The sequence below is a fragment of the Hibiscus syriacus genome, unplaced genomic scaffold (assembly GCF_006381635.1).
Source record: "Hibiscus syriacus cultivar Baekdansim isolate YM2019G1 unplaced genomic scaffold, ASM638163v2 tig00110450_pilon, whole genome shotgun sequence".
NCBI classification, from domain to species: domain Eukaryota; kingdom Viridiplantae; phylum Streptophyta; class Magnoliopsida; order Malvales; family Malvaceae; genus Hibiscus; species Hibiscus syriacus.
The window spans coordinates 4,228,243-4,372,421 of record NW_024062743.1 but is presented as its reverse complement, the minus strand read 5'-3'; the positions used below and the strand labels follow the sequence as shown (position 1 = coordinate 4,372,421).

The window sequence follows — 144,179 nt, the reverse complement described above, 5'->3', positions numbered from 1 at the left end:
CCAAGGGAGAATGTCAGCGCTATCACTCTTCGAAGTGGTACAGTAGTGGTGCCACCTATTCCGTCAGGCGAAGTAATCCAAAAAGAGAAGAAGACTAATGATTTAGAATCCCAGAAAGAGACTGACGAAGAAAAAATGGACGAGCCAATGCCACCTCCCTATGATGTGCCACTACCTTTTCCATCAAGGTTAGTTAAAAATGATAAAAACGCTGAGGAAAAGGTAATATTAGACGTACTTTGGAAGGTGGAAGTTAACATACCTCTCCTTGAGGTTATCCGAAAGGTTCCAAGGTATGTCCGGTTTTTAAAGAATCTTTGTACAACAAAAAGAAAGCTTACCGGGGTCGCGAAAGTGAACTTGGGAGAACACGCCTCAGTCGTTTTCCAATGAAAGTTACCACCTAAACTAAATGACCAAGGTATGTTCGCAATACTCTGTAAAATTGGTAAGGTTGAGATAAAATGAGTCATGTGCGATCTTGGCGCATCTATTAATGTAATGTCTCTATCTATTTACAAAATGATTACTAACGAGCCTTTGAAGGACACCAATATCTCAATACAACTTTCCGACAGATCGGTGATCTATCCTGAAGGACTCTTAAAGAATGTACTGGTAGAGGTAAATAACTTGATGTTTCCCGCCGATGTTTACATGATCGATATGGAAAATGATCTCACAAGCACATCCTCTGATATCTTGCTGGGGCGCCCTTTCCTAAGTACTGCACACAGGAAAATTGACGTAAAAAGTGGAATTTTGAATATGGAATTTGATGGTGAGATCTTTAAATTTGACGTGCATAAGGCAATGAGATATCCTGATAAAGTGGAAAGTCTAAATTCTGTCGATATAATTGATCCTTTGGCCGATGAATATTTAAGGACTAATTTTTCCTTTGATCTATGCAGAGAGCTATAAGATCATGATGAGGACATGTGTTTTGATTATGCCTAATTGAATTTGATTTCTTCTAAGCCTAAAGTCTTACCCTCTATTTTGCAGGCACCCGAAGTTGAACTAAAATTGTTGTCAGATCACTTGAAATACGCCTTCCTTGGAGCAAATAATATTATGCCAGTAATCATATCAAAAGAATTATCCGAGGAGGAGGAAAAGAACTTAATCACAGTTTTGCGCCAACACAAGGAGGCTATAGGATGGACCATCGCCGACATAAAAGGATTGAGTCTGTTAACTTGTATGAATAAAATTAAAATTGAAGAAGGTGGAAAAATGACACGTGAAGGACAATGCCGGCTAAATCCTCCAATGATGGAAGTGGTAAAAAATGAGATACAAAAACTCCTTGATACATATATCATATACCCAATTTCGGATAATAAATAGGTAAGTCTGGTACATGTAGCTCCTAAAAAAATATGGGTTACTGTGATAAAAAATTATGAGGGAGAATTTGTACCAACACGAGTTTAGAATGGATGGAGAGTCTCTCTTTCATTCATAGATCAAATGATAGAATGATTAGCCGGTAAATCTCACTATTGTTATCTTGATGGTTTTCAGGTTTCTTCCAAATTCCAGTGGCACTTGAAGATTAAGAAAAGACAATATTCACATGCCCCTTCGGCACCTTCGCTTATCGACGTATGTCTTTTGAACTTTGCAATGCATCTGCCACATTCCAAAGGTGTATGATTAGTATTTTTTTTCTAATTTTATTGAGAAAGGTTTTAAAGTCTTCATGGATGACTTCATTGTTTATGATAATTCATTTAATGAGTGTCTACTAAACTTGAAAAATGTGATTTGTCGGTTCCTAGAATTTAACCTTGTTTTAATTATAAAAAGTGTCATTTTATGGTTGATAAAGGTTTAATTCTAGGCCAAATTTTTTCTTCTAAAAGAATTACGGTAGACAAGGCAAAAACCGATATAATACGTTCACTTCCTTACCCCACTACGGTGAGGGAAATTTGTTCTTTCCTTTGTCATTCAGGTTTTTACTGTAGATTCATTAAGGATTTCTTTAAGGTGGCACAGCCATTATGCGATCTATTACAGAAGGATAAAGCCTTCAATTTCGACCAAAAATGTTGAGAATCATTTAACGTTTTAAAGCATAAGTTGGTTTCGGCACCCATAGTCCAACCGCCAAATTAGGACTTTCCCTTCGAGGTAATGTGTGATGCTTTGGATGGAAGTGTTGGAGTCGTGCTTGGACAAAAGATCGGGAAAGAGCCTCACGTTATCTCCTATGCGTCATGTACCTTAGATTCGTACAACGGAGTTATTCAATATCTGAAAAAGAATTATTCGCTATTATTTTTGCATTAGATAAATTTATATCATATTTTCTTGGCACTAAAGTTACTATTTTTTCTGATCATACAGCCTTGAAGTATTTGCTCAGCAAAAAAGAGGCGAAACCGCGACTAATCCGTTGGATCTTACTCCTCCAAGAATTGGACTTGGAAATCAAGGATAAGAGAGGATGTGAGAACTTGGTGGCCGATCACTTAAGCCGGCTTCTAATCTCTACAGTTGATCCTCCCGTTCGTGAGGAATTCTCAGAGGAAAGCTTGATGATTGAGCAGAAGTCAATGCCATGGTTCGCAGATATAGTTAATTACTTAGCTGCATGTAAATTACCATATGATTTGACAAGAGCCAAAGTAAACCGCATTTAAAGAGAATCTCGTTTCTTCATTTGGGATGATTCGTATCTTTGGAAGCATTGTTCAGACCAGGTAATTCGACGATGTGTTCCTAAGCGAGGTAAGCTCAATTTTAATTTTTTGTCATTCTTATTCATGTGGTGAACATATGGGACTGAAGTGGGCTGCTCATGAAATTTTGGAATGGGATTCTTTTGGCCTCATATTTTTCGTGATGCTTACTTATTTTGCAAGTCTTGAGATAATTGTCAACGTACAGGTAGTTTGACTCGAAGAAACGAAATGCCTCTTAATCCTATTCATATATGCGAAATATTTGATATTTGGGGACTTGAATATATGGGTACTTTTGTTTCTTCTTTTGGAATTTTATATAATTCTTGCGTTTGACTATGTTTCAAAGTAGGTAGGCTAAAGCCACTCGAAACAACGATGACAAAACTACTATTTAATTTCTAAAGAATTGTATTTTTTCCAGGTTTGGTACACCAAGAGCGATAATAAGTGACCGCGACACACACTTTATTAATCAGGTAATTGATGCACTTATGAAAAAACATGGCGTAAATCACAGAATTGCCACGACTTATCATCCGCAAATTAATGGACAAGCAAAATTTCAAACCGTGAAATAAAGACGGTTCTTGAGAAAATGGTCAAGCCAAATCGCAAGGATTGGAGCTTGAAATTGATTGACGCTTTGTGGGCTTATCGAACCGCATATAAACGACTTATCGGCATGTCGCCATATCGCTTTGTATTCGGTAAGCCATGTCATTTACTTGTCGAGCTGGAACACAAGGCATATTGGGTTGTAAAGTAATGCAATATGGAGTTAGAAGCTGTTGGCGAAATACGAAAATTACATATACAAGAGCTTGAGGAAATCCGAAGAGATGCTTACGACAACGCCATAATATATAAGGACAAAACAAAAGAATTCCATGACCGAAAAATTGCTTTTAAATCTTTTATATTGGACAAAAAGTTCTTCTATTGGACAAAAAGTTCTTCTATTTAATTCAAAATTAAAACTTTTTACAGGTAAACTTCGATCGAAATGGAGCGGACCTTACACGGTGACTGGAATTATTTCTCATGGCGTAGTCAAACTTGAAGATGGTTCGGGTACCTAATTTAAAGTCAATGGACATAGGATTAAACCGTGTTATATGAATAGTCAAGCTTGCCTAGTTGAAGATCTCGACTTAGAAGACATGTAGTATGAATCAGGTCGTCGAGCTAACGACGTTAAATAAAAGCGCTTCATGGGAGGCAACCCATTGTTTTTAATTTAGTTACATTTTCATTTTCAACTTTAATTTTTATTTTTATTTTTATTAAGCATATTTCATTTAATTTTTATTATTATTTTATAGGAACCGAATGTTTTTCAAACTTAAACAATGAAGAATTGAGAGATCATCATCCGAACAGTGCCAAATTCTGAAATCGAGAGCAGTGTAATGGCGTGCGAGCAGTGAGATATCGATACCCCTGACGGTATCAGTACAATGTGAAATAGAATCGAAATAGGGTATTGATACCCTCATATGGTATCGATACCCCTCTATATAGTGGTATCGATACCCCTCTTATGGTAGCGATACCGTTGACTCCTACGACGCACGTTAGCACACTTTTAAGGGGACCGACGTATGTTAGCAAAACCTAAAAAAAATTCCTCTTTTTGTTATCTTTCTGCCGCCCCCACTCCCCAATTTATTATTCACTTCCTTTTTTACTTTGATCGTGGACCCCACCCCTATCACTACACTTTTTTAATTTTCAACACCCATTATCATAAAAAACAAAACCCCATTTTGACTCAAATTCAAACACCCCCATGCACGTCAATACCAAACTTAACCCAAACTCCCCCTTCATCTTCTCAAACCCGATATTCCCTTCCTCAAAAACACGAAATCGTCGTCCCTTCTTCTCCTCACCACCGACGACATCACAGAAAACTCTGCTCGATCTAACGTGTTCACACTATCCCTTCCTCTCTAATCCATGATGGTGCGCACATGAAACCGACCCGACAATACCAACGCTCCTCTGCCCACCGTCATTGGAGGACGTCATCACTCTAATACGCTGGTGTTTGTTGAGTTGCCCAGTGACTCCGATTCAATTCCACCCCCACCTTCTATTCAACCGAAGCAAGGCTGTGGCCAAGCTTCAACGTCATTGTATCATTTGGCTTTTGTGCCGACCGTCTCGTTTCACCTCGGACCGAGCACCTCTCGCCGTCTGTCACCACCACACTCTCCATCTCTGTCGTTTCACTCAATACCGATAGCAGTAACATCATCATCCCGTTCACGACCGATGGTATTCCCGTCGTATTTGATGTATTCATCGACATCGAACAACGCTCCCAAGGTAAACTCTAGTCCTATTTTGTTTCAACCTTTGCTAATGTACCATCCTATTTATGGTTTTACAAAGAACTTTACTATCGGTTTTCTACCCTCGGATCAATCACTTACGAAATCAAGCTCTCGACAGCAACCCGGGCGTAATGCTTCGCTGAACCATTCCCCTAGCCCGGGTGATGCCCCTGACAGCCCACCACCTATCCATGAAAATCCAGAGTGCAACCGAAGGGGTCGGTCATACGTTGTCCATCCTGAAGAGACGATGCATAGGTATTTATAATTTTTTGATTACAAATTGGTACATTTTGATTCGGTAAGACATCATCCTTTCTAAGTACATTCCGACTCGCACTTTAAAAACATTGCATATACATGAGTCTGTTGGTTGACATTGTATCCAATGATTAACTATGGAACGTTTTATGAACTTGTGTTTGAATTCTATGCCACTTTTAATTTTTTGCCGCAACGTATTCTCAATGTTAATTCGCCTGATGTCGTTACATTCCAGCTATGTGGAAGTTATTTTTCTATGTCTATATCAGAATTTAATCTTGCATGGGGGTTTATGATAGATGACACGAATCATGTGTATTTAACTGCTTTACTTGAGATTCCATAGGATTTCGGCGCCGATATGGCCTATGAGACTCTTATTGGTTTGGTTGGCCACACGTTTAACACTCGCTTGACTCGAGCTCATCTTATCCACAACCCGGCTTTGCGCTACATCCACCGCTTTCTCGCCTACAATTTCTCCGGTCAGAATGAATCGTCCTCCTCCTTGAGCCGAGTTGAACTATTCTTTTTAAGGTGCATGACAGCCAGCTAGCAAGTGAACTTGGGATTTTGGTTTGCTCGGGCCTTTGAGATCGTTATTCGATCCAATCACCCACTTATCCTTGGCTCTTACATTACTCATTTAGCTTCTCGCATCGTTAATTTTGACGTTACACGCTTTACTTATGCTTTTTCTACAGATGCTTTGGATGAGCGATGCTTGGATTCGATGTACCTTCTTGCTGGAACCCGAGCGCACCATACTTTATTCCACCAGGTGTCATCACTCCTTACCGCGAGTAAGTCTTCGTTCGCTGTATTACGCCACAACCGTCAGCTACAGCACCTCGCCCGAATATGTAGTCTCAAATGGATGAAGTCTACAACCGCCTTCATTCCAATGAGATGAAAAATACCGAGATCCTTTCCTATCTACGTCCTAGAGCCTCCCACCGCGGCCGAGGCCATGGTCGTGGTCTACATTAAGTTCGGGGAGTACTCTATTCCTTCTCTTGTACTTTAATTTTACGTTTTAAGGCAAAACACTTTAAGTGAGGGGGAGTAGAGTTTAGGTTGAATTTCCCTTTTACTTATCTTTATGTTTTGATATTAGTATGTGTTGATTGAATTTACGGAAATTTTATTAAATTTCTTTATCTTGTTGAATATTTGTGGAATGCTATATGATAACTCCGTAAAAAGACTCAATTTCTAGTCTTTTTACTTAAGTTATTGTTCGTCTAAACAAAATATACACATCATTTTAGTTGCATTTAGTTGCATATAGGTTATGTTAGCTTGTGGTGGATAAGTTTTACTTAGGCAAGATTTATTTGGTTTGACTGATGCTGCTGAGGAGAAAGGGTTGTGTGGATTATGTTTGTGCATGAAATTTATAGAGGAAGAACATTTCAGTCATGTCAACATAAATTGCAAGAGCTAGTGGAACAAAAAAGAACATGAGGAGAAGATTTATCTTGCCTAGGCAAGGTTTATCTGAGAAGTCTAAAGCGGGTATGACGAAATTGCCTATGTCATACGCCAGCTGGATGACCTACTTCACATGCAAGCAAGTCTTAAACATTCTGCCAGCCGCCTTTCCTTTTTAATCCTGGGAATATAACAACGATTATTTAAGGAATTTCCAAATTACGCAAAGCCGCAGGAGATCCTTCCTTATAAATAATCAACCGTAGATGCCAAAAAAAGAGGCAATGAAGAAGAGATAAGAGCTTTACCTAATGTTCCTTGGTGTCCTCTATAGCCAGCTGTAGCAAAGCGGTGATCAGGTCTCGAGAGAGGCTGATCACTAAGGCAGGCGCGGTGCTGATCATAATTGTCGCGACAAAGCCTCCAATTTTTTGGAGTCATTCCTCCTTTGTTCTTAATCTCTTTATATGTTTGGGGTTGTATTAAATGTTGAACTTGGATATTTTTGATAGCACCATGACTGTCTTACTGGTGTTAAACTTTGTTTTGCCTAAACAATTACTTTATGTTTTATGAAAGATGAATTATGTTTTTGCTAATGACTATTTTGTTCATTGTTTGAATATTTTACCTTGACACTATAAGAGCATCAAGAGATCGCCTGGGGTTTGGTAAAACATGTCTTGGCAATGTAAGAGCATCGAGAGATCACTTTTTTTCTAGATAGTGATTCTTAGATTCGAGAGAATTAAGATAGACCCACGTGAGCAATAGAATGAATCTGGGATGGTGAAGTTCTAACTTGTTTACCTTAGAGATAAGGAGCGAGTTTCAATAGACTAAAAGGGATAGATGCTAGAGTAGGATAGATAACGCCTATAGTTCACGCTGAGAGGTATTGCTACAATAACAGTCTGACAAACCAAGAGTTGTAGTTAACGCTGAGGAGTATTTCCATAGCAACCGTCTAAGAATACCTAGTAATCCTGTCGGGCAGCTTAAGCAAGTCATAATAATTCTTTCTAGACTTAGAATAATTGTTGTCAATACAAAAGTTTAGCATAAGTGCTATGTGATAAGTCTGAATATGTGAGGTTGTTTGTACTATATTTAAATCAACACTTGTTTTATTTTATTCCAGCATTCTGCATATTTATTTTTCCTCGACCAAACTTTTCTGCAATCATTATATCACTTCTTTATTTTATTACTAGTAAATTTTGAGTTGACAACCTAGTAGGAATTACTTTGTGACTCTAGTTCTAGTTGTGGTGAAATTAAATTTCTAAACCAATCCTTGAGGAGATGATACTCACTTACCCTATATTAATTGAATCGATTGCGTATACTTGCACAGAATTGCTTGCCTTAGTATATACATTTACAAGCGATCAAGTTTTTGGCGCTGTTGTCTGGGATTGGCAACTAAAGAAATTTTTATTCGCCATAACAAGTTTTTCTTGTCACCTTATATCTAGTCTAACGTAGTTTATTTTTTTCTTTTGTAGATTTTTATTATTGCATGGCCTTGAGATCTACTGGTAAGCCTGAAGTTGAGCAATCATTCAGATAAAGGTTATATGCCCAAAGAACAAGAGAACATTTAAACCAACTTCAAAATCAAGACAACATGGGAGATCTAGGACCTGATGCAGCTATTAATCTTCAAGTTGCAAGGCCAAGAACGATACGAGATCATTTGAACCCAATTCTCGATGACCTCAATCCAGGCATAGTGGCACCTAAATTACAAGCAACTCACTTCGAACTTAAACCAGTGATGTTTAATATGCTAAACTCTATTGGCCAATTTGGTGGTTCACCTAATGAGGATGCTCAACAGTTTGAAAATTTATTAGTATGCTGAATTTTGAATTAAACATTGAGTTAAGGTTGAATTACAAATTTATTAAGTTTGGAAGTTGAAAATCGAAAGTTAGGAAAGTTTGAGTTGAAATTATAAATGTTTGAAATGTTGAGGTATTGATTTGAGCATTTTATTAAAGTGTTGTAATTTTTATATTTAATGTGCAATAATTTTAATTGTGAAGGACCATTATGAACTAAATGGAAAGGTTGGGGTGAATTCTAAAAAGAATTCACAACTTATATCTTATATTAGTATGATACTAATATGTAGTTCAAACACTTTGTGTTATTTTTGGTATTGCCAGACCACGAAAAATCTAGCAATCGAGACGATTCAAAAGGAAAAGAAAAAGCACGTGATTAGAAATATCACTTAAAGGAATCTATAGTGAGGTAAAGGTGAGTGCAGTTATTTATTTAATTATTTTGATCGAGGATGACTTGCAATAAGTCAACCTCATTTCAATTTACAGTATGATTTTTAAAGTTTATAAAGAATATTTTTATAATATTCTATATCAGTTTTATGAATGGTTTAGGGTATGAAATACCCAAGTATGATATTTTATGATGGATTTATTATGATATATCAGCCCATTGTGTGTTATAATGAGAATTGTTGGTACACTTGGCATGCCATTAGTTGAGTATTTATCCATTATCAGCTTTGATACATTCGTGTATCAATGTTATCATATCAGCTTTGATGCATTCGTGTATCAATGTTATCATATAGCTTTGGTACATTCATGTACCAATGTTCAGCACCGTTGGTGCTCATTCAGGTTATGATGCCACTAAAGTGCATCATATCTCAGTATCAGTTAAGATTTACAATATGTTGTGCATAGAGTGCACCTTACTCACGTATCTTATGTTATCATAAATTTGAATTGGGCTATGAAAATGAATATGCAAGTTGCGAATGAGTTCCAATTGACAGAAAGCATGATATTCTTATTTTATCATATATGATTTATCAGAATTTTTATGAGTTAATGATTTAAAAAGAAATTTTAGGTCTTAGTGAAGAAATCAACTTGGAAAAGTTGGTTTATCAGTTTAATTTTTTAATTCGAATTATTTTATTTATGTTTATGATATTTTCATATTTTTTATCGCCTTAGATTATTACTACCTCACTAAGTTATACTTAGCGCATGATGATTTTATTGCGTAGGTTCTAATAAGGATATGTACGATCAGTAAGGAGCTATCGAAGCATCTTTTGGAAAGACAAACATATCATCAGTATCAGTAAGACATCTATGATGTTTCTTTTGACTTATAGTGGCATGTATAATTATGTCAGTAGTTTCTATTTATAGTATTTATTTTAAATAGTTTGTAATAGTAAACTATAAATATTTTAGTTATTTTACTTAGTTTAGTTTTATCAGTATCTATGCCTGAAAAGAATATATTACGTTATTATGTTTTTAAAAGATTTCACGAAAATAAATGGTTTAGTAAAATTATTGATTAACAAATAAATTTATTTTCTTGTGATAAAGAAATAAATTATAGTTGAGATATACTTTAAAATAGATTTTTAAAGTTTGAATAAATTTTTTCAAATGAAACAAATTTTTAGGCAATTTCATTTCAGTAAATATTTTTAAGTCGATGTAACATCTTTGACTCGTATATCGAGACATATACGGGTTAAAGGTGTTATATTTATTGGTATCAGAGCTACAGGTTTAGCCGATTCTCAGCCTAAAACGAGCCTATAATATGTAGGAAATATGTACATTCCACTAGGATGTCAAAAATTACCAATCTGGTATGGTCTGATGATTTTATTTATGATGATGCTCTTTACTAACGTAAATTTGTGATTGTATTTATTTGTCGGGTTCGGAAGACATAATACAATCCACCGAACAAGAGGGACTAGTAACGAGGTAGAGTATATACCTCAACAATAGGGAGCACAGACACATCAGAAAGTGTCAGCTCCAAATTTGGGAACGTTTTACAAGCTCTAGGGGCTATCATGTCTCGATATTAGCTAGCTGCAACACCTTCCTTTTCTCTTCATTCACATCCTACTTCAGTTCCAAGAATATCAGTTTTGAAAGAATCAAAAAGTTTAGGAGCTGTAGAATTTAAAGAAAAAGCAAACGAAGGCCCAGTAGTGGCATATATGAGGTTGAATGATGTAGAAATATTGTTGGACAGTCTTCACTGTTTTGATGATGAAAGATTTGATGTAATAATTTCATTGTTGCAAGGTTAGGCTCGTATATGGTGGACGAACATGATGACACATGTTCTTACAGATCAGATCACTTGGTGATTTTTCCTAGAAGTATGTTAGAAGAAATATATCAGTGAGTTGTTTATTACCCAGATGAAGCATGATTTCTTTAATTTGATTCAGGGTGGTAATACGAGTATAAATGTGAGTTTAATAAACTTGCTTTATATGCCTCAGAGATGGTTCTCACTGAAATAGACATATGTCAGAAATTTATTTGAGGCCTCCACCCTAGACTCAGGAAATTGCTATTGACTGTAAATTTGACCACTTTTTAGGAAATGGTGAATAAAGCAAAAGATTTGAAAATGACACAAAATGAGAGGTATATTATAGAGTAGAGATGACAAGCTAAAATATCAGGAGTGTTATCCTCATTTCAGTCTAAAAGAGGTTGAGGTATTCGGTTATCGGTGCCAAAATAGATCTGAAAGTGGTATTTTCTATCTTTATGATGAGGCTATATTTGTTTTTATTGATACATGTTCTACGTATTCCTATGTTAGTTCGGAATTAGTTAAAAATAAGAATATTCCTTTCGAACCCATCAATAGTGATATGATAGTTGTAAATCCACTGGGTCATAGTTCTAGAGTTACACGGAGTAGTAGAAATTTTTCGATAAAGATTCAAGAGGTTATATTCTGGTGAATCTTTCGGAGTTACCGTTTGACGAGTTTGAGATTATATTGGGCATTGATTGGTTATCTTGCATTATAGTTGGGTAGATTGTCGTATGAAGCGATTATTTATAAAGGATGTAGAGGGTACCGAGATAATAGTAATTGGAGAAAAAGAGAGATCTTTTCCAAATGAATATCAGCATTGATGGCAATGAAAATGATGGAAAAGGTTGTAAAGCTTTCTTAACAAATGTGATCGATACTCGGACATTTGAAATTCAATTGGAGGATATTCCAATAGTTCAAGAATTTTCAGATGTATTTCCTGATGAATACCCGGATTACCTCCTGATCGAGAAGTAGAGTTTAAAATTGATATTTTCCCGGGCAATGCACCTATTTCAATGGCTCCATACAAGATGGCTCCAACAAAACTCGAAGAATTAAAGGCGCAATCATAGGAGCTACTTGATCGAGGTTTTATTAGACCGAGTGTATCTCCATGGGGTGCACCAGTACTTTTTGTTAAAAAGAAAGATGGATCGTTGTGATTATGTATTGATTATCGTAAACTGAATAAAGTGACAGTAAAGAACAAATACCCTCTCCCAAGGATCGATGACCTGTTTGATCATCTTAAAGGTGTTTTAGTATTTTTGAAAATTGATATTCGATCAGTGTACCATCATCTTAAGATAAAGGAGGAATATATTCCAAAGACGGATTTCAGAACCTGATATGTCATTATGAGTTTATTGTGATTCCGTTTGCATTGACAAATGCTCCAGCAACATTTATGGATTTGATGAATCGGGTATTTTAGTCGTATTTGGATCAATTTGTGGTAGTGTACATTGATGATATTTTGGTATATTCTAAGACTAAGGAGAAGCATAACACACATCTTCGTATCATACTACAGACGTTGCGAGATAAAAAGTTATATGCTAAATTGTCAAAATGTGAATTTTGGTTGTCAGAAGTCGCCTTTCTTGGCCACGTGATTTTAGCAGAAGGAATTAGAGTAGATCCCAATAAGGTGCAAGCGTTAGTGGAGTGGAAACCTCCACAAAATGTTTCAGAAGTTTGAAGTTTCTTGGGATTACCTAGATATTACCAGAGATTTGTGAAGAATTTTTCAATAATTGCATCTCCACTTACCAAGTTACTCCGAAAGGATGTACCAATTGTCTGGTACGAAAAGTGTCAAGAAAACTTTGATATGCTTAAAAAGATTCTGACAGAGGCCCCAGTATTAGTACAACCAGAGTCAGGAAAGGATTATGTAATCTACAGTGATGCGTCCTAAAATGGTTTGGGATGTGTTTTAATACAAGAAGGTAAAGTGGTAGCATATACTTCAAGGAAGTTAAAGGCACACAAACATAATTATCTGACACATTATTTGAAGCTAGCATTTGTAGTGTTTACTTTGAAGATTTGGTGCCACTATCTATAAGGTGAGCAATGCTACATTTATACAGATCATAAGAGTTTAAAATATTTGCTCACTAAAAAAGAGTTAAATCTAAGGCAAAGGAGATGGATTGAGCTTCTCAAAGACTATGATGTGATTATTGATTATCATCTTGGAAAGGCTAATGTGGTAGCCAACGCACTTAGCTAAAAAACCTTTGCTGCTATGAGAGCGTTAGATGCACGACTATCAATGGAAGAAGATGGTGCATTAATCGTAGAATTAAGATTAAGACCTTCCCTTTTAGATTTAATCAAGGATCTTCAAAATAAAGATAAGAGGTGTCTAGATATAATGGATCAAGAAAAGAAAGGAAATATGCCAGATTTTAAAATTAAGTCTAATGGATGTTTGTATTATCATAATCGGATTTGCGTACCAGATCACGAAGAACTGAAGAAAGATCTTTTTACATATTATAGTCCTTTGACTATGCATCCAGGAGGAAATAAAATGTATCAAGATTTAAAAAGTCGGTATTAGTGGGCAGTTATGAAAAGAGATATCTTTGAGTTTGTTTATAAATGTGTAACATACCAACAGGTTAAAAAAAACATCAAATACCTTCGAGGTTGTTGCAACCTATCTCCATTCCTTAGTGGAAATGAGAACGAGTTACAATGGATTTTGTAACAGGTTTATCTTTGACATTTAGTAATAAATATTCAATTTGGGTGATTTTGGATAGATTGACGAAAATAGCACACTTTATCCCAGTTCGAGAAGATTATTCTATGAACAAATATATTGAATTATATGTCAGAGAAATTGTACGACTTCATGGAGTACCTATTTTGATAGTTTCAAATAGAGACCAAGATTTAATTAGAGAATTTGGAAGTCTTTACATTAATCCATGCCCAATATAATCTCAAACTCGTCAAACGGTAACTCCAAAAGATTCGCCAGGAATACAACCTCTTGAATCTTTGCCTAATGAAGCGATTATTTATAAAGGATGTAGAGGGTACCGAGATAATAGTAATTAGAGAAAAAGTAAGATATTTACCTAATGTAATATCAGTATTGATGGCAATGAAAATGATGGAAAAATGTTGTAAAGCTTTCTTAGCAAATGTGATCGATACCCGGACATTTGAAATTCGATTGGAGGATATTCCAAAAGTTTGAGAATTTCCTGATGAATTACTCGGATTACCTCCTGATTGAGAAGTAGAGTTTAAAATTGATATTTTCCCGGGCACTACACCTATTTCAATGGCTCCATACAGGATGACTCCAACGGAACTCAAGAATTAAAGGTGCAATTACAAGAGCTACTTGATCGAGATTTTATTAGACCGAGTGTATCTCCGTGGGGTGCACCGGTACTTTTTATTAAAAAGAAAGATAGATCGATGTGATTATGTATTGATTATCGTAAACTGAATAAATTGACAGTAAAGAACAAATACCCTTTCCCGAGGATTGATGGCATGTTTGATCATCTTAAAGGTGTTTTAGTATTTTCAAAAATTTATATTCGAACAGGGTATCATCATCTTAAGATAAAGGAGGAATATATTTCAAAGACGGCTTTCAGAACCTGATATGTCATTATAAGTTTGTTATAATGTCATTTGGATTGACCAATGCTCCAGTAGAATTTATGGATTTGATGAATCGGGTATTTCAGCCGTATTTGGATTAATTTGTGGTTGTGTTCATTGATGATATTTTGGTATATTCTAAGACTAAAGATAAGCATAACACACATCTTTGTATCATACTACGGACGTTGCGAGATAAAAAGTAATATGCTAAATTGTCAAAATGTGAATTTTGTCTTTTAGAAGTCGGCTTTCTTGGTAACATGATTTGTGAAATTTTTTTCAATAATTACATCTCCACTTACCAAGTTACTCCAAAATGATATATAATTTATCTAGAATGAAAAGTCTCAAGAAAGCTTTGATATGCTTAAAAAGATTTTGATAGAGGCACCAGAGTCAAGAAAGGATTACGTAATCTATAATGATGCGTCCCATAATGGTTTGGGATGTGTTTTAATACAAGAAGATAAAGAGGTAGCCTATGCTTCATGGAAGTTAAAGGAACACGAACGGAATTATCCAACACATTATTTGAAGCTAGAATTTGTAGTGTTTGCTTTGAAGATATGGTGCCACTATTTATATGGTGAGCAATGCTACATTTATATAGATCATAAGAGTTTAAAATGTTTGTTCACTCAAAAAGAGTTAAATCTAAGGCAAAGGAGATGGATTGAGCTTCTCAAAGACTATGATGTGATTATTGATTATCATACTGGAAAGGCTAATGTGGTAGCCGACGCACTTAGCCGAAAAACCTTTACTGCTATGAGAGCGTTAGATGCACGACTATCAACGGAAGAAGAAGGTGCATTAATTGCGGAATTAAGATTAAGACCTTCCCTATTAGATTTAATCAAGGATCTTCAGAATAAAGATAAGATGTGTCTAGATATAATGGATCAAGAAAAAAAAGGAAATATGACAGATTTTAAAATTATGTCTAATGGATGTTTGTATTATCAGAATCAGATTTGCGTACCAGATCACAAAGAACTAAAGAAAGATCTTTTTACCGAAGCTCATTATAGTCCTTTGACTATGCATCCAGGAGGAAATAAAATGTATCATGATTTAAAAAGTCGATATTGGTGAGCAGTTATGAAAAGATATATCTTTGAGTTTGTTTCTAAATGTTTAACATCAACAGGTAAAAATAAAACATCAAGTACCTTCGAGGTTGTTGCAACTTATCTCCATTCCTTAGTGGAAATGGGAACGAGTTACCATGGATTTCGTAACAGGTTTATCTTTGAAATTTAGTAATAAAGATTCAATTTGGTGATTATGGATAGATTGACGAAAATAGCACACTTTATCCCAGTTCGAGAAGATTACTCTATGAACAAATATGTTAAATTATATGTTAAAGAAATTATATTACTTCATGGAGTACCTATTTCGATAGTTTCAGATAGGGACCAAGATTTACTTAGAGAATTTCAAAGTCTTTACATCAATTCATGCCCAATATAATCTCGAACTCGTCAAACGGTAACTCCAAAAGATTTGCCAGGAATATAACCTCTTGAATCTTTTCTTAATGGAGCGTTTATTTAAAAAAATGTAAAGGTACCGAGATAATTATAATTAGAGTAAAAACGAAATCTTTACCTAATGTAATATCAGCATTGATGGCAATGAAAATGATGGAAAAGGTTATAAAGCTTTCTTAGCAAATGTGATCGATACCCGGACATCTGTTATTTGATTGGAGGATTTTCCAACAGTTCGAGAATTTCCAGATGTATTTCCTGATGAATTACCCGGATTACCTCCTGATTGGGAAAAAGTTTAAAATTGATATTTTCCCAGGCAATGCACCTATTTCAATGGCTCCATACTGGATGGCTCCAACGAAATTCAAAGAATTAAAGGCGCAATTACAGGAGCTACTTGATTGAGGTTTTCTTAGACCGAGTGTATCTCCATGGGGTACACTGGTACTTTTTGTTAAAAAAGAAAGATGGATCGTTGTGATTATGTATTGATTATCGTAAACTGAATAAAGTGGCAGTAAAGAACAAATACCCTCTCATGAGGATCGATGACCTCTTTGATCATCTTAAAGGTGTTTTAGTATTTTTAAAAATTGATATTCGATCAGTGTATCATCATCTTAAGATAAAGGAGGAATATATTCCAAAGTCGGATTTCAGAACATGATATGTCATTATGAGTTTATTTTGATGTCGTTTGGATTGACCAATGCTCCTGTAGTATTTATGGATTTGATGAATCGGGTATTTCAGTCGTATTTGGATCAATTTATGGTTGTGTTCATTGATGATATTTTGGTATATTCTAAGACTAAGGAGAAGCATAACACACATCTTCGTATCATACTACAGATGTTACGAGATAAAAAGTTATATGCTAAATTGTCAAAATGTGAATTTTGACTGTTAGAAGTCACCTTTCTTGGCCATGTGATTTAAGCAGAAGGAATTAGAGTAGATCCCAAGAAGGTACAAATGATAGTGGAGTGGAAACCTCCGCAAAATGCTTCGGAAGTTCGAAGTTTCTTGGGATTAGCTGGAGATTTGTGAAGAATGTTTCAATAATTGCATCTCCACTTACCAAGTTACTCCGAAAAGATGTACCATTTATCTGGAACAAAAAATGAGAAGAAAGCTTTGATATGCTTAAAAAGATCCTGACAGAGGCACCAATATTAGTACAACCAGAGTCAGGAAATGATTATGTAATCTACAGTGATGCGTCCCATAATGGTTTGGGATGTGTTTTAATGTAAGAAGGTAAAGTGGTAGGCTATGCTTCAAGGCAGTTAAAGGCACACGAACGAAATTATCTGACACATTATTTGAAGCTAGCATTTGTAGTGTTTTCTTTGAAGATATTGTGACACTATTTATATGGTGAGCAATGCTACATTTATACAGATCATAAGAGTTTAAAATGTTTGCTCACTCAAAAAGAGTTAAATATAAGGTAAAGGAGATGGATTGAGCTTCTCAAAGACTATGATGTGATTATTGATTATCATCCTGAAAAGCTAATGTGGTAGCCGACGCACTTAGCCAAAAATCCTTTGTTGCTATGAGAGCGTTAGATGCACGACTATCAATGGAAGAAGATTGTGTGTTAATCACAGAATTAAGATTAAGACCTTCCCTGTTAGATTTAATCAAAGATCTTCATAATAAAGATAAGAGTTGTCTAGATATAATGGATCAAGAAAAGATAGGAAATATGACAGATTTTAAAATTAAGTCTAATAGATGTTTGTATTATCATAATTGGATTTGCGTACCAGATCACGAAGAACTGAAGAAAGATCTTTTTACCGAAGCTCATTATAGTTTTTTAACTATGCATCCAAGAGGGAATAAAATGTTTCAAGATTTAAAAAGTCTGTATTGGTGAGCAGTTATGAAAAGAGATATCTCTGAGTTTGTTTCTAAATACCTAACATGTCAACAGGTAAAAGCAGAACATCAAGTACCTTCGAGGTTGTTGCAACCTATCTCCATTCCTTAGTGCAATGGGAACGAGTTACCATGGATTTTGTAACAGGTTTATCTTTGACATTTAGTAATAAAGATTTAATTTGGGTGATTATGGATAGATTGACGAAAATAGCACACTTTATCCAGTTTGAGAAGATTATTCTATAACCAAATTTGTTAATTATATATCAGAGAAATTGTACGACTTCATGGAGTACCTATTTCGATGGTTTCAGATAGAGACCGAGATTCACTTCAAGAATTTGGAAGTCTTTACATCAATACATGCCCAATATAATCTCAAACTCATCAAACGGTAACTCCAAAAGATTCGCCAGGAATACAACCTCTTGAATCTTTGCCTAATGAAGCGATTATTTGTAAAGGATGTAAAGGGTACCGAGATAATAGTAACTGGAGAAAAATCGAGATCTTTACCTAATGTAATATCAGCATTGACGGCAATGAAAATGATAGAAAAAGTTTGTTAACCTTTCTTAGCAAATGTGATTGATACCCGTACATCTGAAATTCGATTGGAGGATATTCCAACAGTTCAAGAATTTCCAGATGTATTTATTAATGAATTACCCGGATTACCTCCGGATCGAGATGTATTTCAATAGTTTCTTGGGATTAGCTAGATATTGCCGGAGATTTGTGATGAATTTTTCAATAATTGCATCTCCACTTACCAAGTTACTCCGAAAGGATGTACCATTTGTCTAGAACAAAAAGTGTCAAGAAAGCTTTGACATGCTTAAAAAGATTCAGAGAGAGGCACCAGTATTAGCACAACCAGAGTCAGGAAAGGATTATGTAATCTACAGTGATGCGTCCTATAATGGTTTGGGATGTGTTTTAATGCGAGAAGGTAAAGTAGTAGCCTATGCTTCAAGGCAGTTAAAGGCACATGAACGAAATTATCCGACACATTATTTGAAACTAGCATTTGTAGTATTTGCTTTGAAGATATGGTGCCACTATTTATAAGGTGAGCAATGCTACATTTATACAGATCATAAGAGTTTAAAATATTTGCTCACTCAAAAAGAGTTAAATCTAAGGCAAAGAAGATGGATTGAGCTTCTCAAAGACTATGATGTGATTATTGATTATCATCCTGGAAAGGCTAATGTGGTAGCCGATGCATTTAGCCGAAAAACCTTTGTTGCTATGAGAGCGTTAGATGCACGATTATCAATGAAAAAAGATGGTGCATTAATCACATAATTAAGCTTAATACCTTCCCTATTAGATTTAATTAAGGATATTCAGAATAAAGATAAGAGTGTTAGAGTATGCGCAAAGACCAATCATATGATGGTTGTAATAATACATTTATTTACCTATTTTATTGAATAAAGGTATTACCAATATTATTTTTAATTATATGTATGTATTTAACATAAACTGAAAGATAATAAAGTCCATATAATAACATTATTAAAAGATCCATAGTCAAGTATTAAAAGATAATAAAGTATTATATGACAGTAATAAAGGCATTGCCAATATTATTTTTAGTTATATGTTTGTGTTTTCTCAAAACAGATTTTTGGAAAAAGAAAACTTTGCTCTCAATTGGGTGAACTAAGTAGAGGTCGAGACATGTTTTCGTGGAGGCTTTCGATTCGAACAGTTCGTGATCAGCACTTCTCGTTATTATCCTCTCTGTGTTTTTCAAGGAACCCATTGCAAGTATTCATATCCCTTCCTCCCGATTTCGGTTTTACGTACTTGGATCGCTGGTGAGACTGTCAATTTTTGTTTCCGTTGTGTCGTGGGGTGCACTGACAGTCCCAATAGTGGTATCAGAGCCACTTGTATGATCCGAATTTGAGTTAAATTCTTGGTTGATGCGATATGTATGAGATGCATGTTCTAGTTTTATCGTTTTCGGTAAATATGAATGATATCATTGTTCGAATCGATAACCACAACGATTAATATGTTAATTTGTTATCTATTTTTCAATCGATTTGTTGCTGCAAGGATTTTATGAAATCCATATGTCAATCGTTGACATGATGATCCGTAGGAGTGCGATAGTAGATCACGTTTGGCAGTGGAACAATGGTTGTTCCGATGCAGAAAATCTTCGGGATTGAAAATCCCAAAAGCACGATTATGTTGATATGTGTTATCAAATCGTGGAGTTTCCCATAGAAACAGAAGTACGTTTTTTCAAAAAATCCCACCAACTGTCGCAAGGGGCTTCGCCCCTTGACCCCTCATCAGCAGTACAAATTGAAGGCCCATATTAATATTTTTTAACAAAGGCATAAGAACGTATATATATATATGATATGTTTGTTTTTCATGGTGTTTGACATGCATGGTTATAGCCCTTGTTCAATTTACAATGGTTTAATTTCAAATATGGTCTGCGAGCCATACCTTTTTATATCTCTGTTGTATTTCTCTTCTCATCATACTCCCTTGTATGTAAAACAAGTTTCTTTTAAAATTTTAAACCTGTAAAGATTCACAAGGAGCAGAAGAATGGCGAGAAGATACCTAGAGAGAAGTCTTAGGCTTTAGGGTTTTTGGTTCTCCCATTGGCTTGGGATTGGCCACTTCAGTCATTGTTTTGGGCTATAACCACTGCATCTTATTTATTGTTATATTTGTTATGTATGCAATGCATCAAATGATAAAATAAGAATAAATATTTATGAGATCAATAAGGGCCTAATATTAAAGCGAACAATGATGAGATAATTATGCAAATCCCTCTTTATAATCTAAGTTAACTTAACCATACAATATATACCCTCGTTAAGGCTTCGATCGATATTGTGTGGGCTTTGCCAAAGTATTGGAACATAAATCTATCTTGGTTAAACGCAAAGAATAAGCAAGTTATATTCACCGGTTGAGATATTGGTAATAACTCAGCTAGGTTATTCTAATAGGATTAGAAACCTAGAGGTTAAATATTTGGATAAGTCATGAGATTACTTAAACAAAAGTTGTTCACCAAAATGAGGAGTTACATGAGATGTAACTAGTAAAGTGTTACTTACATAAATATTCATTATCCTAAAAGAAAAGCCAAAGCTGATATAGGAAATTGATGTATTATGGATCCTCACCTACTAGAAAAATTTTCGTTGAATTTTTTTGAAATTAAAACAGAGAGGGTTTTTAATTTTGAATAAAATAGTGGGAGTAATTTGTAAATAAAGTCCTATTTATAAATTTTAATTTGCTAAATTTACTTAATTTAATATTTCCATTATTGTAGATTTAATGGAAAACAACACTTTATCACTGCGATCACTCCTTGAGAAGTATAAACTTAATGGCATAAACTTCCTTGACTGGTTTCGTAATTTGAGAATTGTTCTCAAACAGGAAATGAAGGAATATGTCATTTTGGAACATGTTCCTGATAAACCGACAACTAATGTTTCAAGAGCTGACAAAGACAAATTCAAGAAACATATGGATGATATGTTAGATGTTGGATGTCTAATGCTTGCCACCATGACTCCTGAGCTTCAGAAGCAATATAAGGACATGGTTGAATATGAGATGATTCAAAATCTCAAATAAATATATGAAGGGAAAGCACGTCAAGAGAGATATGAGACCTCTAAAGCTCTATTTCAATGCAAAATGGCAGAGGGAACTCCTGTAAGAGTTCATGTCATCAAGATGATGGGCTACATCTAAACATTTGAAAACCTGGGATTTCCTCTCAAAAATGAATTGGCTACCGATGTTATCCTACAATCGTTGCCATATAGCTTTAGCCAATTTGTCCTCATTTTCAACATGAATGAAATTAACAAGATTTTTTCACAGTTACTTGGCATGTTACAAACTATTGAAAGTAACATGTAAAAGGTTGGACCTAAGCCCATTCTGATGGTCCACAATGACAAAGGAATGGGAAAGAAAAAGGCAGTGGAAAAGTCTAAGGGCAATGGTAAGGCCAAACCAAAAGGTAAAATGCATTGAAACCCAAAGGGGGAGTTAGCAAGGAAGGAAAATGTTTCATTGCGATAAGACCAGACACTGAAAGATAAATTGCCCTGTTTAACTTGAAGAGGTCAAGAAGGCAAAAGAAAATAGAACGTTTGTTTCAGGTGTTTATGTTATTGATGTTAATTTGTCAACATCTACTTCTTAGGTATTAGATACCGGTTGTGGTTCTCATATTTATACTTTTGTACAGGTACTGCAAAAGAGAAGGAATCTGGCTAAAGGAGGCGTAGACCTACGAGTGGGAAATGAAGCAAGACTTGTTGCATTAGCTATAGGGACATATGTTTTATATTTGCCTAGTGGACTTGATTTAAATTTAGAGGATTGTTATTTTGTTCCTAGTTTGACTAAGAACATTATTTTTATTACTTGTTTGGACAATATTGGTTTTGAGATTATTATTAAGAATAATTGTTTTTTCTTTTTATCTCTATAATGTTTTTTATGGTTCGGCACAATTGGTTAATGGTATCTATATTTTGGATCAAGAAAACACCATTTATTATATAAATACTAAGAGATCAAAAACAAATGACTCGAATCAAACTTATCTTTGGCATTGTCGTTTAGGCCATATAAGTGAAAACGCATATTAAAACTCCATAAAGATTGATTATTAGATTCATTTGTTTTCGAACAATATGATGTATGCGAATCATACTTGTTGGGAAAAATGACTAAAACTTCTTTTAATAGTAAAGGTGAGCGAGCAAGTTATTTTTTGGGGTTAATACATAGTGATATATGTAGACCGATGAATACACAAGCCAGAGGTGGATTCCATACTTCATTACTTTCATCGATGACTTCAGTCGGTATTGGTATATTTATCTTATGCGCCATAAATCTGAAGCCCTTGAAAAGTTTAAGGAATTTAAAAATGAAGTACAAAATCAACTAGGCAAGAGTATTAAGGCATTTCAATCAGATCGAGGTAGAGAATACTTAAGCATAGATTTTGATGAACTCCTGAAAAAATGTGGGATTATCTCATAACTTACACCACCTGGTACACTACAGTGGAATGGAGTTTCTGAAAGAAGGAATCGAACACTGTTAGACATGGTTTGATCGATGATGAGTCATAGTGATCTTCTGACTTCTTTTTGGGGGCATGCACTTGAAATAGTCACTTTCACACTAAATCATGTTCCATCTAAATTGGTTCAAACGACACCATACGAGATATTGACTGGGTAGCGTCCTAATATATCTTTTATGAAGATTTGGGGTTGTGAAGCTTATATAAAACATCAGATGTCTACAAAGCTCGAACCTAAATCTCATAAGTGTATATTTGTTGGATATCCTAAAGAAACTAAGGGATACTATTTCTTAAACCCTAATGAGAACAAAGTTTTTGTTACTCGAACATCAGTTTTTCTCGAAAGAGAATTTCTCTCAAAGAAATGGAAGGGTAAAAATATTAAACTTGGAGAAGTTCAAGAACAACATATCAATAAACCTAAAGTTGAACATGTTTCACAAGTTGTTGAGGAACAATTAACAGATTTAGAAACACAACCACTCGCAGATCCACAAGAGAACGTCGTGCACCTAAGAGATTTGGATTTCTCGTTACTGCACATTGAGATGTTCTTCTTATGGATCAAGATGAGCTAGGACTTATCAAGAGGTAGTGTCTACCCCAAACTATGAGAAATGGCTTGAAGCCATGAGATCTGAGATGGAATCTATATCAGTAAACCAAGTGTGGACTTTGGTTGAACCACCAGAAGGGGTCAAACCTATAGGGTGTAAATTGGTTTTCAAGAAGAAAACTGACATGGATGGTAATGTACAAACATACAAGGGGCAATTAGTCACTAAAGGTTTTCGAAAAGTTCATGGTGTAGACTATGATGAAACATTCTAACATGTAGCTATGTTTAAGTCCATCCGGATCTTGCTTGCAATAGCTATATTCCATGATTATGAAATCTGGAAAATGGATGTCAAAACCACTTTTCTTAATGAAAAACTTGAAGAGGATATGTATATGACACAACCAGAAGGTTTTGTCATTCTAGGAAATGTTGGAAAGGTTTGTAAGTTATAGAGGTCTATTTATGGACTAAAGCAAGCTTCTCGAAGCTGGAATCTTCGTTTCAATGATGCAATCAAAGAGTTTGGTTTTATCAAAAATGAAGATGAGCCTTGTGTTTATAAGAAGGGTAGTGGGAGCATTGTTTCTTTCCTAATCTTGTATGTAGACAACATACTAATCATAGGAAATGATATACCTACTTTACAGTCTGTTAAGACTTGGTTAGGTAGTTGTTTTTCTATAAAAGATTTGGGTAAGGAAACGTATATCTTAGGAGTTAAGATCTATAGAGATAGATCAAAACGACTTCTAGGTCTGAGTCAAAGTATGTATATAGACAAAGTGCTGAAAAGGTTCAGTATGGAAGAATTCAATAAAGGATTTTTGCCTATAAGACATGGCATTTTTCTTTCGAAGAAAATGTGTCCTTTAACTCCACAAGAAAGAGAACGGATGAATAAGATTCCATATGCTTCAGTAATTGGTTCTATCATGTATGCCATGATATGTACTCGACCAGATGTATCGTATGCTTTAAGCATGACGAGTTGGTATCAAGCAAACCCTGGTGAAAATCATTGGGTTACGGTTAAAAATATCCTTAAGTACTTAAGAAGAACTAAGGATAAGTTTCTTGTCTATGGAGAGGAGGAAGAGCTTAGTGTAAAAGATTATATTGATGCCAGCTTCCAAACTGACAAGGATGACTCACGATCGTAATCGGGTTTTTTGATTTGTCTTAATGGGGTGATGTGAGATGAAAAAGTTCGAAGCAAGACAAAGTAGCTGATTCTACAACAGATGTTGAATACATTGCAGCCAGTGAAGAAACAAAAGAGGTTATTTGGATCAAGAAGTTCATATTGGAATTAGGGGTTGTTCCCAACATATCAGATGTTGTAGAACTTCGTTGTGACAATAATAGAGCCATTGCATAAGCAAAGAAACCCAGATTTCATCAACGATCCAAACATATTCTTAGGCTCTTTCATCTCATTCGAGAGATCATAGATCGAGATGTGGAAATATGCAGAGTACACACTGATGACAACATTGTTGATCCCTTGATGAAGCCTCTTACACAGCAGAGCCATGATCGTCACACTGAGTCACTCAATATTAGATATGTGAGTGATTGGTCTTAGTGCTAGTGGGAGATTGTTAGAGTATGCCCAAAGACCAATCATATGATGATTGTAATAATATATTTATTTACCGATTTTATTGAATAAAGGTAATGCCAATATTATTTTTAGTTATATGTTTGTGTTTAACATAAACTGAAAGATAATAAAGTTCATATAATAACATTATTAAAAGATCCATAGTCAAGTATTATTATGGGCATGGATAATAATAATACGATTAAGACTAACATGTTATTGATTGATGACAAGGAGTTGTCATGGACATAGAGATGTCAGAACTGATACATAATTATATTGTTAGAGAATAATGTATTGAATTGACCAATTATGAGCATATGTCTTGGATTATTATATAACAGTCATAACATTGCTCATGGTGATGACTATATGTATGATCCTCAGACTTGAGATCAATATCATTCCAACATTTATTGTTGTATGTTTTGATACAATTAAACATGGTCCGTAACTCGTTGCACTATAAAGATTGTTATTGAATATATCACAGGCCACTTGATTGAGTGAGACTAGAAATGCATGGCCATGCTCGAATAAGTTGATATGTGATATCACAAATTATTTGTTAATTATAGTCTACTCTAGATATCAAGAAACAATAGATGGGCTATACAAGTGTGATTATTCTAAGACTTGTGCCTATTCTAGATAAAAAGGACAAAAGGATGTAATACATAAAAGAGTTAATTACGAAGATGATATGTCAAATCATAATTTCTTGTAACTTAGGTAACAATGATATATTGCTAGATGTCACTCATTATATGTAATATTAGAATTATTCTAATAATTACTACTAACGTTACAAGAACCTACAGGATCACACCCTAGGATTGAAATGAGCAAAGATGTACAATTTGTTGTATGTTACTAAAATATATCTATAGTTAAGATATGTATATTTGATATACATATGATTTTAATTATCCTGAGTATAGTAAGTAAGCATTAAAAGAATGTAATTTAGATTACAACTCTTTTAATTGATAAATATAATTTGGAATAATTAAATAAGTTTTTAAATAAACATTAAATATTGTAATTTAGATTATAAGTCTTTAATGTATATTTAATTTCAATTAATTAAATAATATTTTATTTATTAATTTGAAATAACTTTAAAAACCCTAAGATGCTAGGGTAATTGATATATTTAGAAGGAGGCAAGGTATATCAGCTATTTTTTCACTTCAACCATTTTCTCAAAACAGATTTTGGGAAAAAGAAAACTTTTCTCTCAATCGGGTGAACTAAGTAGAGGTCGAGACGTATATTCGTGGAGTCTTTCGATTCAAACAGTTCGTGATCACCACTTCTCGTTGATGTCCTTGTTGTTTTTTCAAGGAACCCGCTGTAAGTATTCATATCCCTTCCTCTCGATTTTGATTTTACGTACTTGGATCGCTGGTGAGACCGTCGAGTTTTGTTTTCGCTACATCGTGGGGTGCGCCGACGGTCCCAACAAAGAGGTGTCTAGATATAATGGATCAAGAAAATAAAGGAAATATGACAGATTTTAAAATTAAGTCTAATGGATGTTTGTATTATCATAATCAGTTTTGTGTACCAGATGACGAAGAACTAAAGAAAGATCTTTTTACCGAAGCTCATTATAGCCCATTGACTATACATCCAGGAGGAAATAAAATGTATCAAGATTTAAAAAGTCAGTATTGGTGGGCAGTTATGAAAAGAGATATCTCTGAGTTTGTTTCTAAATGTCTAACCTGTCAACAGGTAAAAGCATAACATCAAGTACATTTGAGGTTATTGTAACCTATCTCCATTCCTTAGTGGAAATGGGAACAAGTTACCATGGATTTCATAACAGGTTTATCTTTGACATTTAGTAATAAAGATTCAATTTGAGTGATTGTGGATAGATTAATGAAAATAGCACACTTTATCCTAGTTTGTGAATATTATTCTATGAACAAATATGTCGAATTATATGTCAAAGAAATTGTACGACTTCATGGAGTATCTATTTCGATAGTTTCATATAGAAACTGGGATTTACTTCGAGAATTTGGAAGTCTTTACACAAAGTATTAGGAACAAGATTAAATTTCAGCACGACTTATCATCCTCAAACATATGGTCAATCTGAACAAACTATTCAGATACTTGAAAACATGCTAAGGGCGTGTGTTATTGATTTCAAAAGGATCATGGGAAAAATATTTGCCTTTATCAGAGTCTGATTATAACAACAGCTATCAATCAAGTATTAAAATAACTCCTTTTAAAGAAATATATGGAAGAAAATGTCGAACGCCACTGAATTAGTATAAACTAAAAGATTGGGATGTAATTGGTCCAAATCTTATTAAAGAGGTTGAAGAACGTAAAAGTAGTTCAAGATAATTTTAAGATAGCTACTAATAGGCATAAATCTTATGTTGATTTAAAGAGAAAAGAGAATATCAAGAGGTGATAAAGTATTTCTTAAAATGTCACATTGGAAAAAGATTCTAAGATTTGGACAAAAAGGGAATTGAGATTCAACAGACTTATCATACAAAGAGGACCAGTAATGATTCTAGTACATGGAGTCAAAGAACTAAGAAATAAGATGATATCACTGGTAAAAGTTCTATGGTGGAACCATAAAGTTGAGGAAACAACTTGGGAAAGAGAATAAGACATGAAGAAAAAGCTTCCTCAGCTATATAATTCAGGTATGTAGATACGTAGAGAAAATTCGAGGACGAATTTTCTTTAAGGGGCAGGAATTGTAATACCCAAAATTTTGACCAGTGACTAAAATGTAAGTTTTGAAAGTTTAGTGGCTAAAGTATAAACTTTGAAAAGTTTAGGGATCAAAATTGTAATTTTTAAAAGTTATATATTTTAGCTTGTAAATGAACAGTTTGGATTAAAACAGAGATTTTAGTGGGAATCAGATTTTTGGTACGGGAATTGATTGTGTTAAAATCTATAAAGCAGTAAAGTTCGGTATTGAAGTCGAATATTCGGATCGAATTGGAATTTTACGAAAATATGAAAGATAATATAAAATGGTTGGAAATACTATTTATATATTTTAGAAAAGTGAAATTTAACATGGATCAATGGAATTAAGGTCGATTTTCCATGTCAAGCCAAAATTTTTGGAATTAGGTGACTAAATTGCAACTTTTAGAAATTTCAAGGATAGAAGTATAAAATAAAAATTAAGATATTTTCTTTATCGATATGATGAGGCAAGGGATGATGTCATAGAGTGGAAAAGTTGTATTTATGAAGTTTTATTAATGGCAAAAATGGAATTTCCTATTAAATTGAATAAAAAATCAATTTTATTATATTTATGTCATGTGTGATTAGATTTTATTATTTGGTATTATGAAGAGTTTAGTGATTTTTAAAGAATTGGTTGTAAGAATTGATGAAGAACCTAAGGATGCAAATTAATGAAAATAGTTTAGATTTTTGAATATGGCAGTCAGTTTGAAAATTCACCAAAAATTATATAAAAATTATTTGGAGGTGATTTTTATATTTTTGTGTTCTTAAATCAATCCATTTTTTAAAAAAATAAACGGAGATCAATTTCAAGGTATATACAAAAAGATATGAATTTTTAACCGCGGAAAGGTCAGAAAAACGAGGTAGCAGATTCTGCACAAAACATATTATGTCGGTCAAATTTGAAAATTTACCATAAATTGTACAAAATGAAATAGAAGGATTTCTTTATATGGATAGATTCTTATTCAAGTCTAGCTTTTAACGGAAGAAACAAAATTAAATTCTAGTGTGTAAATCAATACAAAATATTGATTCTTTAAAGGTAGTGCGAGTTGTCTGAATATGGAAATTTTAGAATTTGAGTGGAAATGGATTAGAAGTTGAAGAGTAATGTTTAAATGTTTGAGTATATTTTTGGATGCTTGGAATTGAAGTTAAATGGAAAGAGACCATTTTGAGTAAATTGGAAATGTTGAGAAGAAATCTAAAAGAATTCATTTTAATGGTTAGATGGTGGAATTCGAAAGGTCCCAAAACTTTGGGGACTTGTTTGTAAGTTCTTGAATGAAGAAGTATTATTTGAGTAAATTATTGAATGCTAGAAAATTTATTAGTATGCTGAATTTTGAATTAAATATTGAGTTGAGGTTGAATTACAAATTTATTAAGTTTGGCGGTTGAAAATCAAAAGTTATGAAAGTTTGAGTTGAAATTATAAATGTTTGAAATGTTGAGGTATTGATTTGAGAATTTTTTAAAAGTGCTGGAATTTTTATATTTAATGTGCAATGATTTTAATGGTGAAGGACCATTATGAACTAAATGGAAAGGTTGAGGTGAATTTTAAAAATAATTCACAACTTATAGCTTATATTAGTATGATACTAATATGTAGTTCGAACACTTTGTGTTATTCTTTGGTATTGCTAGACCACGACAAATCTAGCAATCATGACGATTTCAAAGGAAAAGAAAAAGCACGTGATTAGAAATATCGCTTAAAGGAATCTATAGTGAGGCAAAGGTGAGTGCAGTTATTTATTTAACTATCTTGATCGAGGACGAATTGAAATAAGTCAACCACATTTCAATTTACAATATGATTTTTAAAGTTTATAAAGAATATTTTTATAATATTCTATATCAGTTTTATGAATGATTTAGGGTATGAACTACCCAAGTATGATATTTTTATGATGGATTTATTATGATACATCAGTCGATTGTGTGTTACAGTGAGAATTGTTGGTACACTTGGCAAGTCATTAGTTGAGTATTTATCCATTATTAGCTTTGATACATTTGTGTGTCAATGTTATCATATCAGCTTTGATACATTAGTGTATAAATGTTATCATATCAGCTTTGGTACATTCGTGTACCAATGTTCAGCACCATTGGTTCTCATTCAGGTTATGATGGCACTGAAGTGCATCATATCTCAGTATCAGTTACGATTTGCACCGTGTTGTGCATAGTGCGCACCTTACTCACGTATCTTATTTTCTCATAAATATGCATTGGGCTATGAAAATGAATATGCAAGTTGTGAATGATTTCCAGTTGATAGAAAGCATGATATTCTTATTTTATCAGATATGATTTATCAGAATTTTTATAAGTTCCTTATTTATAAAGAAATTTCAGGTCTCAATGAAGAAATTGACTTGTAAAAGTTAGTTTGTCAGTTTAATTTTTTATTTAGAATTATTTTATTTATGTTTATGATATTTTTAGATTTTTTTCGCACCTTAGATTATTATTGCCTCACTAAGTTGTACTTAGCGCGTGATGATTTTCATGCGTAGGTTCTAATAAGGATAAGTACGATCAGTAAGGAACTATTGGAGCATCTTTTGAAAAGACATACATATCATCAGTATCAATAAGACATCTATGATGTTTCTTTTGACTTATAGTGACATGTATAATTATGTCAGTAGTTTCTGTTTATAATATTTATTTTAAATAATTTGTAATAGTAAACTAGAACTATTTTAGTTTATTTTATTTAGTTAAGTTTTATCAGTATCTATCCATGAAAAGAATATATTACGTTATTATGTTTTTAAAAGATTTCATGAAAAGACATGGTTTAGAAAAATTATTGATTAACAAATAATTTATTTTCCTGTGACAAAGAAATAAATTATAGTTGAGATATACTTTAAAATAGATTTTTAAAGTTTGAATAAAAGTGTTTTCAAATGAAACAAATTTTTAGGCAATTTCAGCTCAGTAAATATTTTTAAGTTTATGTGATATCTTTGACTCGTATATCGAGACATATACGGGTTAAGGGTGTTAAAGGGAATGTCATAACAAGAGGGAAGCTAACACTAAAAGAAGCAAAGATCAAGTAAGAGTCCAAGAGCATGTGGAGATTAAATTTCTTGGAGCAATTACAACACATGGGATCAAAGCTTACCTCAAATTCCAATTCTACTATCAAACTTCACTTGCTCTTCGAAAAAGTTTAAAGCTTGCAGCAAAGTTCTATAGTACCTACATTGTTTTACATTGCATGGGGTTAGTAGCATATAACTTGTTATATGAGTCCTCGAAAGTGGAAATAGTGAATTATGATAGTTTGTTTAAAAAGGAATCTGGAGATCAATGTATTACCTCATTGGAGCCTTTCAAATTTGGACATAAATGACAGTTGAAGGTCCAATATGCTATGAAGTTTGACAAATATAGGGAGAAGAAGTGCAATCAACTATAGTGGATTAACTTAAGGTTGAAAAATGTCATTAGGGTAAATTATATTGTGCTTAAGGCACAATTATTAGATTTTGATCCTTGGGGACAAGGATCCTTTCATGAAGGGGGTATTGTCATGATCATGAGAGATACATAAATAGAAGAAGATGAGGGGAAATTGGAAATAGATTTAGGGATTTCAATTGAGGAGATTAGTACTGTCAGTAGTGAAGGGAGTCACGTCAGCATCACCCAATAGCACCTACAAGGGAATCAAAATGTTAGATACAACTGTATTGCCAACTAGTAAATGGGTTAAGGTTAGTATAATGTAAAGATATAAAACAATGTACTAGGTAGGGCTTACCTCATGATTTGAATGAAAGCATTTATGGATTTCTCTTGAACCTCTCTTCTTTTCTTTATCTCTGTTCTTCTATTCTCCTTTGCTAATCTCTCTTTTCCGACAGAAACATAACAATAGATTTTCAAATACATTAGAACTCCAAAAGTCTAATTGAAGCTAAAATCTAATTTTTAACAAAGTCATAAAAAACAAAAAATAGTAAAACTTATCAGCTGTTTTAGGTTGAAAATTGAAACCAGTCTTGAATATCTAAAGGTTTTTCAATTGGTTAGAGTGATTGAATTGGATCGTAACAATAATCCAATTTTTTCTCTATTTGTTTAGGGTAAACTATATTTTTAGTACGTACTCTAGTACTTTTGTTCCATTTTGCTATCTAACATTTATTTTTTTTCTTAAAATCATAACTTTTAGATTAAGTTTCAATTTACTATATATCGTTAAAAAATTAAAAGAACTGCTGACATGAATATTTTTAAATTTTTTCAATGATAACATGGTAATACCTTATGGTGACACGTCAGCATCACCATTAAGTTTTTAACGACGGGTTATAATAAAATAAAACATAAACTAAACGTAATAGTTTGGGTACCGAAACCGAATAAAAGTAATAGTTTATAAACTAAATGTTTAGTTTACCCTTTTGTTTATTATTTATTAACACAGATCCAACCCTAAAAGGGAGCTAGACAGTTAAAAAACCCTAGAGTCTGGAACGAAATCATTTTGTTGGTAGGGTGGTGTAATCACCATTTTTGTTTTTACCTTAGAATTCCAGCAGCTTCCACTCCACGCCGACAGCAACCCATGGTTACCCTTTTTCCACGTTTCAACAGCTTCCGGTAAGAACAGTTGCCCCCTCCACGTTTTAACAAACACCAGCAGCTCCTAAACCAGTTGTTCCCCCTCCATCCAGTAACTTCCAGCAAGCAACCCAGATGTCCCTTCACATTCCAGTAATTTATGGCAGCTCCACCCGTGGACTCTTGAGCACCGTCCACGTCCTAGCATCCTCATCAACAAATCAGAAAACAACAACAACTAATTTAGATTTTTATTTTCATAATTGTAAAGGGTTAAAAAACCCCAATCACAATGTAAGAAAGGGCTCTGCTTCTCTCGGCCACCATTTTTCGAAGAGAACAAATATGTAACAGAGGGATCCTCCTTTTTTTTCCTTTTTGAAGCAATACACCAAATATAACAGTGAGCATTTTTTTACTTTCTATATACTTATTTTTAGCAATTTTTGAATAAAACAATATAAGAAAAGAGAATAATATGCTTACCTTAGCTCGAGTCATATCTTCGCTGGAGTTGGTGTCGTAGAGATCTATATGGATTCGGGTTAGTGGTTACGAGGTTTTTTATGTGGATTAGAGGTCTTGTTTTTGAGTTTAGAGTTGAAAGAGAGAAAGTTCGAGGGTCATAAGGGGTTTATCTAAATAGTCCGACCATCGGTGAAGGTGGTCGGAGAGCGTTTGCTGCCGATGTTAGTGGGCTGTGTTGGGAGCGGCTGCTACGTGAGGAAGATCCAGGAATTTTTTAGGTGGGTTTGAAAGTAAAACAGAATGGAAATGGGGGGTTTAATATAAATTTTGGGGAAACTCGCAAGTTAGTCTTCCTTATTTAATCTCCTTTTGTGTTCTAATAACTACTTTTGGTCTAACTATCACTTAGGTCCCCGTACTTTAGCCATGAACTTCCATTTTGGTCACTCTTGCACTTTATTTTATTTTAATTTTGGACATGCAGATTTATTTGTTTACATTCTAGTCATATTTGCATTTTGTTATATTTTAATTTTACATGTTTTTTTTGTTGATTATAATTTGGTCATTCATGTTTTTGTTATTTATTTCCAATACAATTTGGTGCTATTTTTATTTATTTCTTTCAATTTAGTCCTTAACTGAATGCTTTAATTTTAACTTTGTATTTTTTATTTATTTTAATTTAGCCTTTTTATATTCAATAATTATTTTTAATTTTTGTCTTTATTTTTAATTTCTTTAAAGTTAGTCCTTTGATTATTGCACTTTATTTTTTATTCATTTCATCTTAGTCACATAAATATATATTTGTTTAAATAATAATATTTATCTATTTTTAATATCAAAAGAAAAGGGCAGTCTTACAGCAACTAGATGTCTTATTCCGGTATACTATAAATAAATAAATAAATGTCCTACTTATAAAAATCAGAAAACACATATTGTTTTATTTAAATTATTTTCTTAGGAAAAAATTATTAATTTTAATTTTTTTAATATTAAGAAATGGGTTGTCTTAAAGCACCTAGAAGTCATTTCTGTTATTTCTAAGTAAATAAATATCATATAAAAATTATAAAAAATAATATATTTTTTCTTAAAATTATAGTAATGAACTTGAAATAACAAGATTATGAATTAAATATATCTTTGAATTCATAAATTTCTAAATAATAGAGACAATTTATAATTAATAAGTACCAATTTTGGGCGTTATAGGGGTGCTAATCCTTCCCTAAACGTAATTGACCACGAATCCTTTTTTACTAAAACTTTTTGTTATACGCATATCAGTTTTATCTTTTAAATTATGTTTTATTCAAAACTATTTTAAAAGATTGTTTTTAGGTATTTGACATACCTAACCAAAAAAGGTCAATGGAGACTCCCAAAATATATTTTTAATAAAAATCATTTATTTATTCATTTTAAAATTTCCCTCCAAGTAAAAATTCATGCCCGGGTAAAAACCGGTTATGACAGCTTGACGACTCCACTGGGGACTTTCCTGGTCAATCTTTTAAAATAAATTATAAATTGTCTCTATTTATTAGAAATTAATAATTCATATATTTAATTTATAATTCTTTCTTTTCAAAATTTTTATATATGCTTATTATTTTCATAATATTTATATGTATATTATTTTTTAATATTTTATTTCATTTTCAAGTATTAAATTTTTTAATATTTATATGTATATTATTTTTTAATAATTCATATATTATTTTATTTTCATAAAGTTTTCCCTTACATGTAAAAGTTTTATTTGATGCACGAAAACTTTTGTGTTCAATGAAATCTGTTCTAAGGCGATCACTCTTGAGTAACACCTTTTCATACATGCATTTGCATTTTGCATCTTTGCATTTTCATTTTGCATTTGTTGTTTGCTTTTGTATTGTACAATTTGTATTTTTTCTATATTCACATCTTTGTATTTACATTTGCATTTGCATCTTTACATTTTTATTTACATTTACATTTTTTGCATTTGTGTATTTGCATAATTACATCTATAGTTTCAAACTTACATCATGCATTAAAACATTCATACATTAAAATAAGGATTTCAACCAAAGTGATCTTGGTTCTTCCTTGTAGAACGCTTAGCACGACACAAAACAATGTCTAAAGAAACTGAGGATAGGCTAGCCAAATTTGAAAAAAAACAAAAAGAGATGCAGGAAGAATTGAGGAGCAAGTTGGCACAAATTGAAGCTATATCGTAAATTCTCGTATCGATCTACTGAACAATATGAAACAAATGATTGGAAGCACCTGACTACTGGAAAAAGTCTTGTTGAAAACCCACAAATCCTTTGGGTGTTATACCTGTTCACATTCCTGAGTACACCTCTATACACCAGGAAATTCAATTACCAGTTTACTTCACTGTTAAAAACCCACAATATCAGGCTGGAGCAACATTCCCCACTGATTGTCCTACTACTTCTAGATTGAAGCTAGATGAATTTTGTACTTATAATAAGGTCCCTGACTCCAAAAAACTCATCCAACAACTGAAAAATGTAGAAAAAGGTTATAAAATCTTGAGAGACGATTGAGTCATTTTATGGGTTTGACGCAAAAGAGCTAAGTTTGGTCCCCGACTTAGTTCTCCCACCAAAGTTCAAAGTTCCAGATTTTGAGAAGTATAATGGGACCACATGCCCTTCATATCATATCACCATGTACTGTCCTCATATGACTGGCTATGTGGAGAATGAAAAGTTGTTGATCCACTGTTTCTAAGACAGTTTATCTTGGTCTGTATCCAAATGGTATAATCTGCTAAAACGTACTCAAATATGTTCTTGGAAAGACTTAGCTCAAGCTTTTTTGGGCCAATACAAGCACGTGGCTGATATGGCCCCTAATCGAACAATGTTGTAAAACATGAATATGAAATACAATGAAAGCTTTCGACAATATTCACAACGATGGAGGGACGTTGCTTCTCAAGTGTATCCACCATTAACTGAAAGTGAGTTCACTACTTCTTTCATCAGTACATTAAAATTTCCCTATATTAATCACATGATAGGGGTTGCCCCTAATAATTTATCTGATAGAATCATGAGTGGAGAAATGATCGAAATAGCTATCAAGAATGGAAAGATAAGAGGCCCTTACAATACTAACGTCGAGAAAGAAACTGAGGTTAATACAGTGAGGTCTTATTCAGTTAAACATGGTGCCAAACCTTATCAGAAGAAGAATGTGTAGGGTTTTCAATTTCATCCCTTTCACTGTTTGAGTGAAAAATTGCATCAAAAAATGCTCTCAGCCAGATTAACTACTCCACGACTTGTTCAACCACAGTGGCCTCCAAATGAGAATTGGACCTATAAGGAGGTTCCTTGGATAAACCAGATCGGAATTCCAAATTGTTCAGCTAAGGTTCTTGGTAACCTTGAGGGAAATTTCCAAGATCCTTTAGACATAGCAATTCAAAAATGCAAGGTAAAAGAAGGGGTTAAGGTTCAATGCTCAGAAATCATTGCTTCAACAGAGACTAATGTGACCAAATCCTACGAAAAATATCGGGCGCAAGAAAATGGCAAAAGAAATAAAAAGGCCCCATGGATGTAATTCCAGATTGGCCCATAGGTCTAAGAAAGAATGGAGCAGATATAACCCAGAAGACACCTCAGATACCTATATCAGATTTTTTCGAAAACCAATAAGGCAATGGACAACTTAAAGAGTTGGTTAATACTACCCCAGTTGTAGATGAGATGAGCATCCAGAACCCCCTCGATCACAGGAAAGCATTTAGTCATTAAGAACGATCAAGGAAAGTGAAAATTTCTCGAACGAGAAAAACTCTGAAAGTGTTTCAAGAATCTATCTCAAATTTGTACCCTCATTTGGTTAAAGGCCAATACATTACACCAAGATTGGTGAAAGTGTCACCAAAGCCTGTTGTCCATTGCTATGATCAAAATATTTTATGTAATTTTCACTTGGGAGTATCTGGGCATTCAACAGGGAATTGTTGGTCAGTATTAAAAGAAATAGAGATGCTCATTGACAAGGGAATCTGGACACAAGAAATGATCAAGAAATGGGGGGCAAATAAAGATGAAAATTATGGGCCAAGTACACACTCAACATTCGAGGAATGATAGAGCAAGATAAAATAAACAAGTGGAAGTTGTTATCTACCACTGTAGTACTTTCTATTTTCAACATCTTGTTTGAACTTGTCTTTTGTTCCTTTCTCTGTCTTGTTAAAATAAATAAACTTGTGTTGCTTCTATGGTTATGAGCAAGAAATCAAATTGTAATCTTGAATTTTTTAGTATCAAGTAGATTAAATATTCTTTTTCAAGAATTATAGATCTTTGACAAGTGATAAAATTATACCTTTCATATCCCATCCAATGCCAATTACTTATTTTCACCAAATCAAATCTTGACCATACATTTATCTGAGACTTAGAATAATGCCTCTACCTGTTTTTGAGACACCAAATCCAGATATTTACCTTCTCGGGTAGAGTTAATTGGTTCATTACCTCCCTACATACATGACTTCAAAAGTCACACATTTTCCTTCCAAGTACAAAACCATCATGAACCAAAGACCTCAAAATAACCAAACTTTCAAATTATCCGTGAATCTTCCTGGAAGAAGAGACGAGATGAGGCATCATAGATCAATTTATCGAAGATAATTTCGAGTGATTAGGGCATACTCAAAGAAGTAGAAAGAGATTGAATATATATCATGCATTAATTACATTGTTTTCATGTAAATAAAGATTAGTCTTGAATATTCATCCCCCTAGGGATACCTCTTTTTACAAAGGCTTCTGTGTATGAGATGACAAACGGCATTGTTTCATTTATCCCTTCGCAAAATGAGGAAATATATCCCTTGTTGTCCCCATTTGAGCCTATAATATTTTATCTGATTCAACCTTAACCAAGGATCACCCTCCACATTGGATGACAAGAAGAAGAATATCTGCTCACAGGAATAAAGATTGTCAATTACGAAAGCAATCTTCATGAAATGAAGAGTTTTGATACCACAAGGTACATCAAATACAAAGTGATTGAAGATAAATCCATTCAAATAACGAAAGAATTTTTGAAATACAAGAAGGAAAGAAGGTTCTCAAGTAATAGGAGTCATACTCATTCATCAGGAAAAAACAAAAAAAAAAAGAAAAAAAAGAAAAAGAACAAGAAAAAAAGAAAAAGGGGGGAAATTGAATCAAGATGGGTGACTCATTGAGCCCCAAGTTACAAGGTTGATCAAGTGCAATAAGTTCAAAGATTCACATTCAACAAGAAGCACAAGAAAGCTGGAGATGAATGAATATTGGGAAAATCCCCAGCAAAGCAGATCCAAGTCAGCAAGGTAAGATTAAATGCATCAGAATGAATTGATCATTGGTTCAATTACACTTAAACACTTGTTTGGGCCTTTTTATCCCTTTTTTTTCATAGCCCTGAGCCTTGGCCTATGTTACTACCTGAAAAGTCCATTCTAATCATACATGGATTTCTATGTGAAAGAGACTATCTTCATATTTCATTCTACCTCTCAGGATTGATTTTATTTGCAAAAATTGGTTTTTTTAAAAAAAAAATATTTAATGCATGATATGAAAAATGATAAAAGGGGGTTTAAGATGTAAATTTTTAAATAGCGTCTTGAAACCAAACGAGGATTCGAGTTGAAAACCTGAAAAGGTGGCTCGAATATTGAATGGTGCAACAATGACATAAGAGACGGTCTTAAGCTCTTGATGAAGCACCGCACATCCCAAAGACGTTCCTGAGATTCTGGAACCAAGAAGTATCTCTATGAGATGAGCATAACAACCATCCCTTCAAGACAGTGAAAGCTCAAAGAGACATATATGCTGGACCAACCTGAAGAGACCTTACTTACCAGAATCAACCTACACCTTAAATCAGTCAATAATTTTGACACTTTCCATAGGACTATGATTTTTTGATTTAAAAGGGTAGTTGATTTATTTGATATTCATTAAACTCATGTTTATGATTTGATTCTATTGTGAACCTGTAATAGGCAATATTTTACAAAACAAAAATCATTCTTCGATAAAGAAAGGAGGAAAAACATTTTCAAATAGGACAGTCTCAAATGAGGAAGGTCCTTGAAGCTAGTTGTTGCCTATTCTACCTCTATTGAAAAAAGAATGAACGAGGCCAGAATGATGAAATATTTCACTTTCTTGAAAGTAAGTGGTCCAAGAAGCCAAAATGTCTGGAGAATTGAACTTGTAACGCTCTCCTATGACATCATTAGCAATCCATCAGAAAGATTTTACTTATCTCATGCTAAGGGCGATAAGCATCACCAGAATTATTTTCCCCAACCATCAATCCATGTCTCTAGCAGATTCTCTAATCACAAGTAAAAGTCCCATTAAGGTGTATTATGGGAATAACAAGTCCATCACTTGCACTCAGAAGATTACTGAACTTGAATTTAAAACTTATGGCACAGAATAGGACATTAGAAGAGATTCTACACTTATATTCTTTCATATGGGGTAATATTGGTTACAAGATTCCAAAGTAGAGATAACCAGTTTTATCATCAACCAAACCTTTCATGGTTCAAGAATAGTGGGATATGGCAGTACGTTCTTGAAGCAACATAAGAGGCAGTCACTGTAAGAATTGTTGCAAGAAAATGCACCAACAAAAATCTTCTAGTTCATTCCGATGATGTTTATTTTCTTCCAGTAAGGTTGTTACACTGGATGCCACCAACAACAAGGTCAAATTCGCCAAATCTACTCATTAATTGCTCCAACCGATCACCATTCAGTTCTTGCACATCTGTTTTGAAAGGTATGCCAAGACAGTATAAGGCAACCTATGCATCACTTATCTCAGAGAAAAGAGACAAACATTAATACCACCGAGGAACACGTCTCTAGCAGATCCTCCTCCTCGTGTATGGTTTTTAGGGAAACCTAGAAGTATTTCCACCTCATCAGGTTCAAGTGGAACAACTTTGCTCTTTCCAACCCATACCAGATACCATTTTCGGCACTCATCAAGAACATACTTCTAGACACTCGAAGGTGGCTCATCGTCATAAGCTTCAAGAGCCTTACGGATCCTTTCTATCAATTTGGCACTTCCTGTACATGTTTGTAAACAGTTCAACTTTGTTCTTGGATCCCAAGAAGGCCATCATTTTCTTATCAATGGAAAGTATCATGTATGGTGCGTGGAGGAAACGGAATAAGAGGAATATGTTCTCAATTGGCAGATTATGAATATCGCCCCTTTTCCGTGTAACAGCATAAAAATACTTTGAATCTACAAATTCTAGCTCTACATCGTATAAGTACTATGACATTTCGGTGTAAACACCAACTGGAGCAAGTGACATGTTCTCGTAGTAGAAATAAGGAGGCCTAATAGCAACTTTTGGAAGTGTTCTTTGAGTTATCTGATCTGGTTCGGTAAGAACCCCAAAATAAATCATTAGATTTGAAAGATAAACTGCATGATCGTCTTCATTAAGAAGCTTCTTTTCAAGCTTCCTCTGCTTCTTCCTTTTCCAAAATTCATAACTCGTGTTTCACCTTTTTTTTATAATTGGGGTTATTATATAATGGCTTCCCATCTTCTACCGGAAGAATGCGTTAGCAGCCTTAGCCATTGAGCAGCACATAAAATCTGTCAACTCTGCAATTGATGAATCTGACCACATCTCTCCATAGATAGTAAAGCCTCAGCCTCTGAGTACCCCATTTTTGTCAAGTATAACAGTTTATTCTCCTCATCAGAATCAGAATTCAGGATTTCCTCAGTATCAGAAGAACTATCAATATATGTGAAATCATCCTGAAAGATCGCTTCATAATCAGAGAAAAGTATATTCCAGAAATAACCTTCACTGAAAACAAGGTTCACTATGTCAGACTGGAATGGATTACCAAGTGATTTATACCACTCTATCCGACTAGATCCTCCAGATTCAAAAAAATGGGCACCTCATTCAGAAGAGACATATCTTAGACATTTCCGTCAAAATGATTGATAACTTCTTAAGTTTGTGACAACTTGAAGAGAATTCCTCAAGTTACTTAACCACTGTTCGGTGACACCAGAATGAGAGTATTCAAGATAAACAGATTTGGGCAAATAAAGCCACAAGTACCCACAACAGTACATTTTCAAATTGGACCTCGTGGGGATATGATTCAAATCAAACAAACATTGAGAGAAGCCTTACAATTTACTGTTAGGGCATTTTGAAGGCCCAATTTAGACAGATCCATGTGGGACATCTTGAAGGCCCATTTCAAATAGAAAAAGAATGTTGGGGCATCCGTGTGAGGAATTTTTGAAGGCCCACGTTAGTATGAATATTTGGGCATTTTGAAAGCTCACATTAAAAAAAAAAAGTAAATGATGGGTATGCTGAAACTCAATTCATTCATAATCAGGAATATTGACGCATTTTGAATGTTTGTATCAGCAAATGTTGGGACATGCTGAAAGCCAATTTCAAACAGAATCAGGAATATTGATGTATTTTGAACGTTCATATCAGTAATGCTTGGGCATACTGAAGGCCCACATCATCACATGTTAAAGATCATTGATTTGAGCAAATATTTCCAATAAGACAAAAATGAATGAAGAATGAAAATGGTGAAACAGTGACAGTAGAGCTGACTATACATAATTGCTTCGTTCATCAGGAAGTTACATTAGGATCATGTTATTGAACAAATGTCTACTCAGCAAGTATGGTTCAATACCCAATCTTTAATCATGTGTCACATGATAGTTTGTTCTATGTTAAGCTACATCACGATTGCATGGATAAAGATGGTCCTCATAAAGACCATTCGATTTAGGGTTCAATTCCTCAAGATCTCACTTTGAATTTTGTCTTTTGTGTGTCAATGATGATTAAACATATTTCTTTGAGGTTCCTGGCAGTTAGTTTTAATCATACTGTTGGGCTACGAAGTTTTTCACAACAATTTTTCTTACTTGATGACATTGAATAAAGGCTCAACTTACGTATATGCTCTTTCCCATTGATACTGGGGTTATCATTGCCAGTCAGGGTGAACTGAGTTTCATTTATTTGTTTTATCATGTGCATTTCATCTACAGCAGCAAGAATTCCATGAACCTCTTTCTGTACTAATTCCTATAGCGAATGTGTTTCTACTTCCTATAATGCTCATTATAGAAGAAAAACGTGGTTGATATCACATTGGCCCTTGCCGAGATGATATCAAGATCAGTTGTATCTATTATTCATCATCACTAGCATATCTCGTAAATTTGACCAACTTTTTTGTTATACCAGTATCTTATTTGTATTCCCACTGAGTTTTGTTCTCAAATGGTCTTGTGACATCATACAAAAGCTTTGAACACTATGAAAAAGCTTCCCTACCAAACATTTGTGCAGAAATCGCAAGAAATGATGAATATGTTGTCAAATGTTTTACGAACTAGTTATTCTGGTGCTGAACTAATGTTGCTATCATATGGTGTTTTCATTTATTGATCTGAGATAAAGTTTAACTTCTTCAACCCCAAGGTCAGAAGTTAGATATGATAAAGATTTCTTTCCATAGAAGGGAAGCAGAAATTTTAACAACAACAAAACTAGTGGATCTAACTAAGGTTGAACGACAGGTTGTTGTTAAGCATCTCGACATGATATGGTCCAAATTACATTGTTCGAGATTCAATTAGATGTGCAGACATGAAAGGAATTGGGATAAATCCTCCTTGTGGTGTGTTTTCAAGAGTCAATCAGAACAGACATTGCTCTCCTAATTAATCTCTACTGAGTTTAGCATATCATATCTACATATTTCAAAGATGATATATTCTATCTTCAAAGATGATAGATCTCTCTTCAAAAATGATATATTCTCTTTTCAAAGATAAAAACTTTATTGGATTTCTACACAAATTCAGATGAAGAAAACCGGTGTTATCAAGACAAAAGTGGGGCATCAAGGTCATAATTCTGATTACGGCAAGAGTTCCATAAATGAAACATTTCTTCTGAGACTTTAATAAAACAAACAAAACACAAAGATGCAAGTGGATCATATGGTTCATCAGAGATGCCAGCTTGACTGACATTTTGACTAGTGAAGGAAGACGATTCGCCACTTTGAAATCAAATGAAGATTGCATCAACATTCATGCATTCAGAAGAACATCATTTGCATAAATAGAAAATGCATTACATTGATACATTTGATTGCATTCAAACAAAATAACAATTTTCATATGAAAAGAAGATTCATGATGAAAAAATGCCTTATAAGAAGAAGGTATAATTCAAACCTCGACTGCAGGAATCACGCAAACATCTGAAGAATAGATGGACGTAATCCACAGAAGAAGTATTATTTTGAAATATTGGGCATGTTACCCAATCAACAAGTTATTTTGAAAAATGAGAAAACGATTTCCAAAGTTCTCATTCAATATTTTCTGAAAACGAAATTGTTGAATAGTAAGAAAAAATTCCCAAAGTTTCTTACTTAGTAAACTATTTCCCAAATTATAAGTCCTACGGGCCATCCTAAGACCTCAGTGCAAGATATTTTCAAATAGCAATTTATCTCACTTGAGATTGTTTTTCTTAAAGCAAATTGTTTCTCGCTTAAGAAGTTTCAATTGAATCTTAAAACAAACTATTCTCTCTAGAGAAAGTTTCACTTGAAATATCCATTTATCTCACTTGAGATTGTTTTTCTTAAAACAACTATTCTCTCTAGAGAAAGTTTCACTTGAAATATCCATTTATCTCATTTGAGATTATTTTCTTAAAGCATTGCCAGAAAGAGTTCATAATGAGAAGAACTCTCTGAAGAATGAAGAATAAGTTCATAATGAGAAGAACTTGTTCAACCTTTTGCGCGAATCCATCACCCGATGGATCAGCATTGCCAGTAGAGTTCATAATGAAGAACTCATCTGAGAAGGAGAAGAAGTTCATAATGAGAAGAACTCGTCTGCAGAATGAGAAGAGTTCATAATAGAAGAACTTGTTCAACCTTTTGCTCGACGCTATCACTAAGGAGATAGATCAGCATCAACATTTTCAGAAGTGTTCATAATGAGAAGAACTCTCTGAATAGAAGAACTTGTTCAACTTTTTGCTAGACGCTATCACACAAGAAGATAGATCAGCATTAACATTTCCAGAAGAGTTCATAATGAGAAGAACTTATCTGAAGAGAAGCACTTGTTCAACCTTTTGCGTGATTCTATCACAAGGAGATAGATCAGCATCAACATTTCCAGAAGTGTTCATAATGAGAATAACTCATCTGAAGAGAAGAACTTGTTCAACCTTTTGCGTGATTCTATCACAGAAAGAGATAGATCATCATCAACATTTCCAGAAAGAGTTAATGAGAAAACTCATCTGAGAGGAGAGGAGGTTCATAATGAGAAGAACTTGTTCAACCTTGCCTTAATTCATCACATATGAAGTTGAATCAACGATACCTCTTTTGAGGATCAATTTCCAGAAGGAGTTCGTAATAAGAGAACAGAACTTGTAGCTCAGAAGTTTGAATAGTTCAAACAAAAAATGGTACTTTATGTCTTTGCTCCATTCCTGTTCCACAACAACGAGAAAAGAGGGGCAGTTGTAATCACCATTTTTGTTTTTACCTTAGAATTCCAGCAGCTTCCACTCCACGCCGACAACGACCCATGGTTACCCTTTTTCCAAGTTTCAGCAGCTTCCGGTAAGAACAATTTCCCCCTCCACATTTTAACAAACACCAGCAGCTCCTAAACCAGTTGTTCCCCCTCCATCCAGTAACTTCCAGCAAGCAACCCAGCTGTCCCTTCACATTCCAGTAATTTTCGGCAGCTCCACCCGTGGACTCTTGAGCACCGTCCACGTCCTAGCATCCTCATCAAAAAATCAGAAAACAACAACAACTAATTTAGATTTTTATTTTCATAATTGTAAAGGGTTATAAAATCCCCAATCACAATGTAAGAAAGGGCTCTGCTTCTCTCGGCCACCATTTTTCGAAGAGAACAAATATGTAACAGAGGGATCCTCCTCCTTTTTTTCCTTTTCGAAGCAATAAACCAAATATAACAGTGAGCATTATTTTACTTTCTATATACTTATTTCAGCAATTTTTGAATAAAAAATATAAGAAAAGAGAATAATACGTTTACCTTAGCTCGAGACATATCTTCGCCGGAGTTGGTGTTATATAGATCTATATAGATTCGGGTTAGCGGTTATGAGGTTTTGCATGTGGATTAGAGGCCTTGTTTTTGAGTTTAGAGTTGAAAGAGAGAAAGTTCGAGGATCAAAGGGGGTTTGTCTAAGTAGTCCGACCACCGGTGATGGTGGTCGGAGAGCGTTTTCTACCGACGTTGGTGGGCTGTGTTGGGAGCGGTGCGTGAGGAAGATCCAGGAATTTTTTAGGTGGGTTTGAAAGTGAAACAGAATGGATATGGGGGGTTTAATATAAATTTTGGGGAAATTCACAAGTTAGTCCTCCTTGTTTAATCTTCTTTTGCGTTTTGATAACTACTTTTGGTCTAACTATCACTTATGACCCCGTACTTTAGCCATGAACTTCCATTTTGGTCACTCTTGCACTTTATTTTATTTTAATTTTGGACATGCAGATTTATTTGTTTACATTCTAGTCATATTTGCATTTTGTTATATTTTAATTTTACATGTTGTTTTTTGTTGATTATATTTTGGTCATTCATATTTTTGTTATTTATTTCCAATACAATTTGGTGCTATTTTTATTTATTTCTTTCAATTTAGTCCTTTACTGAATGCTTTAATTTTAACTTTGTATTTTTTATTTATTTTAATTTAGCCTTTTATATTCAATAATTATTTTTAATTTTTGTCTTTAATTTTTAATTTCTTTAAAGTTAGTCCTTTGATTATGCACTTTATTTTTATTCATTTCATCTAGTCACATAAATATATATTTGTTTAAATATAATATTTATTTTTTAATATCAAAAGAAAAGGGCAGTCTTAAAGCAACTAGATGTCCTATTCTGGTATATTAAAAATAAATAAATTCCTACTTAAAAAATCAGAAAACACATATTGTTTTATTTAAATTATTTTCTTAGGAAAAATTATTATTTTTAATTTTTTTTAATATTAAGAAATGAGCTGTCTTAAAGCACCTAGAAGTCCTTTTCTGATATTTCTAAGTAAATAAATATCTTATAAAATTATAAAAAATAATATATTTTTTCTTAAAATTATACTAATGAACTTGAAATAATAGGATTATGAATTAAATATATCTTTTAATTCTTAAATTTCTAAATAATAGAGACAATTTATAATTAATAAGTACCAATTTTGGGCGTTATAGGGGTTCTAATCCTTCCCTAAACGTAATCGACCACGAATCTTTTTTTACTAAAATTTTTTGTTATACACAGATCAGTTTTATCTTTTAAATTATCTTTTATTCAAAACTATTTTAAAATATTGTTTTTAGGTATTTGTCCTACCTAATCTAAAAAGGTCAATGGCGACTCCCAAAATATTTTTTAATAAAAATCATTTATTTATTCATTTTAAAATTTCCCGCCAAGTAAAAATTCGTGCCGGGCAAAAACCGGTTACGACAGGTGACAGCGGAGTGGCTGGGCCTAACTTGTCAAGCAGCAGAGAGATGGTTTCGGGTCAGGGATTTGCACAAAACGGATAGTTGTGGATGCGAGGCACATGCTAGGCAGGCTGGCATCGATAAGGACATTTTAGTCCAAAATGCCTGTAATCTAACAATACTAAGGGAAGGGGGATAATCACATTCCCGATAATATACCCCAAAAAATCTACTATTGGTAATAAAAGATTACCGGAGGCTGGGAATGCTGGCCAACCAAACGGGAGAATGAGGATTCCATTTCCCCGGTAATCCCATATGCCTGTGAACCAAATAGCCCCTAAAGGTTCTTGAGGAAGCGTATGAACATTAAGCCTTCTCATGGTCCATCCACTTTCGTGCTCCTTTTAAGATCCTTTGGCGTACCGTTTGTGGGTATGGTTTTTATTTCATTTTTTGGGTTTTATGATGCTTGGTAATCGTTATGTTGTGGGCTTTCGGATTGGGTTGGGTTTATTTATTTGACATTTTAATATTTGTTGTTGGAAAACTTTGTAAATAATGGAAGTAAAGTTGTGTGTTTATGTTTGATAATAGAATTGTTGGGTATAGTCCAAAGGTTTTAGATGTATTTTCTGATTCCTCATTCTTGGCTAGGGTAAAAAATGTGAAAAAAAATGAAAACAATATAAGAATCTTATTTTTTTTTTTCTAAGTTTAGAGAATTTTGTTGAGAACATCTATGAATCTTATGGGTAAAGGAATGGTGTTTTGATCCTCTATATTAAGTTTACACTTGCTTCATTTTGAATTGTCATGTAGTTTTTGCTTATGATCAGTGTTGTCAATGGTGCGATATGCATTTATTTTTACGTTTTACCGTTTTAGAAACTTTATATTGCGCCAGACTAAAAAAAAAGCGCTTACCCGAATGAAGTAAACACATCAACTGTTTTGGTATTGATGTATGATAACAATTATGGTAATGAACTTCAAAGAATAAGAGTTGTCTGGTTTTCCTATAATGCTTTCAAAGTACTGTTTTCCTTTGCTGTCAATATCCATGAATTCCTTATGGTTCACATCTGTTGTTGATACTCAAATATTGATGTGTAGATAGTTCTCTCCTTTCATACTAGTATAAGTATTGTTAATGAAAAATTAAATATAAAGAAATTAGAGTGGACTTCAATCAGGTGAGTTTTTGTGTCTTTTTTCTGCTTTTCATATTATGACAAAGCATGTTTAGGTACACCAGGTAGATGACTGATCACATTCACCTGAGTTAAAAGTGCTTGAGTTGCTTTTATAGTCTATAGCACTAAGGCACACACGCTGACAACATTATTTATGATTATTGGTATTTGTACTGATTGCAGGATGATTCCTCACAAGACTAAACGTGGGGCAGCTGCTCTTGCTCGATTGAAGGTTTATGAGGAGTTCTGGCTCCTTATGATAAGATTAAGTGGATGGTTATTCCTGACGCTCTCAAGTGAGTTTTGTTGGTGGTCAATTTCTTATCCAAAATTTAGAATTTGGTTAACTTGCATTTATGACTAGCACGTTTGATGATTTGAAATTGTTTTTGTTTATAAATTAGGGTTTTGAGGCTTCAGAAAGGACACAAGTATTGCTTGTTAGGCAAGCTCTCATCTGATGTTGGATGGAATCACTATGACACTGTCAAGGTGAACATTGAATTCGGCTTTTCCTCTTTTAAAATTTATCAAGTAAAAGTCTGTTCTGTCCGATAATGTAGTTTATTTCATTGTAATAAGCTTAAAGCTCATTTGCTGAACAGTTTAATCTGTAGTTTAACTTCATATCTTTTCCTGCAGTGAAAATATAGAATAATTATTTTTAGTGCCTTGTAAAACTCCAGAAGGTTTTTAATTTTTATGGAAAAATGATCTTCGACTCAAGTAAGAACATCATGTTATGTTTTATACTCGTTCTATACTGGTCAGGCTCTGATCATATTATGTCTGACTCTGACTTGATTGCGTGATAGATAAGCATTGTTCAATTTTTCCAATGATTTTTCCTCATATATTGCATTCCTGCCATTCTTTAATTGAATTTTAGTTGCTTGGATGAAATAGTCTTAGTTTCTATTCAGTTTTGAACAGTCTCTTTTTTTTGGTTCTATAAATGCAATCCTCAGAGTTGATAACATTTTCTTGTTTGTTCCCTCCAGGAGCTTGAGAGGAAGAGGAAGGAGAGCTCAAGTGGCATACGAGAGATGGAAGAAACTCGATAAGCTTAGGGTTAAAGCTGAGAAGGTTGCTGAGGAGATGCTTGGTGCCCAGTTGGAAGTTACTGCTCCCATCAAATATTGATTCATCAACCAATCGCTGAAACATTCAGGCTAAGTTTAATGCATATGATAGTGTCTATTTTGAGTGGCTCATGATTTTTTGTCTTTTGAGGTAGATGTTATGCTCTATACATTTTGTATGGTACTTTTTTTGTGCTTGAAAAATATTATCCTATACTCTTTATTAGATTGCTTATTTTATATATGTGATGGTGTCTATTTGATTTGTATTGAAAGTGTCTTGTTAGTGTGTTTAAATATGTGATTATGTTCTATGAATAACAGAGAATGGAAACTATGAGCCTTAACAGCTAACACAAAGTTTACTGAAGTGGTTAATTTGGTGATTATGTTTTTCCGCGTTTAATGCTAAGCTCCTCATTTACATGTAAATGACAAGTGAAAATTTGAAGTGTAGAAAAGTTACATTTGAGTTTTACTCAACATGTTTTTTTAGTTTTATAATATAATTTATTTTATATATATTAAAAGTTAGATGTATGATAGAATAATACAGATGGTAAAAGAATGTAGAATGTGTACTTATCAATATGCAATATTCATTTTAGAAAAATATTTAAAGTTTAATGCTCATATTATTAACTTTTATTTTCACATAGTTTACTGTTTTACCCCCACAAAATTAGTGGTGGATATCGATGTGGCATTTATTCTAGAAATTTTCTTTTTTTAAACTATCTAGGCCTCAAACTCTAAACGGAGGAATAACACCCAAGGCTTTTTAGATGCTACAATGAAAAACAATATCAATCGACATAAAATTTAATTTTACATGATTTAAGTTGTATAATATTAAAACATAATAATAAATGCTATGGACAGAAATCATATTTAGCTACCGAGACCGGAGCCTTGAAGGTTGTTTAAATTTGACTAATATTTTATTCTAAACCCTCTTAAATTTTAGATAAACCTTGAAACTTATTATTGGTTCATTCTGAAGAAAATAAAAACATGGACATAATAGAAGTTCAACGAAGTTTCCTGGAAAAGGTGTCATTATGGATGATGTTGACTGCATTTACTTATTTTTTTTGTAAAGACCAAATGTTGTTATGGTTTTTTCCTCAAATTTTTAAATTATAATTCTGTTATTACATGTATTTAGAATCTTTACTGTGTTCGTCATGTATTCTTTTATTTTTATCAGATTTTAATTGTTTTTTCTACTGAAGAGAAGTCTTTTTGAGGGGAATTGAAAATAAAAAACATATTGTAAGCTTTGATTTGGTCAAGCTAAACGTTGTCGTGACCTATGACAAAATGTTAGGTAAACCCGTTCAACATATCCTGTAATTTTCCTTTCCTTTTCTTTGACAATAACATATATTTAGAATCTTTACTGTGTTCGTCATGCATTCTTTATTTTTATCAGATTTTAATTCTGAGGAGAAGTCTTTTTTGGGGGAAGTGAAAATAAAAAACATATTGTAAGCTTTGATTTGGTCAAGGTAAACGTTTTCGTGACCTATGACAAAATGTTATGGTAAATCCGTTCACATATGTCCCACTCCTGTAATTTTCCCTTTCCTTTCCTTTGACAATAACATACACGCTTTCTATGGCAAACGAATCTAGTACGTAATTATCTACCCATTATTGTAAACAAAGTAGAAATAAAATAGTTTTAATTCTTGAATTTAATAATTTCCTTTAATTCGAACAATTAAGTTCATACACGTAATTTTCTTTCCAATCGATTTTGATCACTAAAGTTTAAATTTTTTTAAAGCATTCATTAGACTTTTGATTTGTTCTTATCTTAGTCACTCGAGTGTTAGCTCATAAATTGAAGGGTGACATGGCATCCACTTGTGCTGATGTGGACCATTTTTATTGAAATGGGATCCATGTATCATCCACGACGTTTTCAATTTTTTTTTCTTGTTTTATTTTTTCTTCTTTCTTCAAAGATAAAAATTTTATAATTTCATCTATGTGTCATGTAGAATTATCATTCTCTTATGTATTCTATGACCACTCAAGATATCAACGAACTCGTCTCATTATCTCCTACCACTCTATGAGTTTATATTTTACCTAAATCTCTTTAAAACCCATAAAACTTAATCCTAAATCTGAATTTCAATAATAATAATAATAATCAAACCACTCTTATATACAGCATCTATAATTCGATCAGAGTATAATCAAGATATACAACTTGTTTCCTTCTTCTCCACCTCGCTGTTGTTAGGATCCAGAAGAAAATGCTTTATCATTGAGAAATCATGGGAAATTCAATCATTTAAAAGAAGAAGAATAATAATAAGAAGAAGAAGAAGAGAGTTTTGGGGTCATTTGATAATTTTCAAAATAAAATATCTAGTTATAAAGCTGTTAAATATTTAACAACAGAGTGATCAAAATAAGAATAAATGGAAAGTTCAATGAGTAAATTGAAATTTTTAAATTTTTAGTGACTAAAGTAGGAGTAAGAAGAAAGTTGAATGATTAAATTTATCCTAAAATAAAGACTTGATTATAAAACGTGCAAGTTCAAGGACTATAAAATAGTTTATCCCAACAAAATATGACAAGTTTGTTTACGGAGACTCTAGTTCATTTAAGTCAATTTGAATAGATTGTTGTATTTCATATTCATATTTCCTATTTTTAAATTTAGTCGGGTCTTACGTTTCTGTCTATAGGCAGAGATTTTTACGCAGGGATTTATTTGCAGGGATTACTTCCCATTACAGACGAGCATATGAATACTGCATATGAATATTGTTCAACTATGTATCTATTTATTTATTTATACATGCATTGCATTTTATCTTTATTTTTAATTTTTTGACTGCCGGAGGACTTCTACATAAGCTGCTCTCAACCTGACGTTGGGGGCAACCTACTACCCTACCTCCTCTTATCCCATTGCATATGGGAATATAATTTTATTGTTGTTGTTGTATTTCGTATCTTATTTTTAATTAATTATTTATTTTTTTAATAAACTCTTAAGAGATATTTTTTTATCTATATATAACAATTTGTTCCCTACGCAATACTCGTATTCAATTTTATCAGAAAAAACAGTGGTGGAAAGAGCTCCAATATGAGGGGGAACCCTACCATGCGCATTAAATTCAATTTATTAATCACTCTATCTCTTCATCAATGGTTGGTCGCCGGAAGAAGTGGTGGATCAGTCTCGAGACACCACCGGGCGGCCGACACCGTCCCCGTTAATGTAGGCGTGGTTCTTGACATGGATTCCTTGGTGGGGAAGATAGGGATGAGCTGCATCAACATGGCCCTCTCTGACTTTTACGCCGCTCATCCTCACTACAAAACCAGGCTCCTCCTCAACATCAAGAACTCCATGGACGACGTTGTTGTCGCCGCCGCAGCCGGTTCGTCCTCTCATCTCCGTTCTTCGTTTCTTCATTTATTTATATTTTATATTACCTGTGCAAACGTAGTAAGTTTATTAAAAGTTTTAAGTATAAGATTTAAAAAATATGAAATGAAATTATTAATAAAAAATATAAAGAAAATAACAATTAAAATATAAAAAAATGAAAATTTATAACAGATACAAATATGGCTAAACCCCCCCCCTCGATAGAGATAACTTCTTGTTTAATAAAGAAGTTCGTGTGTTTCCATCATGGAAATATATACAAATATTACAAATTATTTAACATAACACTGATATTTTATAGCATAGCTAGCTAGTAAGTGAACAAATGACAGCTGTATTTACGTACTCGTACTATATCCATGCACTTATCATTTTTTACCACAAACATATTAGGAATACAATAATATAAATAAATATAGGACTTTACAAGGGCAAGTTTTTTTAAGTAATTTTTGATATTACAATAAATTAATCTCTTTATCAACCCAACTTGAATTTTATATATTTGACTTGGTTCGAAAAAAAAATTAATTATTAATTGAATGATAATCACATTTGTCAATTCAATTAACTAAATTTAACTCGACTAACTAGAATATTCATCCTTAATATCTCAGTCATTTTTTTATCAATTTTCAATCACGCACTCTTCTATCACTATAAAATATCCATATATCTTCAATTCTTATTTCTAACAATAATTTTTTTTTTATAATTTAGTCCCTCAACTTTGTATTTTATCTATTAAATTTTTTCTACAATTTTTTTTTACAATTTTTTTCTTTTAATCAATTCCTTGATTCCTTTGTACTCTCATCAATATTTTTTCACAAAATATCTTCTTTTAAAAGGAAAATTATAAATATATTTTAAAATTTTAGATGACATTTAATTTATTAAATAAAATTACAATGTGAAAAATATGAAGAATATACATGTATGCCTTACATGATTAGATAAAATAGTTAAATTAGTTCACACCATAATATAAATATTTACAGTTATATTTAAACAAAAATTAAAACTCGACTGGAATAAAATTTGTATCATAAAATATAACTCAAAAATTTGATTGACTTATTTTTTTTAATTCGAATCGATCAAATATTGATTCCTACTAACAAAATAGATTTCATCACATTGTATTAACGAGAAGAAACATTTGAAAAGTAATAATTTTTATATTTTATTTTACAATTTTGACTGAATCAGAGTGAAACTTAATTGACTTTTACTACGTAGATGATAACATGCATCAATCACTGATCCGGTATTGACTTTTCTACGTGGATGATAATACGCCAATCACCGTGCCTTCCAACTTGTAGCAGCACACAATGTTTGATTATTAGAATTTAGAAAACGCATCTCTCTCTACAATATTTGACTTGAAAGATCATCAAACTCTGTTAATTTCTTCTTCAACTTTAATTGTTTGTGGACAAACAGCTCTGGACTTGATAAGAAATGCAGAAGTACAAGCGATCTTAGGGCCAAGGAGTTCAATGCAGGCCAACTTTGTAATCAGTCTGGGCAATAAATCTCAGGTTCCCATCATCTCGTTTTCTGCAACAAGTCCTTCCCTCACTTCCCTTCAAACTCCATACTTTTTCCGTGCTGCTACAAGTGGCTCATTTCAAGTGAAAGCCATAAGTGCCATTGTCAACTCTTTTGGGTGGCGAGAAGCAGTGCCCATCTATGTCGACAACCAGTTCGGGGAGACCCTTATACCTTACTTGACAGCTGCTTTACAAGAGAACAACACCCGGGTCCCTTATATGACCGTACTTCCGGCGTCGGCTACCGATGACCGAATCGCCAAAGAACTTTACAAGTTAAAGAACATGCAAACGAGGGTGTTCATTGTGCATGCGGCGGTGCGTCTTGGCCTTCGGATTTTTGCCAAAGCAGAAGAGATTGGAATGAGTGAAGGTATGTTTGGATCATGACCGAATCGATAACTACTTTGTGGAGTTTAATTGATCCCTCGGATATTAATTCAGTCCAAGGGGTTTTGGGTGTGAGGAGTTTTGTTCCAAAATCGGAAGAACTCGATCAGTTTAATGTTCGATGGAAAAGGAAATTCCAGAGAGACAATCCCGATATTACCAATGCTGAAAACAGTTTTGGACTATGGGCTTATGATGCAACTTTTGCACTTGCCATGGCAATCGAGAAAGCTGGCACTGCAAACCTAAGCTTCAACAAGCCAAACATTCCCGGGACAGACCTTGAAACATTGGGTGTATCCCAAAATGGTCCTCGGCTTATCCAAGATTATCAAACATTCAATTCAGAGGCTTTTCAGGAGATTTTCACTTTGTTAACGGCAATTAGAATCGTCTGTGTTCGAGATAGTTAACATAAATGGAAATGGCGAAAGAAGGGTCGGGTTTTGGACGCCCCAAAGTGGACTCTTACGAGATTTGTATCTGAAAAACACAAGCGCCAATTCTAACTCTAAGCCAAAACTTGGTCCCGTTATATGGCCAGGGGACACTAACTTGGTCCCCAAAGGTTGGGAGATCCCAACAGATGGGAAGAATTGAAATCGGGGGTCCAGTGAAAGATGGTTTTACAGAATTCTGGAGATAATCTGGGATTCTAACTCTAATACAGCAAAATCAGTTCAAGGGTACTGCATTGATGTTTTCAATGCAGTAATGGCTAAAATGCCTTATCCTGTTGCTTACGAGTATATTCCGTTTGCAACGCCTGAAGGAAAAGCTGCCGGTTCTTACAATGACTTGGTTGATCAAGTGTACTATGGGGTAAGTCTCCTCTTTTAATTACACCATTATATATCTATTCGCATGGTCTTTAATCAGCTGCTATGAACACAGAAATATGATGCTGTGGTCGGAGATGTAACTATTGTGGCCACAGGTCATTGTATGTGGACTTCACATCGCCCTACACAGAATCTGGTGTCGATGCTGGTACCAATGAAAGATAACAAGAAGAAGGACGCATGGGTTTTCTTACAGCCCTTGACATCGGATCTCTGGATAACCAGCGGTTGCTTCTTCGTATTCATCGGGTTTGTGGTTTGGGTTCTCGAGCACAGAATCAACGAAGATTTCCGTGGACCACCTGCACATCAAGTCGGCACCAGCTTCTGGTTCTCCTTCTCAACCATGGTGTTTGCTCATCGTAAGAATTAAACTCCTTCACCTTTTCAATTTACATATAATTCATACTCTGCTAAAAGCATTTGATCATTGCAGGAGAAAGTGGTGAGCAATTTGGCTAGGTTTGTGGTGATCATATGGTGCTTCGTGGTTCTCATTCTCATCCAAAGTTACACTGCCAGCTTAACGTCGCTTTTGACAGTGGAGAAACTCCAGCCCCTGTAACCGATCTAAATGTGCTGTTGAAGAGAAGGGAGAGTGTTGGCTTTCTATACGGATCGTTTGTAGAGGGATGTTGTTGGGGTTGAAATTCGATAAATCCCAGCTCAAGACATATAGAACCCCTGAAGAACTCCATAATCTGTTCGTCAGGGGCAGTTCCAGTGGCGGTATTTCGGCTGCTATCGATGAAATCCCTTACATCAAACTATTCATCGCCAAATACTGCGGCAAATATACTACCGTCGAACCGACATTTAAAACCGGCGGCTTCGGCTTCGTGAGTTCTCTTTCTCGGCCTTCCTCGATTCATATGATACGCTCTATGATTCTTTACTGTTCTTCTGCAGGTCTTCCCGAAAGGATCACCACTTGTAGAAGATACTTCAAGGGAAATCTTGAATGTTACACAAGGTGACCAAATGGAAAAATTTCAGAAGAAATGGTTAGAGAACGATGAAGTTATTTGTCCTGGTTTCGACCCCGGTGTTTCATCGAACAGTCTGGGTCTCGAAAGCTTCTGGGGCCTTTTCCTGATAGCAGGGCTCGCATCGATCTCGGCCCTCATCATTTTTGCAGCAATGTTTCTTATACGAGCAAAGGCATGTGTTGTTTCAGCTGCCTTCTGAAACTTCAATATGGAGAAGAGTTCGGTTCATGTCGAGAATCTTTGACGAGAAGACATGAGCTCTCATACTTTCAGAAAAACTGAACCCAGAGATGCAAGCTCGTCGAACACTAACTGCCCGCCGAGTCCATCGAGCTTGTCGAACCAGACAGATGCTTCAGATTTTGTTTTCATTGTAGAATTAGGATCAAATGCAAGTTCCCCCGATATCTCCGTCTCCGGGAAGATCTTCTACTTAACTTGCTGATTACTACTATGGCAGATGAGTAGATTTGGTGACTTCACTTGGTTATTCTCAATTTTGTTGAAAGCTAATGAATGTATATATGGTATATGTATAAGTAGGATCATAATCTAGCAAAAAAATACTTATGGTTTGAAAGACATGACGATTCCAATTTAAATATCATCTTTAAATGTTAAACTAAATGTTGCATTGATAAATATATTTACTAAAGTTTAATCTAAATTTGATCTATTGGAGAAATCAAGAAATGTAATTGAATTGAAAGTAGAAAGTTTATTTTCTTTTATGTTGATTAATGGCACTTTGATTAGGTTATTATTATTTTGATTTGTATTAAACGTTCACGGAGCTCCATTTTCCTTTGTAAAACATAAAATAAATAAAGGTGAAATTCCATATAACACGTTTCAGACCCCAGCAGTTCGCACGTATAAATTCCAAAATTTGTCTTTCATTTGAAATAGATTTATTTCAAGTAATTAGCTAAAGAATGATTCTAATATTAAGAAGATTCAACTTCTTACGGGGAATGAACGATCCAATTCCACACTGATGACCCGTTTGAGTGAATGTCTAAGAAGTTGCGGCTGAGGTTATACCAACCAATTCTATTCTATTCGACTAAATATCAAAATTTCAACAAGCCAACCGGTTCCATTAAAAATCAACTCTAATTCCCATTTCTCTGTTCAATTTTTAATTTAATATATGAATCAATTAAACTGAGTTATATTATAAATATTTATTATAATGGTGACATATTTTCTATGTCATAAGTTCTAGCAGGGTCGGTCCTGACATTTTAAGGGCCCTAGGCAAAATAAGAGATAAGGGCCCTTAAAAAAAAACTTAAAATTCAAGAATAAATTTCGGCTAATAATAAGTAAACAATGCCTTAAGTTTTAGAAAACAATGCAATCAAACAAATTTTATTTAATCCTAATTATTCTAAAATAAATTAAGGCTTTTTCTAGCTTACGGTGTCAAATTATGAAAATTAAAGAACCTAGGAGCTCAAACCTAAAAATGTAGGCTCTAATATTAATCTTTTTTTATTTTAATTAATTATTGAATCGAATAACCGAAGTGGTTCCTCAAGCGTTTACGCGAGGGCCAACTCGAATTATCCCCTAAATTTAAAGACTAGTTTGAAATCTAAGCTAAAATGGAAGCTCTATTTAACCTATTTAATTATATCAATATCAAAAATCGAATCGAAGTTCGGGGACCTAATTGCATAAATTTTAAATTACTAAGCTAAAATTAAACATGAAAATGGTTAAATTAAAATAAATAAAAAATTAAAGCTTAATTCGAAATAAATTGAAGCGAATAGACTATTGACTAAAATACAAACACGCACAACCTAAGGGCCTAAACGAAATTCCCAAAAAAATAAAATCAAGCATAAAAAATGGAAAAATTACAAAACGGTCTACAGGACTAACATGTAAAAATATAGAATCCTAATGTCTAAACAACGAAAATTAAAGAAATTAACACTAGGACTAAAATTAAATGCACTTAAAATAAATAGACATAATTATAAACATGTGTTACTTGCATTTCAATTTCATACACACACAAAACATTTAAAAGTAAAGAATATGCGTAATACCGAAAATTGCTTCTTTCGCATTGCTCCTTAGAAAAAATTGTGAGGAAAAGCTCCCTTGATTACATTGACTGTGTAAAAGAAATGAAATGGGGAACCCCTGTTTTTCTCCACACTTACAATATGGTTTTTTTGGTTCTCTCCTCTTCCCTACCCCTGATTTTGGTTACATTTATATCTCCGGTTTTTTCTCTCGTTTTTTGCTTTCTGACCTTGTTGATGAACCTCCTTTTCTTTTTGTGTTTTCTGTTTTTTGGTCGAGAGCCCCCATTTAATATTTTTCTCCTTTGTTGTCCATAATATGTGCCCCACCTTAATTGTTTACTGATGGAATCTCTTTTATTTTGCATGGCATGGGTGTAGCATGGCGTGGGTAATTAGTGGAGCATGGGGATATTAAACAAATGGGCAAGCGGTGGTGCTGGATACGGGCCCCTTTTTAAAAAAAATATATTGGTTCTTACAGGAAACAAGATAGAAAGTTGAGAAGAATGAACCCCTCCAAGATAGATTGAGAGTCATGTTTTTCCTGGATATTTATTTTGAAGTGATTTTGTGTTTTGCGAGGTTAAATATATTTGGGAAGAATGGCCCCCTCCAAACCTGGGCCCAAGGCGATCGCCCACCCCGCCTAGGCTCAGGGCCGGCACTGAGTTCTAGACCGGATAAGAATACTCATATTTCATCTCCTAGAGTCCTCTTTTCTTCGTTTCTAAATAATATTAGAATTGAATTTAGAATTCATAAAAAGAGAAACTAAAGTTGATTTGTTAAATTTTTAATTAAATGTTAACTTTCTATGGTCTTAAAGTTTTAGCCCAAATGATAATTTATATATTATTTATCTTATATATTAGATCATTTGTTAATTCAAATGTTACAAGTATATTTAGTTCACTATTTTTCTTAGTTGTAAATCTAAAATACAAAATTTTATTCGTATATAATTTTGAGGGTAAATTACATATCTAGTCACTCACCTATTCGTGTAATTTCATTCTGATCATTCAATTATCTCTTTTTTTCAAAATCAAATATAACTTTATGTTTTTATTTCGTTTTTGTCATTCACCAATAAAAAAATTAAAACTGCTGACATGATTTTTTTATTTTTTTTAATGATGACAGAATTAACTTATAGCGAGACGTCGACATTTTTTTTATTTTTTTAACGGCAGAGGATCAATACATAATATAATGTATATATTTTTAAAAAAAATAGTTGAGTAACCGAAACAGGATCACAAGAATATGTTAGTTTACTCTAATTTTTAATACATGGATAAACGCAAACTTTTATATTCTAATATCATAAGACCATAATTAAATAAATACAAAAAAAAACTAATACTTAAAATTAGATATATAAAACAGGTAGAGCTGAACAGTGGCTTTTGTTTTCTTTGATTTTTGAAATAGATTTATTTCAAGTAAATAAGGAATGGTCCAGCTATTCTCGGGGGAAAGTGAATGCAGTCAACACGGGTGTCTTGGAAAGGCGAACTAATATACGACGTATTAGAAATATTTAATAAAGTCGGTTTAGTATTACCGGAAATATTAAGTAATAATAATGTTGTAGGTAGAAAATATGAATAAATATTTAAAAATTTGACAACCGATAAACTTAGCTTAGCGATAGGTATCGATATCTTGCATAGAAGTATCGATACAAAATATAAACATGTTAAAGTTTGACAAAACATGTTTCAGTTTGACAAGTCATGTTTTAGTTTGATTAAAACCGACAAAGATACTGAAATTATTGAAATTTGTATCGATACTTTTCTAGTTATACACCAAAGTATCTATATTTTAAGAATTTAAAAGATTGTAATAATAGCACTTAAAAGTATCGATACCTTAGAAACATTATCGATACATGAAATATACATGTTAAAATTTGACAAAATCGGTTTCAATATGACAAAACCGGTAAAGCACTACCGGATATACTGAGGTAAACTTAGCTTATCGGTAGGCATCGATACTTACACACATGTATCGATACATAACATATAACAGGTTGAAGTTTGACAAAAACCGGTTTGAGTTTGACAAAATCGGTTTCAGTTTGACAAAACCGGTAGAGATATCGAAATTGTTGAAATTGTATCGAAACTTATCTAAGTATATGCACCAAAGTATCGGTATTAGGAATTTAAAATAATTGGCAATAATAGCGCCTTGAAAGTATCGATACCTTTAAACATGTATCGATACATGACAATATAAAATGTTAAAATTGACAAAACAGTTTCAACATGACAAAACGGTAAAGCGATACGTATGTTGAAGGGTATCGATACTTTTATAAGTACATAATAGTCGGTACTTTAGGAATTGAAAGAAAAGACAAATGAAACGTATCGAAAGTATCGATACCTTAAACAAAAGTATTGAGACTAAGTAATTGTATTGATTAATATAAATACTTTATTGGGTTAAAATATCAAAGGCAAACTGCATTTCCTCTGAAAATATCGAGACTTGGGTAATTGATCTAATGGTCAACAAAACCGAATTGTGTGATGATTTTTTCCCCAGTTTATGGGTTTTACTGAGAGAGAGGGAAGGAAAATGGAAAAATTTTGAAAAATTTTAAAATAAAGAATAAAGCAAGAAAATATAAAAATGAGGGTGAAATTGTTATTATACTAATTTTATGAATTACTCTGTCATACTTATTCTTTTTTTAATGAATAATTATTAGCTTATAATTTTTGTTAATTCGATTATCATTCAATAAACTTTCATAGTTGAGGAAACAACTAAAAATACTCTAGAGTTGGAGCCTTAGCTGGACATTTACCCTTTTTCCTTATACTTGTTGAATTCCTTGAATTCAAAATCAACTTTAATTTCCAGTTCTATGTTTAGGGATGTAAAAAGTTGTTTAGATCGTAAAATTGATTGAAATTGACTCGAGTCAAAATATTTGTGACTTGAGTGGTAGTGATCTGAAACTAATAGAGTCCGAATGATATTAACCTAAACTCGAGTTGGACATGAAAATTGTGGATTGAACTGACATGAACCCTATCTAAGAATGACCTGAACCCAAATTAAACTGATTTTTTGATAACCGAACCCGACATGCATCGATTGATATGAACCTAAACCGAGATTAACCTGGAAATAACTAGTATTACTCGATTGTTATCAATCTGATCTGTAATTGACTAAACTATAAATAATTCGACTTATTATTAACATGATTTGATATTTACCTGACTTATAAGTTATAATTTTGAAGTTGTGAGATTTGAATTTATATAAATTATAATAATTAATATGATTACTTTTAAAAGTTAAAACAATTATTAGTTATGATAATTAAATAATAAATTTATTTCTATATTAATAATCTTTATATTATAAATCTTAATTATAATCATTAAATTAATTTTATTAAATAATTTATTATGAACATTATTTTATTAGATATAAATTAATTTAAATTATAAGTTTAATTATTTTATTAATAATTAATTATAATTTAACATAAATTTTAAATATACATATAAGATGATTTATTGAGATTATATATAATATATATATAGATATATATATATATAAAGTGAGTGGCGAGAGAGTTTTTTATATATGGAAAATTTGAGAATTTGAAAATAGAGGAAAATTGGAAATTTTTGGGAATATATGATAATTGGGAAGTTGGCGTCAAAGTGGGATGGGACAAGTGTCCAATAAGATTTGTTTGATTAATTATGGCCGCACTCCTCCAAAATTATCATTTTTTACTTTGAAAATTGACTGTTTATTATTTATTTTAGTCATAGTTTAATTGTAAATCTATTCTTGAATTTTCATTTCTATGCAATTTATTTTGTATATATTCTAATTATTTTTTAATTTTTCCTTCTTTCTTTAACGTGCATAATTATTAAATGTAAATGTAAATGTTAATTTTAGAATCTTTTATTTTAATCACTTATGTTTAATTATAGACTTATATAGTATATATATATATATATATATATATATGATGTATGCACTTAAGTATATATATGTGATGTATGTACTCATATATATATAGAGTTTATATACTTCTACTTTACTTTATAGTTTATATATTTTACACATTATATAATATTATATATATATATATATATATATATATCTATATATATATATATATATATATATTCTTAAATATATACTTACATAAATATATACAAATATTATAAGTAATGTAGACCTATGTTATACTTATAAGTATATATATTGTATGCATAAGTATAATGTACATTTAATATATATATATACATGAATTATATTATCATAACATTCATCATACATATTATATTATATATAATATATACATTAATATATTATAATTGTTTCAATTTTCCTCAATTTTAAAATGAATATAATTCAGCCTATTTTAAATTCTTCACATTTTATACTTATTTTGATTTTACCCTCTTGTGTTGTTTAATTTATTTCAATTTAATTTGTCATTTCACATATGTTCAATTTAGTCCTTAAATTTATATTTGTATATGAAATTGGCCCATACTTATTTATTTTTGTAATTTACTTCATACCCTATAAATCACATAATAAACTTTATTTCAAATTTCTAAATTATATTATAATCTCCAAACCCTATAAACTTTTGTTCACCAACTTTTTAAATGGATACAATTTAGTCTAATTTTATATTAATTTCAAATTCATATTTTAAAAATATTTCGAATTGATCTCTCATCAATGCGTGTTATTTAATTTATTTAAATTTTTGTCTGTAATTTTATGTTTGATCAATTTAGTCCTTCAAATCATATTTTTATCAAAATTGGTCCATAATTAGTTATATATTTTTTAATTTACTCTCTAAATCATATACAATTACAAATTGCAATTCAATGTTCATGAAAGTCGAAAAATAATTAATTCAAAAAAAATGACATGACCTGAAGTCAATCCATATGTGATAAGATCCGACATGAATTTTGTCTATCAATGATGTAACCCGATCTGAACGAGATTCGACTGAAGTCCATCAGAACCTGAATTAACTTGATATTTAACTGTTTCGGACATGAACAATTTTTACCAGAACTGACATCGATTCAAACTGAAATTAACCCGACCTGAATTTGATGTCATATCAACCTGAAAATGACCCGAATTGATTTGACTGGACCCGATCCAATCCGAATCGAACCATCAAATTGACTTGACACGATCATAATCAAATTTACCTGACCTGAAAGATTCGACTGAAACCCAAATGATTACCTGATTTTACATCCTATCTATTTCAATGTTCAATGTTCAATTAAGCAAGTCTGGTTATATCATCATCGACTACGATCAAAACACAAAAATGATAAATATTATCTTTATAATTATAATTATCTAATTTATTAAATAACAAATTTAAATTAAATAATGCATAGATTTAAAAGATAAGATATAAATGTTGTATACAAAAAAATATATTTGATATTAAAATTTTTAAAATTATATATTTTAATTAATTTTTGTTTTTAATCATATTCTGGCTTTTGAATTGCCCGTCTAGCTCAGTTGGTAGAGCGCAAGGCTCTTAACCTTGTGGTCGTGGGATCGAGTCCCACAGTGGGCAATTCATAATTGCCAGAGGTCTTCCACTAAAGTTGCTCTCAACCTTGTATTGGGGCAGCCTACTACCCTACCTCCTCCTTATCCCATTATATATGAGAATAGGGTTAGCTAATTTTATTTTGACACGAGACAAAAAATGTTGTACCAATACTAGTCATTTGATACTATTATTGTATTATGTACCACTCCTGTAATATTCATGACCTAGTCTTTATGCCTATCTTTACAAATATTTTTTAAGTGAGAATAAGAAATAATTCTTTTTTTTAATATGAAGCCTTTCGAAGGTTCTTTTTTATTAATTCTATGCTTCTAGAAAGTAAAAGTTTAGGAAGTTTGATGGACAAATGTAAGTCTTTATGTACAAGTCTATGCTTTCCATGTGAAAGAACTGAATGACGTATTTCGTGTGTGTATATATATAAATATATATAGATATTAGTGTTTGTCTACAGGAGGAATGAGATGATTTTCTCGAAAAATCATTTTTTTAATTATTTACGTGTCAGAGATCGTTATAGAAAATATTATAGATCTATCACCCTTTGTAGAAAGGCGTGATCCATACACCATATCTTACGCCACTTGTTGAAAGGCGCGGCCCATGCATCGTGTAAAGACCGGGTGCTAATTTGTTAAATATTTTTAAAATAATGTCTAATATGTAATTAAATTATGTTAGGGTGATTTTTGTGTAAAAAGTCAACTTTATTTATTTTTTGTAGGTGAAAAAAAACTTTATGCATTAAAATCTTTAAATATTCTTCTATAAATTATTTTATAACTCGACAAATTTTGATTTTGCATGAAATTACACAATACGTATAATCTAGTATAAAAAATTTTTGAGGGTAAATAATTTAAAATATATAATTTTATAAAAATTTTATAACTAGTATTTCTTTTTCAAAATGATGATGATGATGGTGATAAGAAATATTTTATAATTTAAAAAATTATAAATTTTAATGATTATAATAAATATTTTATAATTTAAAAAATTATAAATTTCAATGATGATAATGATTATAAGAAATATTTTATAATTTAAAAAATTAAGAATTAGGGTTCCAGCGAACATTGTTTATACAGAATTTCTGGAAGTAATCTGGGATTCTAACTCTAATACAGAAAAATCAGTTCGACGCTACTGCATTGATATTTTTGATGCTGTAATGGCTAAAATGCCTTATCCTAGTTGCTTACGAGTATGTTCCATTTGCAACGCCTGAAGGAAAAACTGTCGGTTCTTACAATGATTTGGTCGATCAAGTGTACTATGGGGTAAGTCTCCTCTCTTAACTCTTCTCTATATTATACTATCATATGGTTTTATTCAATGGTTTCATTAGGCTTCCATGAACACAGAATTATGATGCTGTGGTCGGAGATGTAACGATTGTGGCCAACAGGTCATTGTATGTGGATTTCACGTTGCCGTACACAGAATCTGGTGTGTCGATGCTGGTGCCAATCAGGGATAACAAGAAGAAGAATGCGATGGTTTTCTTACACCCTTTGACACCGACTCTCTGGGCAACCAGCGCTTGCTTCTTTGTGTTGATTGGTTTTTTGGTTTGGGTTCTGGAGCATAGAATCAACGAAGATTTTAGTGGACCACCCGGCTCATCGAATCGGCACCAGCTTCTGGTTCTCCTTCTCAACCATGGTGTTTGCTCATCGTAAGAATTAAACTCCTTCACCATTTCAATTTACAGATAATTCGTAGTCCGCTAAAATTTTTGGTCATTGCAGGGGAGAAAGTGGTGAACAATTTTCTAGGTTCTTGGTGATCATATGGTGCTTTGTGGTTCTCATTCTCACCTAAAGTTACACTGCAAGCTTAACGTTGCTCTTAACAGTGGAGCAACTCCAACCTACTGTAACTTATGTAAATGAGCTCTTGAAGAGAAGGGAGAGTGTTGGTCTTCTAAATGGCTCGTTTTTCGAGGGGATCTTGTTGGGGGTTGTAGTTCGATAAATCAATGTTCAAGTATTATGGATCTCCTGAAGAACTGCATGAACTTTTTGTCAAGGGTAATGCCAATGGCGGGATTTCAGCCGTTTTCGAAGAAATACCTTATATTCAGCTATTTATTTCCAAATATTGCGGCAAATATACTACTGTCAAACCCACATTTAGAACCAATGGATTTGGCTTAGTGAGCTATCTTCCTGATAACTCCATAAAAATATTATATTTTAGGTCTTCTTACTTAAATTATTGTTTGTCTAAAAGTTTGTCATCGCATTTTAGTTAGATTTAGTTGCATTTAGGACATTTCATGCATACGGTGGAAAAGGTTTTGCCTCGGCTAGTTTTTCTTTATAAAACTGATGCTGCTGATGAGAAGGGATGTGTGTTGGCTGTGATGATGCATGTGATAGGAAATAATCGAGGAGGAAATTATTTGTTGAGACAAATTTAATACGAGGGACAAAGGAATTGAAGATGATGAACGTGAGGAATTTTTTCACCACGACAAGTTTTATCTTGCAAGTCTGACGTAGTCCTGTCATAACCGTTTTTAGGTTGGAACAATTATTTATTGTTTCAAAAACAGTGACGACTTTAATTTGAAAATTTGGGTGATTTTGGATTTAATTTGTATAAATTAGATAGAGTCGCCATCAACCTTTGGGTTAGGTAGGTCGAATACCTAAAAACGTCTTTTAAAAACAATTTTAAGAAAAATCGTTTTTAAGACAAAAAGTTTATCTGCGTTTACCAAAGATTCGATTAAAACAGGTTCGAGAGTCGGTTACGCGTGGGGAAGGATTAACACCCCCACAGCGCCCAAAATTGGTACTGTGTCGCTCACAAGTTGTCGTAGTGATAGAAATCCTGAATCAAATATCAAGTTAAAATATGATCCATTTACTGAATATTAATTAATTTGCTTCAAATCAATAACTTAAATGAGGAAATTCAAATGACTGAAATAAAAACAAATAAATATTACAAACCTAAATACAAAATAGAAACAATATGTATTTAAATTTATAAAGACCAAAATATATAAAAACAAAAATTTTAAGGATCAAAATAGCAAAAACAAAAACTTAAGTGACTAAAATAAAAGTTACAAATAAACGAAAGTCTAAATAGAAAATATTAAATAATAAGTACTAAAAATGAGAATAGCCCAAAAATAAAAATAAGAACTAAAATAAAATAAATAGAAACATAAATGGGCCCAACAGTAATTAAAACAGATGCAAACTAGTGACTAAAATGTAATAATTACACATATCATAGCCAAATTGGAATATTAACAAAAATACAAAACAACTTGAAATTAATGACTAAAATAAAATACTTGTAAACATGGTGAACAAATTCGAAAAACAACAGAGAACACACCACACACTAACTTAGTGACCAAAATGAAATAATAACAAATATTACTACCAAAGTCAAATAATAATCAAAATAGCATAACAGATAATAACAGGATTAAAACACAAATATTGAAACATTAAAGCTTGAAATAAAATTAAACATAACTTTATTTAATAGCTAAAAGGTAAGGTTACAAAGTAGCAGGGACCAAAAACATGATTATACCATAAGCAAAAACACGCATACTCTCCCCTTGTGAAACAACGTTGTACGGCTAATGGGATATAATTCCTTTTAGGAGTTATTTTGAAACCCTACTACATTTGTTTCATTTGCCCAATTTAGTCGTGCTCTCTCACTCTCCATTTTCCTCTCCCTTTTGTTTTCTCATCGTCGAAAATGAACACCAACAAAAGGCCATCGTAGATCGGTGGCCAAGGGGCTAATAAACTCGACGAGCCTCTCAAACACAACCCCTAAAATCGAGTCTTAACTCTCTTCCCCATATGTACCCAAATTTAGAAGTTAAAACCCCAAACCCACAAAGGTAAAAACTTACATTCGATGGCTCATGCTACCACTCCGCTGAAGTAGAGATAGCTCAGTCTTCCAACCAAGGTGAGTTTTTGTTTTTCCTTTTGAAAGTATTTTTTTTATTATTTCGAAAACCCCCTCCGAATCCCCTCCTTGCTGTTGAAATTGGTTCTCTCCTTTATTTCCTTTCTAAGCGTGATTGGTGGATGTTAATGGTTTAGGTGGGATATGTTTTGGTCGTAATAGGTGGGTGATTTTTCTCTTGGTTTGGTGAAATATGATTGGAGTAGTTAAGGATTAGGTTGGGGTTTGTCTTTGACTTTGGTGAGATTTTTGGTGACTTGATAATGGAGTGGGGTATGGGAAATGGCCAAAAACTGGTGTTTGCAAGTACGTGATAAAATTGCTGACATCGCGTGGCAAGCTGTCCAATACACCTCACGTGAACCCTACCCCTGCTAATGATTTGGGACCACTGCCAGTTTCCATATTATTCACGAAATGGGCATGGATTCAAGGGTAGTTGGGGAAATTTCAAGGGAATTAAACCCTAGAAATTCCCCACTATAAATAGCACATTATGCCATACATTTAAAAGATCCCACTCTCACCAACCTTACAAATTTTGCAAAAGGCAACTGCACCACCTTTTTCTCCACCGTTCACCTCTCTTCCTTCCTTGGTGTCCTCCATAGATGGGCTTCATCGGAGTAGCAACTAGGCACTCGAGAGAGGATACTACGCTAGAGCAGTCTTGGTGGTGGTATGATGTCATGGCAACAACTCTGTTTTTGAGAGTTTTCTTCTCCTTGTTCTTAATGTCTTATCTTTTAAAGGCTTGTACTTAATGAGTATTTTAGGATGATGTTAGCCACACCAAGAACTGTTTTATTTGGTGTTGGAGATGTTTGGATGATATTTTATTTTGTATTTAATGGATGATTAAGTATATTTATGTTTATTGTTGTTTTGTTCATTATTTTAATCTTCTTCCTTAGCACCGTAAGAGCTTTTGAGAGAATGCATTGGCATAATATTCATAGTCTTTGTAAGAGCTGTTGAGAGATAACCATTTTTCTATGAGTTAATACATAATATCGAGAGAGTTAGGCTTGATCTACGTGAACAAGATAACTAATCTGGGATGGTTAGGTTCTAATCCACCTTAGAGATAAGGAGAGAGTTTCAAGAAACTAAAAGGGATAGTACTCAATCGATTGGCTAGAGTCACTGTTTTTGTTGAGAGGTATTGTGGTGGCAATAGTTGTATCAGGTTCCTTACTAGAGATAGCTTAGGAACACTTTAGTAAATCATGTGGAGTAACATAGGCATGACATACTTAGTTCATCCTACGTATAGAAAAATTTCTTGCCATAGCAAATCCAACCCAAGTGCTCCGTTAGAAGTCAGATTGTGTGAGGTTGTTAGTCTATATTCAGAACTCAAACATTTTTCGCCTTAACAACTTTTATTTACTTACTCTTGCAATTATTTTTTGCCTTAGCAAATTTATTTGTTTACTCTTGCATATTTTTTTTGCCATGACAAAAATTATCTGCTCACTTCACTTAATTCTTGCCTCAGCAAACTTATTCCATATGGTCATACTATTTGCCAAACTCTTTCCTAATTCATTTATATCATTAGATTTAGGCGTTTAGGATTAGTTAGTGACACATATTCCTAGCAATCTTTAAAGAATTCCCCCAATTCCTGTGGAGACGATACTCACTCACTACTGTATTACTTGTATCGATTGTGTATACTTGCACATATTTATGTGCCATATCACACACATTTACACGCGATCAAGGGATTGACGACTACAGGAATTTTTAAAGTTGTGTCATAGCAAGTTTTTCTTTACAATTTCTCGTTTTAGTTTTACTTGTTTGTTTTTTTGTAGATTTTTTCGTTCCATGACCATAAGAACTGTCGGAGAACCACTATATCTGTTAAACATGAAATCGATCAATTTTTCAGGCAAAAGTGACGTACTCAGCGTGCCAGACGAAACATGTATCGATTACCAGATCAAGCTGGTGACCAAGTGGATGATTAGGCAGATCCAAATATTGCTACAAATAATATTCTCAGAAATGTTGCAAGACCACGAGTTATACGAGATCACTTAACCCCTATCCTTGATGATCTCAATCTTGGAATCGTGGCACCGAAAATTCAGGTAGCCCATTTTTGAGCTCAAACCGGTGATGTTCAACATACTAAATTTCATCGGTCAATTTGGTAGCTCACTTAATGAAGATGCTAGGCAATATGTTCGTGATTTCCTTGAAGTGTGCGACGCGTTTAGATAACAAGGAGTGCACAAAGATGTGCTGAAGCTAAAATTATTCCCATACTCTTTCCGTGATCGAGCAAGAGCTTGGCATAGTGAAGTCTCATCTGGCTCGATTGAGTCTTGGGTTGACTTGTGTAAATTGTTTTTTACTAAGGTATAATCCACCCAACATGCATATGCAACTTCGCGATGAAATCGCAAGTTTTCAATAGTGCAATAAAGAATATATGTATGAGTGCTTGACCAATACAATTGTTTACTTAAAAAATGCACCAACCACATATTCCACGATTGGATACAAGTCGTGATGTTCTATAATGGAGTCAAGGAACCCACTTACATGATTCTGGAAACCTCGACAAATGGTACTTTGCTTGATAAGTCACCTGAGAAAGCCTTTGATATCCTTGATAGGATAGCCAAAAATGATTATCAATTTCTGTCTACAAGGCTTGGAATTGAAAAGAAGGTGTATGGGGCATTTGAACTAGACACCAAAGATTCTATGTCCCCCCAACTTTATTCCATAACAAATATGTAGAAAATTTTGCAATGTTCCAATGAGGTAAAAGAAGTCAAAGCAATCAGCTCGATGTGTATATTTTTTTGAGCGTCAATCACCATGAGAGTGAATGCCCTAACAATTAGGAGTCTATCAATTTAATGGGAAATTTCAATAGAAGCACCAACAACCTTTATTCTAACACCTACAATCCAGGATGACGTCAGCATCCTAATTTTTCTTGGGCTAATCAAGTGACTCACTACAACCATGCTGGCAACTTAATTAGGCCACAACAAAATATTTTTAACCTTCAAATTTTCAGCATCAACAGATGCCGTGGAAAAATATTAACAAATGCTCAACATATTTCTCAAATGCTAACTCCCTTGCAGCTTCTATGTAAGAATTTATGACTTCGATAAAAGATTTTATGGATTCAACTAAGGCTTAAATGCATGAAAATTCATCAACAATTAAAAGTAAAGACACACTTTTGCAAAGTCAAACAACTTTATTGCCAAATCATAGCTCATCTTTGAGAGCATTGGAGAACCAAGTGGGCCAAATTGCCACAACATTACATGCTCTCCCACAAGGAAGCCTCCCTAGTGATACTGAGGCCACTAATCCTCATAAAAAAAGAGCAATGCAATGTGGTTACATTGAGGAGTGGTACCCAGATTAATAGAGAAGACAAGTTTGGTGGGAAGAATCAAGAAATTTCTCGCCACGACGTTGTACAAAAAAATCTGAAAGGTCAAGTTGAACATGTTGAACAAAAAGAATTGCCTATGGAGAATGAGAAGAAAAAGGGTTCAACCAGTCATCATATTGATGGAGGAAAATTTAATGCCACAGTAAAAGTTTCACCTCCACCTGCAGTAGCTGAAGTTAGACCCCCACCACCCTTCCCTCAAAGTTTAAAAAAGTACAACGATGAGATACAATTCAGAAAGTTTGTTGATGTCCTTGATAAGTTGTATATCAATGAAACACTACTCGAGGCCATTTGATCAGACGCATACCTATGCCAAATTTCTGAAAGAATAGTCACAAAAAAGAGAAAGGTGAAAAGACTATAAAATATTACCATGAGAAAAAAATATTGTTATATACTGAGCAAACTTTCGCCGAAGCAAAAAGATCCTGAAAGTTTTGTTTTACCTTGATATATCTGTTAAACCTATGTTGGAAGAACCCTATGTGACTTGGGATCAAGTGTGAGTTTGATGCCCAAGTTTATATTTTTGAAGCTTGAATAGGTAATGCTCGACCAACCACCGTGATCTTATAACTAACTGATTGATCACACGTTTATCTTGAGGGCAGGATTAAAGATGTCATCGTGAAAGTGGACAAATTTTTCTTTCCAGTAGACTTCCTCATTTTAGATTGTGAGACTGATGATAATGCACCTATTATTCTGGGGCGTCCCTTCTTAGCCACGAGGTGTATCTTAATAGATTGCAAGAAGGGAGAGTTCACGATGAGGGTGGCCGATCAGAGTGTCACAATCAATGTCTTCAACACTATGAAATATACTAATGATTTTGAAGAAGGACAATGTATTGAAGACATGGATTCAATGGAGGAAGTCGAAGTAGACATTTTTGGCCATGGTAAGTTTTTAAAACCTGAGGAGCACGACAATTTTTGCCAAGGCAATTTTTTTCAGAATGAGACGAACAACAAAATTTACCGAGACAAATATTTTTTGAGTGACGTAAAAGACAAACTTATTGAATATCAAGAAAATGCGGAGTTCGAGGAGTATTCATCAAAGGTGGAACAGTCTAGCTTTCTTCAAGCTATACCAGGTATGAGATTCGAACACCTTGACTTTGATGAATCCATTCCTCCAAAACATTCGCTGCAACATGCACCTACCTTGGAACTTAAACCCTTGCCATCACATTTAAAATATGCTTATCTAGGTAGTGATGATACTTTGTCGGTTATTATATCTGCTAGTCTAATACTAGAGAAAGTGTGTAGTTTGTTGAATGTTTTATCATAGTATGAAAAAGCTCTAGGGTAGAATATGACATACTTGAAGGGAATTAACCCTACCATATGCATGCACAAGATCCAGTTAGATGTATTCCACGACAATTTTGTTGAACCCCAAAAGAGGCTTAACCCAATAATAAAAAAAGTGATAATGAAGGAAATCATCAAATGGCTAGATCTTGGGGTGATCTATCCCATATCCGATAGCTCTTAGGTTATCCCGGTTCAATGCATGCTGAAGATAGGTTTCGTAACTGTGGTGAAAATTGAGGACGATGAGCTCTTATCAACAAGGATCATAATGGGTTGGAAGATTTGCATGGACTACGGAAAAGCTCAACAGGGGGATGAAGAACGCCCATTCCCCCTCCCATTCATAGATCAAATGCTTGATCATTTGGCGGGTAAGGCATTTTATTGCTTCATTGATGGATATTTTGGGTGTAATCAGATTTCCATAGCACCAGAAGATGAGGAAAATACCACTTTTACCTACCCATATGTCACCTATGCCTTTAGGACGATGCCGTTTGGATAATGTAATGCCTCGACAATTTGTCAGAGGTGTGTGATAGCAATAATTTTCAGACATGGTGGATGACTTCATAGAAATTTTCATGGTTGATTTTTTCATATCAGTCGATGACTTTTTTTTTTGGGATAAATTTATCTCTTATATTATCCAAGAAGCAGTAGAAACTCACTACTACAGCAAAAAACAGACATCCAAACCAGAAACAGCCTCCTAGGTAGTGCTAATTCCCCAAGCTAGACAAAGATTACAGTTAACAACATTATTCTTAATAGCTATTCTAGCAGCTTTTATCCTAATTACATCCTTAATGCAATTGATCACAACATCAGTTCCCCTATGTATGCTCCTAAACTGCCTATGATTCCTCTCTTCCCATATACAATATATATATGCACACCAGGCTAATCTAGGAATAAACGAATAAAGAGTCTTACCTCTGAACTGAGATATCGCCCAGTCCAGCTCCTCCTCCCAATTTCCCACAGGTCTATCAATGCTACATAGCCGCATAACCCCTTCCCAAACAGCCTTCGAAAAAGGGCATTCAAAAAATATATGGATGCAAGTCTCACATACAACATCACACAATCTGCATTTATCATTCACCTCAATCCTCAAATGAATCAACCTATCAACAGTAGGCAACCTATCAAGAACAACCATCCAAGCAATGAGGGAGTGCTTGGGTATATGCACGGGGAACCATACAATCTTCTGCCACCCAACCTTCTTCTTCCTCCCCCAAAGACCCTGCCACAGCCATCGAGCATTGACCTTGCCCCAATCCGTGATTCCTACAAACAGAGGATACACTTTCTCCTTAGCTTTCAAAATTTTCCTCAAGCTCCAGATGAACGAGGCTTTGCACTCTATAGACCAAAAATCAGCCCCTTTAAGAACATATGTCCTCACCCAAGCAACCCAAAGAGAGCCCTCAGCAACAAGAATCTCCTTAACCAACAACATTATACAAGCCTTGTTCCAACATTTCAAATTCTTAAGGCCCAGCCCCCCTCTGATTTGGGGGTGCAAATTACCTCCCAACTCACTCAAGCCCCCTTAGCTGGAACATCACCTCCCTTCCAAAAGAACCTAGCACAAAGGTGGTCCACTCTTTTAACCACTGCAGCAAGAAGAATAATCAATTACAATTTATCAGTCGATGACTTTGATAGATGACTCGATAATTTATCTAAAATGCTAAAGCAATGTGAGAAGTCCCATAACACCCTAAACTAGTACAACACGCAGCCGACCAATCAGAGAGCCACATTGAACCACCGGAGTGGCTAACCAATATTTTTCTTTTAAAATGACCATTTGTAACCACTCATGCTAAAATAATCAATTACAATTTAAATAAAATATTTTACATCAGGAGCTCCCAAGATAATGTTTAAATCATGCAGACCATAGTTTAAAATGAGTTACAACTCATACAAAAATATACAAATCGGGGTTTACAAATATACATGCCCTCTAAAGATGAACTCGAGACGCACTCTGCACTAGCTAGGTCTGGATCATTGCTGTCAAAAATTCTTCGGACTGCTCATTGACTAACCTAATTAAGGAAACAAATTCCAAATGCTGAGCTAACTAGCCTAGTTCCACACTAACAACTGAGCCATACTAAAAGTGCTCATGACATGCTCAAGCTATCATGTCTAATACTATCTATTTTGTTCTATTAGCCCACTCCTTGAGTGTTGGACCTTGCGCCCAAGCTAGTATGCTTTAAAACTAATTTAGTGAGTATTATCTAACACTCACTCTCTATGCTATGGTAGAAATCATGTTGCAACTGAGGGTTCTGCATCTCAGAGCTCACACACCCTTTTAGTCTACCCTGGATATGGCCCATAGAATTCTCTGCATCGGAAACCATACCCCTGAGTAACCCATCCTTTTTTCTAAAGAGTGTTAAGGCCTTGATAAACATAGTTAGTCAGAAGGTCCTTAGCCCTACCTAAGGATATATTCGGACTGAAACTATACTTTCGATAATGCTAGCATTTTCTAAAGGAACTCATGTGTCCTGGTCGTTTCCTAAGCATCATCCAAGTTTATTTTTATGTCATCCTAATAAATCTTGTTTCTAAGTGTAACTAATATCATTAATATTCTCAATTGTAGTCTTATTTTATTATAAAAATAAGTGTTGGGGTACCTCGAGTCTGATTTCCTTAAAAACTGACATTTTTGCCCAAAACAGACTGAAAGTATTGATACTAACCCAAGAGTATCGATACTACTACAAAAGTTTTGATACTTTCAAACATTCTATTATGCCTAGTTTTGAAACTTTATGGGAGTTTCGAAACTATGATCCAAAGTTTCGATACTCTTGAAAGAGTATCAATACTTTTTCCCAGAAACTTACGAAATTCCCCAAAACGAAGAACTAGTAACGATAACGATACTATCCCAATAGTATCAATACTTTACCTGCAGAAATCATATAACACAAACTAAAATGCTATAATTCAATCCCAAAGACCTTAGTGAGGTCTCCAAATGCACTTAAAGTTTTATTTGATCAACAAGGGTTATAATAGAGACTTTAAACACAATTATAACTTTAAAACAAAAATTTCATCATGAAAATACTTACATGCTCAACTCAACCATTTAAACTATTTTGAATTTATAATGACTCACGAAGAGTATGGAAGATTTTTAAAGGTGTTACCTCACTTCTTGGATGGCTAGAAACTTTCTCAACTCACTCAAGATTCAAATTTTCTTTTCCTTAGCTCTTGAGCTTTCTCATATATTCTTCACTAAACAAAATGAGAAAATGAATTACCAATCCATATAGGGGTTGAATAACATATAAACAAACTCCCTATAACTCAAAACTAAGCTACAATCTATAGATTCCCACAAATCTCTCTCAAGACCCATTTTTGGTTTTATGGATAAAAACTAATGAAAGGGACCTCAAAATGAAGTTAGAATGTGAGTATTAATAATCTTACCTTGGATGGATCCAACTAGGCAAGTATTTCGTTGAGATTCTTACTTAAAGAAATATATAAGAATAGTGAAATATGAGAAGATAGGAAGAGTGTTTGGTGAGTTATGTAAGGGGGTTGTTCACGGTGAAAACATATTATAAGGAGGGATTTTTAGCTTCCAAAATAACTATGGGTAAACTACACTTTTAGTCCATTTACTTTTATTATCATGAATTACTCATCTCCCTTCATTAACTCCCATAGACCCTAACTCAAGTCCACTAATAACAACTTGGTCTAACTAATATAATAAGATCCAATGGCTCAATTTGGGATTTGGATGCCCTGAACTACTACCCCAAGATTCAGGGAGTTACAAGGTTAACATTGTTCTTAACTGGGAAAAGTGTCACTTTATGGTGACAGAGAAATTGTGTTGGGCCACAAATTGGAAATAATTGAGAAACTACCTCCACCTACCACTATGGAGAGCATAAGGAGTTTCTTGGGACATGTGGGATTCTATAGACGTTTCATCAAAGATTTTTCAAAGATTTCTAAGCCTCTGTCTTTTGTTGTAGCAAAATTAGTCGTTTGTGTTCAATGATGACTACTTCAGTGCATGAAATAAAAACTTTTTATGACACTAATTGTTATTCCACCTGACTGGGATGCCATTTTCGAGCTGATGTGTGATGCCAGTGACTACGTAGTAGGGATGGTGCTAGGGCAAAGGAAAGGTAAAATTTTTCATGTAATTTATTATGCTAATCGTACCCTAAATGATGCACAACTTAACTATACCACCACTGAAAAATGAATTGCTTATTGTGGTATTCGCTTTTGATAAGTTTAGGGCATACCTTATATGCACTAAGGTCATTATGCACACCGATCACTCGACCATTAAATACTTAGTGAATAAAAAGGATGGAAAGCCTAGGCTTATTAGATGGATACTCTTGTTGCAAGAAGTTGGTTTAGAAGTGAAGGATATGAACAATACTGAGAATCAAGTAACATATCACTTGTCTAGGCTAGAGAACAAAAAAATTTGCCATGACATGAAAGAAATTCAAGAGGAATTCACATATGAGAAAATATTATTTGCCATGGCAATGCAGTGGTATACTGATATAGTTAATTTTCTTGTTAGTGGTATTATGTCTCCATATTTATCTTGTCATGACAGAAAAAAGTTTGGACATGATGTACGCCATTACTATTGGGAAAAACCATTCTTATTCAAGCAGTGTGCAGATCAACTAATATGGAGGTGCATCCCTGAAGAAGAACACCTGGATATCCTATTTCATTGCCATACATCCCCGTGTAGAGGGCACTTTGGTGGGGCGAGGAATACTGCAAAGGTCATAAAATCCGGTTTTTATTGGTTCACCTTGTTCAAAGATGCACATGACTTCTATAAGTCATGTGATCGTTGCCAACACATCAGGAATATGTCGAAGAGAAATGAGATGCCATGGCAAAATATTTTGGAAGTTGAACTCTTTGATGTATGTGGGATCAATTTTATGGGACCATTCTCATCATCATTTGGCAATTTATACATACTTTTGGCTGTGAACTACGTGTCCAAATGGGCCAAGGATGTGGCAACACTTAGAAATGACTCCAAGACAATCCTAAAATTCTTGTACAAAAATACTTTCAGTGTTTTGGAGCACTAAGAGAAATTATCAGTGATGAGGGTACCCACTTTGACAACAAATTAATTGCCAAGACGTTGCAAGGATATGGGGTGTTCTAAAAAATTGCCACGGCATACCACCCCCTGACCAATGAGAAAACTAAAGTCTTCAACAACGAGAACAAGAAAATACTTCAGAAGATGGTCAACCCAAGGAGAAACGTTTGGTCGTTGTAGCTAGATGAGGCACTATGGGCTTATCGTACAACTTTCAAGATGCCACTAGGGATGTCTCAATTCAAGTTGGTTTATGGTAAGGCATGCCACTTTCTTGTGGAACTGGAGCACAAGACTTTTTGGGCCATCAAGAAACTTACTTGTTAGGGAAAAGAGGTTGCTGGAGCTAAATAAGATGAAGGAATTTAGAGCTTGGGTTATGAAAATTCACATCTCTACAAAGAAAAAAACAAATAAGTGATATGATAGAAAAATTTTGCGAAGACAATTGTTTCCTAGCCAACAAGTGCTCATCTACAACTCTAGACTGAATTTGTTTCCGGGCAAGCTGAAGTCAAGATGGTCAGGGCCTTTCCTATTGCATCAAGTGCATAGCCATGGTACAATAGAAATCAAGAATTTGGATGATGGGAGAACATTTAAATTAAATGGCCAAAGGTTGAAGGCATACAACAGAGCACCCACCTTGCGTAACAAGTCGTCGCTACTGCTATATGATGCCTGAGAGTTTGTTTATATGCTTTGAAAATTTTTACCTTGGTAAAATATTTTTGCTTTCTATACAAAAAGAAATTAACTTCCTTTAATTTGCACTTGTTTTATTTGCAATTATTAGCTTTATTTTATTCTCTAACTTTGTCCCGTAGTTTTCTCTTGACAGGTGGCAGCCTAGGGAGAGGTCTCATGCATTGGCGAAGCAAAACCCTAATTTATTAGGTTTGAGTGGTAAGTTTGGGGGGGAATTCAATCCCCTTTTAATTTTAATTTTTAACTTATCCAATCAAATCTTTTCATTTATTAATCTATCTCCACTTTTTACTTTTCATTTATTACTCCTCTAAAAACCACTCAATCGCCCACATTTTTACTCTAAAACCACTATTTTTTTCTCTTTCTCTTTCTTTGTCGCTTACTCTCTCTTTGCTCTCTGACTTTTTTTCTCTTCTTCAGTTTTTTTGTTTGTTTTGCCCTAAAAAGCCATAGCCACCGCTCTAAAGCTTCAAACTTTCTTGATTTTCCATTCAACTCCTACTGCCGCAATAACATGGTTCACTTGAGATCCAACCCTGGTGCATCAGCCTCCTTTGTCGAGGCCAAGAACTTCCAATATTTTCAAAACAAAGACGCCGAGAAGAGATTTCAAGCATTGCAACAACAACTACTTTACATGAAGGATGGTTTTGTGTTTCTCGGCGAGGATGAGGACCTATTCGGACCTGAGGTAATAAATATTGTTAAAAAAACAAATGAGAGAAGTTCACGAGATAACCAAAGGTCGTGCCATCAATGATGATCAAAGAGTTCTACGCCCACCTAGGAGACCAGGCCCAACACTCAGTGTACGTCCAAGGTATGCTAATCCGGATTACCCCCTCAGCCATCAACCACTACTTCAAGCTCAGGAAGGTTGAAGATGGACACAAGAAATAAATAGTCGAGGTAGATTTTAAAACATACGACGGGGTACTCGAAGACTTGTGCTTTGGTTGGGCTAAATTTGAATGAAATAATCCAAACCACAAGCGATTCGATCATCGTACACTCAAGCCTGTATAGGAAAAAGAAAGTCCCCGAGGAACTCCTCGAGGAATTTATCAAGCCAAAAGAGGGCATTACAAAGAAGAAAGTACCCGAGTTGATGAGCTTTGATGATGATACCCTGGGCAAAGTGTTGGAGCAATGTGCGAAAACAGTTGTTGTGGTGAGGATGGCAGCTATGGTAACTTCCACTCAAGAAACCAAGGAAATGCTGGAGTGTATTAAGGGCCAAATGGAGATCTTCTTTACATATGTCAAGAAAAGGATGCTCAACTCAAAGCATTATTCAAGGAGCTGCTACTAATCTCCAATGAAGACCTGCCACCTTTCCCCGATGAGATTTTTCCTAAGCCAAAACCATCAGCACCAGAAGGCGAACAAATATTTTGTGCCTCGATAAAAAATATTCGGTCCAACTCTCTAATTGATTGCTACACACATTTCCCAAGTTGTTGAAGAATGAGAATATGAGAATGACGAGCTTAGTAGCCCAATTTCCTCGGAGAATACTTAGGTGTTTCAACAAGAATTGTTTAAGGAAGAAACTGCTCAACCTGAAGATGTTGTTGAAGATGCTTCCCCTGAACCAGCCACCGACCGAACCACCAAACTTTTTACCGAGGCAGAAATAAGACAGCCTTTAGAAGACCCAATTGATAACCCACCAACAGAGAAATTGACACGGCAAGTTAGTCCTCCCATGACCAAGCGGCACCTTAAGCGTTCATCTATTGCTATCCCATCACCGTGCACGCTCGACGATACAGACTCTGATAGCCCACCCCCACTCAAGAGACACAACACCCAAGCATCCGGCAAAGTTGCCCCACCACAATGAGGTACCTTACTACCTTTGCATTGCATTTAGATTAATTTATTTTAATTATTTTTCATGCATTGAGGAATGTTACCTGAATTTTGGGGGAGGTATTGTGCTCGTAGTTAGTCATTTGCATTAATAATGTTAGCAGTAAAAATTTTGTTATGACATTAGTCAGGATTAGGTTTGTTACTTGGAATAAGTTGATGATGCCCGATGATGATAAAATATTTTTTCCATGGCTAGAACTTAATGTACGTGACTGTTGAGGAGGATAGAACTGACCCTAGGACTTGATTTTTTGTGACTCTTTGAACACGATTATATGTTTTTTTATGCTTGAGGAACTTAGAATTTTTTTATAAAAGAACTTTTGCGCGTCGTGGCATAAAATTATGGTAACGAACTTAACTTCTATATTAATGCATAAAAAGGCTAAGTTAAACTCCTTATTGTTAGAGTTTGAATTGTGTTGCAAATAAATTCCTCGACATAATTGTAGAGGGACACTCCTCTGTGTGTCGGTATTACATGTAAACCCCCTTGAATAAATGGCAGCCTTAGCAAATGAGTGAATGAAAGAAATCACGAGATGACTCTGCCTGACTAGCTCAGGGATGAAAGGTATGCTCCCATTCATGTAGAGTGTGGGATAGTAGTTGTGATAGGCTGACTTCCCTTATGCAGCAGTGTTAATATATACATCTTGAAAAATTGAAAATTTAAAAAGTTTAAATGTTGAATAAACGGGAGTGATTTTGTGATTAATGAATAATTTTATGCCTTGGAAAAATAAAAGAACTTGCTTAGAGATTTTCTAATTTTGTTAAGCATAGACTAGATACAATCATGCACACATGCTTGCAAAGGATCTTGGCCTAGGGAAAAGTACTTGACTTTTCAATTAGTCTAGCATGTTGAAACCAAACTTTTTGTTGAGGGCTAAAATTTTAGATCACTTGATTGTCCTAATTATAACTTTTCCATAGCATTTTATTTTCTATTGTTCATTATTCATTGCTTGTATATTCATTGTTTGAGGACAAACAATAGCTTAAGTTTGGGGGTGTGATAACTCCATAAAAATACTATATATTTTAAGTATTTTTACTTAAGTTATTATTTGTCTAAAAGTCGTAATCGTATTTTAGTTGCATTTAGGACATTTCATGCACGTGGTGGAAAAGTTTGCCTCAACTAGTTTTTCTTTACAAAGCTGATGCTGCTGATGAGAAGGGTTGTGTGTTGGCTGTGATGATGCATGTGATATGAAATGAACAAGGATGAAATTATTTGCTTAGACAAATTTATGCGAGCGATAAAGGAACTGAAGATGATGAACGTGAGAAATTTTTTTCCACGACAAGTTTATCTTGCAAGTCTGACGTTGTACGAGACAAAATTACTGACGTCGCATGGCTAGTTGTCCAATGCACCTCACGTAAACCCTTGCCCCTACTAATGATTTGGGACCACTGCCATCTGCCATATTATTCACGAAATGGGAATTAATTCAAGGGTAGTTGGGGAAATTTCAAGGGCAATAAACCCTAGAAATTCCCCACTATAAATAGAACATTATGCCCTCTATTTAAAAGATCTCACTCTCACCTATCCTAAAAGTTTTGGAAAAGACGGCTGAAGCACATTCTTCTCCACCGTTCCCCTCTCGTCCTTCCTTGGTGTCCTCTATATATGGGTTTCATCGGAGTAGTGGCTAGGCCCTCAGAGAGGCTAGCACGTTTGAACAGTCTTGGTGGCGGTCTGATGTCACACCAACAACTCTATTTTTTGGAGTTTTCTTCTCTCTTTGTTCTTCATTTCTTATCTTTTAAGGGCTTGTACTTAATGAATATTTTGGGATGATGTTGGCCGTACCATGAACTATTTTATTTGGTGTTGAAGATGTTTGGATATTATTTTATTTTATGTTTAATGGATGATTAAGTATATTTATTTTTATTGTTGTTTTGTTCACTATTTTAATCTCATGCCTTAGCATTATAAGAGCTCTTGAGAGATTGTCTGGTGCCTTGGTATAATATTCCTAGTCTTTGTAAGAGCTGTTGAGAGATAGTCATTTTTCTAGGGGCTGATACCTAATATCGAGAGAGCTAGGTTAGATCTACGTGAACAATGAAACTAAACTAGGATGGTGAGGCTTTAATCCGCTTTAGAGAAAGGGGAGAGTTTCAAGCGATTAAAAGAGATAGTACTCAATCGATAGGCTAGAGTCATTTTTTACGTTGAGAGGTATTGCAGTGGCAATAGGTGTATCAGGTTCCTTACTAGAGATAACTTAGGAACACTGTAGTAAATCCTGTCGGGAAACATATGCACAACATACTTAGTTCATCCTACACATAGAAAAGTTTTTAGCCATAGCAAATCCAACCCAAGTGCTTCATTAGAAGTCTGATTGTGTGAGGTTGTTAGTCTATATTCATAACTCAAACATTTTTCACCTTAGCAACTTTTATTTACTTATTCTTGCAATTAATTTTTTCCTTAGCAATTTTTATTTGTTTACTCTTTCATATTTTTCTTGCCACAAAAAAAAAATTTCTGCTCACTTCGCACAATTCTTGCCTCAACAAACTTATTCCATTTGTTCATACCATCTGTCATAGCTCTTTTCTCATTTGTTTATATCATTTGATTTAGGCGTTTGGGATTAGTTAGCGACACCTATTTCTAGTTGTAGTAATCTTTAAAGAATTCCACCCAATCTTTGTGAAGACGATACTCACTCACTACTGTATTACTTACATCACTTGTGTATACTTACGCAGATTTGCATGCCATATCACACACATTTACAGGCGATCACTTCTTTAGCAATCAATCTCTCCCTCTATGTGAATCAGGAGTTGGACCTTCCTCGATTCAATTATGATGTGTTTAGCTTTTCATGTTTGTAGGTTTTCCCGAAAGGATCTCTCATGTCAGATGTTTCAAGTGCAGTCTTGAATGTTACTCAAGGAGATGATATGGAACGAATTCGAAACAAATGGTTCAAGAGCGGTGCTACTTGTCCTGACATCGACCCCATTGTATCATAAAAGATTCTTGGTCTCAAGAGATTTTGGGGCCTTTTCCTCATTGCTGGTGTCGCATCGATATTGGCGCTTGTCGTTTTCGCAACAATGTTCTTTTATGAACAGAGGCATGTCTTGTTTCAGTTCCATCCCGAGACTCGGGCATGGCAAAAAGTTCGAATCATGTCGAGAATCTTTTACCAGAAAGACCTGAGTTCCCATACTTAAAAAAAAAAACGAACCCAAAGGTGCAAGCAGCCATTGCAGGGTCCATAGTATAGGTGTTGATGAAAGTTCATCAAACACTAATTGCCCCACAAGTCCATCAAGCTTGTCGAACCGGACATATTCTTCGGACTTCGTTTCATTGTAAAACAAGGATCAAGTACAAATTCTCCCGATCCATAGAGTATAGGAATATGGTGGAAGATAACTTAGAGTAATAGTCGGGTATTGCCAAGGATATAATGGAGGACTTAGTAAAACAATCAGAAAGCTGTGGAGGGTATAGTGGCAAGACTTTAGAGAAGATATTAAAATTCAACAAACATTATTTGTTTATTAAGCAGAAAAAATGACTGACTACACTGTAAACTAATTACACATTTATGTATAACTTTCTAATTAATTGGCTACCTACCGCCGGAGAGCTTTTAGAATCAAAGCGTGTCGACAGCGAAATCCGATGTTTTCAGCTTTGCTATAGTTGTTTTGGAGGTGGTTACGGGGCAGTGAAGAGGTGGATCATACGTTTCCCGATGAACAAATCAATTTTTTTTTTACTTTGCACGCAATAAAAAATACGACCATAATCGTAATTTAATTTCCTGGTAGACGATAAACGTTTATAATTTTGGCAGAATCGCCAAGCGTGGCAGAGCTTGATTTCGGAACTGCTTACCAATGTTATCTTGACAGCCGTCATCACATTCTTCTGAATAGGCTTTGCATGACTAAATGCCCTGCTAAGGTTTTCAAGTGAACTCCAAAACCTAGCAAAGCTCCGCCACCGTAATCTGGTTCAACTCCGTGGATGGTGCAATGAACAAGGAGAGATGCTTCTCATATATGATTACTCGGCCAATCGACTGTTGAGTCACCTCCTTTTCAACCATAGCAATACAAGGGGCAGCTCTGTTTGGCGATGGCAACACCGATACCGCATTATCAAATCCTTTGCTTCTGTTTTTCATAATCTTCTTGAGGAATGGAATGAAACATTACCTCTTGAGCCATCATTCTTGATCCCGACATGAGTTTCATGTCGCGGCCATCATGCAGCTATCAACAAAAACAATTCAGTTCATGGAATTTTCAGTTACATGTCACCAGAATACATGGAATCTGGAGAAGCAACCCCAATGGCTGATGTTTATAGCTTTGGAGTGGTGGTCCTGGAAGTGGTCAGTGGGCATATGGAAACTGACTTCAGGCGGCCTGAGGTATTGTTGGTGAAATGAGTACACGACTTCGAGACATGGAAAAGGCCGCTTGAAGATCTGATTCATATCAGGCTGAATGAGGAAACTGTGTATATGAGTAGCTGTGGTTACAGAGTTTCTATGTTCATAATCTAAGCCAGTTTTGATTGATTTTGAGTCCAATTTGCAAAAGCTCCGACTGTTTCTTTCCATATCCACTGCCATGAACTCCTCATACATGATGATTACAAGATGAATCAGATGTATAGATAGACTGAACCGAAAACCAGTACTAAATTATTTCTTCAATACGGTCATTTCGAGTTTGCGTCATTTGAAAGAAAATTGTGATGATAAATATGACATGATACAGCAAAAACAGTTTAACGGCCAAGTGCTTAGGATGTCATATTTATATGGACAAATCTTAATCTGACATCATACAGATTATCATGCAGCGCCTTCGAGTGTCCTTAGCTTATTGAGTCCGGTATTTCTTCTTCATCATCGCTTTCGATCCCAACCCAGTCAATAAAAGCAAAGAGGAACTCTCTGAAGCTGAATTTTCCATTCTTATCCCAGTCCATTTCTTCTGCAAGTTCCAATTGGGAATTACCAAAAGAATGATTAATATAACTGAATATAGAAGAAACTGCTGAGAAATTAAAAGTATATTGAGTTGAATATTTGATACTGAATCTAGTCCGAGTAATACGTGCAAGGGATCGTTCCCATGGAGAAGTTTCATTTAATGCCTTCATCATGTCTTTTTTGTTCATTTTTCCATCACCATTCTTATCAAGAAACAGGAATGCCTCAATAATAGTAGCGAAAGTGGTCTCAAGCTGTTGAGAATTCATCTTCAATGTCTTAAACATTCCGAATTCACCATTAAAGATGCTTATAAATACCTTCTAACACAACATGCTACCTGTTCTCAAACAAGGACAAGAAACAAACATAAGGTCACTGCGGGTACATTATCAGGAGAGGAGGAAGGTTTCATTAGGAGATAGATGAGACATAGAAGCACAATAAACTCGCTAAATTGTATCCCTTGGCTCCCGTTGATATCACATGAACGAAACAAATCCTCAACCTCCTCTTTTGTCAATCGAAGTTGCAATTTATCCAAGCATTTGTTCAGTTCCTCGCAATCAATGGTTCCACTGGAATCTTCATCTAAAGAAGGAGAAAAGAGAGTGAGAGTTAATTTGTGGCAAAAACTCCAAGATAAAAGCTTACAGGGAGCTTCAAGATTGAACTCGTTGCAACCAACCATACTGCTCGAACACGCCTTTGTGGTTTCTGAATCCATCCCGGCACTGAGGGAACCTCGAGTTAATGCTGTCAATTGATTTGACATTAGATTTTCCTGATGAACGTCTCTTCATCTCAATCATTTTCCTTTCAAGCTTTGAATCCAGCTTATTGTACTTGTTTGATGAACCACAATTACAAAGCATGCTTCCGATTCTACCCGACAAAGACTTCAGGGGAGGGAAAGGATGAAATTTGCCTTAAGATAAGAAGAGAAATCTAGATGTCAAATGCAGGCTCAGTGTCGACAATGAAGATAATACTCCACATTTTTCGACTAAAGTGTTTCGTAGTGAAACTAATTGTACATATAACAGTTAAAGATTCTACGAACCGTCCATTTTCATCTCAGCAGTATAATCTAAGAAGAAAGGTTGTTTCCTTTTCAGTTTACAGAAATGTAGTGTAAACCAGTTGGTGCTATTTGCATCCATCACCAATCAGTACTAATGGAGAAGGTATATACAATAGCACATTGCTCGATTTCAAAACCACATTCGACCTTTGGCTGGGAAACAGAGTTGTTCTGCTGAACTCAAGGTGGTTATAAATGGTGACAGCGGTGACAATCTTTTCCGCTTTGAAGGCTAGTTTTAATCATACAACTCCAATTCCATGGTAGTTTTAAATATCAAGTTAACAAACCTTAAAAAAGAAGTGAGTTTTGTAAGATTACATTAACTTCCATGTACTGATAATTGAAAAATATTATACACTGAAAAATTGCAGACTAGACTCAAGTGTCCAGATATATAGAACCCTAATCAGCAATGAACAACCAAAACAAAAACTAAAAAACTTACATAAGTAAATATGGCTGATATGAAAAATAAAACATAAAGGTGTGGAATAACTCAACCCTTGAGCTTCAAGCATATAAATCATCAGGACTTGAAAAAGAATGGGAAATTTATAACCCAGCACTTCAATAACATTAAACTATACAAGTACACAAAATATATAGATGAAGCCGATAAATGGAGAGAACGTAACGTACCCATTGAAGCTTAAGTTGAAGATGATGAAATGAAAGCGGTGGTTCTAGGAAGAGATAATGAAAAAGTAAAGTTCTCAAGTGGACAAGGAGTGATGAAGGGAAAGCTGTAGTTTGTCCCACAAACTGAAAAGGAGTAAGTGGTGAAGGAAGGGGATGGGTAAAGAATAAGAAGATAATAACGAGAGCTCACAAAGGGGAGGGTGCCAGCATAAATCACGGTCATTGACAATCAGTACACTTTCTATTGGAAAATCCTAACTGTACAAATTATAGACCATACATATAGGAAGGGAGAGGGAGTGAGCATAAATTCTGTTTCACCATGGACGGTTGTCTCTCGTTGGAATGAAACAGAAACATGCCATGTCAGAATCATTATTTCACTTTCAATTTTAGGTAAACTACAAGTTTAGAATCCAACTATCACTTCTGTTCCGTTTTAGTCACTAAACTATTTTATTTTTCGAAACCACACCTAACATTTAGTTTTAGTTTTGTTTTGGTCATCCGCCGTCAAAAAATTAATGGTAATGTTGATATGTCACCATAAGAATATATCACACCATCTTTGAAAAAATTAAAAAAATATCACATCAGAAGTTCTTTAATTTTTTAACGATGGGTGACTAAAATAAAACCAAAACGTAACATTATGTGTGATTTAAAAAAAGTTTGATTAACAAAGAAAACAAAAATGATAGTTGAGATACTAAATGTGTAATTTATCTTATCAATTACAAAATCATTGGTACAAAATTTCATTTAAATCACATCACAAGACTTAGGGTTATTTTCGATTTTTTATAATTTTATATGAAAAAAAGGCCAACCATTGAAATAAATTTACCAGATTAAAATTAAACAATAAATCATACAATATGCAAAATTTCAGATCACTCGAACATCAAATCAATTAAATACAATCCCTCTCTACCTCGATTGATTTTGAACATGTGTTACCATTCGTCCTACTATTTCTTGGACATGATACAAAGAATAATTCTAAAGCTACAGCAAGAACCTTGCGCTGTTTATTAGCCTACACGTTATTGGTTTACATATTTGGGTTTAGGCTCACGTTATACGATTTGGCTTATATAGATTTAGTTTTAATGATTATCAGCTCATTTGATTTGATGGATTTAAAATTTTTAAATAAAAATTTAATTGAAAAAAATCAAATATATTCACCAAACATAGAAAATGACTATGTATTGCTAATTTGATTCAATTAATTTGGTTCATTTGAGGGAGTGAAATTAATTAAGATGCAATATGTGTGGGTTAGTCTTAACAACAAAATCAATATATGGAACTAAATGTAATAATAAATGATTCTCTACTGGTGTTTCCATAAAAGGGGATTTATAAAAAAAAAAGGTAATTTGAGTACAGATGTACAAATTAATGGGATTTTCCAGTGTTATAGACTATATAAACAGAGCCTAGTGAATAATTTAGAGCATACACTAATTTCTAAACCATAGACAAAGAAATATATAAAATATTAGGATGGCTAGACTGTCATTGCTTCCCTTGGCATGCTTTCTAGTCCTTATTGTTTTCACTTTTGCCATTCAAACAGCAAAGGTATTGCTCCTCTTTTTAATCTCTTCCTTTTTTATTCAAACATGCCTCTTTCTAATAGTATTTGCTTATTATCAACAGGCTGGCAAGGAAGGATCGCTTCGGCCCCAAGGTATATTTAATCTGCTCTTAATTTCTTATGTTTGGTGAAATAAAATCTTTATCATGTGTAAAATTTTGTTTGTGTGCATAAATTGTCCAAATGCATGTGGCATTTTCAAAAACTCATCATAAGAAGCCATGTATGTTCTTTTGCAACTATTGTTGTCAGAGGTGTTTGTGTGTTCCTTCAGATTTTTATGGGCATACCGGAGAATGTCCATGTTACGATAGCATTCTCACTAAAGAAGGCAAATATAAACGTCCCTATTTTTTTTTAGTTTTGATATAATAACATTAATTTCCTTTCAAAGATGTTATAATAAATATATATTATTGGTGGATTAAACTTGAAAACTTTAGTTCATATTTGAATAATTATATGAATGAAAAGGAAATCTTTCATAATTTTATTTTCATTATTGGGAGATTTCAAAATGGATGTCACAATAAGTTGAGTGATTATTTATTTTTTATTAAAGTTAAGATCATTACAAAGTTGTTCATGTTCTAAATACTCTCAACCATCTGACAATAAACACTCAATCATTCTACTGCAGTCGTTGGTACTCGAACTTGTGACCTCTAGGAATAACAACGATTCCTTTAACCACTGAGATAAGTCGAGTGATTAAGTTTATTTTAAAAAGGGGTAATTTTATAATATTTTAATTTTAATATTATTAACAAAAATATAAAAAATCCATGTGAGAATGATAACCATAAAACATTAATAAGTAACGATAAAAAAATGCTCAAATGGCTTAATTGATGTATTTTTTTAATTTATTGATGGCTTAATTGATTTAAATTCTTAACACATGAATTTAATTGGGTGTAAAAGGATTAAGAGTTGAATTTCTTTGCGTAAAGTACACAAATGGTCCCTTGATTATAGGGTACTGCTTTATTAAGTCATTTGACTATTAAAAGTTACAAAATAATCCTCCAATTTCATAATGTTGCTTTATTAAGTTCATTGACTATTAAAAGTAACAAAATGGACACATGACTATTCATTATGTTCTAAAGTCATAATTTTTTGTAAAAAATTAGTGGTTGCTTAAGTTGTACGTTAGCATGATAACTAAGATATGATAGTTGTTTGAGACTCCGAAATCAAATTTTATCATATCACAATCAATAGGTTAACGTTCAGCTCCTAATACCGTCAAATTTTTAATGAAAAATGACGAGTTTGGAACATAATGAATAGTCAGGTGACCATTTTATAACTTTTAATAGTCGAGAAACTTAATAAAGTAACATTCTATAGTTAGAGGACCATTTTGTAACTTTTAATAGTCGAATGACTTAATAAAGCAATACCCTATAGTCGAGGAACCATTTGTGTACTTTACTCAATTTCTTTTTAAAGTTTAATGGCTTTTTGCATCTTTAATCTAAATAATAATAATGAAAGAAGAAAACTAACGTTGTCTATCAACAAACTCGAATAAAACTACATTTATTGTATTTCAAAAATTAAAAGACTATGAGTTGGATGTTGAAGTCAATCATCTCCTTACATCAATGTTAGGTTCCTTATTACGATGTTCGAGAGTAGGTATGGCAAGTGATAGAAACATTGATGGATACAAATATTTTTTAGGTTCCTTATTACTATGAGTTTGGATTTTGAAATATTATTTTAGGATAGACACATATATTAATAATATAAAATATTTGTATTTATGAATGCAAAATAAAATTTTAGAACAAACGTAATTAATAAAATAGATAATTATTCAAAGAAAATTTAAATTTCAAAATGAGCATTTGTAAACCCTCGTCAAAGAGTAAATTTGCATTTGAATGAAAATAAAAAAACTAAAGTAACAACAACAACAATTATTATTATTATTATTATTCTTATTATTGTAACACCCCCAAGTTTTGGGCTAGTAGTTTCCAGTTTACTCGAGAGGTAAGTGAACCCCGTTAATTTTATAATTTAATCGAGTTAAGTTTAATTGGGCCGGTTCGGAGCCTAATTAGCCAAAAATGATTTTTAAATGTTGGAATATTAAAGAATGACCAAAGGTGCAATTATTCATTTTTCAAATTTTGAAGCCTTTATATACTCTTTCAATTTCTTTTTCTCCTCATTATTTCCATTTTCCTTATTCTTCATCTTCTCTCAGAGAGTCTAGCCAAAGGTAAGGGTTTAAGCCTTTTTCATGCTTCACTTTCGTTCCTAATTCCTCCAGCAACGTCGTATTGTTAAATCAAGCCTTGGATTTTTATAGTTAAAGAGAAAAGTGGGAGTTTTCATCAAAATCATCAAGGAAAGAAGTTTGTCTAAGTAAAGGGATTCAATTGAGGTTTCTAACCCCAATGTAGTGTATTTTTAATCCTTTGAAGTATTAAGTTTTCATAAATTTAGGATTTTGCTAATATTTGAGTATTTAAGCATTTTAGGGTTTATATTTGATAGCAAGATCAAATCAAGTTTTATAGGTTAAAAAGACGCTTTTATGCTAGTTAACTCCCTAAAGCTTTAGCAAACGATTAGAAACCAAACTATGGCCTTTAGGATGAATTTTGGATGATTTCCTGATCCTAAATAACTATTTCATGGTTTGAGTATTGATACTAGGATGAACAGTATCAATACTGAATGAATTGGGGCAAAAAATAGGCTAGGGGTATCGATACTGCTCCCCCAGTATCGATACTCAGGGTGACAGTATCGATACTGAGCCTCAGTTTTTTAAACCAGAATGTATTTTTGGTACTGTTACTCATAGGGGTATCGATACTTGACCTAGGTTATCAATACTAGAAGTAGAGTATCAATATACTCACCTTCGATGATCAATTTTGACCCATTTAAGGCCCGTAAGAGCTAAGAATGACCCGTAATAGTAAGAATAAGTCCATGAAGGACTTGAACACCTAAACATACCTAAAAACACTCATGGAAGAGAGTTACAACAGAGGTAACAATTATAAGAAGTATACATCAAAGTATCGTAAGTCAAGCACATATGTAGATAGTGAAAAAAGAGGATCATTATAGGGGATGTTTTGAACATCGAAATAACGAGCAAGTCAAAATCAGAAATAATAGAGAGTGTAGGCTTCGAGAACGTTAATAAACCTAGGAGGTGTAATCCATCTTTTTAATTCGAGGGGTATTGAAAGAAAGTTCAATGAGGGTGATCAGAGTATCGCTACCCAGTGTTGAACCTTAGTCAAGCATCGGGCTAACAGATAGTACAGTCAGTGAACAATAACCTCAGAAATAGTCAAAAACCTTGAGATCACATAGATACTTCGCTAGGGGCAGAGAATAAGTAAATTACACATTAGTAACGAGTGGTCATAGTGGAATAGCATAGTAACTAACAACAATATCAAACCGTTAAGCTTTTATGTAACGTTCTAGATGGAGAACGAACGAGATAACATATAGTGAGAGGATGACCTCTCAGCTTAGTGAGTCTATATATACTAGGGTTTATCCAGGTTACCTTGGTTTCCCAGTAGGACATTGTAAGTGCACAAGGCACTTCAGTAGTTAGCAAGAGAGCGAGGCTCGAGCATTCACGAGAAGTCAGTATCGTGTGACCTCTGGGCCTTAGGTATGCATGTATAGTTGCATTAGTCTAGTTCAGACAGTGACGATCGTCTAGTGGTATAGGATATCCGAGAACATCTGAAGTAAGTGCACGGGAAACTTTTACTACTTAATTAATAAGCAAGAGGCATAACACTCGCGAGGAGTGGGTTGGAAGGTGTAATGTCCTTACCCGGATACACCACAGTAAGTGGGCGATAAACTTCGACAGGTAATTTGGGCTCGAGGCCTAACACTCGCGAGGGGTAGGTTAGTCAGATGTGATATCTACAATCGCTAGTGTCTGAATGCTTTGTGAGACCAGATGGTAGTCAGAATTGCATATAGATAGTATATAGTCAAGTTAGAGTTTCATTTAGATAATGCAAAGCAGTTACAGTCCAAGTAGAGGCCAGATAGAGGCGTGCTCATGGCGAGGCCCTTGTCTAAGGACTAAGAGAAGTGTGAGAGCCCATTTTAGTGGCAGATAGTAAAACCTTAAGTAGGTAGCACTTGATCAAGATCATATATTCGCATACTACTTAGTATCATATCTTACCACACTTATGCTTATGAAATTCTTATACTGCTCTAGTTTAGCGATTATACTGATGAGCTTTGTAAGCCCAGCCTTCAGATGTTTTCCGTTGGCATGTTGGAAGCTTGAGGAGCACCGTCACAGCAGGACTTCCATCATTTATTTCCGAGTATTGTTTTATAGCTTTAATGGGCATGCGCATTCAAATAACCTTACTTGTGTATTTATTTTACCAATTAGTGAAAATATTATTTTGATTTTAAATTATGTGTCACGTAACTCTTATTTGTAAAATATTTTAATAAATGTTTTATATGTTATATGATACCATTAGGTATGTTTTAAAAGAAAATGAGCAGGTTTTGAAAATCAGGGGTTGCTTCGGTAGCCCAATGTTGTACTTTAGGCCCTTTCGAGTTTAGAGTATTATTATTATTATTATTATTATTATTATTATTATTATTATTATAACAGAAAAACACAATAAAAATAACAAGACAAGCAATATTAATAATAAATTATTACGCATGCACAAATTTTGTGAATGGTTAAGACAAGAATCGCTATATGCCATCATAATTGGCTTCCTAGTGTTGGTCCATGTACGGTATAAACAAATTTACACGTATCTTCCATCAATTTGGTTGTGGATCTCATTAATAAGAAGCCTAGAACATGAAACAAAGATTTGATTAGATCAATGTTTGTCATAGAGGAGTGTAACATCCCAAATTTTGGGTTAGTAGTTTCAGGTTTACTCGAGAGATAAGTGGACTTTGTGAATTTAATAATTTAAGTTGTTGTGCTTAATTGGTGTCGTAACCGTCTTTCGGTTGGGCCCCGAATTGGGCTTCAACTTGAAATAATTGGGTCGGGAGTCACCTCCGACCACTTTAAAACGAATTTAGGTGGGTCGGACACCATCTTACCTGATCTGCGTTTTTACCAGAAATGTGTCAGGTTCGGGAGTCGGTTACGATCAAGGAAGGATTAGCACCCTTGAACCGCCCTTTCGGTACCAATTAATTTGTCGGTTGTCTTAAATTAAGAAAATTTTAATTTAAAATTAAAAGGTAAAAATACGATCACAATTACTTACCTTAGATAATTTTAAAGGTGTGGCCTTAAGAAAGTCAAAAAACCATGTTAGATAAAAAGGTAAGAAATAAATAAATAAATTAAATTAAAATGAAGAAAAAAAACAAATTAAATAAAAGATAAGATAAATAAAACAAAGATAAAATAGTAAGTAAAATAAATAAAAAAAATAAAAAAAATAAAGAAAACAAATATATAAATAAAACAAATAAATAAAATAATAATAAAAAAGTAAAAATAATATATATATATAATAAAAAATAAAAAATCTTAAATATATATATATATATAAATTAATAAAACTGATAATAAAAAAAATAATATATATATATATAATCTAAAAAAATAAAAATATATACTAAAGTAAAAAAGAAAATGCATAAAATGTAAAAAATATTACATGAAAAAAAGAAAGAAAACAAAATAAATAAAATGAGTAACAAGGGAAATGTGCGTATAAATAAAGTTAAACAAATAAAATAATAATAATTAAAACGTAAATGTAAGAGATCGAATCAAAAGTAAAAAAGATGCTATATTTTATTTCCTTTTCGAATCGTTTACAATAGCTTTTCTTTTGTATTTTCCGTGCTTTCCTCTGTATTTTGTATGTAAATCGTGTGTTACAAATGGGGATGATTACATGTTTTTATAGTGAAAAAAAAACTAACTACTTTTAGAATCCTATTAACAATAGAATCCTAATGCAACTAGACTCCTTGCTCGGTTGTTGCACGTTTGTTGGTGTGGTTGTTGCTTTAAAAGATATGGTGGTGGAATAGTCCTCCTAGGAGAGAAACTCTTGCTAGTTCTATCTTTTAAGAAAATGGGTGTCTACAGCTGCCCCTCTTTGTCTTTTTTCGTGGAACGAAAAATAGAACAAAGATAAAAAGACACAAATTTTCGTTCAATGGAGTTGAAGAATAACTCCTTGTCAAATTGAATTGCGGATGGCTCCTCCGTCGCGAAGTCGAGTCCATCTTGAAATGATTTGAATCATAATGCGGCTTCTCGTTGTAGTCCACTTTGGTCTTCTTCTCGGTTTAAAGACCTTGGCTAAAAATTCGACTGGAAAGTGATCTCTTGACTCCACAATGTGGTTGATATGCCCTCGAGTTGAATGAAACTGAACTCGAAAAGTCTTCATTGATAGATAGCTTTTCTCGACTTAAGCTATGCTGACGGAAAAAATGCTTATTGTTACTAAGGCACGGCTAACCCAGACCTTCTTCTCGGCTTGAAAAACCTGGATTGCAGCCGGACAATAGTGTGATTGAGGTGTCATCGAGCTGAATGGAATCGAACTCAACAATTTTATTGACAGATAGCCCTTCTTACCTTGAGTTATGCTGTAAATGATGTGCCTTAGAGCTGAGCATAGTCGAACTTGAAGGTCTTTTGGTGACAGATAACCCTTCTAGCCTTGAGTTATGTTGTAAATGATGTGCCCTCGAAGCTTAGTGTAATCAAACTTGAGACTTTGGTGTTTCAAGAGAAACATTTTCAAAGGTTTTTTGTGTGTGTGTTTCAAGAGAAACAATTTCGAGGTTTTTTTTGTGTTTTAAGAGAAACTGTCTCAAGAGGGACAAAATTTGTTTCAAAAGAAACTGTCTCAAGAGAGACAAAACTTAGTTCTAAAAGAAATTGTCTCAAGAGAGACGAAATTTGTTTCAAGGAAAAGATATTCAAAGATTTTGTTTCAAGGCAAACTGTCTCAAGAGAGACAAAATTTGTTTCAAGGGAAACTGTTTCAAGAGAGACAATATTTTGTTTCAAGGGAAACTGTCTCAAAACTCGTTTTAAGGGGAATTGATTTAAATATTTTGTGTTTCAAGGGAAACGTTTTCAAGGTTTCTATTTCAAGAGAAACTATCTCAACGGAGACTTCAAGGGAAACTATCTCAAGAGAGACAAAATTAATTTCAAAGGAAATGTTTTCAATGTTTATGTTTAAAGAGAAACTGTCTCAAGGGAGACAAAATTTTGTTTCAAGGGAAACTACCCCAAGCGAGATAAAATTTATTTCAAGGGAAATGTTTTTAATGTTTATGTTTCAAGGGAGACAAAATTTCGTTTCAAGGGAAACTATCTCAATCGAGATAAAATTCATTTCAAGGGGAATGTTTTCAATGTTTATGTTTCAAGAGAAACTGTCTCAAGGGAGACAAAATTTAGTTCCAAAAGAAAATGTCTCAAGGGAGACGAAATTAGTTTCAATGAAAACAGATTCAAATATTTTGTTTCAAGGGAAACTTGGAAACTGTCTCAAGAGAGACAATGGTGAGCACGGTTCCCTTTGTCGTGAAGTTGAAACCGTAGATGACCCCTTCGTTGTGAAGTTGAGCCTTGGAATTGGATATCATTCGTCGTGAAGTTGAAATCCAAGTAAGTTGTATTGTTTCGAGTCCAATATCCTCCGTCGTGAAGTTAAAATTGGCTCTAGAACTAAGAAATTGTTAGTTGACAGCTAGCAGCCCCTTCGCTGTTAAGTTGAGCTTGTGTTGTCTCGAGTCCAATATCCTTCGCTGTGAAGTTGAAATTAGCTCTGAAATTGGGAAATTTTTTGTTGACAACCAGCCGTCTTTTCGTTGTGAAGTTGAACTTGTGTTGTCTCGAGTCCAATATCCTTCGTTGTGAAGTTGAAATTGGCTCTGAAATTGGGAAATTGTTTGTTGACAACCAGTCGTCCCTTCGTTGTGGAGTTGAACTTTTGTTGTCTAGAGTGGCACAACATCCTCTGTCGTGGAGTTAAAATCGCAGGTGGCCCTTTCGTCATGAAGTTGACCCTTGACTTGGATATCCTTCGTTGTGAAGTTGAAATTCAAGTATTGTATGTTGCGGGTGGACACGATTCCCTTCGCCGTAAAGTCGAAACCATGGATGACCCCTTTATTGTGAAGTTTGGCTTCAAGCTAGATATCTTTCGTCATGAATTTGAAATTTACTCTCTAGCGAATTGTGTCGCTTTGAGTTCAATATCCTTCGCCGTGAAGTTGAAATTGACTCTGACTGAAACTGGAAAGTTGTTTTGTTGTCAGACAGTCGCCCCTTCGTTGTGAGGTAGAGCAACCACCATGTGCTTTTGAATCAAGTATCCTTCATCTTGAAGTTGAAACTTGACTCTAAAAGCTGCAAAAACTTATGTATACAAAAAATGCTAAATGTGATGCTCTTAAGTATGTCTAAGATGCATGTAACATGAATTAGTTCTGTTTTATCCCCTGGATGGAGTCTCGTACTTTGTGTGCTTGTTCCTGCATATAGAGGAAATGCCTTCAAAAGGTCTGATAATTTGCATCAGAATGTTGAATTCCCAAAGATGCCCCAATATTCGATGTTGAATATAAAAAAATGCCACAACATTTGATGTTAAATCTAAAAAAAGCCCCAACATTTGATGTTGAATCTTCAAAGATGCTCTCATTGTTCCTGATTTCTTGCTTCAATATTGATTTTAAGCCTGAGTTTTGTGTTTGAGAGCCACATGTCATTTACCAAGATCCACTCTAGAGAGATTGTCTTGTTTTGAAAAAAATGTTTTTATTTTTTTTTTAAAGTTCTGAAAATATCAAAAACAGTTTCGAAAAATATTTAACCAAAAGTTTTAAAAATATTGCCCCTTTCACGGTTTTACAATTAAGACAAATCATAAAACTAGAGTTCATTGGATATCAAAGAATTAATTACATTGTTAATCCTTTAATAAATTATAGCCGTTTGACACGTGCCAAGATCAAATCTATTTTTGGGAAATAGTTAAGTAAGGAAAGGATAAAAATGTCTCAGGTTATTGTGTTTGGTCAAAGGTTTGGCATTTTTGTTTATTTGATGCTCAAAGGTTTGATGGGGTATCTTGCATGCTCCTCTATTGGAAGTGTTCTCCGATTCCCAGCTTTCATGGTCAAGCTCGAATTGTGTGATGCCTTATCAAGGAATTCGTGCGATCGCCTTAGTTGCCCAATTTTTGTATTCGAGCCACCTTTTCAGGTTTTCAACTCGAATCCTCCTTTGGTTTCAAGACGTCATTCGTAATTTATGTCTTGAGCCCCCTTTTGTTATTTTTCACTATCATGCATTAATTACACTATTTTTTGCAAATAAAGATTAATCCTGATGGGCGGGATGAAATCTGAAGATAGTCTCTTCTGTTCATAACTTCATGTATGATTAGAAGGGACTTTTAAGGATCGTAATGCAGGCCATGGTTCATGGTTATGAAAGAAAAGGATAAATAGGCCCAAACAAATGTTTCAGGGTAATTGAACCAAGGATCAAATCATATCTTGCTCAATTTGAATCTGCTCGTATGCGTCTCTCTCTTGATGCTCTATGATCATCGAGTGGAGTGATTCAGTCATTCAGAAATGATTGTGCTTGATCAATCTCATAGTTTGAATCTCGATGTTCATTTGAATCGAGAGAATCTTTGCATATGCATCTTGTCTTCTTTTTTCTTCAATTTTCCTTTGTTTTTTCTCTTTGCTTTATTTTCTCTTATTTTCTCTTTTTGTTCTGATTGAATCTTTGCACTTAGCATTTGGTTCACCTTTCGGTATCTCATCTGAATCAATGTCTTCACTCATACGAGCAGATTTTCTCCACCTTGCTCCCTAGTGTGGAGGGTGATCCTTGGTTAGGGATGAATCAGAAGAAAAATACTATATGCTCAAAAGGGGACACAAGGGATATATATTTTCTCATGTTGTGAAGGGGTAAAGAAAGAAAGCCGTTCATCATTTCATACATGGAAGATTTCACAGAAGAAGTATCCACAGGGGGATAAATTTTCAGGATTATTTTTATTCACATGAAAACATTGTAATTAATGCATGGTAGAATTATTTCGAGTGAATTCTTCTTTTTGCTTCTTGCCCCCAACATGTCTCAATGTTTATGCTCCCTACGAGATGCCCCAAGTTGTTTCTTAGAAGAAGGCTCATGAAAAAACTCAATGCCTTGGGTTTTAATGGCATAAAAATGTTAATTTTGTGTCTAAAAAGAAAATAGTGTGACTTTATTTGACTCAAAGAAAGGTATGGGTGTATCAAAAGATAAAGGCAATGTTCAAAAGTTTCAAAGGGAGGTAATGTCAAAATTTGGTCTTTTTGGTAATGACCATGAGTTATTTTGGGTAAAGAATTAAGGTATTTTATTTTGGGGTTTGAGATAGGATAAGAAAGGTCTAATCTAGCCATATGTCAAAAATCTATAATTCTTGAAGAATTAAAAGAATCCTTAATTCATTTAATATTCGAAGAACTAAAGATTAAAATTTGTTCAATTGCTCCACCTTATAAAGTAGCATAAATTCAATTGTTTAAAAGATTAAGCAAACATGAAAGATCAAAGTCGTGTTCAAACAAAACAATCCTCTAAGTGCAAATGATATATGGAATATCCCCTTCTTCGGCTGTCCATGCCCCTGAAGCCATCAGGTTTTGGATCTTGCACTTCAGTGCCTTACAGTTCTTAGAGGAATGTTTGGGGGTTCCTATGTGGTAACCGCAAACAGCTTCAACATCGTAGCCCTTAGGAGACGGAGACTCTTTTCTCAGATCATCCTGACAGGCTTAGTCCTACAATCAACTGATCAAGCTCCCATTGTACTGATTTCAGTTTTTTCTTTGTTGTTAAAATCTTGCTTCCATGTGGTGTTATGTGGTTAAGACTACTTCATCTAATCATCCATGAAGAAATTTCATGTTTATTAAAATTTTTAAAAATGAAATGTAGATGGAAAATGCAAAAATGCATGAAATGTTTGAGGCATTGATCCAAAAACATGTATGTTATTATAAATAATCTTTATTGGGACAAAAGTGTTTTATCTTTTAAGAGACAATAAACATATTTAAAGGTACATCTGGACTAAATCCTCTAGACCCAGAACAAGTTGACTAGTCATTTGTCTTCGTCTTTCACCGGTTGAATAACCTGTTGAACCGCTTCGACCTCTCTAGATGAACAGTGAAAATGTTGAGTTATTTTTTGTACTGGTTCCTAAAAGTATCGAATGATTGCATCTTTGGCTTTCATCCTTTGCTGAATCGAAAACTCCATTGAAATCCTCCATCAAAGGGATTATCCGAAGTTCATTTGCTTGTTTCTTGAATTTGTCGACAATGACTTGTTATTTTGTTCTTGTTATCTTTGAATGGATTCTCGAGGTTAGTAATCTTTTTCTCGTCTTGCCCCTACCACCTTTGTCAACCCATTTTTGAAAAGTTAACTTTTGATGTATTTGATTGTGGGCACCATGTCTTCTTGATCGAATATGACACATAGTTGCCTTGCAGACTATCCTCATTTTCTTTCTGAGTCTTTTCTGACCATATTCGGACCCCTGCGTTCTTCATCTCTTGTATTACAACCCTTTGTCCATTAATGCAGATTATTCATGTTTAACAAACACTTTTTTAGTGGATCAACACCTCTTTTAAATGATGTGAATGATGAGAACAAAATAAAAGAGAACAAAAAATAAAAAGAGTTAGTGAGGTAAACAAAACAATAATAAAAATGAAAAATCCTACCCCACATGCTTTAATTCCTACTCGGACATGATCTTTTTCCCGCATGCTAATTTTAAACAAATCATAACCGCATATTTGTCTAGTTCGCATGCTTTGAACAGAAAATAAAGCATGAAACAAAGCAGCCTAGGGTTTGCAATGAGCTTTTGGGGTGGGCTCTAATTCTCCATGGTCTCCCAGTTTTGGTTCTATAGAAAGCTACCCGAGTTCTCCTTGCTGGTGCCCCCTTGGGCTTGCCAGACCCTTGTGGACTAAGTTAAACTCGAGAGGATACATTCCCTTATGTCCATACGGAGAATAAATTTACACGAAGACATAAGGTATATGAATCCTGAAGGTTACTTGCTAGGCCCATACTGAGAATAAATTCCCATGAAGGCGTCGCTTTCACCCCTACTTAAAAGGGTTTGGAGCTCGGGTATAGAGCTTGAGATGAACACTTTTGAAAAATCTGAAATCATTAAAAAACGTCAGTACAACTATTTATTTGAAAAATGTAATCAAAAGTAAGTAATAAAGATCGAAAAATTACCTTAAAATTTAAACTTACCATTTTCATTAAAAAGAAAACTGGAAATTGCCTTAGCCTGACTCTCTTACCTGTCCCCAGTGGAGTCGCCAAACTGTCGTAACCGTATTTCGGTTGGGCCCCGAATTGGGCTTCGACTTGAAATAATTAGGTTGGGAGTCGCCACCGACCACTTTAAAACGAATTTAGGTGGGTCAGACACCATCTTACCTGATCTGCGTTTTTACCAGAAATGTGTCAGGTTCGGGAGTCGGTTACGGTCAAGGAAGGATTAACACCCTTGAACCTCCCTTTCGGTACCAATTAATTTGTCGGTTGTCTTAAATTAAGAAAGTTGTAATTTAAAATTAAAAGGTAAAAATACGATCATAATTACTTATCTTAGATAGTTTTAAAGGTGTGGCCTTAAGAAAGTCAAAAAACCATGTTAGATAAAAAGGTAAGAAATAAATAAATAAATTAAATTAAAATGAAGAAAAAATAAATTAAATAAAAGATAAGATAAAGAAAACAAAGATAAAATAGTAAGTAAAATAAATATAAAAAAAAATAATAAAGAAAAAGAAAAACAAAAAATATATATAAATAAAACAAATAAATAAAATAATAATAAAAAAGTAAAAATAATATATATATATATATAATAAATAAAAAACATAAAATAATAGTAAATATATATATGTATAAATTAATAAAACTGATAATAAAAAAATAATATATATATATATATAATCTAAAAAAATAAAAAATATATACTAAAGTAAAAAAGAAAATGCATAAAATGTAAAAAATATTACATGAAAAAAATAACAAATAAATAAAATGAGTAACAAGGGAAATGTGCGTATAAATAAAGTTAAATAAATAAAATAATAATAATTCAAACGTAAATGTAAGAGACCGAATCAAAAGTAAAAAAGATGCTACCTTTTATTTCCTTTTCGAATCGTTTACAATAGCTTTGCTTTTGTATTTTTCGTGCTTTACTCTGTATTTTGTATGTAAATCGTGTGTTACAAATGGGGAGGATTACATGTATTTATAGTGAAAAAAACTAACTATTTTTAGAATCCTATTAACAATAGAATCCTAATGCAACTAGACTCCTTGCTCGGTTGTTGCACGTTTGTTGGTGTGGTTGTTGCTTTAAAAGATATGGTGGTGGAAGAGTCCTCCTAGCAGAGAAACTCTTGCTAGTTCTATCTTTTAAGAAAATGGGTGTCTACAATTGGTAAGGATCTGACCCCAACTAGTTATCAAAAAGAGATTTTTAATTAGTAAAAAAATGAGGAATGACCAAAAAGTGTTATTTCCCCATTTTTTTAAAAATGAGACTATTTATTTCTTTTATATAACTTCTCCATTCCATTTCTTCATATCTCCTTCTTCTTCTTTGTCTCCAAGTGTTAAAGATAAAGGTAAGAATTTAAGCCTTTTTCATGCTTCATTTTCGTTCGTAATTCCTCCAACAACGTCGTTTTAGTGAATAAAGCCTTGGATTTTTATAATTAAATAGAAAAGTGGGACTCTTTACCAAAATCACCAGGGAAAAAAATTTGGCTAAGCAAGGGGCTTCGTTTCGGGTTTCTAACACCAAGATATGGCATTTCTAATCATTTGGAGTGTTAAGATTATCATAAGTTTGAAGTTTTGCTATTATTATCGTAAGTATGAAGTTTTGCTATGATTTGTGTATTTAAGCATTTTAAGGTTTATATTTAATTTTATGATCAAATGAAGTTTTAGAGATTAAAAAGATATTTTTATGCTACTTTAATACCCTAGTTAACTCTCTAAAGCTTTAACACTTGATTGAAACCAAACTATGGCCCTTATGATACTTTTTGGGTCATTTTTTGAGCCTAAATAACTATTTTAGGGTTCGAGTATCGATATTAGGATGAACAGTATCAATACTGGATGCATTAGGGCTAGCGGATAGTACAGTCAGTGAACACTAATCTCAAAAATCGTCATAAAACCCCGAGATTGCATATAGACTTTGTTAGAGGCAGAGAATAAGTAAATTACACGTTAGTAACAAGCGACCAGAGTGGTGTAGTATAGTAAATGGCAACAGTAACATGCCATTAAGACTTTGATTAACGTTCTAGATAGAGAACAAATGAGATAGCATTTAGCGAGAGGACGACCTCACCTTAGGAGTCCAGTTATGCTAGGTTATACCTAGGTTACCTTAGTTTCCCTAATGGGGCATTAGCAGTTCATAGATCGCGAGGTACTTCAAGAGCTAGTGAGGACGTGAGGCCTGAACACTCATGAGGATTCATTTAGCGGTGTCAGTGTCGTGTGGCCTCTGGGTGTTACGTATATATGTATAGTCGCATCAGTCTAATTCAGACGGTGAGATCGTCTAGTGGTATAGGATATCCAAGAACACCTGAAGCAAGTGCGCGAAGCACTTCTGTGACTAACTATGTGCCGAGGCCTTAACACTTGCGAGAGGTGGGTTGGCAGGTGTGATATCCTTACACAGATATACCACAAAAAGTGCACGAGGCACTTCGACAGCTAATTTGGGCACGAGGCCTAACACTCGCGAGGGGTGGGTTAGTCGGATGTGATATCCGCAATTGCTAGTGCGTGATGGCTTTGTGAGATGAGATACTAATCAACATTGCATATAGATAGTGTACAGTAGAGTCAGAGTTGCATTTAGATAGTGTAATGCACCCGCAGTCAGTCATTAAGGTTAGACACCCTTGAGAAGGCGTACTCATGGCTAGGCCCTTGTCTGAGGACTAAGGGAAGTGTGAGACCCCTATTTTAGTGACCAAACAATTGCGCCTTAAGTAGGTAGCACTTGATCAAGATCATGTTTATGTCTACTGCTTAGTACCCTATCTTTAGCACATTTATGTTTATGAAACTCTTAATACTGCTCTAGATTAGCGATTATACTGTTAGGCTTTGTAAGCTCAGCCTTCAGATGTTTTCCGTTGGTAGGTCAATAGCTTAGGCAGTTCGTGGAGCACCGTTGCATCAGAACTTCCAGCATCTCCTTCAGAGTATTGTATTGTAGCTTTAGTGGGCATGTGTATTCAAAGAACCTTACTTATGTAATTGTGTAATTAAACATCAAGATGTAATATTTTGGTTTTAAATTATGTGTCATGGAGTTCCAGCTTGTAAAATATTTAGGGTGTTACAAGGAGTGTTAAGTGTATTCTTTAGAAATCAGGGGTTACCTTGGTAGCCCAATGTGGCACTTCAGGCCTATTCAAGTTTAGGGTGTTACAAGGAGTGTTAAGTGTATTCTTTAGATTCCTGTTTCTCAAAGTTCCAGTGGAGTATACTCTTTGCCCAGTGGAAACAAATTTCTGATGATGAATTTACAAACAAACAAAGCTGATCATATTACCCTATCTAGGGATGTATTGAAGAGGGGCGGCGGGAAGCAATCCACTTCTAAAATTTCATAAATTTTCAAAAATATATATTTTTTTGATTATATGTTTTCGACGCTCCTAAAATTTTAGTTGTCCCTGACTCTATCGCATTTAATATCACCTAAAATGCCATAGAAAATAAAAATTGTAACCTCCTAAACTCAATTCATATGCTACGGACAGATTTAGTTAGTCACATATCATATCCCAGAAAACTTCAAAACTTCATCCTTAGTTAATTACAGCTATTTATAAAATATTTATAATTCACCGAGTAAACTCTGTATATATAATAATACAAAAAATCATGTTAATACCGAGTATATGAAGTTTCAACCATAGCCTGGATCAGCAAAAATGTAGATGGAGCAAAAATGTAATTCACAGCATAATATAGATATCTATACGATACATTAATCCAGTTATTGAAAATGGAAGTACACTGTAACAAATATGGTACTCTATTTAAATACGATTACAATTGTTATGATTAACTCATATAATAAGGTTTCAATATACACACAGAAATAGAACAGAAAAATGCATTAAAAGAAAAATTGCAGTCCCATTCCTATTTTTTAATTATTTATTGGAGTTGCTTAAATTGGTGGAAGTCATGATGATCGTGACGAGAAGAAAAATACATGGATAACTACCAACTTAGTTTCCAAATGACAAAGACAAGGTTTTCTATTGTATCTTCTTCTAAAGCCTTTGCTGGCTGTTTACGTATAGGTCAAATTATGATGTACATGGGCGAAGGTTTTCCATGCTTTTAGGCTTAAAAGTGATTTTTTTTAAATGTAAACGAAAAGGTTAAGGGATTACGTTATTCAAATTTTCATTTTCTTAAGATGTGTTTATTTAGGATTTTTATTAATTATTGACAACGTATACACATTCTGATGCAATTAGTTGAACATGGATCCCAAAAAGAACAATGTTCCCTTCTACCATTAAGATCACTCGATTATTTTAACGTATAATTACATTTAACATTCATTCTCGAGTTTAGATGACATAGATGAAATTTATATTTTGTATATATAAGGAAAGATTGTTATGTAAAAGAAATATTCTCTTTCCTACCGAGACAAGGTGCAGGTGTTATTTGAGCTATAAAGATCATAAAGAAGAACGGGTAAGTTGAGTGAAAAAAAAAAACGAAAGAGAGAATCATTTGTACAAGAAGGATTCCATTTTGTATGGTTTTATTATCAACACTTGTGTGGATACCATGGAAAGCAGATCATTTATCCGTGGGCTGTTTCAACAGGATTTAAAGCACAATATTTTAGGGGGAAAAAAGTAACAACACCCTAGAAATAAAGAAAAATTACAACAATTATAAGAATTTAAATTTGATATATCGACTATTCAAAAAATTGATATATTGACTGTTTTTTTATATAATTATTTATTCTGCTCAAGCCTCCGAAAATAGCAAATAGTTATTGGTAATGTCATCATACTTCAACTAAAAGGTAACGAGGGTAGTTGTGAAGGTTGAGATGCCAACATCCCGCAAACTGTTAACAAAGGACAAAATTCCATCTCTCTCATACATCACAGCACAGGTGGAGAAAATAATATTCACCAAATTAATAAAAAAAATAATACATTAAAGAACAACATCCGTTCTTATGCATTGCACTCCCAGCTTTACATATATAGATAAAGTATTCTATTATATGAGTTCAAGCTATAATAATCTTTAAGAGTTCGATTAACATGTATTACAAGTCTCAAAATTTTCAAAATTTTCTGTTTTATCCCATTAGCATCCTATATGCTTGACTCAATATTATATTAATTTATAATATTTATTTTGAATAATTTAAGATGACAAGATAATATATGTTCAGAGTTTTTTTTTAACTTATTGATAACGCAACTGCGCCTCGAAGACGTGATTGTTCAAACTTGAGTACTCTAGAGAGAACAATACTATTTTTTTTGTCACTGAGGTCATTCGGTGAAAAAAAGGGGAGGGAGGCATACACAGAGGCATGAGATTGATTGAATTAGAAGCAGCAAGGCAAAAATCCTTCATCTTCCAGGTTGGGAAACATGAACCTGCAGGTTTTAGAAGAAAATAGAGATGATTAGAAACAGAGATTGTCATTCAATTCTTTAAACATGTCATCAGTTTTCACATGCCCTACAAATTAGTGTGTGCTGACGATGAATTTTTCATATTCTATGTGATCCAAAACACCGGAGGGAATAAAGAAAACATGAAATCAAAAGTAAAAGCGACATCGAAGAAACATGGGGCTCATGTTTCCATGTTTGCTTCTTATTAATCAAGTAAACTAATAATCTATGCTTATCATTACGCCAAGCCCATGTGCTTCCCCTATTAAATAAAGTTTGAAAAATAGTTTAATTAATTCTGCTCAAAAGTGAATGAATATAACTCTTGGGAATCTCTCTCTTTTTTCCCTTCCACAGAAATGGTTATCCAAAATGGTATTGATTTGAACCTCAAAGCTTAAGAACCGAGATGGATGGAAGAGGGTTGGTCGCCCTTAAAATTTCAATTTCTCATATATTTTAGATTTTTTTAAGTTTCTTATTGGTAATCTATCTCTAAAATTCTCTCTAACATAAATTTTTCAATCCGTGATTAAGGATAATGATAGAAATCTTAAGATTTATGGAAATGTTCACGTGCGACAGTTTTAATATACGGCTAAAAAAAGGTGCTACCGGTTTTGTTATTATTTAAATAATAAAACGATAAAAAATGACCGGAAACATTATTATTTCTACCGATTTTGTTATTATTGGGCGCTTTACCGGATTTGGTAAAGCGCTACCGGTTTCGTTATTTTTTTGTACCGATTTTGTTATTGTTGGGCAATTTTACCGAAAATGTTAAAAAATTGATATTTTAAATAAAAATAATAATGTTTTATGTCGATTTTATTATTTAAATAATAATAAAACCGAACTTCCTTAATATTTATGACGGGACTGGAGGGGTCCAAATTATATGAGCTGCTTAAGTGGCCCCAAATTGTTCTCAAAAGACAGCTTCAAGAAATGCCAAATAAGATATTCCTTTTGTTGACGTATTTTGCCTTTTATTTATTATTTATATTAAATTAATGGGTTGGATTTATAAAGAGGGCAGCCATGAATCATGATTTCCTCATTCGATAACATAATTAACTTCAATTCTGGAACAAGTATTGTTTCAATTAAAAGTTTATTATTATGTTGATGAAAATGTTGTTAATAAACCATTGGTAATGACTAATTAATAACATAGCCTTGGATTTCTCTCCTGATTATCTTTAATACACGCACATGTAAAAAAAACCAATTATGAATTCGGTTGACCCACTAAATTATAAAAATATTAAATTAAGGATCAAAATATATGTAAATGGTACAGGCAGTCCCACACAGAGGAAAACAAAATTAAAATTTATCATTATTTAGATTTTCATTTATGCGGAAGTTATTATAGAATAATTTTAATGAAATATATATATTTATAATTATATAGTCTTTAAAAATTTTATTTTCCTCGACTTTGATCAATCAAAATAATTGAAGGATTTAAAAAAATTAAATATACATTTCAAACGAGTAAAAATAAGTAAAATTTACCAAAATAGTCTAAGATTAAATCAAAATAGATAAAAAAAATGCGGGTTTGCAAATATTTGAATCCAAACAGAGATATTTATTTTCTAAAAATCAATACACAAAACTAAAACTACATGAATATTTGTAAAATATTTGTTATTATTTTATAAGGTTTTGAGTTTGAGCACCAAGAATGTCAGGTGTATGAGTATTCAGTGTCAAATAATAAAGAGTTATCTATGAACAAATATTGCGTTATACTCATCCTAGACTAGACTGATAAAAAAATACTGATTTGATAGAAAAATCAAAGAAAGATAATTGCTTGCACGTCGCAAACAACCGTTTCAATTGAAAGAGAAAGAAGTCTTTAGGTTGAAGGGTTAAATTTTTAATATAACAGTGTGTATATACATATATATAAAGTAGCTTCCCATAAATTATTATTATAGCAAGTCTTTAGCAGAAGCCTTGAGATTAAGGCTTAATATATATTGTACTTCGAATTGCATTTTTTATATATATATCTTCTAATTGTTCTGTTTTCGGACGAAAATTATGAGTGTGGAAGATCAATTTCCTAAAACGGGAACTTTGATGAACAAGGAGTGGCTATCATATATTCATGGCATGCCAACATCTTCAAAGTTTAATTTCAACGATCCAATCATTTGTGGTACTTTAACTTGTACTTCCCATGGAAGTTGCAGTGGAAGAACCAAGTCACCATCATCATCTCCTTCACCTGATCGGCTTGTTTCGAGCTCCAATTCTAGTTCTTCTCCTGGACACAATTTGTTGAAAACATCCCTGGAATTATTGGACAGGATGTTTTGAATGAGCATCATCCGGGCTTGTTCGGTTCAGGGCTAGGTTCTGTTCCCTCACATGGTGGTCTTTTTTCTGATGTCAAGAATGGTTTTATGCCATTGAACTTCCTCGAGTCTTTTCCGAAACTGAACCGATCTCGTGTTTCTGAACCGCCCTCGCCATCGAAATTCCCCAACTTAACTTTGTTTTTGCAGGGACCTGGCATGTTAGATCCAACCACACGAGCCATTTGTTCCAATGTGGAAAAGGGTGAGCCTGGACCGAACCATTCATTTGAATTGCCTCAACTTGGTCAGGTTCAGTCTCGAATGGCCGATGAATGGCTTAGAATGAACCAGAGTTTGACAAGTTTCCAATTCAAAGGTTTTAGCGACTATTGGCTTGGAACTACCAAGACTCAAACTATGAAGTACACTGGAGCAGATTGAAGAATCAACATCAAAAGGGTCCGTTGTCATCAGCTTCGACGTCATCCGGAAAGCTTTTCCGAGGGGTAAGGCAACGGCATTGGGGAAAATGGGTTGCCGAGATACGGCTCCCTAGAAATCGAACTCGGTTTTGGCTAGGGACTTTCGACACGGCAGAAGAAGCCGCTACGGAATACGATACAGAGGCATACATGTTGCGTGGAGAATATGCGCATTTGAACTTTCCGGATCTTAAGCATCAACTCAAGGCCAATTCTTTGAATGGGAACACTGCTGCACTCCTTGAAGCCAAGTTGCAAGCAATTTCACCAGGCATTGCCGGTAACAAGAAGTCGAACAATCCACCGTCGATGCAGGTAAATGTCGAAGATTTAAACCAGAACACAACGAAAAGGGAGTGGGAATTCGATGTGAGGAGAAAGGCAGAATCTGAAGTGAATGAGGAGGAGAGTATATCATCAGATGTGGATGCTGTACAGTTAAGTAGAATGCCTTCGTTGGACAAGGATATTATCTGGGATGCTGTTTTAGTCTCAGATTCCTGACATTTTCATACATTTGAACGAAAAGAATAGATGTGACTCATATTTTGCAGTCTTGATTCATCTTTGTGGGTATATTTGTATCAGCTATTACTATCAGTCTAAATCAAAAGTTCGCATGGAACAGAACAGACCATTCTTTTGGTCCATTTCCTGTCTCTTCTTTCATTTTATTTCTTTCAGGTTTTGTCATTATTTTGAGGGTAGTTTTTTCTCTTTATGCTATTAATGTTGTTAATTGGATTGCACAACTTTTATGTTCCTCAGTTTTATCATCTTTGGAATCACTTCCACGGAGCCTGTTCCATGTTCCTGAGTTTGAGGAGAATCAACTCCTTCAGTTTCGTCGAGCGAGCATCATATCTGCTTCCGTCACATCCATATCTGGTACCGGAAGTGGTTTCTGTAGGGGCACTGCATCACTGATAACTTGACCTGTCCTTAATCTTTCCTTATAATCCTCCATCTCAATTCTATATCGTTCTTTATCTTTGATAGACCTGAACAATGACAAAAGTCCAAGCAAGCACAATTGAGCATGTTCAGTTCATACAGCATGTACACCGTACACATACTCAATTGTGTATGAACAAAAACACATTACTCGAATTGACTGAATCATAAAACCCTAGAAATATAAACTCAGTTATAAGGGGAATGACCAACACAACACACACACACGGACAAACACAGAAAGAAGATAATTGTAGAACAGAGTATCTACCACTAGACCACAGGTTCTTCGTTGTTTATGTGATTTAAAAGATTCATACTTAGGGACCCCAAAACATACACTTCCCAAATAACAGCTTTAATCTGTGTCAATTTTTTGTGGGAATTAAGATATTCATGTCTCCATGTAGAATTATGGGATTCTTCAAATCCATTGAGGAATTATGGGGCTCATTTGAAGGATTGCAAAAGGCTTGGAATATGCAAATTCCATCGATTGTGGTGGAATTGGACAGTAGAGAGGCCCTCGCCATAATCGAGTGGGATGATAATACTTGGGGTTGCTCATCGATGGTGGGACTCTCCAAAAGGATGCTGGACCGCACAGACCTCATGATGTTTAGCTCCTCCTAAATTTTATTTATTCTTCTTATTAAACAAAACAATTTATTGTAATTTACTCGTGACCTTAAATACCTTTTGAACGTTCAAATTTTGGAAGAAAAAAAATACACCACGAATTCCCTCAGTTAATTGAAATATAAAGAACACTGTTGGGAGAGAAAATCATGGGGAATAAAGAGAGAAAATATTGTAAACTATTATTCGAATTTTTCACTTTCATTATTAAAATTTAAATATCCAGTGGATTTCTCGAAGAGAAAACTCTCTTGCTGATACAATAGCCAAGTCTGCTATCTCTCAAAGCTTTGGTACTCGTCGAAGAGCCACTAACAGACCTACAGCAACTTCTGCTTAATGATACTTTGACTACATTTCAGTTGTAAACTTTGAGTTTCTGCTTTCATCTCTACAATTTAAAAAAAATAAATATTATTTTAAAACTCGGTACACATAATCTAAAGAGACAATAACCTCAGTGATCAAAAATGCCTTATAATATATGATTTTAACCAACTTTTTTTGGATTTGCCAAAATGACCAACTAAATCGCAATGCGATCGATAATTCGCAACGCGATCTCCGGTATGGCAAATCAATTTCCAGATTCACAACGCGATTCTGACTATCGCATTGCGATTTCCCAAATTCGCGTTGCGATTTTCCTAATTCGCAATGCGAATACGTAAAACGCGAATTTTGAAAATCGTAATGCGAATACGTAAATCGTAATGCGAATATGACTATCGCAATGGATTTACATAGCGCCATTCGTATTAACGAGTATTTTTTTTTTCAAATTCCAAACACGAATATATTAATATATCGGAACACTGAACAGTTCACAATGTATCCCGTAATCGCAACTCATAACCTAAAACCCTAAATCACAACTCAGTCTCATCTCCATCTCTCACTCTCTAAGGCGACATCCGTCCCCATCTCCGACGAAATCAGTCCCCACGACGATAACAGTCTCCATCTCCGGCGAAATCATTCACGGTCAGAAATGGAAAATCAACCAAATCAACCACCGAGGGTTAGTTTTTTTAATTATTTTTATTTTGAAATTTTTGCATTATTATTAGATTTTTCATATTGAAATTGATGATAAGTTTACTGGTGTTTTCAATAATAGATTAACCATTTCACTTAGATTGCTTATTATATTCATTCGATTGCTGCCAATACTGCTAAACTATTTAGTCTTTAACCTTGTGAAGTTAGTATTTGTCTTTGTTTTGTCTTTTGGTTGAAGTAATGCAATCCATTCAAGTTTCTTTCAATTTTAGTATTTGAAACCGAGAATGACTATCGCAACGAGTGAATCGCAACGCGAAAATGACTATCGCAATGCGAATTTGACTATCGCAAGGAGAGAATCGCAATGCGATTTTCATTTCGCGTTGCGATTCTTGCGTTGCGATAGTCAAATTCGCGTTGCGATAGTCATTTTCGTGTTGCGCTTTTCATTTTCGTGTTGCGATTTAAAGTTTCAGAAACTATTCTTCTTCTGCAAATTGAAACTTGAATGAATTGCATTACTTCAACCAAAAACAAATACTAAATTCACAGTGTTGCAAATTTAAGTTTGAAGAATAAACTACTACTCTTTATGTTTATTGTTCATATCTTCACAGTGTAGTTTTTGGTATATCTAAATTGGTATGTTTATTATTTTTGCAGAACTTTTATTCGGCTCAATTGACCTTAAGAAATAAAGTAAGCCTGGTCAAAACAATTGCGTCGAAGCTTTCACCTGCACAAAGAAAAATATTTGAGGATACTTGCTTCGGGCCATGGCTGAAAGTACAACATCCGGGTGGAGATGCTATGTTGACCTATCTGTTTCTTCAAACCATGACTAGCGATCTACCAGAGACTATACAACGTCGTGATGAAGAGATATGGTTTGATTTTCCACCGGCATATACGTGTTTTGGGCGGGAGGAGTTTTGCTTAATCACCGGTCTACGCTTCGGACACGATGATGTAGATCGGTACACTAGACATATTACCCGCCTATCATGGTTTTCCCGGGTTTTTCCTGAGCAGTCAACGGAGAAGTCGAATTTACACGTGGAAGACTTGACGAGATTATTGAATAAGAAAGATGGTTTTACTCGGATGGATGACGTCGATGTTGTCCGAGTATGCCTTCTAATACTTTTGCAAGCCGACTTTTTAGGCAGAGAGGCCCGACAACCTATTCCTAATGATCTAATTAAATTGGTAGAGGACCTAAATGCATGGAACCTGTTTCCGTGGGGTTCGTATCTATGGAGAGCTACATGGAATAAGTTGTCGTCTACCTTTAATGATCGGAAAAGTTTGCGTGGCGATGGTTCCAAATACACTTTGTCCGGCTTTATTTGGGCCTTTAAGGTAATAATTTTTATATAATGTTTCCAAAATTATAATTAATTCTTTAACAATTACTAATGTTTGTTATTATATTGTTTGTAGATTTGGATATTTGAGGCTTTTCCCGCCATGCAGACATACGCATTAAAAACTTCTAATGATATTCCTAGGGCTATTTCCTAGAAGAGGAAACGATCCTTGCAGCAATAGGAAGATTTACTACCGTATACTACAATAAATAATGTAAGTTAACACAAATACTACCATATGTTTATAAACAAGTTATTACTAGTACACGTTTAACTTTGTTTGAGCTTTTATATTGTTAGGAGGCCAACACTCCATTACAGAGGCTGACACCCACGGAAGTTGAGCTTGCCACTGATTGGTGGCAAGCTAGTAAGCTTTTTTTTGATGGCATGGATGATGAGCAGCCACCACTTCGAGAGCTATCACCTCACCCAGAGCCATCACCTGATCGACCCGAATATACACCTCCACAACGAGAGTCATCACCTATTCTGTCACATCATCGAGCCTCTTCTTTACCATCACCTCATGATAGGCGACCGGAAAAGATGCCACGACGTTTATCTCCCTATTCTCCACCTCCACCTCCACCTCCACCTCCACGGGATGAGTTAGGGGAGTTACGTAATGAGGTCAATGCCTTGCGTGAGGAGGTCGGTACTTTACGCGATGACAATGGTGCATGGCGTGTTGAGGTGTCTACTTTACGTGGTGAGGTAGCAGCTCTACGTGAGATTGTAGCATCGTTGCAGAACGAGGTTCATACTCTACGCAACGAGGTAAGTTTAATATTTTTAATATTTAACTTGATGATAAATTTACTCGTAATTTCACTTAGATTGCTTAGTAAATTCATTCGGTTGCTGCCAATACTATTTAACTGTTTATTCTTTAACCCTGTGAAGTTAGTATTTGTTTTTGGTTGTCTTTTGGTTGAAGTAATGCAATCCATTCAAGTTTCAATTTGCAGAAGAAGAATAGTTTACTATCGCAATGCGAAAATGACTATCGCAACACAAAAATGACTATCGCAACGAGAGAATTGCAATGTGAAAATGACTATCACAATGCGAAAATGACTATCGCAATGCGAAAATGACTATCGCAATGCGAATTTGACTATCGCAACGAAAGAATCGCAATGCGAAATGAAAATCGCATTGCGATTCTCTCATTGCATTGCGATAGTCATTTTCGCGTTACGATTTTGTTGTTGCGATTTTCATTTCGCATAGTCATTTTCGCGTTGCGATAGTCATTTTCGCGTTGCGATTTTAAGTTTCAGATTCTATTCTTCTTCTGTAAATTGAAACTTGAATGAATTGCATTACTTCAACCAAAAGACAAATACTAACTTCACAGTGTTGAAAATTTAAGTTTCAAGAATAAACTACTACTCTTTATGTTGTCATTGAACCTGCACTAAACCTATATGTTGTCCTTTTAAATGTTTATATAAGTGCTTACTTCTGGAATGTTATCTAATGCATTTTGTGAACAATGATATAATAATGACTTGGGTGAATACCGTGCAAGTTTGAAATATATTTGTCTTTGTTCTCACTGTTTAATATCATGTCTGTTTATTTACTGATTTATGTATTAATTTATTTTTAGCGGCCCGCTAAGGTGGATGCTCTACGTCGGGTTTTTCTTGCAAGACGGAGTTCACGCATTAGATGGTGTGCACGTGCCATTACGTCTCCGTTCACCCCAATAGCATGAAGAATCCGTAAGAAAAAGCCTGACTCACCTGTCATCGTTCAAGAGGCCTCCCCTATCATTCAAGAGGCCCCTATCATCCCTCAAGAGTCCCCTCCCACCATTCAAGAGGCCACTGTCATCGTTGAAGAGGTCCCTCCCAACATTCTAGAGCCCGATTCACACGGCGTAATATATCGAATTATTGAGAAGCCCCCTCACGTGCCGGACATGATGGATGACTGTTGCTTTCGTATAAGTTACCGGCCAGTACCATTCCGGCAGATGAAGTGGAGAGGAAACAACTACCAGAAACAATTCTGGATAATACCATTTGGGCTAAGACCGCAGTTGATTTTTATCTACATGAGCGGAGCCAAGGGTGTTACGCTGACATATACAAACTCAATGATGATATGCATTTGTTGATTGAACGGTCTTGGTGGGGTGTATTATTAGGGGTTGAAGACAACGGCTATTTCGATGGGGGGGGTAAGTCTTATATTTCTTATATTTCAGTTTGATTAATATTTTTTAAAATTTATGTAATTCACTAATATATGTCTTTTTTGTAAAACAACATATTGATGCATGGGTGACACGTCTTCTAATTGTAAGAAAATTGAAGAAAAATATTAAAAAAACGTGATATACAATTATGCCAATGTCTTTTCACGTAGTTCACTTGAAGAATCAATGACAGGAATCATATGTGTTGGCTAATGGACAAGCTAAACTTTATCCTGCATGGTGGGAGGTCAATAGGTTAGTATATTTGTTGAAATATTTTAAAGGTGTTCATAAATAAGTGTGCAATTTGAATTATTACATTTTGATGCAGGTGTTTATCCCTGTTTTGGACCGTACTCATTGGCTTCTCGTCGAGCTTCAGCTCCCATCCCTAAAGACAATAGTGTATGACAACATGATAAATTACATATCATTGTCTGATTTGAGAGATATGATTAAGGGATGGAGCTCTCATTTGGCTAAATTCTTGGATGTAATTGATTATTGGACTAAGTCTGGAAACAAGAAGCCAAAGAAGTTCAATGTTACAGTTATCAGAGACGAGATCGCGCCACAACAAACGAAGGAAGCCAGAGGGGATTGTGGTCCTCTCGTATGCATGTGCTTGGAGCGTTTGACGACAGGAAGTAACATTTTCTACCTCCCACCGATAGAGATAGAGGTGCAGTAGGCTTGTGGTTTTGGCATTTTATGGCTAGAACGATATATGCGAGACGCTGCCTACCTGCATCCGCGTTATGAAAGTGTTCATAAACAATTTGTAAGTCAAATGCAAGTGTTGTTAAACATATTTACTCTTTTTGGTTTGAAAATGTTTGGTTAAGTAGCTAGAATTCAATAATTTGCTGTTTGTAAGTTTTAGATGTGTAGAAAGTGTTGTTGATTCAATGTTTGGTTTCTGCAGGTTAATCCTGAAGTGAGCTGCGTGAAATGGATGTATGGGTGCAAAAGTTGATTTTATTATTATTTTTTGATTGTTTAATTGATTTGTAAAAGATGATTTGTAAATGTTGATTTGTTTAATTGATGTGTACATAATATTTGTGCTTGTTTAATTGATTGAAATGTAATAGTTGATTTCAATCTGTATTATGTTGAATGCAAAACAGACTATCGCAACGCGGAAATGACTATTGCAATGCGGAAATGACTATCGCAACGAGAGAATCGCAATGCGAAATAAAAATCGCAACGAGTGAATCGCAATGCGAAAATGAAAATCGCAACGCGAAACTAATTTCGCGTTGTGATTTTCATTTTCGCATTGCGATTCACTCGTTGCGATTTTCATTTCGCATTGCGATTTTCATTTTGCATTGCGATTCTCTCGTTGCAATAGTCATTTCCGCGTTGCGATAGTCAATTCCGCATTGTGATAGTTATTTCCGTGTTGCGATAGTCATATTCGCGTTGCGATTTCCGCGTTGTGATAGTCAAATGAATGTCTAATAAGTGATAACAACTGAACATATCATAGCAATGTTCAAACTCAAGTTACTAATACATGCCTAACTGAAAATGTTAAAAGTTCACACATAATATACACATAATACAACGTTTGCATTTAAATATCACCTAAGTTAACAGTCTTAAAAGGTGAAGCCGGTTGTGATTGGGATTTTGATGAGGATCTATATTTTGGTAGAGGAAAAGATGATTGTGATGGCATTGGTGATCCACATGTCAACCTTGTATGACCACTTTCCTTGCACCGACTACATGTCGATCTCTTCTTCTCTTCACCCTTAGACGGTATACGATTGTGACTTTTTGGTCAGCCAGGTAGCCTTCTGTCCATGGCTGGTGGCAAAACTGTTTGTAAGTCATCTGGTATGTCCCACTCAGAAGGATGTGGAATAGGGTAGATAATCTCGCCATAAGTCTGTCGATATACTTCTGTAGTGTAGCAATCCATAGCGTATGCGCTTGAATCATCTTGGTTTAGATGAAGAGAAACTTTTATAACATGGCCACACGGATAACCATATGTTTTCCATTTCATACAACTACACGTCTTTGCATTTAGATCGACAAGCCCATTTAAGTTATTATCCAGTACTTCAAACAAAGTGTTTGAACATGGTTCAACTCTCCATGACGTTGACTTCACAACACGTTTCGTTATCTTTTTTTTTGTCCATGCTGTAACACTATGTTCCAATGTTCCTGTAAATTTAAATAAATAATACTTAGTAAAATATATGATAAGTTACGAATTTAAAGAAATAATACCTGAATGGTTTCTTTTCTTGTAGTACCACTGTTGAATAGAGGCTCGAAAAAACTCCATTAACATAGTAATGGGTAATTTCCGGGAATGACGACTTAGAGCGTTGATTGATTCTGCACTATTAGACGTCATGAAACCATATCTTGCTCCAAGTTGATGTACTCTTGACCATCTTTCAAACCCGAAATCTTCTAGTGTTTGAGCACACTGAGGCAAAACACGTCTTAAACTGTTTATATGCTTATTAAAATCCACTTCTCGATAAGCTTTTACAGCCTTCCAGTATGTCCATTTGTGATTTTTTATACCAGCAGACCTTGATTTTAGATTTCTATACAAATAAACACCACAAAGTCCATGAAAAGCATCTGGGAAACACCTTCTAACAGCATTGTCAATTGAGTTTGCCCTATCAGATATGATTGTCAGATTGCTAATAGGACCTATGCAATCCCTAAGATACCCCATAAACCATGTCCATGAATCAGAGGTTTCAGATTTGCCAACCCCGTAAGCTATTGGCAGTATCCCATTGTTAGCATCCATGGCTACTGCTAATAAGTTTACTCCAAGGTATCGACCTTTTAAATGTGCTCCGTCAACTATAATAACTGGGCGCATGCAATTAATAAACGAACGAATCTAGAAAATCATATACACAAGAAATATAATCATTTAAATGTGAAATGCATGTAACTAACAAAAACGAGTCAACAAAATTATATTGATTTACTAACCGCAGCACCAATGGCGAAAAACAGCAACTCAAAGCGTCTATCTCTATCTGTTTTGATATGAGTTATCGACCCAGGATTTTTCAGCTTTAAATTATGACAATAAGCCGGCAGTTGGGCAAACGATGCTTCTGGCGACCCCCTCAACAATTCCAAGGCATAACATTTGGCTCTCCAAGCTTGAGAATATGAGATACTAATCTTGAACCGAGCATTCATGTCAGTCATAATTTCATGTCCCCGATATACCCTACCATTCAAAAACATTAACTTAGCCAGAAAACTACCCAACACCTTTTTGTTTGCCTGTCTATGGTGAGGAAAAACTTGGGTTCTTGAACATGTATGTTTATCAATAAAAGTCCTAACTTGAAAAATTTTGCAATATTTTATCCTCTTTGCAATCATACGCCACATACAGTTTTTGTCAATCATATACCTTGTTTCGAAACGATCTTTGCTTGATTTGTTAACTTTTAGTTGATAGCCATCTTCCACACATTTCGTATACAAAGTTATCTTCAAGTCTTCCTTTGTATCAAAACAATTATCTTTCTTGATACGAATAATTTTTGTGTAACAATCAACTGTTATCTTTACCAACTCTTCTTCCGGTATCTGAAGTAATTCTGGCATATTCCAGTTATACTCCCGTGGCATTTTCTTCGGGGACTTTTCTTTAGGGATTTCTTCTTCTTCTTTTTCTTCTTCAGTGTTATATGAATTACAGAATGGATGTTCAACATGTTCATTTACAGTCGTAACTTCCTCCTCATTATCATCAACAACATCTTCCTCGACAACGGCTGTTTCATCATCAAAATTCGGGTATTGACCAATATCAAAATCATTACACTCAGGGTCTGTTTCTTCTTCTGAAAAATCATCAAAATCTGAGTATTGACCAAGATCAAAGTCCGGGTATTGACCAAGATCAAATTTTGAATACTGACTAGTACTCACAATTTTTTCTGTTGGCTCATCATCGTTTAACTGGTCAATACGAAAATCGGAATTTGGTGCTGAAAGTTGATTGAGATTTTGATTAGGGAAAGGTTGTGGGTTTTGAGATTGTGTTTGGTATTGGAAATATGGTGAAACAATATTTGCTTGGTGATGAAATTGTGGTGGAACCATTAAATTTTGAGCACCATAAACTGGGGTTGAAAAACTTAGTTGATTACTACCCGCTACTGACCCAACTTCACTACTTCTAGGTTCAACAACATACAATGTAACATCATCACTTGAAACACTAATGTAAGCAATGAATCGTTCAACATCTTCATTGTCGGTTAACAAATAAACTTTACCATTTCTCTGATAAGATAGCCTAAATCCACTTAGGGGCTCTAAATTCAATTTATTTGCAACACGTAACATTAGAGTTTCATAAGTTAACTTTTTTAATGACAATTTTAGTTGAAGATTCATGGGTAAAGGCATATATTGTAAAACACCATAAACATTCTCCCATGACCCTCCAAAACACAAATCTATCCAAACATGATCAACATTAGATGATTTCATTATTGTAAATTAATTTACTAAACAAACGAGCTGCGAAACTAAAACCTGTTGCCGGATGGGGAAGGATGTCGTTGGATATAGGAACGGATGTCGCCGGAGAGAGTGATAGATGGAGATGGAATGAGTTGTGATTTAGGGATTTAGGTTATGAGTTGCTGCTGCTGCATAGTTATATACCCAAAACATTTGTGTTGCAAAATTAAAACCTGTTGCGAATTCAGAAATCGAGTTGCGAATTTGAAATTCAGTATTGCGATAGTCAGAATCTCGTTGCGATTTACAGATTCGCATTGCGATTTACGTATTCGCATTGTGATTTATGTGGGATTTAGGTTATGAGTTGCTGCTGCTGCGTAGTTATATACCCAAAACATTTGTGTTGCAAAATTAAAACCTGTTGCGAATTCAGAAATCGAGTTGCGAATTTGAAATTCAGTATTGCGATAGTCAGAATCTCGTTGCGATTTACAGATTCGCATTGCGATTTACGTATTCGCATTGTGATTTATGTAATCACATCGCGATTTACGTAATCGCATCGCGATTTACGTAATCGCATCGCGATTTACGTAATCGCATCGCGATTTACGTATTCGCATCGCGATTTACGTATTCGCATCGCGATTTACGTATTCGCATCGCGATTTACGTATTCGCATCGCGATTTACGTAATCGCATTGCGATTTTCCAAATTCGCGTTGCGATTTACGTATTCGCTTTACGAATTAGGAAAATCGCAACGCGAATTTGGGAAATCGCAATGCGATAGTCAGAATCGCGTTGCGAATATGGAAACTGATTTGCGATACCGGAGATCGCGTTGCGAATTATCGATCGCATTGCGATTTAGTTGGTCATTTTGGCAAATCCAAAAAAAGTTGGTTAAAATCGTATATTATAAGGCATTTTTGGTCACTGAGGTTATTTTCTCTAATCTAAAACCAATCCAAACTAATATTCTAGAATATTTTTTCCTAAGCCCAAAACAAAACCTATTGACAAGCTCAAACCTAATCAATAAACTCAAAGAACTCATTATATTTATATCTTAAATCTAAGGGATAAATATCTAAAGATGATTAATCCATAGCTGCAGAGCTATATGTTTGTTTACACTTATCATATATACTCCACGAAACATACAACAACAACGTTTCAATATAGAATTGAATCATAAAAAGCTAAAAAGGTTGGATTCTAATAGAGATGTCTTGATAAGTAAATAGAACTAAGTACTCCGAGATCATGTGTTCCTTCCATAAAGCCAGAAACAGGGTATCAAATAGCGTTTCGAAAACTCTATAGCGGCCGCGATATTACGATCGTGCCACCGTCTGAAACCGTTATTCGTGGTTTTTGTGGTAGGTCATGGATTCACACTGATTGCGGTCGATTGCACCCGCAATTTAATGGTAAACAGACGATTGCGCCGATAACAGGACGCAATCGCCGTTATTTCAACCGTTACTGCAAAAACAAAAATTAAGGTAAGATAGATTTTTTGTGTTCATCGTCACCAAAGCTGTATATTTTTTCTTTCTTTTCAAATTCACGTTTTTTATACATGCATGTTGAGATTCAAAAGGGAAAAAAATGGAAAAGTAAAATTGAAGAACGAACATGTTTTATGGGTCTCGCCGGAGTGGAGTTCACTGTAATCGGAGAAAGGAATCTTCATCGAAACTTAAGATTGTTGAAGAAAAAAAATCATTCACGCTTTGGATTTAGGGTAGAACATGTTATGGTTTTGGAGTTTTTTTTGCTTGATTTTGATATTGAGTGTTGAGAGAAGAGAGCAGAAAGAAATGAGGAAGAAATGAGAGACTGGAGAAGGAGAACGTGCGGGGTTGGTGGGGGAGGGATATAGTTTAGGATTAAAATATTTTAGGGTTATTAGGTTTAAAACAAAACATTTTGGGCCCATGTTTTTAAAGTAAATTATAAAATATATCTTTAAGGAATATATTAATTGTTCATCCTTTCACTTTTTAAAATTTATAATTTAATAGATAATTTAGAATGTAAACTTTAATTTTTGTTTAATTTAATCCTAATTTCAGTAATTTAAATAATAATGTGTTCACAATGTTATCATGAATTAATTATCTTATCCTATTACTAGAATTTTAAAGTTTTTTATACGGTTTAAACTATATATATGTCATTTTAGCTTAGAAAACATTCTAAAAATCATTAAAAATGACTCCTTATAATTATAATTATAATTATAATTATAATCATAATTATTATGTTTTATAATAAGTTGTGCAGAATTTAAAATAATTCACGACCGTGGCACCCGCAGTGACCGCGATAGCATCCGTTATGTCCGCAACCGCGATAAACACGACGCGACCGAAAATGCGGTCGAAAACGCTATTTAAATCCCTGGCCAGAAAGAAGGCCCCAATTTCTATCAGAATCGCCTCTTCATCGTCCATTGTCATGCATCTAAGTTTAAAGGTTCCGTATCGGGTGCAAAATTAATGATAGAACGAGCAAGAGCATGATGAATGTAGAGCTCGTGCAGACTATACAATCGAATGAGGCTCAAGAGTCGTTTGTCGTGGGAAATGGAGGGGTCAGGCTAGGGTTATTTAGTCTGGTACTGCCATCACGACTGGTGAGTGGCGAACTAGTCATAGTTTATGGATTCCGGACGTTTGTCACCGTTGGTTGTGTTTGTTGGTTTTTGGTAAATATCCCACATTGGTTTTGTATAAGGAGGAGGGGAAATTCTTTTGTTATAAATAGAGCCATCCTCCTCCTTAGTTTAGCATCCCACAAATATAAGCCTTCTTCTATATTAAAGGCTATTTGTATTCTTTCTTTCTCTTTGTAATATTTCCTCTACTAGTGAAATATTATTTTAGTAGTGTTCGAGGAGGTAGGCAAAATTTTGGCCTAACCTTGTTAAATTTTGGTGTTCTCTTTATGTCTATTTAATAGCTATTGTCGGGTATAGTTGTTAATTATTGTCCTATTAAAATTACTTGTCTTGGTAGTTCTGTCTAAGGAAAGTGGGTTTTAAGAGGGACCATTGTGACCCCTCCTCTTTCCTGGAAATCTACCTTGGTGTGATTTTTAGTACAATTGTTTTCACACTAGTCACCTAGATAATAGCTTTCAAGGTGAATTTGTTATTATTGGTGGAAATTAACCCGAATTCCACAACAATTGGTATCAGCGCTCTTGGTTTATTTAAGTATGCTCTGTGGTTGCGGCTTAGGCTGATCTTCCACATCAAAAAAAATTTCCTTGGGATAATTGGCATTCCGCATTGACAGCTATTAAATAGAATTTGTAGCAAAAATGGCAGACACAATAAAAACATCCACATCATCGTCAACAGCTGTGACAAATGTTAGATTTGCAGTGGAGATTTTTTATGGCACGGGTCATTTCGGCATGTGGCAAAGTGAGGTTCTAGATGCCCTATTTCAGCAGGGTCTAGACATTGCTATTGAAGGAGAGAAACCAGATGATGTTGAGGAGAAAGAATAGAAGAGGATCAATAGATTGGCATGTGGTACTATTCGATCGTGTCTTTCTAGAGAGCAGAAGTATGCATTTTCTAAGGAAACTTCTGCAAGTAAATTGTGGAAGGCACTGGAGGAGAAATTTTTGAAGAAAAGCGGTCAGAACAAGCTCTACATGAAAAAGAGATTGTTCAGCTTCAACTATGTACCAGGTACCACTATGAATGATCACATTACTAGCTTTAATCAGCTGGTAACTGATCTGATGAATATGGACGTGACTTTTAAAGATGAAGATCTGGCTCTGATGTTGATGGGATCACTTCCTGATGAGTTTGAGTATCTTGAAACTACTCTACTTCATGGGAAAGTTGATGTGTCTCTCAGTGAAATAACTGTTGCATTGTATAGTTATGAATTGAGAAAGAAAGACAAACAAGAAAACACTTGGCCCTATCACACAAGGCCGTTCAAAGAGTCAGAATAAAGGAAGGAGAGGGAGATCAAAGTCAAAGTCCAGATTGAGCAAAGATGAATGTGTCTTTTGTCGAGAAAAAGGGCACTAGAAGAAAGAATGTCCCAGGCTAAAGAACAAGGCAAACCTGAAAGGGGAAAGTGATACATGCACCACACGCCCTAAAGCTAAGGATGATGAATTTACTATACCACTTGGCCCTATCACACGAGGCCGGACAAAACTTCTTAAAGAAAAGCTTCAAATCGCAGTTCAAGCATTCATCCGTACGGGTCTAATAGCAGCAGATTTGCAACAACTTTTTGAAGGGTATCCAGTTGTTATCCAGTCGATATGTCTTATGGAGATACAACCGTCTATCTCTTATCTTTACAACAGTTCTTGAATCGCATCAATCCGATATCGGAAACTCAAGATATGACCATTTTACTGAAGACGGTGCATGCAGGAAATCCTATACGGGATTAATACGTTATTTTGTAAATATTACGAATTTTCAATATTTATATTGATTATTTGTAATATAATTTAATATAGGATGATTAATTATCTTTTAGGATCAGAATTATTATTTTATTAGGAATTAAGGTTGGGTTAAAACAATATTTTTATTATTATTTTATTAGGAATTAGAGTTAAAACATGTTTAGTTATTAATTTTATTCTTTAGTTATTTAGGACCTTTAGAATTCAGCCCCTATATAAAGGAGACTTCATTCAACTTTGTAAATCAGATTTCTTTGATTAATAATACAACGAGAGTTCGTTTTTGCAAGTACTGATAGCCTTGTGCCTTCGAAGCTTCTTCTCCTGAAGTTCTTTCAAGTTCTTGTGAAGGAGATTAATCTTCACACTCCAATTTGCCTTTTCATCGCAACTATGAGGGTTGGTTAGAGCCATTTATTGAGTTTGCCTTTTCATTGCGACTAGGAGGGTTCGATAGGACATTTATCCAACTATTTTTCCACAAATCCATCTGTACCATCAATCATCTTTACCGTCCACCTTCGTAAGGGAGATCTTTTGATTTCTTTATTATCTTATCTTATTTTATTTTCAATTTCTTTATCTTTTGTTTATTTTGTTCTAGTCTTATTGCCTTGAAGAAACCCTAAAGAATCCTAGTTACTGCTGCCACCTTCCCCTATTTATCCCCTTTGTTCTTAATCGAGTCTAGAGCTTTCTAGGTTTGATTCTTCAACAAGAGCAACGTTCATTAACCCGCCACCGCTTCCCTATCAATTGGTATCAGATTTGGGCCGATTCTTGGAAAGAAGCAAGCAATCTTGTTTGTTCTTGCACACAACACCGTCAAGGTACCTCAACGGTGCTAGTTCAGAGAAGATTCATCGTTTCAGGTTATTTTTATTTAATTTTAATTTAGATTCAAATCCTTCTTGTTAGTTTGCTACTTTTTTTAAAAAAATAAAAACAAAAACAAAAAAACCAAAAAAAAAAACAAAAAAGCCAAAATTTCAAACAAAATTTCAAACAAAGGTATTTAGGGCTGATTTTCTCCAGATATCATATTCGCCTTAAGTTTAATCTCCAGTCCAAAATTCACTTCGATCAGAGTTCATTAGATCCTTCAAATACATCATTCAAGTTTTATCGGCAGATTCGGTCTAGAATATTGTCGAATTTCTTGAAAATTCTACACGAGGAATTTTGTGGTGAAATTTCCAGATTGAAACTCCATATAGTGGAGATCATTTACACAAAAAATCATAATTTTTGGAGATCAAGAACAACTTCGAACAAAGCGATAAAAAAAAAACAGATTGTTTGAGGACTCACCGTTCAACAGAGTCTACTGGATACTACTGAAGGTATTTGATTCTGAAATTTTACAGGTAGTTCCTTGACGCATCGAAAGACATTCAAGAAGTTTTCCAGAATATTTGGATAACAGTAACCCCCTCAAAAACGTTGCTCAAGTTGATCCAGCGTTTTCTAGGTTTTCTGGTTTGGTCCTTTTTTTCTTTAACTCTTAGTGCTTTAGGTTCTTTTGTTTTTCCCTGTTATTGTTCTTTTGCATTATCTAACACATTATCTTCCTTGTGTTAGTAGGACTAAATAGTTTGCATACTTCTTCCTTCTTTGCATTCTTGTTCTCTTGGAGTCTAACCTTTGTTTGGCCTCTTAGAGCTTTTAGGTTTTTCTTATCGCCTTTGCTAGTAATCAAACTCCGATACGAACTGTGAAAGACTACTTGGTAAAGTGAGTTTCAAAGAGTACAAGATCGGCTTACTTGCCTCTCGTTGTGTTACTTTCTTGGAGTGACTTGTGAGGTTTCTTGCTTTGTTAAATTTATTTTCTTTTATTTTTATTCTACTTTAAAATCTTCTTTTGAGTGTTATAATTGCAGGATGGACGACAATAACAATGAGACACTTACGGCCATCTTAGCCGCACTTGAACGACTCACAACTCAATTTGATCAACTTAACAATGCCTTGAGAGAACGACAAGAACTACAACTTGATCTACCAAACCAAAATCCAAGGCCAAACAATGCTGAACTTTTGGCCCCCAGGTGAGAACAACCACGTTTTCAAACACCCGAACTCTTTGCAAAACCAAAGTTCACGATCCCGTCTTTTAAAGGAGACTACGATCCAGACAAGTACATCGATTGGGAAGAAAAAGATGATCTCTTGTTCGCATACCATGACTGCCCCCAAGCTGAACAAGTTCCCCTCATCACCTTGGAATTCGAAGGATATGCTCACACTTGGTGGATGCAAACAAGGAAAAAGATCGACAGCTACAAAATTCAACCAATCACTTCTTGGACCGAACTCAAATATGCCATGAGGAACCGATTCCTACCGACACATTATACACGAGAAGTTAAAAAACGACTACACCAACTTCGACAAGGTAGAAGTTCAGTTGAAGATTACTACAAGGAGATGCAGTCCTTACTCAATAGGGCTAACATAACTGAAGAAGAAGAGGACACCATGTCAAGATTCGTCGTCGGCTTGAACTCAAACATCACTGATCTTCTTGACCTCCATGGGTACGAAAACCTCGAAGATACACTGAAGAAAGCAATGACAATCAAAGCACAAATACAAAGGAGATTCCGATTCAGAGAACATTACCAAGGTACTTCATTCTCTTACCAAGGTAATCCTTCAAATCCTTCCTCATCTTCTACTCCATCTTCTCAAAAAAAATCGAGAGATGACAAACTTGACAAAGAGAAACAACGACCAGCAAAGAATGAGACACTTCCATCCCCTAAAGATGACACCCGAGCAAGAGACATCAAGTGTTTTAAATGCTTAGGAAGAGGCCATATCAGCCGCAATTGTCCAAACACGAGGACCTTAACCATACTAGGTGATAGATCTTACAATTATGACTCCGATGATGACATCGCCGACATTCCAATACATGTCGAAGCTAAAGAAGATAGTGATGACTATGGCAGCGACGAGTACAATGGAACAATCTTGGTGATCCATCATACATTGAACATCCAAGCATCCGACGAGTCTGACATACAACGTTCCAACATCTTCCACACACGCTGCCTAATCAAGGAACAACCATTCTCCATCATCATTGACAATGGTAGTTGTGTCAACGTCATTAGCTCCAACGTTGTTGAATCACTCAAACTTCCTTGCCAACGACATCCAAAACCTTATTGCTTACAATGGATTAATGAGAGTGCCGAGATGAAGGTGGTTAAACAATGCCTCATTAATATCAAGATGGGAAAGTATTGTGACGACGTATAGTGTGATGTAATTCCGATGCAAACATCCCACATTCTCCTAGGACGGCCTTGGCAATACGACAACGACGTCACATATTATGGTTGAAAGAACACTTACACAATTCCAATAAAAGGTAAACCATTCCGACTTAACCCCCTACCCCCCAAAGAGATTCTCATAGATCAACAACAAATTCTCAAGGAAACAGGGAATTTGAAACAAAAGGCAAAAGAGGTCACAACCGATAAAAGCAAAACAAATGACCCACGGGTGGTGAGTGAACCTCAATGTGAAAATAAAAGAGTGTCTCAAAACATTTATGCGAGTGCAAAAGATATGAGAGAGACCCTTTTTCAAAATAGGCCGTGCATTCTAGTCCGTTTCAAGGACTCCATTTTATCAACTATCACTAACATCACAGATTTTCCTAATGTGTTTTCTTCTCTATTACAGGAGTTTCAAGATGTCTTAAGCAACCCACCAGATGGTTTACCACCTAAAAGAGGAATCAAACATCAAATCGACTTTATCCCTGGATCAACCATACCAAACCGCCCCGCTTACCGATGCAATCCTGAGGAAATGAAGAAATTAGAACGACAAATAGATTCATTATTACAAGAAGGACACATCCGTGAGAGTCTTAGTCCTTGTGCAGTTCCCGTCATTCTAGTTCCAAAAAAAGATGGCACATTCCGAATGTGTGTAGATTGTCGACCTATCAATCGGATAACAATCAAGTATAGGCATCATATTCCACGCCTAGATGATATGTTGGATGAACTACATGGTGCAAGTATCTTCACCAAAATTGACTTGAAGAGTGGTTACCATCAAATTCGAATGAAAGAAGGAGACGAATGCAAAACAGCATTCAAGACAAAGTTCGGCTTGTATGAATGGCTTGTTATGCCCTTTGGACTCACAAACACTCCAAGCACCTTCATGAGATTAATGAATCACGTTCTTAAGGAGTTTATAGGTAAATTTGTTGTCCTTTACTTTGATGACATTCTTATATACTCATCTTCTCTTAATTCTCATGTCATTCATGTTCGAATGGTTCTCGAAGTTCTTCGACGAGAACATTTATATGCTAACATGGATAAGTGTGTGTTTTGCAGTGATAAGCTTATGTTTTTAGGCTTTATAGTTAGTGTACAGGGTATTCATTTAGATAAAGAGAAGGTCAAGGCAATTCAAGAATGGCCCACGCCTACTTCCATCACCGAGTCAGTTAAATTCAAATGGGGACCACTACAACAAAAAGCTTTTGAACTTCTTAAAGATAAGTTATATTCTGCCCCTATTCTTTGTCTTCCCAATTTTTCTAACACCTTTGAGCTAGAATGTGATGCTTCAGGCATAGGCATTGGTGCCGTCCTTATGCAAGAAAGATAACTTATCGCTTACTTTAGTGAAAAGTTAAAAGGTGCACAATTGAACTACTCTACCTACGACAAGGAACTTCTTGCACTCGTCCGAGCACTCGAAGTGTGGAAACATTATCTTCTCCCTAAAGAGTTTGTCATTCACACGGACCATGAATCACTCAAATGGTTAAATGGACAAGGTAAGTTAAACAAACGACATACTCGATGGGTTGAGTTCATTGAATCTTTTCCTTACATCATCAAATACAAACAAGGGAAAGATAACATTGTAGATGATGCATTATCTCGACGATACACACTTATCACTCGAATGCATGCTACTGTTCTGGGTTTTGCACATATCAAAGAACTTTATCCTAACGATCCATATTTTTCTGAGATTTATAAACAATGTGTAAAAGGTGCTTTTAACAAGTTTTATCTTGTATATGGCTTTCTTTTTCGCATGAACATGTTGTGTATACCACAAGGCTCTTTGCGAGAGTTCTTGGTTCACGAGTTACATGCCGGAGGACTTATGGGACACTTCGGTATTCACAAAACACTTGATATGGCCATGGAACACTTCTTTTGGCCGCATATGCGTAAAACAGTGGAAAAGATTTGTGCATCATGCATCACGTGCAAACAAGCAAAGTCAATGGTAAATCCTAATGGTTTGTACACGCCTTTACCAATTTCTTCTTCTCCTTGGATCGATTTATCGATGGATTTTATACTTGGCTTACCCCGCACTAAGAAAGGACGAGATAGTATTTTTGTGGTTGTGGACAGATTCTCAAAGATGGCACACTTCATTCCTTGCCATAAAACGGACGATGCCACACATATTGCTGATTTATTCTTTCGAGAAATAGTCCGCCTTCATGGCATTCCTCGCACCATTGTGTCCGATCGTGACTCTAAGTTTATAAGCCACTTTTGGAAGGTATTATGGGGTAAGATTGGCACAAAACTTCTCTATTCCACTTCTTGTCATCCTCAAACCGATGGACAAACTGAAGTAATAAATCGGATTCTAGGATCTTTGCTAAGAACTGTGGTAGGTAAGAATACCCGTAATTGGGAAGAATGTTTACCTTTTGTTGAGTTTGCTTATAATCGATCCATTCACTCCACAACAGGTTATTCTCCATTCGAAATAGTTTATGGTTTTAACCCATTAACTACTTTGGATCTTATTCCCTTACCTTTAGATCAGGTTGTTAGTTTAGATGGTAAAAAGAAGGCTGCCCTTGTCAAAGACATTCACGCCAAAGCCAAACTCAAGATGGAGAAAACCTACGAGGCAATCGCAAACCGAGTTAACAAGGGCCGACGACATGTCACCTTTGAACCAGGATATTAGGTATGGGTTCACATGAGAAAAGAAAGGTTCCCGACACAAAGGAAATCCAAGCTAGACCCACGAGGCGATGGCCCATTCCAAGTCCTTGAACGAATCAATGACAATGCCTACCGCATTGATCTTCCCGGTGAGTATAACGTGAGTGCATCCTTTAATGTTTATGAATTATCTCCTTTTGATATTTCAGATTCGTGGACGAATCCTTTTAAGGAAGGGGGAGATGATACATGCACCACACGCCCTAAAGCTAAGGATGATGAATTTACTATACCACTTGGCCCTATCATACGAGGCCACACAAAACTTCTTAAAGACAAGCTTCAAATCGCAGTTCAAGCATTCATCCGTAAGGGTCTAATAGCAGCATATTTGCAACAACGTTTTGAAGGGGATCTAGTTGTTATCCGGTCGACATGTCTTCTGGAGATACAACCTTATATCTCTTATCTTTACAACGGTTCTTGAATCGCATCAATCCGATATCGAGAACTCAAGATATGACCATTTTACTGAAGATGGTGCATGCAAGAAATCCTATACGGGATTAATACGTTATTTTGTAAATATTACGAATTTTCAATATTTATATTGATTATTTGTAATATAATTTAATATAGGATGATTAATTATCTTTTAGGATCAGAATTATTATTTATTAGGAATTAAGGTTGGGGAATTAAGGTTGGGTTTAAAACAATATTTTTGTTATTATTATTTTATTAGGAATTAGAATTAAAACATGTTTATTTATATTTTATTCTTTAGTTATTTAGGACCTTTAGAATTCAGCCCCTATAAAGGAGGCTTCATTCAACTTTGTAATCAGATTTATTTGATTAATAATACAACGAGAGTTCGTTTTGCAAGTGCTGATAGCCTTGTGCCTTCGAAGCTTCTTCTCTGGAGTTCTTTCAAGTTCTTATGGGAGATTAATCTTCACACTCCAATTTGCCTTTTCATCGTGACTAGGAGGGTTGGTTAGAGCCATTTATCGAGTTTGCCTTTTCATTGCGACTAGGAGGGTTCGATAGGACACTTATCCATTATTTTTCCACAATCCATCTGCACCATCAATCTTTACCGTCCACCTTCGTAAGGGAGATCTTTTGATTTCTTTATTATCTTATCTTATTTTATTTTCAATTTCTTTATCTTTTGTTTATGTTCTAGTCTTATTGCCTCGAAGAAACCCTAAAAAATCCTAGTTACTGCTGCCACCTTCCCCTATTCATCCCCTTTGTTCTTAATCGAGTCTAGAGCTTTCTAGGTTTGATTCTTCAACAAGAGCAACGTTCATTAACCCGCCACCGCTTCCCTATCAGAAAGGCTGTCTCAGAATCAAATGTGGTCCAGTATGATGATGCAGATTCAGATTTCACATTCGTGCTACGCCATCAACCAGTTCCAGTTCATGGCTATTAGATTCAGCTTGTAGCCACCATATGACCCCAATAGAGAATGATTATTTGATTTAAAGAACTAAAAGGTGGAATGTCTACACAGCAAATAATTCCCCTCTTGACACACTTGGGATTGGTTTAATTCACTTGAGGAATCAGGATGGATCAATCAGAACCTTAACATGTGTCCATTATGTACCAGATTTAATTAGAAATCTCATCTCTGTGGGAACCTTAGAGTCAAAAGGTTTAGAAGTGAGGACAAAAGATGGGATTATGAGGATTCTCGGTGCATGGTGATAATGAAGGGAATCCGGAAAGAAACAATGTGTATACTTTCTGGGTAGTACAATTGTTGGGACGCAGCAGTGGCATCTTCTACTGATGAACAGGAGTCAGAAGCAACCAGGTTATGGCATATGCGCTTGGGGCATGTTGGTGAAAAATCCTTGAAGTTGCTGATAGATCAAGGATTATTGAATGGTGCTCGGGCTTACAAATTAGCTTTTTTTGAGCATTGCATCAAAGGGAAGACGAGGGTGAAATTTGGAATAGCAATCCATAATACTAAAGGTATTTTGGATTATGTTCATTCAGATGTATGGGGGCATTCCAAGACAACTTCATTGGGAGGAACACACAATTATGTCATCTTTGTTGATGATTTTTCCCGGAGAGTTTGGGTGTACAATGAAGACAAAGGATGAGGTGCTAGGATTTTTCCTTAAATGGAAAAAGATGGTGGAGACTCAAACAGGCAGAAAAATCAAACGTCTCCGTACAGACAAGGTGGAGAGTACAAAAATGATCCATTTCTAAAAGTCTGTGAAGAAGAAGGTATTGTCAGGCATTCACTGTCAGATCTACACCACAAGAATGGGGTAGCAGAGCTTATAAACGGACATTAGTGGAGAAGGTTCGGTGTATGTGTCTTATGCTGGGTTAGGCAAAGAATTTTGGGCTGAGGCTTTGGTCTATGCTTGTCACCTTGCAACCGCTTACCATCGACTGCTATGGTGGTAAACACCATTAGAGAAATGGTTTGGAGAACCTGCTACAGATTATGATTCCTTACATGTGTTTGGTTCCACTGCATACTACCATGTTAAGGAGTCAAAGCTGGATCCAAGAGCAAAGAAGGCGATCTTTATGGGGATCACCTCTGGTGTGAAAGGCTATCGTCTTTGGTGTCCAGAAACAAAGAAAATAATCTTCAGCAGGGATGTTACCTTTGATGAATCTACTATGTTGAAAATGGTGACTTCAGAAAAATTGGAGCAGACAGATGGAACTCCCAAGCAGGTGGAGTTTGAAGGAAGTAGAATTGACCCAGCCAGTAAAGAAACTGATGTTGACTCTCCTATGGTAGAAGAAAAGTCAGATGAAGAAGAATTTCAGACCCAAGAACCTCCACAGCAACATGAATCAATTGCACTCAGAAAGGGAAAGAGGACCATTAGACAACCTGCTCGTTATGCTGATATGGTCTCTTTTGCATCACCAATTGCAATTGATGGCGTTCCTGCCACTTTTAATGAAGCAGTCCAAAGTTCAGAACATAAAAAGTGGAAGATCGCCATGAATGAAGAAATGAAATCCCTTCAAAAGAATCAGACTTGGAAACTAGCTAGTCTTCCGAAGGGAAAGAAGGCAATTGGATACAAGTGGGTATATGCAAAGAAAGATGGATTTCCTGACAAGAATAACATCCGCTACAAAGCAAGATTGGTGGCTAAAGGCTACGCTCAAATGGAGGGAGTTGATTATAATGAAGTATTTTCTCATGTTGTAAAACATTCCTCCATCAGAATTTTGTTAGCTTTGGTAGCACAATTGGATTTGGAATTAGTCCAGATGGATGTAAAAACTGCATTTTTACATGAAGGCTTGGATGAGGAAATCTACATGACTCAGCCAGATGGATTCAAAGTTGCTGAAAAAGAAGAGATGGTGTGCAAATTAGAAAAATCGCTATACGGATTGAAGCAATCTCCAAGGTAGTGGTACAAGTGATTTGACAAGTTTATGATAGGGCAGAAGTACACAAGAATCAAATATGATCATTGTGTGTATTTACGCAAGCTACAAGACGGGTCCTATATCTTCTTCTTTATGTTGATGATATGCTGATAGCTTCCAAGAGTCAGACAGAAATTGTGACACTAAAAACTCAATTGAACAGGGAGTTTGAGATGAAGGATCTTGGTGAAGCAAAGAAGATTCTAGGCATGGAGATATCAAGAGATAAGAAATTGGGGAGGCTTTGTTTGTCTCAGAAAGAATATCTGAGGAAGGTACTAAAACGTTTTGGCATGAATGAGAAGTCAAAACCAGTTAGTACACCTCTTGCTCCTCATTTCAAGCTCGGTGCATCCATGTCACCTAAGGATGATGCAGAATGAGAATACATGTCAAAGGTTCCGTATGCAAGTGCTGTTGGTAGCTTAATGTATGCAATGGTGTGTACGAGACCCGATATTTCATAGGCAGTTGGGGTTGTGAGCAGGTATATGCATGATCCTGGAAAGGAGAATTGGGAAGCTGTGAAATAGATTCTGCGGTATATTCTGAACACCGTAGATATTGGTTTGGTCTTTCAGCAGGACAAACAAGATGGTCAGTGTGTAGTTGGGTATTGTGATTCAGACTATGCAGGTGATTTGGACAAGCGTCGATCAACTACTGGTTATGTTTTTACATTTACAAAAGCACCAATCAGTTGGAAGTCCACCTTACAGTCAACAGTGTCTTTGTCTACTACAGAGGTAGAGAATATGGCAGTTACAGAGGCTGTGAAGGAGGCAATTTGGCTTCAAGGGTTGTTTGGTGAATTGGGAATGGAACAAAAGCACATCAAAGTGCACTGTGACACTCAGAGTGCTATTCATTTAGCAAAGAACCAAGTTTACCATGCAAGGACGAAACACATCGATGTTCGATATCACTTTGTACGAGAGATTCTAGAAGAAGGTGGAGTCATAATCCAGAAGATTCGGACCACTGAGAATCCTGCTGATATGTTGACAAAAGTGGTAACTGCGGTCAAGTTTAAACATTGTTTAGACTTGGTCAATATTGTTACAAATTGAAAGATTAATTTGCAAACACTACTGAAGATTGGATTTTTTGAGAGACGTGTGTGGAATTTGTCAAGGTGGAGATTTGTTGGTTTTTGGCAAATATCCGACATTGGTTTTGTACAAGGAGGAGGGGAAATTCTTTTGTTATAAATAGAGCCCTCATCCTCCTTAGTTTAGCATCCCACAAATATAAGTCTTCTTCTATATTAAAGGCTATTTGTATTATTTCTTTCTCTTTGTAATATTTCCTCTACTAGTGAAATATTATTTTAGTAGTGTTCGAGGAGGTAGGCAAAATTTTGGCCTAACCTCGTTAAATTTTGGTGTTCTCTTTATGTCTATTTAATAGCTATTGTCGGGTATAGTTGTTGTTAATTATTGTCCTATTAAAATTACTTGTCTTGGTAGTTCTGCCTAAGGAAAGTGAGTTTTAAGAGGGACCATTGTGACTCCCCCTCTTTCCTGGGAATCTACCTTAGTATGATTTTTAGTACAATCGTTTTCACACTAGTCACCTAGATAATAGTTTTCAAGGTGAATTTGTTATTATTGATGGAAATTAACTCGAATTCCACAACAGTGTTGTCGGGGTAGCTATCCCTCCCGCCATGCTGAAAATTCCGAAACAGAAGCTGTTAAATCACATGAAATGCAGAGACAAAAACTGCAAATAATGATAGCGCAACATGCAGTTTCTAACACCTACAAGACTATTCAGCTACAATCCAGTCAAGCAAGATGGAAAACATTAACATGTTGGACACATGCTCGTATCCAACAGCACTCACCAGTGTGAATAACATACGAGAATTCACCTAAATTGTTTTGATTATTACAATGTTTAATATATATTTCCTTTAAATTCCATGCGACAATTTATCAATCATTCTCTTCGTAAAGATGTTCTATTTCATGCCACTTGTGTAAAGAATGAACTATTTAGCTACTAAAATATGTAAAATTTAAGTTTTAGGCCAACAAGACAGAGTATCTTGACCGTTGGATGTCCTTGACTCACTGGACAAGAGATTACCATCCAACGGCTAAAAAGATAGAGCTGGTCTCATAAAACCATGACGGGTAAATCAGAACAGGCAAAGCGAGGAACCCAAGCCAGTGAAAGAAGTGACCATTAACAAGAAGACATCAAAACGACCGCTGTCGTCGGGGAAAAAAATCCAACAGTCGGAGATCAAGATGAATTGCATAAAAACACGTGTTATATATAAGATTGGTCATTATAAAAATTTAAAATTACCATATATTTTAATTTTTTATATATTTTTTATTAAAAAAATTATTTTTCGTTTCTTTAAAATTTTAAAAGTGTAAACTCATCTCTTAAAATTTTAAAATTTAAATACGCCCTCAATTTAAAATCATGCGTCGGACTACATCTATCAAATTGCAGAATCACCAGGAAAACAAAGCTGACTGTACTAGAAATTAACAGGACACAACCATTGCTCATTCAAATACAAAGATGATAATTTATTCAACCCATACGATTACTATTTGTTAACTTAAGCAAGAGTAAAAACGAAGGGAAAATTATGCATACCTTTGAGATGATGGGTACTTACAAGATCCATAAACTACAAAAAAAATGAGAAACCAGAAAGCAAAGCTAAGCAAAAAACCCAGTTTGAACAAGCTCAAAAAATGCAGGAAATGAAATCAATGAAGAGCAAACTGGGATCAGTTTTGGAAACAGTGGCAGTGCCAGCAAAGTCACCAGAACTAGGAGCCATTGCTCTACGTTGGTAGTAGCTGTTGAAAGCGTAGGAAGCATGAGCCTGTATGGTGTTGGGAAGGAAACAAGACCCATCTGACTGCAGAGGCGTGCAGTCAGCTCCGGAGGTGCATGCATAATCGAGTGCGGTTTGAAGAGCTTTGTAGCTTGCATCACTCCTCGCAACGCACCAGCTTGCTTCTTCAACAACTGGGATTGTTGTTAAGTGCAAAGAGAGGAAGAACAGCCAAAGGGCTTCAGACTGGCAGTGTCATAGTGGAGAGAGAGAGAGAGGAAGTGCGCTTTGTTTTCTTTTCTGCCTTTCTTTTCCTTTTACTATACTTTTATTTATAAACATATATTAACGTTTACATAGTGTATACACCTATTTTCGTCCGGAGTTTTTTTATATATAACATAATTTACATAATAATTTTTAAAAATATATAATATATAGTTTTTGGAAACTTATTTTTGAAAATATATAATATATAATTTTTTTAAAAAATAATTTTGAAAACGTATAATATATAGTTTTAAAAAAATAGTCTCATAAACGTATAATATATAGTTAAAAAAATAATTTTAAAAACATATAATATATGGTTTTGAAAACGAAAACGTATAATATAGTTTTAAAAACAAATTTTGAAAACATATATTATAGTTTTGCTTTTTTGAAGACATATATTATATAATTTTTAAAATACGTTTTTAAAAACGTATAATATATAGTTTAAAAAATAATATTTGAAATATATTATATAGTTTTGAAAAATAATTTTTGAAAACATATATATACTATATAGTTTCGAAAACATTTTTCGAAAGCATATATAATATATAGTTTTAAACCTATATAATATATAATTTTTTTTTCTTTTTGAAAACATATTATTAGTTTTTATTATGTATTATTTATTTTTCATTTATTTTTTTTATTATTATAATTAATTCTTTTTATTTGATTTTTGTTTTTCAGGTCTAAGGGTTCATTGAATTTAGAGTGCAGCCTAATTGAGCAAGCAGTTTTGATCCAACAAGCAAGCTGGGTTGGGGGTAGGCCTGACCCAACCCAATAAGCCCAGTAATGGGTTAGGGTTACGCACGGAGGGACCAAGCGGCTAGTGGCAGCGCGCTTGGAGGCCACGCTCTAGCACAGTTCGAAAATCGACCGGGATTTTCGCAAGGTCAGTGTAACAGCTTGCACAAACAACACTCGATCGAACGTCCAGCGAAAGAATCGGACGAAGATCTCGCCTCTTTTAGAGCTACAAAGTCGGGTTCCAGGCTATAAAAAGCCTCCGACCAAGCCATCAAAGAGGACATCGAACCACAATATAGAAACACAGAAATAGGTAGCAAGATACCAAAAAACCATCGAACACAACACTACAAAAATACCAAGGCATCCACAAGCAATACAACAAGGAAATCACGAAAAAAACATAAAATAAAATCGAGTTTATCGATCTAGCATCAGAAGAGGAACAACTGCCAAGGAAAACAAAAAAGTTAATCGTCAGAAAAGGTAAAAGTCTTGACCTTTGCACTTAGATCTACGCCGGTGTAAGGGTTGTTAGGGGATTTAAGTATCGGTTTCGGGCTCACGACAAGGAAAGGGATATTTTGGGTGAGTTTAGTTTTTTTAGCCACCGGTGGTGGTGGCCGGAGTGCTGGAACGCCGGTCGGTGCGGCGGGGTTTAATCGATGGGTGGTCGATCGTAGGCCGGTTTGGTAAGAAAATTGAGAGTTTGAGGGAGTTTGGTTTTAGGAAAGGGATGAAAATGAGATGAAAAGGGTATTTTAAGGTATATATATAAATGGAGGACCTTTATGCAATTACCAAATATTTAAATTATTTTCGCAGTCCTTATACTTTTGATGCGTAATTCATTTTGGTCACCTGTTGTAAAATTGCCCTTGAATTTTGCATTTATTCAATTTAATCCATGTTTAATTTTTTTATATTTTACAAATTAACCCCACCTAACTTTTTATTTTTCTTGCAGCTTTTAAATAATATCAATTTGATTTTCAATTTTAAATTTTTTGCAGTAAAATCCTTTTAGTTTTTTATTTTTTTTGTTTTTTTATATATTTCTTAATTTAATTTTGTTTTAAAACTGATTCAAATTTTGTTTCTAGGTCAATTTTAAATTATTCAATGGTAAGTAATTCGGATTGAACTTTTAAATTTTAATTTAACTTTTAATTTTCGTAATTAAGACAACAAAAAAATTAAATTAGTACCGAAATGGAAGTACAAGAGTGCTAATCCTTCATTGACTGTAACTGACTCCCGAACCCAACATGTTTCTGGTAAAACGCAGATCATGTAAGATGATAAATTGAGGTGTCCGATGAACCTAATTTAAAAAAAATAAATGATCGGTAGCGGGTCTAGCATTTCTATTTAAGTCGAAGCCCAATTCCGGGCCTACCCGAAAGACAGTTACGATAACTTGGCAACTCTGCTGGGGACAGGTAAGTGAGTCATGCTAAAATTTCCGGTTGTCTTCTTAAGTAAAAATATTAAGTTTAAATTTTAATTTAGCTTTTCGATCCTTATTATTTACCTTTGGTTATTATTTTATTCAAATAAATAGTCGTACTGATGTTTTCTAATGATTTCAGCTTTTTAAAAATTCATCTCAGGCTCTATACCCGAGCTCCAAAACCTTTAGTAAGTGGAGGTAAAAGCGACGCCTTCGTGGGAATTTATTCTCCGTATAGGCCTAGTAAGTAACCTTTGGGATTCATATACCTTATGTCTTCATGTGAATTTATTCTCCGTACAGAAATAAGGGAATGTGTCCTCTCGAGTTTAACTCGGTCCACATAAGCTTGTAATGGGCTTAGGAACGAGGGTCTGGCAAGCGCAAGGGGGCACCAGCAAGAAGAACTCGGATACCTTTTTAGAACCTAAACCGGAAGAATACAAGGAATTAAAGCCAACCCCGAAACTCCATTTCAAAACCTAGGATGCTTGAGTTATTTCCTATTTTAATTTTCTGTTCAAAGCATGCAAACTAGAAAAATATGCGGTTAGGACTTGCTTAAAAATTAACATGCGGGATAGAAATCATGTCCGAGTAAGAATAAAAGCATGTGGGGTAGGAATTGTTACTTTCATTATTATTTTGATTGCTATTTTCATCTTACTAACTTGTTTTCCTTTCATTTTTTGTTTTCTCTTATTTTTTCATTCGCATCATTTTAAAAAGAGATGATTTATCCATAAAAAATGTGTTCGTTAAATACAAATAATTTGCATTAATGGACAAAGGGGTTGTAATGCAAGAGGTGAAAAACGCAGAGGTGTGGCTATGGTAAAAAAAGGCTCATTAGGAAAATAGAGACAGTCTGCAAGACACTATGTGTCAGATCTGGTTGGTTATGCTTCTGTCGACCTTAAGTAGAAAGATGTTCAATAATTGCTAAGCAATTGGGACAGCTGGAAAAATGACCATAAACGGAAATTCTGCCAGCGATATGGTGATATCACACTTCTACTCTATGTTAATATAGATGAGCCCCTAATTTGAGCCTTAGTTCAATTCTAGAATCTAGAGTACAACTGTTTTACATTTAATCAAGAAGTCATGGTACCCACAATCGAAGAGTATACTACTTTACTACATTGTGAAAGAATCAGAATGGACCGACTCTACACCAAGCACATAAAAGGTCAACATTTCAAGAATGGGTTGGCAAAGGTTGCAGGGGTAGATGAAAAATGGGTAACTGACCGGATTCAGCATAAGGGTAAATGAGAGGGAATTGCTTGAACCCATATCAAGCAAATAATGAAGAATCATCCAGATGAATGAAACATGATAGACCTTTTTCGCACTAGGTCTCTACGACTTGGTTATCTTCCCAAAAACTTTGGGATACATCGAGGCGGTTGTGGTGGAACTGTTCAAACAACTTCCAAAATGAGTGAACCCTACACCAACAATATTAGCTGAAACTTTTCGTTCACTCAACCATTGCAAAAAGACTAGGGGAGGAATATTTACAGGGTGCACACAACTTCTTCAGGTCTGAATCCATAGTCACTTCTGAAAGACTGATGGGATTTCTTACCGCCGATTCAACACCAATTACTCTCCTTTGATGGAATTCCTTATACTAAAGTGGCAAGAAGGCATCTTGAGGAATCGGATGGATCAATCAGAACAACATGTGTCCATTATGTCCAGATTAATTAGAAATCTCATCTCTGTGGGAACCTTAGAGTCAAAAGGTTAGAAGTGAGGGCAAAAGATGGGATTATGAGGATTATCTTGGTGCACTGGTGATAATGAAGGGAATCCGGAAAAGAAACAATGTTATTACTTTCTGGGTAGTACAATGTGGGACACAGCAGTGGGCATCTTATACGGATGAACAGGAGTCAGAAGCAACCAGGTTATGGCATATGCGCTTGGGGCATGTTGGTGAAAATCCTTGAAGTTGCTGATAGATCAAGGATTATTGAATGGTGCTCGGGCTTACAAATTAGCTTTTTTTGAGCATGCATCAAAGGGAAGAAGACGAGGGTGAAATTTGGAATAGCAATCCATAATACTAAAGGTATTTTGGATTATGTTCATTCAGATGTATGGGGGCATTCCAAGACAACTTCATTGGGAGGAACACACAATTATGTCATCTTTGTTGATGATTTTTCCGGAGAGTTTGGGTGTATACAATGAGACAAAGGATGAGTGCTAGGATTTTCCTTAATTGAAAAGATGGTGGAGACTCAAACAGGCAGAAAAATCAAAGTCTACGTACAGACAATGGTGGAGAGTACAAAAGATCCATTTCTAAAAGTCTGTGAAGAAGAAGGTATTGTCAGGCATTTCACTGTCAGAATCGACACCACAACAGAATGGGTAGCAGAGCTTATAAACCGGACATTAGTGGAGAAGGTTCGGTGTATGTTGTCTTATGTTGGTTAGGCAAAGAATTTTGGGATGAGGCATTGGTCTATGCTTGTCACCTTGTCAACCGCTACCATCGACTGCTATTGGTGGTAAAAACCATTAGAGAAATGGTTGGAGAACCTGCTACAGATTATGATTCCTTACATGTGTTTGGTTCCACTGCATACTACCATGTTAAGGAGTCAAGTGGATCCAAGAGCAAAGAAGGCGATCTTTATGGGATCACCTGGTGTGAAAGGCTATCGTCTTTGGTGTCCAAAAACAAAGAAAATAATCTTCAGCAGGGATGTTACCTTTGATGAATCTACTATGTTGAAAAGGTGACTTCAGAAAAATTGGAGCAGACAGATGGAACTCCCAAGCAGGTGGAGTTTGAAAGGAAGTAGAATTGACCCAGCCAGTAAAGAAACTGATGTGACTCTCCTATGGTAGAAGAAGGTCAGTGAAGAAGAATTTCAGACCCAAGAACCTCCACAGCAACATGAATCAATTGCACTCAGAAAGGGAAAGGACCATTATACAACCTGCTCGTTATGCTGATATGGTCTCTTTTGCATCACCAATTGCAATTGATGGCGTTCCTGCCACTTTTAATGAAGCAGTCCAAAGTTCAGAACATAAAAGTGGAAGATCGCCATGATGAAGAAATGAAAATCACATATGGAAATTTTCTAACTTGTTATGGCTGGGGAGATGATAAATGACCATAAAACAAGACAAGATCGAATGAGGGAAGTCAAGTAAGAAACCTCCTTTGAAGAAGAATGATGAAAAGATCAACACATCAACACTACAACGCCAAAAAAGGTGTTACAATCTCTAACCCAAAATCAACTGCAACTGTACCATCAGGTTCTTCTAGGCAAAATATAAGGGAACCCATGAAAGAAAGAGAAAATGAACATTCAATCCTATTCCCATGACTTACAAAGAAATTTATCATCAACTCTTTGACACTCATATAGTGTCACCATATCCGGTGGAACCTATGAAGCCCCCATACCCTAGGTGGTATGATGGAACGCACATTGCAATATCATGGCGATGTTCCAGGGCACACTATTGAAGACTGCCTCGCATTCAAGAGGATCGTACAGAGAATGCAAACAAAATTTTGGATCCACTTCAACAACTCAGGCACCAATGTTGCACAAAATCCTTTACTAAGCATCAAGAGGCCGAGATTATGTAGTCACTAAAGAGAAAGGTAAAAAGTTAAAACTATGGTTTAGAAGTAAAGTCTCCTTTGGCTTGGGTGTGGAGACAATGATGAAGGTATTCTTGCACCATATCCCGGTGCATATATGATACAAATAGAAGTTATTACTGCTATCACAATGAAGAGGGACATGATGTGCATAAATGTCTGGAATTTAGAGCCTTGATCCAACTAATGATGGGACAGAAAAGAGCTGGAATGTTATGAAGAGAATCTGATCAAGGATATGTACAAAACGCCCTTTTGACAATCACCCCTAAAGTGCAGTCAATAGAAACGACACCGGACAAAGGTAGTGATTGTAACCCCAGACCTTTTCCCTATAAAACAATCAACAAGTGCCTTGGAAATACGATTGCCAAGTGAGCACTATGAAAGAATGTGCTCATGAAGTGGGGCATGCCGCTGGAAGCGGGTTTTATTCCTAGAAAGTTCATCATCCCCAGAGACCACTTGAGCCATTCAGGGAGATGAATAAGTAGTAATAAACCTATTAAAAAGGAGGAAACAATGGAGTTTCTAAAATTCCTAAAGCATAGTGACTACAGTGTTATGGAGCAACTACACAGTTGTATGCACGTTTTCAATGTTGACACTGTTATTGAATTCGGAGGCACATAGAGATGCACTGCTGAAAGTCTTGAATCATACCTTTATACAACAAGACATACTAGTCAATAAGCTAGATAGACTGGTCAACAACATTCATGCTGACAATTTTATCTCATTTTCTGATGATGAGATCCCATCGGCTGATGAGGCCGGGCTAAAGCATTACACATTACAACTCGCTGCAAGGGACATACCTTGCCAAGTATGTAATCGACACGGTCTGCTCTGAATGTGATGCCTCTGGTCACTTTGAAAAGACTACCAATGGATACCTCCCACATGCGAGCATGGCAGAGTATGGTTTCAAGCATTTGACGGGATAAAGATGAAGGTAATCGACAAGATTGAAGTACCCCTAACCATTGGACCTGCCTTACAACATCGAATTCCTGATGGACATTATGCCATCCTACAAATGCCTTTTAGGAAGACCTGGACACCAACTGGGGCAGTGCCATCAACACTTCACCAGAAAGTGAAATTTGTAATTGATGGAACCCTTGTCATCATCAACGCTGAAGAAGATATAGTGGTAATGGTGACCACTGATGCCCCAACATTGAGATGGAAGACTCTTTAGAATGTCATTCCGATCATGTCATTCGTAAATGCCACTTCGTGGTTGAAGGTGGAAAGATTTCCAAACCTAGGTTCTTAGAATGCACCAAGATGGAGCTAAAACAAACCCTGAGAAAAGGTACTGAGATAGGAAAATGATTGGAAGTCTTTTGCAGGGTAGATTGATCCTTTATTCTTGTCACAAAGCTAGATCAATTTGTGCTTGGGTT

General features: G+C 34.7%; 1 protein-coding gene, 1 non-coding gene and 4 pseudogenes across 2 annotated transcripts; 5 read left to right on the top strand and 1 right to left on the bottom strand.

Annotated features, from left to right (window-relative positions):
* Nucleotides 1-45,296: 45,296 nt before the first annotated feature.
* LOC120126145 lies at nucleotides 45,297-49,130 on the top strand (annotated as a pseudogene).
* Nucleotides 49,131-52,071: 2,941 nt separating this feature from the next.
* LOC120125952 lies at nucleotides 52,072-56,595 on the top strand (annotated as a pseudogene).
* A 7,149-nt stretch (nucleotides 56,596-63,744) lies between these two features.
* TRNAK-CUU lies at nucleotides 63,745-63,817 on the top strand. Its single transcript has one exon. It is a non-coding gene; the product is annotated as a tRNA-Lys (tRNA).
* Nucleotides 63,818-64,211: 394 nt separating this feature from the next.
* LOC120126144 lies at nucleotides 64,212-84,751 on the top strand (annotated as a pseudogene).
* Nucleotides 84,752-85,166: 415 nt separating this feature from the next.
* Nucleotides 85,167-85,994, bottom strand: LOC120126143 (probable calcium-binding protein CML22). The gene is made up of 3 exons (XM_039144420.1): nucleotides 85,692-85,994; nucleotides 85,407-85,581; nucleotides 85,167-85,304 (listed from the first exon to the last, which is right to left on the bottom strand). Exons 1-3 carry the CDS (start codon nucleotides 85,992-85,994, stop codon nucleotides 85,186-85,188), a joined length of 597 nt encoding a protein of 198 aa, XP_039000351.1. The 3' UTR covers nucleotides 85,167-85,185.
* Nucleotides 85,995-108,543: 22,549 nt separating this feature from the next.
* LOC120126093 lies at nucleotides 108,544-109,879 on the top strand (annotated as a pseudogene).
* The last annotated feature ends 34,300 nt before the right edge of the window (nucleotides 109,880-144,179 follow it).

Bases quoted from the DNA above. Each gene is read 5' to 3' on its own strand.
- LOC120126143 (XM_039144420.1), bottom strand. From the start codon at position 85,994: ATGGTTGGTTGCAACGAGTTCAATCTTGAAGCTCCCTGTAAGCTTTTA. The intron at 85,582-85,691 runs GTACCCGCAGTG...GGAATGTTTAAG, and splicing joins CTTCCTCCTCTCCTGATAAT to ACATTGAAGATGAATTCTCA. The intron at 85,305-85,406 runs GTATCAAATATT...TGGAACTTGCAG, and splicing joins TATTACTCGGACTAGATTCA to AAGAAATGGACTGGGATAAG.